This window comes from Sturnus vulgaris, chromosome 6, assembly GCF_052056855.1.
Source record: "Sturnus vulgaris isolate bStuVul1 chromosome 6, bStuVul1.hap1, whole genome shotgun sequence".
Taxonomy (NCBI): Eukaryota; Metazoa; Chordata; class Aves; order Passeriformes; family Sturnidae; genus Sturnus; species Sturnus vulgaris.
In genome coordinates, this window is record NC_142248.1 from 1,559,164 (window position 1) to 1,703,342 (window position 144,179).

At 44.8% G+C, this 144,179-nt stretch overlaps 2 protein-coding genes and 2 long non-coding RNA genes across 5 annotated transcripts in view; all 4 read right to left on the bottom strand.

Annotated features, from left to right (window-relative positions):
• Positions 1-17,953: 17,953 nt before the first annotated feature.
• On the bottom strand, positions 17,954-20,145 carry LOC148223275 (uncharacterized). The gene is made up of 2 exons (XR_015804377.1): positions 20,059-20,145; positions 17,954-18,273 (listed from the first exon to the last, which is right to left on the bottom strand). It is a non-coding gene; the product is annotated as an uncharacterized LOC148223275 (long non-coding RNA).
• A 602-nt stretch (positions 20,146-20,747) lies between these two features.
• On the bottom strand, positions 20,748-110,821 carry LOC148223276 (uncharacterized). Its single transcript, XR_015804378.1, has 4 exons — positions 110,705-110,821; positions 78,735-78,852; positions 59,784-59,974; positions 20,748-20,985 (listed from the first exon to the last, which is right to left on the bottom strand). It is a non-coding gene; the product is annotated as an uncharacterized LOC148223276 (long non-coding RNA).
• Positions 110,822-128,785: 17,964 nt separating this feature from the next.
• MRPL23 (mitochondrial ribosomal protein L23) lies at positions 128,786-140,633 on the bottom strand. Its single transcript, XM_014892671.2, has 5 exons — positions 140,567-140,633; positions 140,302-140,424; positions 139,592-139,674; positions 137,652-137,725; positions 128,786-129,834 (listed from the first exon to the last, which is right to left on the bottom strand). Exons 1-5 carry the CDS (start codon positions 140,590-140,592, stop codon positions 129,670-129,672), a joined length of 471 nt encoding a protein of 156 aa, XP_014748157.1. The 5' UTR covers positions 140,593-140,633; the 3' UTR covers positions 128,786-129,669.
• A 1,753-nt stretch (positions 140,634-142,386) lies between these two features.
• Positions 142,387-144,179, bottom strand: part of TNNT3 (troponin T3, fast skeletal type) — a 15,114-nt gene continuing 13,321 nt past the window's right edge. For both annotated transcript variants that reach the window (XM_088166673.1, XM_088166674.1), the window contains one exon: positions 142,387-142,774. In XM_088166673.1, coding sequence (XP_088022799.1) covers positions 142,726-142,774 — 49 coding nt within the window. In that variant the 3' untranslated portion in view covers positions 142,387-142,725. The remainder of the gene's footprint in view (positions 142,775-144,179) is intronic.

The following is a 144,179-nucleotide window of genomic DNA, read 5'->3' on the forward strand; positions in this document are numbered from 1 at the left end:
GAGCACAGGTCCTGCTTCTGCTCCAAATTCTCATAGAAGGCTGATCCTCAAATGCCTTCAGGCAGCAGCTGGCTCAGTAGCTGCTAAATTATCTCTGGGTAAGGCCTCCCATGCTGGGCACTGGGCACACACACATGGAAGGACAGCCCCTGAATGAAAACTTCTCAGCCTCAACAGGGAAGTGGCACAAAGGGGAGGAGATTAAACAGTATTAGAGAGATCAGCATGTGGAGAACGGGTGAAGGTGGGATTGAAACTCAGAGAGCACCAATTAGCTGCCCTGCACACTGGGGTGCTAGGTGCTTTCACTCCTTGCATGGCATTTCCACGCATGGACACACCCACATACACGTGTGTGTATGTTTATATACGTGTAAAGGTGGATGTGGACACACAGGCTACATTGACAAAGACTGAATGTGCATGCACAAGCACATCAGGGCTGCAAGTGGCACATTGTGATCTGCCCTGTGCCACCTCCTGGCCCGAACCAGCAGGAACTGTGCCCCATTACAACTTTTGCAGGCTGAGCCAGCACAAGAAGCTGGGATTTCCAAAGGTGCAGGCAGCACAGGCAGATGATTGCACTGAGATACTGTCTCAGCTCCTTCTCAGAGCTCGGTGCTGTGTGTTTTATCAACAAATAACATGTCTTTACTACTGCCAGCTCTGCTGAACCACTGAAGCTGCAGACAAGCAAGCTGTGTTTGCTTCTCTTTCATTTGTCATCAACACAATGGCCAGCCAAGTTCTCATTCCAGCATCTTACTTGTTGGTAACAACAAAAACAGGCAAAGAAGGGAAAAGCTGATTTTTGACAGGCTGTGGGCATTCAGAAGTGTAGGTTTGGATAGGTAAAGTGAAAAAGACCCAGTATAAAAATCACTGGGGAAATAGAAACACTAGGAAGCAAGAGTTTAAAACCAAAAAGAATGCCTAGTTAGGTTTTCAGATTCCCCTGCTTCTGCTCTCTGGGATGTTGTTGTGTATTAATCCTCTCCCTTCACCAGCACAGGGGGGCCTCAAGTTAAGTGACAACTGAACTTGATCAGAAGGAGACCAAGAAACTTTTTTCAAGTGTTTCACTTCTTAAGGGCTGCACCCGGGGACCATTCCAGGTCTGGATTACAGTCCTGCTGTTTACAGGATGCAGAGCTCAGGGCAGGGAAAATGCAGGGAAAAACAGTGACAGACATCACTGAGGGAATATCTCTGGAGTATGTTAGTAGGTTGCTGAAAGGGAAGAACAGTTTTGAAACGTGAGCACAGAGATAAAAATCTATTCCAAGGTGAGGATGAGCTAAATACGTCAAAGGCCTTTCAGCACAATCTGGGCACATGTGAACCCATCTAAATAGAAAACAGCGCATTTACTACTAATAGCCTCCTAATTTATTTATGGAGCCCCATCAGACCGCAAATCTCTGTCATCTCCTTCACACACCAATCACCTGGCACCAGAGGAGCTCTGCTCTGCCCAGCCTTTGCTACCTGCTTTTAGAGATAAGCACTAAACAACGGAGCCCTGCAAAACATGATAAGGCCCACGCTTCAAGATGGTTGACTGAAAATACTAATTTTCCAACTTGGGGACGTTTCACAAGCTGTCTTAGTGCCTTGGAGCATCTCAAGCAGCAGAAAGAAGAGGAAATACAAGCACAGAAGCCAACACAATCAGCCCCAGGGTTGGGGAATCCCTCCTCGCATGTATACATGTGCATATGGATATATATCCACGTTTGTCACTGCTATGGCAACTAAGACAACAAAGATATCCTTTTAAAGGCCCTGCAGTAAGGAGGAAAAATATTTTGCTATATATATCATTGCCTATTGACGTCAAAAAATAACTTAAAATAAACTAACCTGTAAGTTTGGATCACGCTGGTCCTTTTTCCTCCTCTGTGGATATTGGAATAACGTTCACGTCACAATGACCATCTGTTACCTTTCATGGAAAAAGTAACCAAAGAGAGCTGAGCTAGAAAGTTTTCTATCAAACCCTCTCACACACCCTCACTGAAGCAACATAAAAAATCCCCTCTCCTAAAACCTATGGAGCACTGTAATCCTGAGGGTCTCATTTAGTCCTTCCACAGGCAAAACCCATACTGACATCAGAGGGAAATTGCCAATTTTGGTAATTAGTTAAAACTAAGAACCTGTGGTAAGCTGTGATAATGAATTCAGCAGAGCAGCTAGAGTTCACTGGGAAAAAAAAACAAGCTGGCAGAAGGAAGTCTGGGCTGAATTGTAAAAATAAAACATTCCATTTAAAAGTGATTTTAGGAAGTTTATTTCCACAGCCAAGATCTTGCAGATCAGGGCATCCTACCTCCTGTGCATGTGTCTGTAGCACCATGCACAGTGGGACTGACGTGACTTGTGCTCTTTCCACTAACGCCACCAGGGCAATTATTTTATTGACAGCACTAAGTTGCTGCTATACATCCAAGTAATGGATTTATGAGGCAGAGAGGAAGGTAGGGAATTTAAGACCTTACTTTGCACTAGGCTGTACCAATACAACCCAACTAAAGTCAAGGTCCAAGGTAATTAAGTACAAGCAATGCACTGGGAAGCCCTGCAGGGGAACAGGCTGGATGTTGGTGATGGTTCATACATGCAAGGCATGGGGGCATCTTTGGCATGGGACTGCTCTACAGCTCCTTGCCCAGTGCCCAGAATCAACAAATGCAGCATCTCCCATCCCTTGGCTAGCAGGAAGAGATGGGAAATACACCTCAACTACGTTTCTGTCCCAAACCATCTATTTCACTCACCTCAGGAAGATTGTGGGGAACTCTCTCAAGTCCCTTTTGGCTCAACGTGTGTTTTAGTCTGGCTTGAAGGAGGCTGAGCTGCCTACATGTCCTACCAGAGCCCCACAGAGTGGGTTGAGGTATTCTCAGAGCATGAGATATGCCATGATTCTCTCGAAAGCACCAGGGATATTTCAAAGCGACAGAATTTATTAGAGGTTTTTTTGAAGGCAGATCTCTCTTACTCAGTATGGTGAGTTTGAACAGATATAGCACATGCAATGAGTCACTGGAGCATTGTGGGCCGTTATATACTATTAAGTCATCTGCAAGCCCATGGTGAACCCATTTGCAATGTGGTATTACACGGCCACTTGATGTGTTGTGGATTTGGGTCTGTTCCTCTTCTCCTCAGGGTTTGTTTTTCTTCCCACTTTTTTTTTTTTTTTTGTAAGTCAAGCTACAGACTACAAATAACAAGAGCTAACACAATTTGAGCAGGTTTGAATCAGACTTATGAAGGAAAATCAGCAATCACATAGGGTTTTAGAGGTTCAGAAAACTTGCCTTCTCTCAAATTCTCCTAGGTCACCTGGTTTTCAAAACTGCTGGAATTACTGCAATTGTCACCCCTCCTGCCCATCTGTCCCGTTTCCCTCTAAGCACAGGAAATCAGAGATTTTGGTTTGCCCCTGGGCTGCAGAGGAGCACTGACAGCCCCCACCCAGCAATGTGATACTTCAGTATCCTGTGTTACTTAACTCCCAATTGGTGTGCGTTAAGATACACATCTGATTTTCCTCACATCTCCTGTTACCTCCCAAATTCGTCTGCCATCTCTTGTGCCATCAGTCACTTCAGCTCTCCCCTACAACAATTTCCCAAAGTACTTTACCTAGAGATTGTGTGCAGGGCCTTCACCCCGTGGACTTGCATAAAAGACATAATGGAAGAGCCTCTCCTTATTTTTAATTATTTATAACATCCAGTCTCCTTGTATATTTTCTCTCATGGTAGAGGTAAACACATAGGCATCTTTTGGAGATCTCCCTACCTTTCCTCACCTGCCTATGTGAAGTTAGGATGACAATATACTAATATTTCTACTGACTGTAGTCTTTTTTAGCCCTGATTTGTGGAAGCTTTCAGAGGATCACCTCTGACACAGCACCACTCCTCATCCTTTTCCCAGCAAAGACCTTGCTTTGCGTTCTTCCTTTACCCCTATTCTATATAACACCCTCCTTCACAGGAGATCACACAGGCATCCAAAAGCCCTGCTGAGTGCTATTTCCACCTTTTATTAATGTCAAGTGCCACTCCTTCTAAACAGGTCCAGATGGGATGTACCAGGTTCTCAAAGGGGCCCTGCACCTCTCTTTTCAAAGAGGGTGCTGCCCTTGCAAGGTCTGTTGCTTTTTTTTTGGAGGAGATGTAGCTGAGACAGGTTTATCTAAAGACCATGGAAGTGCTAGGTGGCTGCTGAACACCAGAATAAGGGGAAAAAAAAAACCCCAAAACTATGGCTGGTGGCTGCACAAAGTAGTTGGATGTTTTACCAAGGCTGAAATACTAAAAATATGGAAAGTTTTTACAGTAGTCCATGCTGTACCTAGCTATAGGATCACTGTGGGGCGAGTCAGACTGGCAACCTTATGTCTGACAGCTGCTAGTCCTGAGGTGCTTGGCAGGGAGAAATCTAGCTCTGATACCACAGGCCAGAAATCAGAGGAATGCCTTTTTCTCTACCCACAAAGAAGAAACATATAAGCAATATGCTCTAAAGCAGAGATCGCATAAAAAAAGGCTGGCCACAGAATAACTTACAACTGATCTCAAGCTGAATATGGAAACAGGTTGCTTTGAAGATGTCTGTCAAAGACCCTGGTTAAAACCCCAATAGTGGCTAAGATCCAAGAGAAAGAGAAACAGAGGGGGTATGGGGAGGCCTAGATTGAACAGTCATTTATCAAGAGAATTGAAGTTGAAAAATACCACGGAGTTCAAAGTCAGTGTCCAGCAAAAAAACCAAAAGAAAAGGCATGTATGGCTACAAGCATAGCTGAAACAAGCCAGACTTGGTGAGAAAATGCTACAGCACAACCCCTGGTATGCATGGTCACTGTGAACAGCAGCTCCCTCCCCACACCTTGCTTCTCCTCAGCTGCAGCAGAGGTTCCTTGATGGAGAAGGGGAGCACCAGGGAGACAGGAAGGCTTGGGTAGGATGGTGATGGGAAGCCAACTCTTCACACACTCTCAACTGTGAGAAAACCCAGAATGGGTGGGCTTGTTCTCCTCTTTGAGTACACCCCCTAGATCCACACATTTTGGATTTTTACCCTCTTTGAGATGAACCTGGGCTTGGCTGTGGACATTTCTGAAGACTAGCATGCTGTGGCTTTCTCAGCCCACCAGTGGTACTTCTTATCTTCTAATTCCCAACTTTACAGCAACTTTTCCTGCCTTGCTCTTCTAAAAGCAAATGCAGTTTGTGGTACCTGAAGTTGGCAACACTATTTGCTTCAACACCAGTGTCCCGAGAACAACGGGTCATGCTGGTAAGGGTATTTCTTTGAAAGCTGTTACAGACTACATATATTTGTGTATTGGGATGAGCCATGAAGGCATCATAAACAGCACACTTAGAAAAGCTCCCATTGCCTGAAGGCACAAAGGACAGGAACTGGATAAGTTCAGTCTGTGGACCAAAAGGGGATGAAGACTTAACCAGCTTCCCATAAAAGACAAAAAGATGGAGCCTTCTCTTTCTGCATGCTAAAGCACCAAATACATTAGAGGAGGATTACCCAGAAACCAGTATATGCTGGTTCGTTTTTTATGCTGAATGTGTCAGCAAGGTCTTGGCAGACTGTGGGGAAAAAACAGAGTATCTATAAGATTTCAAGGTTGTCACAGATCAGTAATCTCAGCTGAGGTCTGTTATAATCATTCAGCAATGACCCCATCTCTTCTTTCATCTTAGGATTCCATTAGTTTCATCCACTTGCTTGCTTTTCTTCCTTTTTTTTACTGTTCACCCTGAAAAACACAAGTACCTCTGCCATGTTCCTTCACTGGAGTTTTACCAAGACTGGACCTGCCCAGGGGAGCTTTGCCAGATATGTCCCAAAGTCACAAAATGCATTGCCATGGAGCAAATGGCATGTACATAAATATATAATTTCATAGAGGAAACGTCAGGTCAGCTGAGGACCTGACAAAAAGGTGAGTCACTGCAGGCAAGTTGGTTTAGAAGATAAGGGTAAAGCTCTGCAAAAGCACGTCCTCCTGGGTGGGTATCACTCAAGTTGGCCAGGTCCTCAGTGGATACTAATTGTCATAATTGTCATAGTTCCATTCAAATCATCTGGAAAATGATCCCCTGGTTGGCAAGCTGCTAAGGTAACGAGTATACCCCAGGGCAGTGCCAACTACTGCTGGCTGTGGACCTGCCCATTAGCTGTACTGGTAGTATCAGCTTATGTGAACATATTTGTGGCTCTGGTAAACCTGGAAAAAATGACATTTCCATGGATTTGATGAGAAGTGAAACATTTGATGCTTTGGTCTCAAATTTTCTGCTGTCTTCCACAAGAAACAAAGGGCAAGGTTTTACGAACGGCCTTCTCTTTTTTCCCCCTTTTGGGGAAAATATAGGAAAAAGTGTTATCTATGGAATTTCAGAACTTGTTCTTTAACGCAAAACACCAAAACCACCAGAAATAATATTCTCCTGGAAAATATAAGATTTAACTTTGCCCTAAGCCAAAATTGCATACTGATTGCTATTCATCATTCTGCTCCCCTCCTATGTACTCTATACCTCTCCAAAAGCTTACCACGGCAATCAAAGTTCAAGGAGTAGCTGGATGAAGCCATTCTTTCCAAAACAGGTATTCCCCACGTCTGTTCAGAAATGCCCTTCTCCAGAAGAGACTGGACAGCTGTTCTTTGTTGATATCCAGTCTCCCAGGACCTTCAGCAAACACATCCAGGAACCTGGTTACAGTTTAGGATAATATTTCCTTCCAGACTCATCAGGATGTGACAGGCTTTTTCCAAGTTACCAGTGCATGCACACAACCTGAAGTCCAAAGGACAACTCCACAGTCCTTGTGCTGTTTGTTGAGCCTGCAGCCCGCCTCATCTCCCCAGCTGCAGGAGAACCCACCCAAGTGGGCTCATCTGTCCAGTACTGGAGATGTGAAAGCCTCTCCAGATCTTGGGGAAATCCAAGAGGTTATCAGCTGCTTCTCCTCATCCTGGCAGTAGGAAACTTCGAAAGATGGGTGTGCACTTTAGATTTCTCCACCAACTTCCACCAGCTGGGCTTTTTTTTTGTCCATCTCTCCTTCATCGATCAGATTCATTAGGGCTGTCTTTCCATGCCTTAGGTTTTACTCACTCCCCTGTGAAAGGATTCCTACAGGTGTCACTGCAGCTTGAGCACCAAGGAAAGACACAGCTTTACAGGGGCGTCCTGTAGCATCACCGTGTGCCCTGGGGAGGTCTGGAAGAGGTCCTTGCTCCAGGCCTGGCTGCAATAAACTGTGTGGGTCTGTGTGCTTTGCATAACAGGGCGCCACAGAGAGCTGCCAAGGTCCAGCTTACTCAGAGGACACAATCTCAGCACAGCCCTGCCACACTGTACCTGTCTCTGCCCCCTACAACACCCCCAGGGCACTGGAGAAATTCTGCACTGCACTGGGCTCACTTGTCCTCAGTGTTCAGCACCAGCTGAGGACAGATCTATGCTCTGCTTTGCTTTGCTCTTCCTGTGTTTATTCCTAAGCCAACCAAAACACTCTTTGTGCTGCAGAGCAAGTCACCTATGACATGGGACCCTTATTTTTGAGCTAGGGGTGAACTGAAGACATGAGTCTGCCAGATCATCTGTGGAACATGCTGGTGGCAGATGGTATATAAATATTTGTTTTCTTATTACTCAAGAAGGGAAAACAGTTGGGAAAGCAAAAGTTTCTTCATTTTTTTTTCCAAAAATTTAAGTTAATGAATGGAAAAAATCAACAAACTTCTGAAATTCTTTTTGATAAACAGGATTTTGTCTTAAAAAAAAAAAAAAAAAAAAAAAAAAGAGGGACTTGGCGGGGTTGAAGTCTGCTATTTTTCATTAGGACAAGATGATGGTATGGCAGGAATGCAGGACAGAGTGGTGCAGATGTGTGAAAGCATTTAGGAAAAGGCACCCAGGGATTAGAGAAGTGCCTGTTCCCAAAATGGGTTGATCTGAGGTAAAGGAAACCTTTGGGATAGGAAGATAGTAAACCCCTCCCCCGCCCCTTTTATAGTGGATATAAACAGTTTTACGGTATTTCCACCAAACAGAAGAAGAAGAAGGGGAAAAAAAAAAAAGATTTCTGCAACACACACATGTTCCCCATTAATTAGGACTGCTGTTAACAACACGTTGCGCCAGAGCTGCCAAGAACTGTCAGACGAAGGACAGGGAAGCCCACAGCGGAGGCTCTGCTGCCTCCCGGGGTCCGCCAGAATCCAGTCCTGGCTCCGAGCTGGGCGCAGGGTAGGGCAGGCAGCCGGGCTGGGGGCAAGGAGAAATGCCCAGCTGCACAGGCAGCCCCTGTCTGAATGTGAATTCCTCCCCCCCCACACACCCCACTTCAGCTACAGACATTTTCCACAGAAATTCTGGCTATGTTCGCTTTTGGTTGAGACTTTGGGACTATTTTTGGCTTTTTTAAAACATGCTTAGGGGAGGCGCCTTCCACTTTTATTCACATAAAGGATCCTTATTTTTATGTATTGAGGGACACAGAAAGAGGAGGGGAGGCAGGGTGAGGGGAGAGCTGATTTATGCTTTCATTCAGCTGTACAACAACAACACAAATCTACATGCAAGCTGCCTTTCCTCTCAGCAGGCTCCAGACACGCTCTTTGCTGTAGCAGAGACCACCCCTAGCATCCCAGTTTTCTCAAGCCATCACTGGGACAGAGAGCTGGCCGCTGGATTTTAAGCATCTCTCACCTTTGCATCTCCTTGCAGGCACTTCAAGGGCTGGGAGCAGCTTTATCCTCTTCCTATCAGATCCTGTCTTCTCAGCTCCCTCCTGAACTACTCCCTTCTTCCAAGCTCCCTGAGTGCTGGTCTGGATTCACCACTGGATGTGACCGAGGTTGCACACTGAACTGACTCATGTTAGGGTTAAAGCAGGGTCCTGAACTATCTTTTCCTCTTTGAACAAATGTAGGAAATAGTGTTGCAACAGTGCAGCGAAGTCCACTGCAGGATCTTGAAGGAGGGGGAAATGATTGCATTTTAAAGTAAAAAAATTATTTCCCCACACTTGTATACTCACCGTGTCCAAGCAGCCAGGCCACCAGCAGGCATCAGGATGTGTGTTCCAAGTGCCCAGTCCAGGATCCCTTGCGAGGACACGAAGGAGGAGAGACACCAGCCATCCACCAGCACGTCTCCTTGACTCCTTGGAGGTTGGTGATGATTTGCTTGTTTTGGATCTTCCTTTTTGTACTGTTTAGGAGCAGACAGGGATTAGCCTCTCCATCCTGTCCCACCTCAGTGAGTCATCCAAATGTACTCAATGTCCTTAGGCTCTCGATCCGAGCATCCTCAGAAGTTGCACTAGACTTGTTGAGTGGCTAATTGAGGAGGTTTTTTGTCGCTCTTCTGCTGCTGCCTCCCCACCAGACACCTGCTTCAGCCTCACCAAGGACCAAGGAACACCTCAGCTCCAGGTGTCCCTAGCAGGAGCAGTCAGAAAGGGGAGAGCTGAAGACTGCTGTCTTTTCCAATAGCTGCCTTGCAGATGCCCATGAGCTAGAGGCATTTCTGTGCAAACTCCAGCCCTCTGACTGCTGGGATGCAGGACTCCATGGCTGTGTACCTTTACCTCATAAGCTGGGCCAAGCTAAAGAACAACACCTACCTGTGGCAAAAATTTTGGGCTACTAGGATGCTATGTGATTCTCATTCTTCCTTTCAAATCCCTAAAATGCTGCTGTTGGAACTTCAGCCCCACAGTTTTGTGAGGCTTTATAGCTACAGTGATGAACATGGTTTTCAGCCAAAAAAGAATTAACTACATATATTCAGCTACATATATTCAACATCATCTCTGCAAATATCATCTGAGGAAATCCTCATAACTGCTGTCCAAAGCACTGGTGACTTGTTCTTGAAAGAAAAGTACTTTCAGACAGGCAAGAAAACAGCCTGGTCTAGACTTTCAGGAGCAGGTAGTGGTTTGAGTGGGTTCCCTATGACTTATCCAAAGGATATTGTTTTCAAATTATGCTGGGTGCATTCCTGCTAACAGCTTTCCTCCTAGGCATCTTGAACCAAGAGTGGAAAAAGCCACCAGAACCACAAGGATTTCTGAACTACTGGAGCGGACTGGACATTTTTCTAGGTTGTAATTTAACAGGAACCATTTCACAGTGTGAATAAAGAACCACTGGATCTCGGTGCACTTTGGGAGAGCTCCTGGGATCACCTGTTCAGATGCATGAGAGATAAGGGGAATGTTCAGACCAAATTTCAAAAGGGCACCACAGAGCTGTTTTGTAGAACTTACGCTAAAGTTTTTGGTTAAAATAGTTCTGTTTGGGGTAGTTTTTATTTTTGAAAATATAAATAATTCCTGTAGAAAGTTAACAATTTCTCTCTTATATACAACTAATCAATTTATTTTTTTTTTTTTTTCTTTTTAAGAAAAGAGCAACCTATGTGAAAATTTTCAAATATCTCTTCAAATACCCCTTCGAATGACATTTGAAAATCTAGTTTCCCCTTTGGGGCACGTTGCAAGAATTAACAATAGTAACAGTTTGATGTCTGTCTTGTTTCAATCCAGTGGGGTGGGGGGGAGGGAGGTTTGGCAGAAAGTATTATTGTCATGTGGGAGTCTCAGAAATGAGTTGTCTCCTGGCTAATATTCTTCCACTGCAATGGTAAGTCAAATAGGCTAGTAGCCACGGCAACAGCACAGAATTCTTAACTATTGCTATGGTTATTTCACATCACTTTGGGGCTACCCCAGTTCATACCGTTATCACTCAAGACATTATTTCATAGTGATTTCATTAACTGAGTGCAATTTGATATATGAATAACACCCACATTCAGTTTAACAGAGGTCATGTTAACTGCACTTCTGCCTGAAAATGAAGACAAGTCAAGCTAAAACAATGCTACAGTTTTAAAATGAATACACAGAGACTGACTAGGGTTCACAGGTGCAGACCAGCTGTGTGACAGCTCTCCTTTATCTCACCTACAGTACATATCTTCCCAAGGAAGGTTTTGGGAAAAAGGTGGGGGCTACAGCATCCCTAGCCCCGCACCTCTTGTGAACCCTGCAAGGAGGGCTGGACTGGGGGAAGGCATGGAACATGTGAGCAGTCAGTGAGAATAACACCTGACAAAATTAGGAGCAACAGCCCAGCTACCAGCTGTAAAAATCCATCAGCTTCCTAAGAATCATAATTTGATGTTACAGTTCAAAGAAGTTACAAAACATTGCCAGCCCTGAACTAACAGTTTAGGAACACTTCCTGGTCAGACAATCCAAAGAAAGGACAGAGGTAACCACGCCCATAGCTGATGGAGTAACTGGACCGTGGACAGAGAAAAACAAAAAAAAATAGAAGCAAAATGACAAAAAGAGCCTAAATTTCCAGAACACCATATTGCAAAGCCTCAGCATTGATTTGCTGGAGCATGATCTCCTATGTAGAATGAGCGAAACAGCAAATCCATGGCACTTCTTGAAGATGTTTCCAGTCAGAGTTTGTTTTCCTGTCCAATGGCACTGATGCCCAAGAAAGCCACAGCACCCCTGAGCTGGTGTTCTGTGCCACTGCTGCACAGCTGATCAAACAACAGGAGATTCCTGGTTGATCTCCTATGCTCATTTGTATTGCCATTCGTTACTCTTCAAAAATGTACACCAGGTTTCCCAAAGCAGACCTTTGGAGGGCTGTGTGTCCCCTTACAGTGTCAAGTTATGTAATTAGACTGTAATATTTGGGCCTTCACTCACCAAGAAAGCAAAAAGTCCCAGCCAACAAAAATACCAATAACATACAACAGCAAGTTCGAAAGAGTTCAAAAGACCCATTTTTCATAAAATTGAATAATGATGTATTCTGCAAAGACAAGCTCTTTAAAGTGTTTCTGGTTTCAGAAATATTTTTTAAAACCCAGTGTTCCTGTTGCTTTCCAGAGTTATCTAAATTCCTTCAAAAGCCCACTCAAGGTTAAAGAAGAAAAACAATGTTATTCTAATGGAACAAGGTTTTTTCTTTTCTTTTTATTACAAGATTTGAAATACAGTTGCAAAAGAAGAGCTACAAAACCAGAAAGATTCAAGTTTAGAGTTTATCTTGTGTTAATTTTTTGCTCTTTTGTCCCCTGAGGTGTTCCTCCTCCAGAGAGCTGCTTCAAAGAAGCTATTAACCCCCCCTCCATTTTTCCTCCACTATTGTTTTATTCTGCAGCCTTGTTTTAGCAGCTTGAGAATATGCAGGGCAGTGATTTTTCTACCTAAGCCCATCATTTTGTTTAGGAAGCCACAGAAACTGCAGCTAGCAGCTCATCACTTTATAAACATCCTAACTGTATGCTCTAGAGATCATTTCTGTGTACAAACATTTTCAGTCCAGTTTCAGCTACTGCAATTTCTCTGATAACAACTTGCCATGTTTACATCCATCCGAAACATTCAAACCCCCTGGGGAACGGTGTGGGTCCTTGATTATTTATCTGTTTGATCGACCTGAACAACCTACTCTCAGTATTTTCAGAAGGCTGACTTCTCGGCAGCTGGAACACCAGGGGGGTTGGTGTTCCTCGTCCTTCTTGCCTCGGCTGCCTCATCTCGCTGCCTGCTCCTTAGTGAAGATGTTAATTCAGAGCAGAGCTGGCAGCGGTCCCCCTGCTGCCCCAGGGGGTTCCTCCTAGCAGTATGCAGGCAGTCATTAGTCTCTGACTATCGTCTGTCAGGCAGGCCAAGCCACTGCTCCCTGCTCAAGCCAAGCAGAGATGTCACATCATGCCAAGTCATGCCATAAAATAACAGTAGGAATAACTTACGTTTTAAATCCCTGAGGGCAGCTACCCCATCAGGCTGGGGGATTAGAGCACAGACGCTAAAGCACAACAAATGGTGCTGGGGTCTCTGGCTTGCTCAGGAGGGAAATGGTTTAACACCAAACAACACAGGAACAAAAGAAGGGCTTGAGCCAGCTTCAGCCTAAGCCATTTTTATGCACCTAACTGATCTGCCTAATTGAAGGCCTCTTCTAAGCAGGAGGCTAACATACCTTAGCTGTCAGGAGGTGGGACAGGTACAGCCAAAGGTCATCTGGATCCTGGAGCCGGGAGAACTACTTTCTAACAACTCTCTCTTTTCAGTGACTGTAAGGATCTTTGGGCATTTTGTGGCACACGGGGTGAATGGGTGCTAATCAGAGTGCTCTAGGCATTCTAATATTTTACAATAATAGCTTGCACGTACCACAAAGGCATGCCCATAATCTTCAATGTGCTAGTGCTATGAGCAGGGTCACACAGAAAAACATACCCTTTGTGAAGGGGATACAGCACAGTAAGAGGAAAGCAGGAAAATAAATGTAACTTGGAACAAGCGTAAAAAAAAATTCCAATAAAATAGCATTTTCCCCTCAAAATGAATTTTTCCAAGGTCTATAGGGTTTCAAAAGAAAGCTGGGCACTCTTGAAAAGGGATTTTCAAGAACGGGTAGCAAACCATTTCTGTAAAAATGTGGACATAGGTCTCCCAGGGATCAGGATGATTCAGTGCTGCTGGAAATATTTAGTAGTTATCTGTAGTGAGATGGCAATATTTTGGTTATTTAGACTTCTGACGAGCATGGATCATTACAAATAGCTTATTATGAAGCATATAAAATGAGGTGACAACTGGATAACTTGACAACAAATTATTTTCACTATATATAAGTGCATGACAGCCTATATTGGAAAATGATAAATTACACCATTCATATGCCCTGAATTCACTGTAATCTCTCAAGGGGGGAAAAAATCTAGGTTAAATAATGGGCAACTAAACAGAGACATATGTTCAATGTGCGCCACAGATCAGAAAGGCAATGAGACGTTGGAAATCCTGCAACAATAGCTTTCCTCAAGCTGGAGCTGCCAGTTGAAACTGAGAAATGCCGGCACTTCTTTTTGCCTGATCAATCCTCTGAAATATCCATCTCTCCCTCCACTCCAATGAGGCATGAAGCTGGTGGCACCCCACAGCAGTGCAGAAAGCTTTGATTTGAGTGCTGCCATGCGTGGCACTGGCAGTTCATCCCTGTTCTGCACATCCCCTGCTGTGATTCCAGCCCTTGTTCTGAGGCTGCTCTGTGAACTGCCAGGCACTCAGGGGTGAGAATGCAGGTGTCTGATCACCTCTGGTGAAACCATCCGTATCACCTCTGTGAGCTGCTTGCGTTTGGAAGGAAAGGGTGCAGAGCTGACCCCTGCAGAAAAAGGGTTTTTGCTCCCGTGGAGAAGCACTGTAGGATGACACTAGAGGCAGACGCCATCCAGATTGCCGGGGAAGTTTTGGAAGAGGTGGCTCCTCCAAAAACAACCCAAGCTAATGGCACACCTCAGGGTTTTCTCTCTCCATGCCTTCCTGCCAGGTGCAGCTCCGGGGTGTCCGTGCAGGCGAGGGTGGGCTCCAAAGGGGAGAGGCACAGGCTGTCCGAGGGGCCGGCTGGCCAGGGGGTGGACGCGGTGAGCCTGCCCCGAGATGCATGTGTGGCTCTGGCCCGGCATTTCGTCTGTGCAGGAGGGGGGCTGGCGGCAGCAGGCGAGCCAAGTCAGAGCATAGCCAAGCGAGAATGTTCTGGCAGCCCTTCCTGGCAGCCTAAGCAAAGTTATTTATCACTTTGTGCATTTTCCTTCTCATCTGTGTACAGCCGGCTCCAATGGCTCAGCTTGCATTTTGCCTTCCAGAGCCAAGCCAGTCCCTTGGCTCTGCTCGGTCTTGGCTGTCCATTCACACCTTCTGTCTCCTCCAGCTCGTCCTGGAGTAGCGCAGGATGGCAAATTAGGAGTAGGTGTCTGCAGCCAGGGAAGAGATCGAAGCATCAGCAACCTATACCAATGGCAAAGAGCACATCTCTCCCGGGGAGGGAGAACATCGAGCTGCTGTTTACTGGGGCTGAGGAGCCGTGCACAGTTTGTGCTGCTCCCAGGCAGCCTCTGCTGGGGAGCTCCAGTGCCTGCCGGCAGCTATGAGACATTTTCTTTTATTTATTTTAAGGATTGTGCCTTTGCGCTGACTTTTTCCAAATTGGTGGATGTAACAACAGCAAATTTACAGCAAATTTTTCCAGTTCTATGGACTCTTTTCCATACTGCTGACGAATTTTGCCAAAATGTCTAACGAGGATACCTAAATTGGGCTTGAAAATAATACCAGCTGCATTCAGATATTTATAAGGTTCACATTTGCTCTTGATAAGGGCACACCACACTCTTCTAAACACTGAACATTGCAAAAGCAAATCAATACTAACTCTATTACACCATGCGTCATCAAAAACCTGGACAATAGTTTCAGGACCTTGCCTAAAGGAAGAACCCCTGAATTTAGCTGTCATTTCTCTCCTCCCTGAGCTGCCCCTGCAGTTTTGTTTGGGGCAGCTAAATTCAATGCCAGAGTAACAGCAAGACTGCTTTTGACCTTGCCGAGTTTCAGGCAGTGAAAAGATTTATGGTTTTCTGCTGGATGTCAAACTCTAGAAGATGCTAGATAATTCCCAGCCTCTCTGCAAGGCCAGATCTTGACTACCTTCTAGCCATCTTGATCCCAACAGGGCAAAACCTCCTACTGTTCTTTCAGATCAGACACTTTTTTTGTTTTTAAATCATTCTGATCAGATGGTGGAAGGATATAAAACAAGACAAAGTGAGGGTGAAGGGGGCACCCGGTGTGCAGTGGATCCCCAGAAGCACTCATGACAACAAAGTGTATTGAACAGCAGCTTCCCATCATGAGCCCCTGATTTTCACATCCTGAGAGCTTTCCAAAATTGGGCTGCAATTTCTCAGATTTGGTCTCTGCCTGAAGGTAGAAGAGGAAGTTGAGTAAAATCCCTTCAGACCTTCTGAAATGAGGAGAGAATGAAAAATTGCATTTTCTTATTGCAATAAAAATTCTAACCATTTTTTCTCTGTAAAAGGCCACATCAAGCTGCTTGGAATTTGAAACTTGGTGTGGGTATAGCTCTCATTACAAGCCAGATTCAAAGCAAGCTGAGGTCAATAACTGTCTCTCCTTTGATTTTGCCTGACTGAAGAAGACCCTACAGCTAGGTAAACAAATCGTAGAGAAAATCGTTCGGAACAGTTGTGCCTATTTTCTACTTGGGAGTTGCCTGGGAACAAGCTCAGTTTATTTGCAATGTGTCTAGGGTTTAGATGTATTCACCAAAGCCCAGCTTTGCTCCATCCTCCTCAATTTTTATTTTAGAACCTTGCTCCATGAATAATCTCCTCGAAGAACATAACCACCAGCAGATGAAAGGACATCTTTAGGTAAAGAGCTTGTAACTACATCATTTCTACACCTTTTTTTTTATAGATGGGTCACAAGCAGATGATTTGTCAGTATTATGCATCCCTCGTGCGTATCCCCAGCGTATCTGAGGTCCTGGAAGCTGTTCACATTTCTGTATGCTGCAAGGTAGAGAGCAGCAAAGCCCTTGGTGGATTGAGGACTGACCTCCACATCTCCCTGCAGTTCCAGCTTTAGGACCATCCTTTCTCTTGGCATCGGAGCTCAGAGGTCTTTCTTTGTTAAATTCTACTTCAATTGGTTTAATTCTGTTTTCTTGCTGGAAGAGGATTTAGTAAAACAAACAAAACATCTTACCAATGTGAATATTCACAATTAATGACAAAACTCTCAAACAGGAAGGTCATTTCTTGGGGAGGGAGACTGGTATTATTTTGAATGAAGGGAAGAGTGCAAAGATCTTGCAATATTTGCTGTAAATGGGTTGTTATGGTGAACATTCCTGTCAGCAAGTTCATTAGCTCAGAGATCCACGAGTGAACAGAGACCAAAAAATATGTTTAAAAATTCAAGAACAGATTAGTGGACAATATTTTGCAATCTTTGTCTAGCTCTGCTCCTCACTGAGAATTAGTAACTTTACTCCAGGCCAGATTCAAAAAGTCTTACTCATGCAGAGCAGCACCGTGTTTTATGAGTAACCCCAGTGACATTTAGGGCTGTATTTTAGAATAAGATTGGAATCAGAGAAAGACAGTGGGAGGCATGGCTGAATCACCTTGATTAATAAGTGTAAGATTGTTAGTTTTTTATGTGTCTATATAAATAAGCATAACGGGAATAAGGAGGGATGTCTGGATTGACAGGCATGTGAGGGAATTTATAAACATCTTTTTGCAATATACAGCAGACTCCTCTTTTAACAGAAAAGGACAACACCCAAAAGTTACTTAATATCAGGAAAAGAGGAATTCACACCTTCAGAAACAATAGAAGATCAGGCCGTTTTGTGGGTTTTACTCTCAACAGTTCTGGCTGTTGCCTGTGATATTACATAAGGTCTACACTGCTCTCCATAGAAGTGATGGATGAAGTTTTCAGAGCTGCCCAAATGGCTTGAAAGCATGTGGTCCATTTTGCAAAATAATAGGGTCCTTGGGATTCTAAATCCCATTGAATTTCAGCACTTCTGGGAATGGTCTCATTCACTCCTAAATCAGTGTGCATTTTCCAGTTTGTTATGCTCCCCATTTCATTTTATCTCGGGACTCCAGCCATGGCCATACATCAACCACAGGATCGTCAGAGGGCAGGATTAGAAAGGAAAGCATGGTTGTGCCCAACTGCTCTGTCAAAATGCCTCCAAGACCCATCACAGGCTCCTGACGTTACCAGTGAGCCAGGAAGGAACCAATTCAAAGCTCGCTGATGTAAAGGAAAGTCCACTCATTTCTATGGATTTCAGTGAGGCTTGGATCAGGCCCTGGAAGAATAAGGATGACATAAAAATAACATGACGTCTGCCAGATTCACCAATATGCTCTGATGTTTTGCCCGGCTCAGTGATGCAAAGCAGATGGGGAGCACTGACAATCCTGGCCCTCTTCAATCACTTACTCCAGCTCTCAGATTAGTTTTCATCAGGCGTTTTATTCACGACATAAATACATTTATCTCATCAGTGCTTCTGCGAGAGTATTTCAGAAGAAAAATCACCACATTTTAACTTTATCGGAGAAAAATTTCCGTATTTTATCACTTGGTGACTACCAATTTTCAACGAGGTTTCTAAGAAGTTTATTATGGAGCCTGTGAATTTTGCTGTACTTGTGCAGGGCTTGTAATTAGTTGAGTTCAGCTGTCTTTTTCCACAACACTTTGGCCCAAGCAGCGTGTACAATTGTGCCACTTGCCTGTCGTACCGTCAAATGGGGCATTGGGACAATTATTCTGCAAAATACAAAGCTTATCTTTAAGTCCAAGCATATGCTTAAATCCCATCAAAGCTATCATAAATAAAGACATGTACAGTTACCCCAGTGTCTCTGCCCTCTCCTAGCCTATTGCTACACAAAAAGGAGTTAAAATCCATTGAGAAATACTTATACATGAGGAGCTGGTGCACTCAGTGCCTCAAAGAAAAAAGAAAAGGCGTTGCCCTGTCTAACATTATATGCCAGGAACAAGCAATAAAGATGTAATACAGCCTGAGCTTTTAGTATGCATGATTATAACAAATATAGGCATTAATAGACATTAAAAGTTGCTGAATGACTGAGAAGCTGAGTAGATTGGATGACGTCCCTCAAAATGAAATAATCTATATTTGGCTGGTAATTCATTTCTTCCGAGATGCTTTCTGCTTGACTCTGCATATATTCCTCATTGCAGAAATAACTTGGGCAATTGCAGTCTGGCTCCAGCCTCAAGCCAGCCAGCCCGGGAGCAAGCATTAGTGCTGAAAGACAAGATCCGAGTTCCATATTCCCACCAGACACTTCTCCACGAAAATGTCCCAAATTATTCGGATAACAGCTGCTGTGCTGCTCAGAGCCTGCTCCCTGGCATAAGGACTTGACCACAATCACACCACATAAGGGTTGAATTGGCCCCAAGTGTGAGAGCCATCCTGCACTTCTGCACCCATATTTCATGGGCTTTCCCAGAGCATGTCCTGCTCATCAGAGCTGAGGGTGGCTTAGGGTGTCTCTGCCCTGCAGTGACAATCTGCTGCCAGCTGTAGCACATCCACCGGTTTTGCCTGCAGTGCTGTTGTGCTTGGGCACACAAAGGGAGGAGACACAAAATAGAAATGCACAAAATCAGGCACGATGCTCAAGCCTGGGTTACCTCGTTTTAGGTAACTTTAGGCAACTTTACAATGATCATTCACATTTTAGAGGTGAACACCAGACTGCAGAAGGATGGGAAAGGCACTGAGACAAACCTGCCACACACACTCTGGCCAAGCAACTTACAGTGAAACTCTACTCCTGGCTGCAACAAAGATCCTGCTGACTTAAAAAGGAAAACAATTAACCCTGTGTGCCCAAATTCTTCCTCTGAAAAGGAAGGATTGCTTGTCACATATCACTTGTCACCTCTCTGGACTGTAAATGATTCAAGGCAGGAACTGTCTCTGTATGAGCACAGTACTGTCAGGTCCTAGCCACAGGTGAAGTGTTACACATCACAACTCTTCTTCCTTCAGTCTGAACTGCAATTTTGCCATGTCTAATTTTGTCTTATTGCTCCTAACATTACAGTGGTTGGCCGCACTTCCTCTCTCTTCCATTCTGTTTATTGTAGAAAGGAAGAAATGTCACAGAGTAATGAGTTTGTGCTGCTACATAAAGGCTAAGCCAGAGTCAGGGTATTGCTGGAACAAATAGCGAGACAGAGACCAAATGTTTATTTTCCTGTTGGGCATAGTGATGATGAGATCACGTCCTATCACAACACATTTCTGCTCTGCTACACCAGTACCACACCTAGCCCAAATCAACCAGTGGCAGCTCTGCTCCCTAGTCTTTTGGGTAGATTTGAAAGTCCTAGTCTTGGATGTTTCATACAGGATCCAAAGCAGGTGAAAAAATGCTTGAAATACAATGGAGCTGCCCTTCATGGGCCACCAGAGAGTCGCTTTGCTGCATGAACAGCATAGAATTGGCAAAGACCCAGGATGGAGTAGCTCTGTGTAAGTGGACAGCATTGTTACTGACTCTAGGAACTCACCAGACCTGAGGGCATCCAGTGATTTCCCATCTGATCGACAGAAATCTCCTTTGTGGCTTCCACCGTGGCTGGTCTCACTCCTGAGCACTACGGAGAAACAAGAAAAGCTTCAGAAAAACATCTTTATGTGATGTGATCTATCACTACGCTGTGATTTCTGCTCAATTCGAAAGCAAGTCCTCAGCCCCAGAGGCCTCATTTACTCCTGCTTCATCCTCTAGCCCAGCCACATGTATCTATCTTGTTTATTTTTGGAGGAAGAATATATTTTACACGTCTTGAGTGACCTTGGGTGAAACAGTCTTCCTCCAAAGTTTCCCCATCCAGACAGGACTATAAAACAACTGCCCCATTTTCCATGATGACTCTGCCCAACAGCAAGTAAAGCACAATCAAGAGATTATTCAAAAAGTCTCAGAAACAGTCACTGGAGTAGATTTCACAGGCAGCAATGTCAAGACTGTAAAACATGTTTGATGGAGCATTTTACACTGCTTTAAATTTGGAATTCTTTGGAGAGTGTCTGAGGTTTTTCAAGAAACAAACACAACCTTCGTCCTCCATGCACATACACGTACACACAAAAAGCTCCTTCATGGAGTGAGGAGCTGGCATCCTGGGGCTCTGACCTCAGATCACTCCTCAGCTTTATCAATCATGCTGTACAATCAGTGCAGACTGAACAGCATTTGGAAAATGAGTTGGGCTGGGTTTTTCTTTCTCTCTTTTTTAATTTCCCCCCCCTCTCCCCTCCATCTAGGATACCCACAGAAGAGAGGCTGTAGCTCAGACGTGGCTTGGGAAAGATCTAATGAGAGTTCTTACCTCACTACAATGAGGTGCTGTGGTGGTATCTTAATAGGAGGCTTGGAGAGTTCCTTCCCCCAGGGCAGATTCTCAGAATATTTTGAGGTTGTCTCTTTGGAACTGAAAATGAAAGGTAGCTTTGCTGCTTCAGATTCTGTGCATCCTTTCACTAATCAAGTGAGAGGTAAAACCACCAAGCAGGATAAACCCCAAAGGGACAGTCCAAGGTACAATAGCACAAATTGCCAATGGTGTCAGTGCATCAGGGTAGTGCCTTGGACAGCAGTGTCCCCGCCAGATCCTGCAGCTGGGACGAGCCAGCCCCACCAGTCCCACTTTCACCTCTGGCTCCCTGGAGTTACCAAACCCAAACAGCCTCACTCCTTGCTGGAGAAACCAGCAGCCAAATGTCCTTGCTCTATCTCCACGACATTTTCTCAGGAAAACCAAAATAAATTGGCTGCAGACAAGAGATGTTTGAGAGTAATTTTCACAGCTCACCCTCACTTCATCCTTCCGCTGCACATCCATCCACAGCCACTTTGAAACCTTCCTAAACCTCATCACTCAACTTCCTTGGCTTTCCACACTCACTGCTTGGTACAACATTTCCCACACACTCTCCTCTCACTCCAAAAACACACTTTACTTGAAGTTCAGTGCTCAAGCCTTGTCAATGGCAAGGAGACTAATCACATCACAGCATTCAATGCTTCATTAGCAGCTTTCCCAAAGCAGGATCCCCTTCACTGGGAGCAAAACACTCACGGTTTTAATCTGGTGACAGCTGCCTCAAATTCTGTACTGCTGTATTAAAACTGACTGCAGGTTTATTTCTCTGCTTAACTCAACTCACCACACGTTAACACACAAGTTGACAACCAATACTTAGAATGTGCCCTGTCTGTAAAGCCACCACTGTTGCTGTCAGTGTGGGCAGCTGGATTGCTGCTTGCTGCAGAGCAACACAGACCTCTAGCAATCCTGCTTAGATCTTGTAGTTTGTTTTACAGTTAGAGATATGTGACTACTGCAGACAAAACAAAATCATAGCCAAGACTTCACTTAAAATCTCCAAAAATCCAAATCTTTATTATGCGTCAAAGAAGTTTGTCTAATTCCATTGATTTTAAACACATTCTTTGTTACTTCCTCTCAGCTGGAAGCAGATACACAGAGGGAAAAACCCTTCTGATATACTCACAGCCTGACCCAAGTTGTTCTTACAAGATTTCCAATTTCTGTTCTGCATCAAAAACATGTATTATCCATGAGCTGTTGGCAGGGAGAGAACCCAAGACTTCGAGCAATAAAAACCACAGGGCTGGGGTTTTTCTGCTATTGGAGTTAAAGGGCTCCAAACTGGGGTAAGTCCTTACAGCTTCCTCTAGGTGCTAGAAGTGAAAACCATAATCACTAACGATGCTTTTGACTAGAGGGGAGCCTGATGCATTTAATGACTAGGTTCAGTCATTATATGACAGCATTCATCTTTAGCAGCAAATGGACTTTGCACTCAGGTCACCGGGAGCAGTCCAAGGTCATGTATGTGTATCAAATTGGACCCTTAAACCACACACAGTCCCTGCGAGGCTGCACAACTGTCGTCATTCTGTATGTAAGAACAGGCAAGTACACAACTGCAATTGCAGTTTCTCTGGACCAAGGTGAAATTTCCAGCCTTTCAATTGAGTTTATTGTCACAAATCCCCAACAAAGTGGCCTTTTTGCTCGGTGTTTTTGAATTCTTTCCATCTTTGCACACTGTGGCTTTCCAGAAGTACCCCTTTCAGTCCCAGCACAGCACCCATTTCTGGCAGCTGCTCTGTCTGCACCACCAGGCCACCAAGTGCCCTGCTGCCAGCAGAGAGCTGGTGAGCAGTGACCCAGCTGAGACCCTGCTCAGAACCAGGGGTACCTGAGCTCATTTCTCAGGTCTGCCATTTCCCTTTCACTGTCTCCCTACTGGACCTCTGTTCTCCAGATAGTCCAGATTTCACACCACATAGTCCTTCATTTCCCCTGATTTTTACAGTGCCCATCGAGGTGACAAACTCTTCTATTCCCTACTTTTGTACAGCAGAGGATGAAATGGAATTTTAATGTCAGCTGGAGCCCCTTGGCGCTATTAATAAAAACAACGATAATAACAAGGGAGGTTTGCAAATTAGCAACCCTTGCTACAAACAGTGATACACCCAATTTAGCACAAATCATTGCAGGCTCTTGCCTGCTTGGTGGCTATTTTAATCACTGGTGAGTAATGCCTGTGAGGGCTATTCCAGGGTTTGACGTGCCTTAAACACAAGAAAATAGGGAAATCTTTGAGAGAGTGAGAGAAAGGAGAGGAGAGGAAGAGGGCAAGAGAAGGAATTGGCCAAAGCCAAAGGTTCATCACCAAAAAACGCTCAGCTCATACCACCCATTTTGCTGCCATTGCTACTGCATTTGCTGGGGTCACTGACCAATTCCTCCTCTGAATAACAGCATCATTTCTCTTCTTTTGGTGCAAATCTAAGAAAAACAGTCATGCTCTGGAACACAAACAAAGGCTACCTGTCCTTTCCTTGGTCATGGAAATGAGGGTCAGCCTTTTTATTTTCAAAGGGGGCAGAGCTGGAATGCTCCCTGGCACACCACCAAAAAGGAAATATCTGCTTAAATATTTGACGGGAAGAGAAAAAAAAAGAGAAGAGAGGAAACAATGCAAAGGGGGATGGGGAGAGGGAATTTTTATTTCATGCAGAGGAAAAGGGCTGCATGGCAAACAAAGCCACAGCTCACCTCTGCTGGGCTGTACTGAGCTTCACCTCCATCAAGTGAGCACCTTTCTTTACACCACTCCACTTATTTTTCTCTATCCTAGTTTTCTAAGGACTAAAGGACTTTTCCTAGTTGAGGAAAACTGAACAAAAAGCCACTGAGCACCACATCCCTCAGCTAGACATGTGTGTTTACCTAAGAAACACTTATCTTTTTTCCTGTGGTAGGTCAAGGCTTACAAGCACTTGAACCCACCTGACAATATCCAGATCCCATTAAGCAGCACTCCAGAGAAAAAATAAAACAAAACAAAACAAAAAAACCCCAAACTTTCTGAAAAAGCTTTAGAAAAAAAAATTAATTTTGAAAAAAATAAAATTGCAGGAAACAAAGAAGACATACTTCAGAGCTAAAAGGTAAGACAATGTTTGATAACACAAGTTATCAAAGTAGGATTTGTCCAACAGCATCCAAACATTATTATTTATGTGAAGGCCATTAAAATCGTGGAACTGTTTAGATTAGGGAGCTTAAAGATCATTTAGTTCCAAACCCTCTGCCACCTTCCAAACAGGTTGCTGTAAGTCCTATCCAGCCTGGCCTTCAACACTTCCAGGGATGGGGCATCCACAGCTTCTCTGGGCAACCTGTTCCCATGCCTCACCACCTTCATTGTAAAGAACTCCTTCCTCATATCCGATTTAAATCTACCCTCTTTCAGTTTAAAATCTTTACCCCTCATAATGCTCCCTGATAAAGAGCTCCTCCCCATCTGTCCTGCAGATCTCTTTTTGGTATTAGAAGGTTGTTATGAAGTTTCCCCAGAGGCTGATCTTTCCTTCTCCAGGCTAACTGACCCCAACTCTCTCGCATTCTGTCATCAGAGGAGAGGGGCTACAGCACTCTGGTCATCTTCATTGCCTCCTCTGGACTCACTCCAACAGGTCTATGTCTTTCTTACACTGGGGACTGAGAGCTGAACACAATGCTTGGGGTGGTGACTCATGAGAGCAGAGCAGAGAGGGGAATAACCTCCCCTGACCTGCTGGCCATAATTCTTTTAATGTAGCCCAGGATGCTGTTGGCTGCCTTGGCTGGAAGTGCACATGGCCAGCTCATGTCCAGTTCTTCATCCACCAGCACCCCCAAGTCCTCCTCTGCAGGGCTGCCCACAATCCACTCACTGCCTGCCCTGTACTTCTGGGATTGCCCTGATCCAGATGCAGAATCTTGTGCTTGGCCTTGCTGAACTTCATGAGCTTCACACAAGCCCACATAACCTCTCAAGGTGTTTCTGGAGGGCATCCCTTCCCTCTGATGTATCAGTAGATAACAGCTTGGTGTCATCAAGAGTGACAAGAATGGGAGTCCAAGTCTTCTGCTTTCTCTGCTGCATGTCATCTGGCTGACCAGCACCATAAAATCCTTTTACTCAGGTCATGCCCGAATAGAAAAGCACCCCTGAGTACCCAACATAATTTCCTTCAGTACCTGCCAATTTCATGGCAGCCAAAGAACTCCATGAACTCTCCAGGGCTCAGAGGGTAGAGACACAGCAAAGTAAAAAGCCTGGAAGACAAACACTGCAAACAGTGGGACAAGAGTTCAAAAAAAGGCAGCATTCTGTTCCTATTCTTTGAGGGCTAATGTGCAGTTTAACTTTTAAACAGAAGATGTGGGGAGACTGTCTCAAATCCTCCAGTTTGGCTTCTCCTCTCTATTACACCACTGCAAACATGCATATACTTTGTGGCCCCATAAAATCTTTACATTCACTCAGGTCACTGCAGGTTTAGTTTTACAGAGTTGGAGGCTCCAAACAGGACTGATCATAAACAGCTGCTTCTGTTTTTAACTAAGAGGGGAATCTTTTTGGTTTATTGCTCTTGTGGCCACTGAGTACTAGCACTGGAAAGCTAGTCATCCAAGTTGCCTTGGACCTATTTCTCAAAATATGTTGGGTTGGGTGTTTTTTTCAGTACATGTTTGTTTACCAGTGTGGCTCCAGATTGTTGGCTAAGATCTGTAGACCCCTGGTGTAGCTACAGGAAATATTTCTAAAGTGTTCCTTTTCTGAGAAGTCTGCAGCTTAAATAACCAGTCTCTTTCCATGAGGCTTCTGCACCAGCTAGTTGGACTAAAGTGGCTTCTCTCTTGCTTCCCTCCTCCCCCTCTTGAGCCATAATTTGGTGACAGAGAAGGTGTCCCCTCTGTAGGTGTTGGTAGCAAGGAGAATGCCATGTGGTGCACAGTGCAAGTCAAACTTTCACCCTTGCAGTTCTTGAGCTGTTTCGCTTGGACCTTCTACTTGTTACTTCCTGTATATTTTTTGTTCAAGCAGTAGATGTGACAGGCTGTCCGCCTGTGCTTGTACTTCACAGATCAGACAGGAACCTCCTAATTGACAAGAGGAAGAACTGGAAATTCTGGGGGTGGCCACAGTTGGCAAAGTTCACACATTCCCTGATAAGCTCTCCAGGAAAATGTACCCTGCAGCTTGTTCGGGCCTGAAATTTGCCAGGTACTCCTGAGTACAGAGTCTTCTGCATCCCTTCATCCTTGACCAGATTTTCAGGAGAACTCGGTGCACTGAGATGCAACATTTGTGGTTTCATAAAAGGATCCCTTGGAAACCTGGCATGTATTTTGTTGCAAAGATGGACTCTCTTGGAAATCTGGTCTTAACAATCATGAAAAACTCTGGAAAAATTACTTCTGCTTCTTTTGACACAAAGTGTAGATTTTGCAGATCCTGCAAGCTCCAGTGCAGCTCTTTCACTGAGGCCTGTGCTCTGCAAGGTGATGAAAAAACTCAAAATAGCCCTTTTGTTGTCATCCAGAGATGTAGGGGTTCCATGTACAGAACTGTATCAAAACGAAGAGGTCCCAGTCCTAACTCAGCTGAACTTTCAAAGCTGCTTGGAAACCTAATTCACATTAAACTTTATGGGAACTGGACATCCAAATTCCCTAGGTGGCTTTGCAAAACACAGCTGTAACTAATTGCTGTGCAGAAAGGTTTGGGGGGGAAGATTTTGATCTAGAAAAGGAGAGAGATATTTCAATGCCAAAAAAGCTTTTGCAATAGATTCTCACATGGAATCCACACAGCAAATTCTGCCCTATCTCGTCAATGAAGTAAATGGAGTCATTTTGTAATACCTAATCCTCTCTCTGTAACTCTTCATGCACCTGCAGAGGTTATAAACTAAATGGGAGAAAGAATTTGTTTTGCTGAGTTTCTAGTAATCCCTGCCGCTGCAAACTCTGGGGCTGAAAGGTTGAATAAATCAAAACGACTGATGAACAATTCATGCCCAACTCATTCCCATTGAAGAAATTGTCACATTCCATCAGTGAGGCTGGTAAAATCTGTGACCATCTCAACCCTTATCAAGCCTTAATTTCTTCTTCCTGTTTTGGCAATAATTTAACGTTAAAGGTCACAGAGTGAAATGCTCAGTCAGGAAGCTGAGGAGTTCTGATTTAATAACAACATTATTTAGCCCCACGAAGCCACACTTGGTATTTTCACCTCCTTTGTTCCTTTTCAAGACTATGATCCATCTTCCACAGAAGACAATGGGAGCATTTCCACTGAATTTAATGAGACTTGGATCAGGCCTAAATGTCAGTATTACTCTATTAATATTTATGCAGTTGGAAGTATGTCAGAAAATATACAGGATGTGCAGAGTGGCTGAGTGAGCGATGAGAATCATAAATTTTCCTGACAGTCACTTCTTCACAAATCCTTAACATTTCTAATCTAACCATGCCAGTATTAAACTAGCAGGATTCTAACCTTCTCCTCTTACTGTACAAACCTTTCTCCCACTGTAATCTGTCTGAGTTGGCTCCAGAGTGGAAAAATCATCTGCATTGCAACTCCCTATCTAGCTCATGTCTAGTCTCTCTTTCTCTCTCACACACATACACAAGAAATTGAAGCTGTTATTTTAGAAGTCGCATATTAAGTGGTCAAAATTAAAAGGTTCTCGAAACCGACAAGCTGCATGATTTACTGTCTTTAAAGATCCTTAGCTTCGCAATCTTCACAGCCTTCAAAGCAGAGGCGCTGAGGACCCAAACCTGTTACTGCAAGGCTCCCACAAACGTGACAAGTGGCAACTGCTCCGAGAAGGTTTCTCCAGGCTGTTTTCCTCGGTGTTTCCTCTCAGCGTGGGGAAAGAGCCAAGCAGTGTGGCAAGAAGCAGAGCCTGCTGGCTTGCCACGGGAATGCCTGTCACTGCAGGGTGTGTGGCAACCACAGCGGTCAGCCCCTCTTCACACGGCTACTCCAACCTCCCTGCTGCTGCAGAAGTGATGGGCAAAACAGCCCCAGAGGCCTGAAACTTCTGTTTCCCTGGAATAAGTCTCCAGACGGTCGGATTCCTCCCTGCCTCACCGCCCCTTCCCAGTGAGCAGAGCTTGCCTGAGTGGGTGGAGGAATGCGGGCAAGCTCGCAGCATTAATAGTCAACTGACCACCAGAGCCGGAGAGTAAGGTCACTGGGGAAAAACAGCCATTGAAGAATGTGGCTGAGCTATGCCCCAGCTATGCAGGAGGAGGCTTTGTCTCCTCTGGCATGCTGAGCCCGACCAGGGCCACAGAGAGGATGGCACTGAGACACAGGCAGGAGCTGCTCCAAAGGGATGACCTGGCAGGGGTGGCTGTCACATATGTTTGTAGGGCATCACCTCCTAACTCTGCTTAGCTACCTGGTCTAGAACTGAAGTGTAGCATGAGAAAGCAGAGAAATTGCATACAAATTAGAACATAAAATGGCTAATAAAAGGTAGTTTTGTGGTACTCTTGGAGATAGGCTGCTTCCAGCAGCCAGATTAACTCATTGCAAATTAAGAAACCCACTCTAAGCTAGGAGGTTAAATCACAGCATGCTTTGGGGGACCTTTTGAGGGCATAAGTCTACCCTACTCGAGCAGGGTAACCTTGAGCAGGGTGCCCAGAACAACACAGTGAACTTCAAGAGACAGCTGTTCAAAGTGAGCAGCTTCTTTTGTATCTGAGTGGTGATCTGCTCCTAGGGACAGCATCCTCTGCTCCCATGAAGCCAGCACTCCAACTCCTCAGCTTGAGCCTCTCAATCCAAAGCCTCAAATCTGAAGGATCCGTTCCTTGAGGGACATTTTTGTCGGTGCAAACACGACACTTCTGACCATTCCTCATGTTGCTAAACAGCAGTGTATGCGAAATCAAAATCTAAGCGTTGAGGCTGAAATTTTCATCATGTCATAAAAGATTTCAGGCACCAAAAGTCCTGACACACTGGGCAGCTCGCACCAGTACGGTCCCTTTGAACTTCCCACAAAACCAGCTTTTGCAACGTTACTTTTAATTTCTGAAAATACAACACAGCAATCAGTTCCACAGTGCCTTCGGACGGGTGTTTTATCACTGGTGATGGGTGAAAGGGCAGGAAGCAGAGGGACAGGATGGAATTTTGAGCATGATCCAAGTCCTGCCAGGACACAGGGGAGGGACACTTTCTGAAAAAAGAGAAGCTTTGCCATGGGGGAAGTGGACTGCCTTGCCTCCATATCCTGTGGATCCAAACTTCCCCCTGAGCGTGACATCTCTTATGAAAATATGCATGCAGACTTCTCCAAACTGCTTCCCACTCCACTCTGGCAGAAGGGCCAGCTCTTGACAGACTGAGATTTTAACAAAAAATAGGTTTAGCCCTGCCATTCAACCCGTGTTAGTGCAGTGGAAACGAGGGAAGAATCATGCCTATTATTATATTTTGGCTGGAGATTTCCTGTGGAAATCTTTGACACGAAGAAAATAAAGTGTTTGATGAGATAAGATGTGTCACAGAAAGTATCAGCTATCCTAATTGCTTGAAACTGAAGATTCAAATAATGGCAAAATAACCCACAATGGTTTATATCATCTGGGCATGAAGTTTTTCCTTCTTTCCTCTACAGAGCCAGCACATCTTTTAGGAGAAGGATCTCAGACTAGTCTTCCTCACTCTATATCTCTTGAAATATACTGGTGTCTCACAAAAGCAGTTTTTGGTCTTTTTCCTCTCTTTTTTTCCTTCACATGGAAGGAAAATGTTTTCCATGTTTTATGGATCTCACTTTGGAGAATCTTACAAGGGCTTGACTCAGAAAGCATAAAAAGCCCTTCAGCAGTCTTGGCTAAAACTAATTCAAATTTTGGCCTGTGCTTATGTGACTGGGGTTAGTATTTCAGGTACTAGAAAAGCTTATCATTTATGGACCCAGAAAGTCCTTGTCAGGCCTGAAATTGTAGCAAAACTTCAAATTCGAGGAATTTTGGCCCAGTTTTAAAACTTGCATTGAGACAAAATCAACATTTACAGTCACTCTGGGCCACCAGTAGCTCTTTCAGGGACTTTTTTTTTTTTTTTTTTGGTTAGGAAACATAACATTCTAGGAATTTAAACAAAGGTGGTGTATCAGCAAATGACTCTCACACAGGGTGATCTCATCTGCCAGCCATGCAACATTTGGGAACAGGAGCAAAGCTTGTTGCCCTTCAGCAACAGACCAACAAAGAAGACAAGAGTTAAAACACCCATACACAAATGTATCTCCTCAAACCTGCCCCCTTCCTGCCTTTCCCACCCCACAGAAGATAAAAGTGGACTATTTGTCATCTAATAAAAGTTATGTGAACCAGAAGGAGGTACTTGGACAATTATTTTTTTATTTAGACATGGAGGCAAATACTCAGCACGTAATTTTTCAAACATTAACTTGATGAGAATATCACCAGGATCACCATAAGCTTGATTACAATCTGGACAAGATTTTGGGGAGTTCTTAGAAGGGCAGCTGGAACCACATGGCCCCAAGGACTCTTGATGAGGAAGAGGAAGCAAGTTCAAAGCCCTCAAGCCTGGATGCACAACAGGAGTGTGAGCTGGTCATCCAGTTTCACTCATCAGCCTGCATTTGATGTTTTAAGCCTTTCAGACCAGGGATTGTCTCTTACTGTGTATGAGATGCAAAGGGATCCTGATCTCTGGGCATCTAAGATCTGTTGTAATACCAGTCAAAAAATTTTAAAAGTTCTATTGCTTTTTCTGAGACGCTGCTTCCATTTGAGACTTGACCTGGGATAAGTAGAGGTTCAGGGAAATAACACAAATAGGGTAAAAAAGCAGAAGATCTAATGAAACATGGTGTCCTTGGTATGCTTGCTGAGCCCAGGAAGCTTTTCCTGTGAGTTTTTTCCTAAAATCTTCTCTCTATGATTTTTCATGTCTGAGTAAATTCTGAGATTAACACCCATTCATGGGAAATGTCTCCTCACCAGCTCTAAATTTCATTATATCTGCAGAAACTGGATTATCTTTGAAATCTCTACTCCCTTCACAAATTAGGATGGAACCAGCTAAAGAGTCCTTAGGAAGGAGACAGAGGAGCAAGCAGCATCATGAGGTCATAAACAACACACATTCACATTAAACTTATTTCCTTAGAAAATTGGCTAGTAAAAACAAGCAAAATACTTCTTCAGGTCTTGGATGCTGGAATTAGATGTGCCCTGTTTGCCTACATCCACCACCCAAAGTGACAGGGTGATGAACGTGCCCACTAATGCACATTGCTGTGAGTTGTACCTGGTTATCTCCTTCAGAAAGGGGATCAGACCCTTGATCAAAAAGCTGAGGTAGACATAGAAAATAAAGAGTGGCCTTACTGAGCCAGACAAAGTTCATCTAATTGGGTATCTTGTCTCTAGCAGTAGCCACAAAAGGAGGAATAAAGTTCAGCAGACATATTTGGTACTTTTCTCCAGTGCTCACTTCTAACAATTTTTACTCAGCAACTTCTTAAGAATGGCATTGCTGCATATACAGCAATCTCTACAGATTTCTCTTCAACGAGCTTCTGTCAACTTGTAATTCAGAGAAGTTTGCTGTGATATGAAGTTTTGCTGTGTTTCCTGAACACATGGGCCACTTCGAAACATAGCTTTTCAGCTTGCTCACTTCTGAAGCCTTGGCAAAGAAGCAGCAGCTTCTTTTGGGATCCAACATCCCAAAATATTCCTCCTCTCCTGCAATATACCACAGGAGAGAAATCTCAGAGGCAGCACAGAGCAGAGCAGCTTTAACAACCCTCAAGCTGGACTGGGCTGGAAAACATTAAACCTACAGTCTTCAGACACTTGACAATTTATGAAGATGTGAATAGGTGCTGCCCTTTTGCATTTAAACTCTCTCCCTGGATTAGACAAACTAAAGCAGCTAAAGGATTCTCATCTCAGCGTAGCCTGCACCGACAAAGCGTTTTCCTGGCACAGCCAGGCTGGTCGAAGCTGTGACTCCCCACCGTACTTCAACTCACGTAACCAAGCATGTAAAGCTCTGGAGTGGAGACCTGGCTGTGATTCAGGAGCAGACATGAGCTCTGAGCACCTTCGTTTGCTTTTTCGCTTGTTTTCCACAAGCTGGTCCCCAGACAGGGCTCTGACCCAATTCTTGCTGAAGCCCACAAAGGCGGCTGTAGGAGCTGGATGGCACCCAGTGCCTGCCGGGGTGAAATGCTATCCATGTCTCCCAGCTCCAGGCCTCCTGCCCCTGCAGCTCAGAGCCACCCTGGCTTCTACATCCCTCCCCCAGCTTAGCAGGATGGCCAGCGCCAGCCCAGCACAAACAAAGCAGCTCCAATCCAACGTCACCGTTCACACAGGGCATGACTGCCACCATCCCCTGGCACCCCGGCCTCTCCCTCCCAGCCAGCCGCAAGAGCATGCCACATCTTGTGCCCACATCTTCTATCCTAAGGAAGCCCTCAGGGGCTTCTTTGGCACAGCTCACACTGGTAGTGAACAGCTCCCTTTGGCTTCCATGTTTACATCCTTGTGGTTGTTAATTTGAGAGAAGCCTTTTATTTTAGACACACACACACACCCCAACTCCCTCTGCGGGGGGGGGGGGGGGGAAATGTGACCTTTAAGATTGTTTATACCAATCAACAAGAAGCCCTCATGCTGCCGGATTCCAAGAAACACGAGACCCGTCTTGGAGCTTGGAAGAGGGAGGGGAGCACGGGCAGGAGAGGGAGCAATCAAGGTCAGGAGTTCACAGACTGGATGAAGCAGAAGGCAGGATGAGCAGGAGAAATGGCAAGGCATGCCCCCTCCGTTCAGAGAGGCAAGACAAGCACTGGAAGCTCTGTCCACCACGTGCAGCACACCAGCATCCCGGGAAAGGGAGCCCACATCCCAAGGCAATGGGAGGAATGAGCTGGTTGGGGTGGCCTTGCAGAATGAGGGTGGCCATTTCTTCCTCAGAAATCCCTCACGGGTCTTCTGCCAGCCTTGCAGCATTTCACTGAGGACCAAGAGTCATCCAGGACAAGGAGAAATTATTGCAGTCCAGTTTTGTACTCTGGTGCCCGCTGTGATGAATAAAGTGTTTTTGACAAGACAAGGAGAAAGATGAAAATATTTTCCCACTGCTGAACACAAAAGTAAATAAATAAGTAAACAGACAAGCATTCAAATCCAGGAATTTCCTTTCATTGCCAGCACCAGCCTTCAAGGGAGTAGCACCACAAATTTTTTCCTACCATTGTACTGAGCCAAATAAGCAAAGGTTGTGGTTTCAGGGATCCAAACTTCAAGTGTCCTAACAGGCTGAGGAAGCACCGGACTGGCATGAAACCCACGGGTGCCTTGTGCACAAAATGCCTGAACTGACAGAAGGGAGGGCTTGCTTCAACTTCAAAGACATTAACACCACCATCTTAGTAGGTTCAAGACTGAGTCACTGAGGGGAGAAAGAAAAAGGGCGAAGCATCAATAAAAACCATGGGAGCACAAATGCAGTGGGGGAGACTGAGATGCTGTGATACAGCACACCACTTTTGGGCAGCTGGCCCAGCTCAAGGCAGGGGTTTTCAGGACAGAGGTACATTTCTTCCTTTGAGTTCTCTCCCTAAACAACACATCACAGTGGTTGTCAAATTCAGCCCCAAGGTATCTGGCATGAAGTCAGGATTCTGACAATTTCAGTGACTTTTTTGTGGTCAGAGCTCTCTATGATTCTATATAATTACAATTACAGGGCTGCGTCTTGTTCTCATTTACACGTATCTTCTCTATTGGGTTACACAATATAACCAGAGGTGGTATTTGGCCTATACATTTTATTTTGTATGTTGTCTGCCCAGATTCATTATTTATGACCCATTAGATACATTTGTTTCTCAATTAATAAACCTCAGAAAATATTTTTAATGAAAGACTGTGGTTTTTTTAACAATCATGTCGCTGCTCCTCTAGTAGCACTCGAGGATTAAATAAGACTGTGAGTAGTTGTTAACTAGCAATTGGTTACTGAAACACATGAGGTTTTTGTCTTCCCATTACTGAGGCTAAAGAAACGATGCTTCTACAACCACATTGATATTGCCCATCTGAGTTCTCATTTCAGGGCACATGCTGAATTTGAAACCACCACATGGATTTCTCACCCATACCTTCAGCAGCACTGAGCATGCTGTGAAGGAGAAAAGCAGACGGATGCCACAGCTGGCCATGCAGACATCAAAAGTAATTATCTTTTTTAAAGACAATTGGTTCGTTTTCCTTGTTTTTCTTCTTTTTTTCCCCCCCTTCCCTTTCTGTTTTCTTAAGCAGTGCTACCACAGTTTTTCAGTCAGTTAACACAGGGCTTTGACAGCATCTGGGATCTGTGTGCTAGGACAATTACCCCGTGCAAGCCCTGCACAGCTGCACTGCTGGTGGAGTGACAAATGTACTCACTTTCCTTGCTTGAACAAACTACCAGAAGCCTGTTTATGAATACGAGCCTGGAGGTAACATTTGTAGGCTAAGGCCAGTCATGTAATCTCTGATACTTATGTCCATTCCTGTGCCAACATGCTGTCTGCAATCAGAAAGATGCTTCTGTTCTGTTCTTACATTGTCTCATCAATGAAAGAAATTTGCAGGAGGGAGAGAGCTGGCCTTGCTCTTCCATGGGTCCTGTTTCCAATATAAGCACTTAGTTTAGGTTATTGTTCCTCCTTTTTCCTCTTCATTCATTCTGGCATTCTGTCCTGCCATGCAATTGGAGCTATTCAACTCAAAGATACAAAGGATTCATGAAAATGCTTAAAGGGCAAGCTGGGCTGCTCATCGACAGGGACTGTGTCTTGTTTCATACGACTTAGGGAATAGCAGTTCCTCTGAGAAATTATTCTCCATTCAGATCCTCAGGAAATGTGTCCCAATGGGATACAAATGAAATGCAGATGACTCCTTTTTGGCGACAGATCCAAGGAGGCCCGTGCCACATGGCTACCTTTGGTCACATACCTTCTGGTTTCTTCCAGCTCAAGAGTTACTCCTACCTATCCAGGTTTGTAAACATCACCCGTGCTTCCACTGACTGCTGCGCTACCAAGACAGACAGCAAGGGAAACCTGGCATCTCTTCCCGAGTTTTAAGGTCCAATTTTCAAAAACCTTTGAAAGTCACAGCAATCCAGTTGTAGGAGTCAGCTCATCCTCACAAATGAAAATGCAGATTCAGCCTGCCTAAATATTACCAAACCCCATGTAAGCAGAGTTTCCCATTTGCTGGCAACAGCTCTTCGGAAGTGCCTGTGGAGTAAGAAATACCAGGCACAGAGATTCAGCTGGAAACCAGCAGCAATCTCGTGAATTGTCACTTCTGCTTCCCTTGCTATTTTGACTTCTCTCAAAGCATTGGAAAATCAAAAGGAAACAACGTCAAGGAAAGAACACTCAAATAAACACAGACGTTGACACAGCGAAAATCAGGTTCCTCCTTGTTCCCAAGACACTGAGATACCAAACCCAGAAGCATACCCTTGCTATTCTGACAGAAACATTTAAAGGAAAATTTTTCTCCATTTCATGATACTTGTCCATCTTATCATGAGACAGCATGTACCCCTATCAAAGGAAAGGTTGAGACAGAAAGGTCAACCACTATCTTCCCTTTGACTTGTTACCCCATCCTGGTGCCCCCTTTAATTCAATCATCAGGAGGAGACACCAGAAAAACTTTGTTATTGAATGAATATTTTGTTGCAAGCACAAGGATGTCCTGGTCACACTCCCTCCTCTATCACAAAAATTACAGAAATTCTCCTGAAAGAATCCTATCTAAATAGAATATAAGCAGAAAAAAAATAAAAATTAAAAAAAAGTATACTAATAAAATTTTCTCCAAAACAGTCTAAAATACCCCCAAAAGCAGGGCCAGACTAGGGACTCCAGTGCAGAGTTCATCCCACTGTTGAGGCTGAAAGCTTTTCACACAATGTAAAGATGGATAGTCGAGTCAAACTAATGCAAAGGCAGATAGATCAGCAGTCTCGTCATGGCCAAAATCTGGCTCAAACCCTGGAAACCCAAACCCACAAAGGACTAAAGCAAAAAAATCTAATGATAAATCAAAGCTACCTGATACCTCCCAAGCTCTCTAGCTCGACAATCTTTGCAGCCAGTGAAGGGGCTCAGAGCTGTACTTTCTTTGTGGCCATATTCTTAAATGGTCAGTTTAGGTAAAAGAGTTTATTATTCCCAGGCTATGATAAATATCCTAGCTGCAACCACAGCTGTAAAGACACAGTCAGGATTATTTTGGGCATCTATCACCCACCTGACTTGATCCTTGTGTCTCATCACCTAAGTAGGGGGTGCAAATCTCATTATAACCACCAGAGTGAGTCATGTGTTACAACTTTTGTGCATGTCCATTACTTTCAAGAATAACCTCCCAGCTCCTCCCGAGGGAATGGCAGAGATGGACGGACACCTCTCTTTGATCTGGGGAGTTCTTCCTCTACCTCCACTTTGTCTCCAATTGCCTCCAAGGTCATGTTGTCAGGACAGGGACGGCAAACCCCTCCCACCCTTGCATATGAATCTCATCTCCTATCCTCAAAAACCACAGGCTACACATGTTTGCTGTTACTTCCAGATGTGTCCACAACTTGAAAGCAGTGATTTCAGAAGGGAAAAAAACCTTCAGAGCTAGCAGAGGGAAGTCCCCCTCCTCCTCCCTTTCCTTCAGCATCCAGGTCATCAACTCAGGCAACACCAAGCAGTTCCAGGGGACTCAACAGCTCCCCACGGAAGCATCTGCACGTGGATGGATTAGAGACACAATGCAACTCCTCTTCTCCCCATTATACTTAAAGCCTCAGTCTCAGCTTACTGCCTCAGAATTTACTCCTAGAGATCCTTGGCTAAAGCCCTGCTAATGGATATCTAACAAGAAGTCGTTTTGGTGTCCTTCCTTCCCCCTGCTGGAATGAAAGAGACGCCTGCAGAACAATAGAGGCGATGGCACCGACAAGGACTTGATTGCCTCGATGGATGCAGTGGCACGTACAACACTCATATATCTTACTCCCAGTGTCCTCACCCCTGCAGCCCTGGCAAAGGGCTTTGTCCTGCAGACATCTCCAGCCCTGGGCTCTTCTGCAGTAGCCAGACTGGGGGTGCCTTTTTGGTGGCCAGTCACGGGGCTTGTGGTGGGTAAGCACAATTGTGTCACTTCTGCGTGGCGTTTAATTTTTCCCTTGGAGAGGACAGAAGGAGGAGGGAGAAAGGAGACAGCCTGACTCACACCAACACCTGGAGCATTGACTGCAGAGCCAACACCAGAGTGCTGCTGACACGAGAAGGGTTCGTCCTGACTTTTGGGAGTCCTTTTCAGAGTTGCTCTCCTCCCCATCAGCTGGTGACAGCCCACCCCCTCCACACCCTGTGCTGTGGGAAGTTAATTTAGAAGCCAACTTTGCCATCTGTGGACTACCCCATGCTGGGAAAACCCTCAGCTGGGGAGATCTGTTGTCTTTGCAGAGTGGCACAAAGAAATTAGAGCGTGGGAGAGAACAGGAACCTAAGAATCCTTCTAAGTCCTTGGCATATTTCTCCATGCATCCTCCAGACTCCACCTCTTCCACTCAAAGTACCTAAAAAGTGTCCTATAGTGATGTCTGCTGTTGACATCAGAGAAGGCTCAGAGCAGCACTCCTGCTGCTGCCCTCAGCTGAGTCACGACTCATGAACAAAGGGGATTTTGACCATTGTTATTTTATTATTTTCATTATTTCATTCATCATCTTAATTTCCTTCTCTCACTCCTGGCCAAAAGAGGAAGAAAGGCATACACACACAAAAGAAAAGGAAGAAAAAAAAAAAAGGAAAAATACGCCAACACAGTCCACATCTGGAAACCGATTTCCCAACCTCAGAACAAAGAGCTCTGAAATTGTGGCTCCAAATCTCCTGTTTGTGTTCTCCCATTATGTAAAAAGTCCTATAATAAAATCTAATGGAGAAAAAGTCCAAAAGCCAGCAAGAATTATTTGGAATTTATTAGTGAACAAGATCCAATCTGAAGTCCTTGTAGAAGTGTACATTGAACTTGCGAAGTTATTAAGCTCAAAAAAACACCGTAGGAGCATTTTGGTTCCAGAAAAGTTCTCCCTATAGATCAGGCTTGGCTTAAATCACTTCTTTAATCCCAGCTGAACTACTGTGCCATTTCTTTTACTTTCCATGTTCAGAAAAATCACTCTTTCCAAAGTTTAGTGCTATACAGGGATGAGAAAAAACTATGGAGACACAAACAGAATACTAAAGGGAGAAAAAAGAAAAAAAAAATCCAGAAATCATCATTTTTCAGCGAGGAAAATGAGGACAGACAATTCTTATGAGAGTTTAGGATATTAGTCATTTTTGACAGCAGAAAGTTTCTTAGAATGGGTTAAAAATCCACTCCGACACTTTTAACAGAAAAGAATTTTGCAAGTCAAAGAAATGTTTGTGTGGGAAAAAATATTCAAACACATTCAGTTTTTAATTTGAAAACTGTAACACCAACCATAGCATTTCAATGGAAAGAAAATGCATGCATTGTTGAGAAATGGCACAGTGCACCCCACTGGGACAGAAAGAAAAGGATTATTAATTGAGAATTGTTGAGGAGAGGATGATTATTTGAGGGCTTCAGAAGTAGATGCTTCTCTAACCTGGTTTTTCACATGGAGAGACACCCAACAGCCACGTGTAGTTTGGCTTCCACTTCCACCTCAGTTCTCCCAAACAGCAACCCAACACACTGGCACCACATCGAAATCCAGGGCTCATGTAGCCCATGGATTTGTCCTTTAGCTCCAAGCCAAAGTGACCCAGGAAGAGGCACCACAACTGGAGGCACATGAAGGAGTTCAGCAGCCTCCTGGTTGTAAACTCTTTCCTCAATCCTCTCTTTTCTTTGATGTTACTGTGCTTATGTTCAGTGTTGAATCATTGGACTTCGCCTTTCATCCAGACCCTTGGGATGCATTATAGGCATGGAAAGAGAAAGGCACCACTTAATAACACTTTCCAAGTACAAGGGAGAGGAAATTCCTGGAAAATCAGGTCAAGACTGTCCAGAAAACTTCTTCGAAGAAACATGGCAAACTGTATATAGCTATTTATGGTGGAGATGGAAGTTAGACTACCCTTGAAGGCAAGAGGCTGCTGTCCAGAGGTTTTAATCATCATTCCAGTAAGGCACTGAAAACTAAACACATCATAAGTAGCTGGGGAATAAGGGCTATTCCAAATAAATAGCCTCATTATTCTGCAGGAACTGCTCTAGCTCATATATGTTTACCTACATTCATATTTCAAAAGAACCAAGGATCCTAAACTCGAATTCTGAATTGCAGAATTTTAATTCTCAAACCAATCTTCTTTCTCCATGCATGGAATGACTCAAATAACAACTGAATTGTTCAAAACTTTTTTTTTTAAGGAACAGTGGTTTTTCTTCAAAAGAAAATAAATTTATGAGCATTTTCTCCTACCCTTCCTCAAATTATTCTAATTTTTATATAAAAAAAAAACACGAACACAAGAAACTTCTCCAGCTTTGTTTTTCTTCATTCTTCCTCTGTTGCCTTCCTTTCCATGGCAGAACAGAATAAAAGTAGATGAGAAGGTGTGGGGGAAAATAAAGAATACTTTCACCAAATATTTTCATTTGTGTCTTTTAAAACTGGAAGTTACCAGAGCTGTTATCTACTGCTTTTCTGAGATGGTTTTCAATTTTTGCCTTGCTTGCATTTTACTGTCAAATGAGAAAACTAAACTTTTTTTTTTTTTTTTAACTGTGCTCAAAAGCAGGAAACACTATTCGATGATCTTAACACCAACACACAAACAATCCATGCAAGAAATTCTTGCTACCTGCAGATATGGTCAGCTCTCAAACCCAGCCCATCTGTGGTCCAAGCACTCAGCTCACTGAATATCACATGCTATCTGTTTTTCTGTGAAACATTTTAATACTGAATCTCAGAGGAGCCATCAGTCTCTATAACGTGGCCACAACCTCCTATTACCAGCCCTACCTCTGTCATAGTTACCCTGCTCAGAGCAATGCAACTTCAGCACAGGTTATGCTCAGCCTCAGGTCTCTGCAGTCTTCAGTCTCCTCTCTAAAGTCATAATTTCTCCCACTTATCAGCAGCTGAAACACGTACCCAGCCCCCTGGCTTCCATCCCAAAGAGCCAAGTTAACCAGGTGAAGACAAGGTCTTGCATCTCCCCATCCCTTCCCTGCACTACTGGTGTTTCACCCAGGATGCCAGCTCACCTCAGAATATGGCAGTCCTCCCTGACTGACCCCAACTGTTTCAAGAGCCAACCCATTTCTCACACTCCAGGTCTTGAAATCAAGGGAAATGCATAATTTTTATTTATTAAAAACATTTTCTAGCCTTCGTGAATGCTAAGGAAAACATGGAGATAACATCTGAATGCAGTAATGGGCTCCCAAACCAGGCAGCAGCTGTAAAGAAGCAGGTACATATTTCAGTCTCGTGATTGTTTTCATTCAGCATCGCTGTTTCTCAAGACTTGACTCATGATTTTTCAACGCTGCCAAGGCCAGCGTTACCAACTGCGAGCTCTGAGAAGTTTTGATGATTTGCTACGCAAAAAAGTGGAGAATTAAGTTTGTGACGCTGAGCTTTTCAGTGCTGTGAGCAGGTCAGGTCTGCTGTGTGTCCCATGGGCACAGCACACACACAAGCCCTGTCCCACCCGTTCTTGTCCAAGCCAGCCCTCTCCCTCGTGGGCTCGCGTGGGGCACAGCAATCCTCCACGGGTGCAAAAACAAGGCTCAGTCGTGCTCCTCAAAGGAATTCATGAGAATTTTTGCCTTTGGCATATTCATGGAGACAGGGTCTTGCCCAAAACACATACCAAGGGAATAAATCCTCCAGAAATATGAATTCTCTTTGCCTCATACCAAAACATTCATAGTAAGCCCAGGCGGTACTCCACAGCAAAACATTGGCAAGAGGAAATGCTAATAAAACACTAAGACTTTAAAAAACACCGAGAAAAACTTCCCAGAAGAAACAAACATTAGAAGAATATGTTGCCCATTCAGTCAAAAAAATGCTAACAAACTAATGCTGTCTCATGATGAAATTGAAATATTTACAGGAAGAGAGCACAGAATTTTGGCTGACAAACACAAAAACTATCTTTGAGCACAACTTTTTTTTCTGTGCAGAACAAAGCGGAAAGGAAACAGAGGAGGGAAAGTGGGAGAGTGAGGGCAGGGTGAAAGAAAGGGGACAAAAAGTAGGAGAGGAATATGGATTAGGAAACTGATGCAGAAAGAAAACAACAACAAAAAAAAAAAAAAAAACAAAGCAAAGGAGCAAGGGGGAAGAGAGGGCAACAGAGAGCAGAGCTCACACTAGGAAGACTTGCTGCTCCATAGTTACCTGCCAGTAGCCAGATTCATTGACATCTCCCTTAGGCAAGGAACAGACTTGTTCACCTCCCCCACAAAAGAAGTGGAATCCTAACAGAGCCTGCCAGCAACACACACAAAACATTAGGCTGCCCAATGGGACAACTGGAGCCAAGTGAGTGGAAAGAACATGTCAGTTATTAATTAATTTGTTCTATATTCATGTCATTAGAGATAATTACAAGAGCCTTCCCCAGTCACTGATCCCCATGATTCATGATGGACAGTTGCACAACACGGCTGTCAATGACTTCATCATGTTGCATGGAAAATCCTCTCTAGATGCGTGTGCGTGCAGTGACTCACTTTGACACCTTGGGTTGACATTTGCAACCTGGGCCAAGTCCGTCAACAAGACAAAGGCACTTCTTGTGAGGATTCCAAGCCACTAAGTTGGGTATCAAAGAGCAGAGCACGCAGGAGAAGGCAGGAAAAGGTGGCCCTCAAATGTTCAGTTCATGTGTGCAACAGCACTGGCACTGGAACAAGGAAATACTCGAGGCAACAGCTCTTCTCTGGCAGCAGCCAAAAACAGGACTGGAGAGAGCAAGGCCTCTGCACAGCACTTAAAGTCCACAAGTAGGAACATCCCAGGAAGCTCTCAAGAACCAAGACAGGCCTTTCTATTTAGAGAGAAGAAGTTATTTCATAACTGAGAGTCAGCAGGAACAGCTAAGTGCTGCACAGCAGCCTGAATGAGAAGAGGAAACATTATGTAAAATAGCACTCATATGTCACTTGGGAAGAATAAGCAAGAGCTACCATAAATCCAGGCACATGGGATACAGGAACTTCCACCCAGGACTGGACACCAGAGCAACCCTCTCAATCCATCTCCACCTTGGAGACAACACAAGAAATGGGAGCTATAAACAGAAAATTAAATAGATGGTTTCTCCTCTCCACTGGAGATAGTGGAACTGAGATTTCTCCCAACTCCTTTGGCAGTCCTTTGTAAAGTCTTTCAAAAAAATCAAAATCAAAAGAAGGATCTTGGAAGGAGTGGGTAGCATGAGCCCAGTATTGTATCCTGCATTAAGAAAGCATGATGAACATAAAGATGCTCAGAGGGAGCACTAAGAGAAATATTTCAGGGAAATTTTTCACTGACCAAAGGTTTTAAACAGTGGGTGAAAACAACCACCTTAGTGGTTCTGGTGATTTGGTGCTTTCTGGAAGAAAATATACATAAGTGAGTAAAAATCAAGCCATTTTGTTTTGTTTGAGAAAAGCTGAATTTTCCATATGAAATGAGATTTTATCTTGCTATACACTTTTCTTTCTGTTTGTGTTGTCTAGAGCCTTGACTACTTCATTCTGCATGGAAAAAAAATAAAAAAGAAGTCCTCAAAGTTTTCAGTTCAGCAAGGAAGCCAGAAAAATATTCCTTGATTCCTCCCATCTTCCCTGTCATTTCAGCCATCCACCCAACTCCCAGGCATTTCAAAAGCAGATGCACCTGCACCCAGGCATCCAGGAACTGAGGCCCCCACAAGAGCCTCTCAACCACTGGACAGAAGAAACCTTCTGAGAAATGCGTGTAAGAAGTTGCAGGTAACAAAAAGAAACCCTGGGTTAGTGCTGGGAAATGAGGCACAAGCAAGGCCTGTTGCAGCTGCTAGGATTTGCTGCAGCTGCCCTGGTTTTGTACCATCACAGATTCTGTCCCAGCAGGGCAGGGCAGGGCAGACAGCCTGATGGACGACACACACACGTGTCCAAGAGAGGGTGGCCAAGCACCCTGCTGCTTCTCCTCACCCCATTGTGCCATCATAGCCATGGGGAAATGCCTTTTTCCATCTGACTTCGAATCCCCCAGCCTGGCCTTGACCCCGTGGGGAGAGAAATCACAGTTGTTGATCACTACACCTATTTGTTCACGTTTTGCCAAGATAATAGTGAGCCAAGGGCAAAATGTGGTCACATCAATTGCATGGCACTTTAAGGCTTTCACACCTTTGTAAGGGCACACAAGAAGGCATGACTGAACCAGACCTCCCCATTGCTCTCAGAAAATACTCTACTCACCACAGCCATACCCATTTCTTTTGCATCCCTTTGGCCCTGCTGCAATAAGTGACACCCATTCACATGCCAGGCAAGCCATGCTGCTGATCCCCTCACTAGAGCTACTTGCTACCCTAAATCAATACTAAAAAAGAAAAAAAAATAAAATAGCTTTGCCTTGGGTATCATGCAGTGCATTCCAGTTCCTCCCTAGTCAGTGTTTGTGCAGTGGTTTAAATACGTGAAGAGTTACATAAATGCTAACTATTATTATAATGTTCCCCTCCTTCCAGTCAACTCCCCCCACAGACTCACAGAAACATTCCCCACCTCCCATTTTAGCACGTTCATGGCATCAGAAATTACCCTGTTTTCATTTACCCTGCCCTTTGCCATATGATCCTGCCCTCAGAAGCTTTAAATAGTCTGCATTATTATGAAGGCTTGTTAGGACTTGTCCCTAATCACTCCAGGAATAATCCTTGATGGCTTGTTTCAGACTGTGTGTGTGAATGTTTGTACAACCACAGGGCTCTGGCTTGCGTAGGTCCCTCCTAGAAGGGGAATTAAAGCTTTATATTCTGTGCAGGAGCGGCACAGAGTGGGAGCCTGTGTGGCAGTGAACCCATTGTTGTGTCTGCATACTATGAAGTTCTCTTTAGAGAAGATCTGAAATAAAAAAAAAAACCGTACATTTCAGCAAAGAACAGGCCGACTAGATTATGTGTTGATAGATGTCAAGCAGCAGAAATCAACCTGCCCTTTAAATGCCGAGCAGCAGAAATCAACCTGCCCTTTAAATGCAGGGACACTAAAAATGGTGCAGTCAATGATTCCCAGAATTGTGCTCGTTACAGCTGGTCCCAGAGCTTGCACTGTTTGTCTGGTGCACAAGAATTCCAGCATTAGATACTGAAATATAAGCTCTCTGCTGGGGTTACAACCCCTGTTGTCTACCTTATGATGGTGATATAAATTGAGAAAAGAGAGAGAGAAATCTGGTGCTTAATAAATCTGTTTTTAGAAGGCTAGCAATCGTGAATTCAATGTCACCTGCAGGAGAAAATACAAAGCAGAGATATATGTGCTTTTCTGGGTTGGTTTCCAGCTGCAAACTTGAAGAAAAACAAATCACACAGTAGCATGCCAAGACCAAGACTCATGCCATGTAGACTGCAATGTGTATCAGGCAGGGCAAACAGATTGCCAGACCTTTGTTTACCAGGGGTCTCATTGGTCCACTGGGGTAAAACTGCTGGTGTTTGGGGATTTTGCAGTCATACTATGCATTGACAACATTTTCCCACCCACTACGTTCTCATGACACCACAGGTACCAAAATGGTAAGTGAGAGGCAGCTGAGAAACACCTGCTAAAATAATACCATCACAAAATGCCTTTGCACACTACATCAGCATCCAGTCTCCCCAGCCATGTGGTCTTCATGTTTTTAGATTATCTTTGCACATTTTGCAGCATCTCACCATCTCTAGGGACACTAGAAGAGGTATTTGAAGGAACCAAGAAGAAAAGAGAAGGTTTTGATGCTTGTCTTTTCATCTCTCAAACTCTTCAAAAGTAGCAGGGACAAAGACTTTTGGAATCAGGACGTGCTGATGTGATCATCAGCAGGATGATTTAGAGATTTTATCTGATATTAATGTCCTTAACTTAGTGCTTGGTCAAAGACCCCCGCTCCCAGAAAAAAAAAAAATCCCCCCAAGACAAGTCATTCGCAGCACTTCTATTTATTTTGCAGGCTACCAAGATGAAATCAATGTTTAAAGAAAAGGGAACAAGAGAAGCTGCCTAAATGCCTGGGTGGGAAAAAGGGCAGCATGAAGGAAGTGCTACATGAAACCACACAGACTAGAACTGACATAGGAGTTAAGCCTGGAGACCCTGGGTGCAGGGGTGTAGGACAAATGTAGGACAATTGAGGGAATCACAGGCTGCCAAACAAAGACATTTGGAAAGCAAGAAGGTCTATTCTCTTGATGGGGTGTTAGCTTACTCACAGGAATGCTCACCTTCTAATATGGACATAGCAGGCAAAACTATGAAATAATATTAAGAAAACTCTTTAAAGGGGAAATCCTTGCATTGCTGTAATCCACAGAGGATTTTGCAAAGGAAATGTCATTGTTTTGCACTGCAGGCAGCCACACAAAGACAGGCAGGGGTGAATTTATCTTACCTAAGAGCACCCAGCAAAACCAGTGACAGAGATAAGTATGGAGGAGCTTTTATATTCTGATCACAGAACAAAAGGTGGCCCTTTAGTCTCCTGGCATCCAAAATCCCACAAATCGTAGAGAGTTTCACTCTTTAGAAATGTGAATTTGTGCTGTAATACAAAGGCAGGCTCAAACCAAGTTATTACAGAAGATGGACTTGGCTTCCCCATGAGCAGAACCTTCTGAGGGCCAGCACTGTGTGCCCTCCTTAAACAAAGGTACTGGCAAGGAGGGAAGGAACTCAAGCACACTTGGCACTAAAGCATGAGACATTTCTTCAAGGTGCAAAGTCAAACTTTGCACAAGGGTAAACGTGGAGCAGAGACCCATGGAGACACTGGCTCCTGACAATGCTGCAATGAGCAGGCAGTTACAGAAATTAAAGCAGTGACTCACTCAAGCACAAAATGTTCTCAATCATATGCGAGGAGATCCTAGTCTGAAGAGAAGACAGAAAAGATAAATAAACAAATACACAAATACAAATAAACAGATGTGTGAAAGCAGGTCCTACTTCAAAGTTGGACCTTGAGGTGAAGAATACATTAACAAGCAGTCATTCCTAGAGAAGCTCCCCTCAAAGAGGAGCCTGGGGACACTGGGAGCACAGCCCTATTCTAATGGATGTTCAAGTAAACACACAGGGGGGTCCTCACACTATTTCACCATGTGGACCGCACTGAGATATCCAAATTAGAAACTGAGACTCCCTGCAAACTCCAGGGAGAGGGGCAGTCATTTTTTGAGTATGATTCAGAGCCCAGAGGGTAGGAACCTAGCTCCTGTTCTACTTATGTGGTCCAAACCACCCCCAGAGGTGCCTTCCCCTCTTCTTAGTCCACACTCAATGTTTAGGCAGCTGGACATAGGTTCCCTACACTAAATGGTGACTATTACACAATGACAGCAAATTCCTGAAATCTTCTCTATGTGGTAAGCATGGTATGAGCCCAGAGGGAAATAACAGAATCTGAGATGGGGAACCTGATGCTGCCTCATAGACTGGAATGGCAAAGCAGTAACAAACACTACTTTTCTTTTATTTTTTTTTAATTTATTTTAGAACTTGGATGAAGTCTAGCACACGTTAAAGATGGAAGAGGGAGAATCTACCCCTAGATTCTACATCACTAGACATGCAAGTAAAACAGAATCCTGTTTTCAAAACAGAGGGAGTAAAAACTCAGCTATTCCAGATGATAAAATCAGATCCTCTGTAGAGGTGCTATGGAGAGATCATACAATAACTTCAAACAAGAAATAGAAGATTTTATTGACCTCAGAAGGACTAAAAGGTATTGACTAAACCCATAAAAACAGTTGTGGTGGACATGGCTGAATCTAAATTTGAAAAAAGAGCAGTTTCAGTTCTGGATGCGTTGAGCATCAGTCACTACTACCACACAGCACATGAATTATTTCGCTATAGTTGACTATTGTATTCTTTACAGGTTATCAGCCAGGAATGCCACATTCTCTTCCAGTATGGGAAAAAAAAAAAGTCTATACAGGAAAAGAGGAGGTAAAACTGCAGAACAGGATTTTGTACATTGGACATTGTAACACCTTATCAGGCCCCCAGACGAATGAGATCAGAAATGCCAGCTGGAACCCGCAGGGCTTATCTGGGCACTCAGAAGCATAGGAAGAACGAGAGCCAGAGGAGTTTTATTCTATATGAATCCCTGAATGCTGCTGCTGTAGATAAGGAGCAAAGTCCCAGGTTCCACAAAGTCAATGACAAATCTCAGCTTGACTTCATTTGGGCTGGGATTTCCTGCCCACCATCCAAGAGTAAAAACTACACTAAGCACAGGAAAAAGGCAGCTGAAACCACTGAACTTGTGCATGGCTCATGATTGCAATTGTTTTTGCAGCCAGCATAAGCATACCTGCAGTAGATGGGAAAGGTGGCTGATGGGTGGTTTGGGTTTTTTCCTTTTTGGCTTTTTTTTTGCTCAGCTAATAGCCAACCTTGTTTTCTGAGGTTTGGGCCAGACTTTTGAGGGTTTAAGGGTCATTTTCGGAGACTGCTACCCTGTGCACAAAGCAACAGAGTTTAACAACTTGCCTGCTGCTGGAGGAGGCTCTCGAGGTCCTGGGGCAGGACCCCCATGTCATGTGAGTGGGGGCAACAGCAAACTTGGGTGTATTGCCCATCAATACACCAAGAGGAAAGAGCTGTTGGACAGCGAACAAATCTGAAAATTTTAAAAGCAAGCAGCAATCTGCCAAAGTGATAGTCTGGCATCTCACACAAGGCACTGGCTTGCTGGAAGGAAGAGCAGGGCTCACAGCAAAACTCTGCCAGACTCAGTCTCCTTCAGGTGGAGGCTCACAGACCCCACTGGCTGGGGTTTGACCACCCAGCCTCCAACAGGGACAGCCCTCTGTCCAAGAGGAAACAGAGAAGGTGCTCACACCCAAAGGAGAATAAACTCCCTATCCTTTCAAAGCATCCAAAATGTTTCAGGCTACACCTCCCAGGGTTAAGATTAAGACCTCAAAGGCAACAACAGAAACAGCAGAGGTACCATGCTCCAAGTATGAGAGTAAAAACCCCACCTCTCATTCCAGGCTAAGATGCTCTGCTCTTGGGGGCCCTACTTATTGCCACATGAGACATCATACAACTCGCTGTTGGCATTGGGACTGCCTCCAGAAATGGCCCAAATTCCAAGGGAAAGAGAAGCAAGTACTTCTTCAGTTTCTTGTGCCTGTTTCTCATAGAACCTTGACTCTCCTACGACGGCTGTGACAGCAGAAGGAGCAGCACCAGCCTGTGCTGCCCATGTGCCAGCAGAGGCCACAACAACAGGGGCAGCAGGGACTTAGGGAGCCTCTCCCACCTCTTTCCAGCCACCAGCCACCTTCCAGGCATGAGTTCTCCCCCAGCCACACGGCACAGAGTGCCAAGCAGGAGAGCTGGCAGGGGCTTGTTCCCACTTTTTGGCAATACCGGGTGTGTGGGCTTTTTGGGGTGCCCAGCAGGGCTGGGTTGGAGGTGCTGAGCTCCCATCCCCTGCCTCCACTGTCACCTTCCATTAGGCAGCTGGCGGCCGGGAGAAGGGGAGGGAAAAGGCGGCGGCATGTTTGGTTTGCTGTTTTTGTGGGCACTTTACAACTTCAAAGGCTTCTCTCTGGTTCACAGGGGGCAAGGGGCAGAGGTCAGTAGGCACGGTTTGACCTCCCTTTCACCTCCTCCCCGAAAGGGAGAGACGCACACACACAGAGGAAGAAGAAAAGGAAGAGGGGATCCTGGCAAACACTTTTATCCTCTAATCTTTCTTCGCCTTAGTGCTGTAGGGGCTTTGTCCGGCAGACAAAGTGCCCTTCGAAGTCTGACACTTCCATGCTGGACTCTTCCTCTTCTTGTACAAGGAGAAAATTAAAGTGAAACAACAGCACAACAAAGTGGAAGGCAAAACTATTTTAAAAAGGAAAATGCTGTCCTTAGGTGCTGGGTTTTCTCATTTTTTTTTATTTTGGGGGGAGGGGAAGTTGGGGATTTCTTTAGTTGCCTCTTTTTCCCCTAGATAAATTGCTGTCCATCTATGTATAAGCCCACCAATTCCACATGAGGGAGGGAGAAAACAGGCATGATTGTTCAAGATCCAGCACGAGATGTAAAACATGCATTCTCTTGTCTTTAAATACAGCATTGTTGTATTTATTTATTTATTTTTAATGGCGAGGTCGCTCACCCGGGGCACCGAGGAATAAGTTCGAGTTTCAGAAAGCTCTCCACAGCTGTTGATTACATCCCTTGCAGTGCATACAAAGACATAGAGAAAGCAGCAGAGAAAGTAAACAGTATCACTTCTGGGGATGGAGGGAGAAGGGGGAGGAGGAGGAGGAGGAGAAGAGAGGCAGATGAAATTTAAACTGGCGGGCAGCCCAGGCACCAACTTAAAACAATGCAGTGAGAGGAAGCCAAAAAGGAAAAAAAAACCAGAAGGGTGTGTATAGAGACACACACTGTGTGTGTGTGTGTGTGTGTGTGTGTGTGCACACTTGTGTGAAAGTGAGCAAGGCAACCCTACAGCAAGTAAGGGAAGGGATGAGGTTGCAAGCCCAGGGTTTCAAGAGCCATCCCCTGGGGTCCATCACAGAGCAGAACAGCTTGAAAGGGGAGGTTTTGAGGACAAAGTCATCATGCCAGCCTAAATACATCTATGAGCATTTCTAGTCAGCTGGTGAAGCATAGCTATTCATCTCTCTCAAGGTGAGGGAAGGAAAACCACAGGGTCTAGAAACAGCTCTTCCAGCCTTGTCATGTCCTGCTTCCTCAAAACCAAAAGGGACAAGAAAGTGGCAGGCAAGCCCTGACTAAAATCTAGTGACTGATGCTCTCCCAGCTGGCACAAGAGACTTGTGCTAGGCTTCTCTGTCAGCCGGCTTTAGGAATCATGCTCCTACTTGGCTTGAGGCAATTTAATGTTAAGCTAGTGCCTTTCTCCAGCATTTTGGTTTGACAATATGGGAGAAAACAGAGTCATGACTGGCTGGTGCTTTGGAGAGCCAAATGTTTTGTGTGTCACAGCTCAGGACACAACCTGGATGCAGTTTGGTCCAGGCCCATACAAGCCCTTCTCACACAGACTGGTTCTGGCTGTGTTATATCTTCTCTGGTCACACTGACCGTGATTTCACTGGAATAAGGTTAGTCATCTTAGTGTGGGGGAAGGGAGAGGCAAGCTTTTTGGAACATCCATCTGCCTGGGAAAGGCTAACAAGCCCTCCTTTATAGATGTCTACACATGTAGCTCAGCAGAAATGCAGTTGGAAAGCTTCTGGAGAGACAATGTACCTTAAAAGGTACAGGCCAGCCTGTTCTTTGGGCTGCCCATCAAGTTTTCCACTACCTTTCACACCCAGAGAAATCAGGCATCCTGCAGGTTGATGTGTTCTCCAAAGTGTTCCAGCAATTGCCCTTCCCTCCAAGAAACAACACAAATCTTGAGGCCACTGCTGCAAGCCCTGGCAAACCATGGCTCTCACCTCATATGGGAGTGCAGGGATGCAGCCACACTTCTGGCTGAGCTTCAGCACCCTTGGCAGTGCTTGACTGGACAGGTTGGTCAACAGGCAGGAACTCCAAGTTCTCACTACTCAGTGTGTTGCTCCTTTGAAATAAAGGCCCCTCCAGACAAGCACTCCTGCTAACCTCACTGTCCTCTTGTGCTGCAGGACTGGCTGGCACCATCCTTCTCAGACCCTTTACTGTCTGCCACCAGTCTGGGGAAAGATGCATCATGACAGGAGCCCATTTTGTGCTACACTTTGCAACTTCTACATACAGCCTGGGCCAGAACCAGAAAAAGCAGATATCACGGGAAAATACAGCAAGCAGCAAAGCTGTTCAATCTACAAAGGACCCCTCAATTCCCCCCACTCCAAGTCTTTGTGACATTTGGTACAGATTCAACTGATGCAGCAGCTTCTCCCAGGGCTTCTTGCCCTGTCTCCTTGACACATGGTGCATTTAAAATCTGCCACCACAAATATTTTCAACTGCTACAAATGATACCTCAAGGTACAGGGTGATGATAAATTAAGCATGCCATTAAGAAGGGCCAGTAATTCAATATTACTTTTAAACTTAAGTGGCTACAGTACTGAAATGAGATGTCATTTCATTTACATCAGACACTCCAAAATTTATGCACTGGTTACTCAAAGGTAGTTTTCTGTTTGAACGATGCAAGTTGCAATGGGAGAAAATCTAGCTGGATTTTAGGAAAAAAGATTCACATTTAAGGCCAGTAAAGCAGTCAAGCACTGGAACATGCTGTTCAGAGATGTTGTGGGATCTCCATCCTCAAGAGAAGCTCAAAACTGGTCTGGGCAAGAAGGCCCTGACCAACCTGAACTAATTTTGCTCTGTTCTGCGAGGGCTTGAACTGGTGACCTCTGGAGGTCCTTTCCAACCTATATTAGTCTGTGACCAAGAAGACCACGTCAGAACTTGCCCAAGATACACACAGCACCTCAGGTCTGAGTACAAACACCAGCGTGGAGGCACCCCTGTTGAGGTGTTTCCAATACAAACATTGCCATGGTTACCTTTTGATTAAAACAAACTCAGTCCTACTTCTCTGCTTCCCAAGGGTAACTATGCAGGCAAGCCAAAATAAGAGATTCTGAATGCATTAAATCTCCAGGTGTTGTCTGTGAACTTACAACCACTGCATGCACCCAACTGCAACCAGATCCTGCAAAGGGGCAGTCCAGATGGCTGAACCCAGCAGACCAGCACCAGCACACTTCAGATGGCACTCCAAATGGGCAGAGCCTGATTTTCAGATGAAGGATGGGAGCAGATCACCAATCTCCTCTCCATTCAAACATTGACCAAAAGCAATTTCACTTTCCATTCTCACAGTAAGAGCAAATTGTTTTGGTTTCAGCCAAAGGGGTCCACGTTCACTTTCCTTGCAGGGAGTGCACTGAGGTCTCTTTGTGGTGAAAAAATAAAATAAAATAAAAATTATGTTTTTCTATAAAAAGTAGAGTCTTCGCCTACCTAGGCACGTGGCTAACAAATATAAAGATCACCATCTAGTGGCTTACAGGGAAGATACCATCTGTCATATATCTGCAAGCTTGATGACCAATAAAGTTGTTGTTACAACATATTACAAATTTTTCTTGACTTCAGCTCTTAAGCAACTTAAGCACCTACACAACCACAGTCACGGAGAAGTTTCTCACTCACAGAAAACTGAGGTTCATCCCTCCCTGCAAGCAAACACTGACCTCTTCCTCATCTCCCTTTTCTCCATCTCATCTATGCAGGATTTGGGCGTGTGGTGAGGGATCTGTGATTTACTTTAAAGCCCAGAAATTAGGTGCCTATTGTAAATCAGGCAAATTCCTATTGTAGTTAATATAAGGAGACAGATACAACCACAGGTTGATGCATCCCATCATTTTGCATGGAGGAGGAAGACGGGTAGAGTGAACCCTATTTATGAGATCCCACAGCCTGGAAAACCAATTACACAGAAAGTATGAAAGCTTCTGGAAAGCTTGGCCAGTGAGCACCCCTTGGGATAGCCTATGTCAACCCTTTTCCATTTGCCTCACTGGAAATCATTCAGGTAGAAATATTCCTGAAATAGTCCTCAACGGAAAGGCAGTTCTGCAATTTCTGACAAAACCTCTGTTTGCTGAAATACTTCTGATGAGCTCTACATCTTGCTCTTGAAGAAAAGATGGGCAGAGACATCAACATGGGTGCCTCTGGAAAGTTCTACTCTTCCCAGGAAAGGTCTTCCACTAACGTGGCTGTGGTGCTCTGAGATCACAGTCAAGCCCAAGCACTTCTTCAAATCTTCGTGCTGGGCCACATAGGCCATTCCTAAAATATCACATGCAACCACACACCTCAGAGACACGTAAAGAGATGAAGTACTAGTAGAGCATGGCACTGAATGCCACCAGGCAAGGCCAGATTTGAAGCAAACAGAGGACACAGTTTAACTCTAGACTGCATTCTCCAGCTACTTCACAGAAGCAGCCCTCCACATTTTAACCAAGCCCTTAAAATGGCTTAACCAGAACTAAATGATATATCTAAAGTGTCATTTTAGCACATCTTCATGCCATGTTCCTGATTTTCTGGGCTGTTGAAACACACACTGCTTTGTTTTGGGGAGAAGAGAAATTGTCTACACGTTCTCAACCACAAAATACATACTTGTCCATGCTGCTGTACGGAAACTCAGTTACACTGCATGTTTCTAATGCCTTCCTTTAAAGCTTACACATGGGTATCAATCTCTTCCCTCATGTAACAAGTGAGAGGAAACATCCTTGGGTTGCACCAGGAGAGGTTTCAATTGAATTGTGGGGAAAATTTCTTCATCCAAAGGGTCATCAAGCACAGGCTGCCCAGGGAAGGGGTGGAGTCATCATCCCTAGAGGTATTTAAAAGCCATGCAGATCTGGCACTTAGGTTTAGTGGTGGACACGGCAGTATCAGGTTAATGGTTGGACACAATGACCTTACGGGTCTTTTCTAACCCAAGCTATTCTACTCTTGATTTCTTTGCATCTGCCAAGATGAAAATCCAGCCATCTGTTACACATCTGTGCTTATCTGGAGATAAAGAAACTAGAGTATAAAAATCTATGTTCCTCTGTGAAGATACAAGATAAGGAGACCTGTGATCACTAAACCACAAGACAAACCACTTACAGAAGACACCAAATTTGTCTGGCATTCATCACATCTATCTCTAGGTGACAAAAATATTTATGATAGTCTCCTGTCACAGGCTTTGGCGAAATGAAGTCCAACAGAAGGAAATTGGCTTGGATGCTTCTTGTAAACTGGGACAAACCAACCTCTGGAGGTGCTCATCACCTTCTCCTCAGAGGGCAGAGAGCCCAGAGAAGCAACTTCAAAGGTGGAGACTAGAACAGAGGTCCATGCTTGGAAACTGAAAGGGATATGGTATCTCTCTGTGGTCTTGGGATCTGAGCAACAATCATGAACAAGAAATCCATTCAGCACTCCTACTGGTTCCATTGTCTCCAGGGGACTTTGCATCCGGCTCAAGAGATGGACAATTTTCCATAGTCTCAGCAATAGCTTTTGTGGGGCACAAGGCAGGACCCCTGCAGACCAGGAGTAAGATTTAGCTCAGTGGGCCTAGAAACCACTGCATGCCTTTAGCTAAATTTGGCTGCTGAAGGGCAGCTCTAGTGGGGTGAGGCAAAGAAGTGCTATTTTCCCTCAGGAAAGCTAGCTTTATTTTCTAAAGGTTAATGAGAAATAGAAGAAAATTAGGCTAGCCAAAAGAATGAAAATAAATGGTTTTTTTCTTCTTCTTTCCCCCTCATTTTTCAGAAAAAATGCATGGCTTTGGTTTTTCTGCAGGCAGTTGCTTCATATCAGTGTACCATGTGGTGACTCAGACATGTTGTTATTATAATCCAAGCCAAAGGGGAGATATATTTTATGAGATCCATGACTCCCCCTTGTCTTTCCATACTCTATGCTTTCTTGAGAGAAGAAAAAAGCACAGTCCAAGCTTTGAGGACTGTTCATGTTGTCTCTTGGCAGGTCGTAATCTGCCAAGCTTCCAGAGAGCAAAGCTAAGAGAAACTGAGGTTGGCAGGAAGCTCACATGTAGCATCAAGGGCAGAATTTGGTTCTAAGTGCCATAAAGCAGCATGGGGGAGGGCAGATAGACCAGTAAACATTTAGAGCTTCTAACACAAACCTAAAGGGAACTCTGAGGAAAGGGGCTTTGGCGAGAGCTGAGCTAGTGTGTGTAGCCTCACCCCTGGAGCTCAGTTACCTTTGCTCAGCTGACAAGCAATAAAGCATTCAGGTGCAATAACTCCAGTGTACTCAAAATGCTTGTCTAGAAGAGCCAAGACCACCTTTAAATCAGATTGCTTCTCCTGTATTTCCCCCTCCCTAGAAAAACTTGAACTCTCTTAGTTGCACAACCAGATAAGAACATCAAAAACCAGTTATATATCCTGAAAACACTCCATGAAGGGCTGCAAAAGCTCTCAGCAATTTGAGTGCAATGGCTAATAACTTGTTCCAGATCCAATCCTATTGTGAGAATTTACAGTGACTACTGTGCAAAACTCATCTAAGGCGGGGAAAAATCTGGCCTCCAGCTGACAGATTTTTTCCTGAACACAGGTCTGCCTTTTGAACTCCAGAACCTTTGCTCACTGTGAAGCCACCAGGCCTCAGGGTCACATGAACTATACATAAAAGACTCAAGGTACATCTGGTTGAGCCAGTGGTTTCAGAGAGAGGTTACAGGGGAAACATTTTGACTGTCCTGAAGAGCTGCACAAAGACAAAAGGGTTAAACTCCCACCCTTCCCATACAGGTGGAATACAAGAGCTTTTAAAGTTCAAAACAATCATTGGATCAGAGGAGATACCAGATGGCTCCAAGTAACAAAGACATATTCTTTTGAGTCAAATTATGAGAAGTATGCCCTAAAGGAATGCCATACAAATAGTCTGATCTAGTAGATATTTGTGGCACTCACCACATGTTTTATGTTCCTTCCCAGAGATGGTGTTTCTCTGGCACTGAGAACATTGTCATTCACAGACTACTCTGACAGGCCAGATGCATGCAAATGAAAAGAAAGTTCAATAAAAATCTACCTCTCAGACTTAGATGCCTGAATTCTTTGAAGGGAGAGAGGAGAGTGAATTCCCACTGCATTTCATGAGGGTTGGGCATCCCAGCACACAACAGCACAGGCCAAAGATTTCGGATAAAGAGCAAAGGAAAAGTTTTGAATTATTCCAGAACTCCTTCCACTACCTCACTTCCAGACAGATATGAAGTGACAACAACCTGAAACAAAGCAACACAACCGAGGAGAACATTATCAGATTATTCAGAACAATTCCCATTGTTAGTGACCCAGAATTCGTCACTTAGAACAACCTAGAATTGGGATCTCGGAAAGCGCTCAAAGCCACTTAACCCTTTCAGTGGTGTACTCCACACCACCACCACAGAATGACTTTTTCAAGCAGGAACATAAAAGAAAAACATCTCTGATCACATCTGGAGACAAACTAAAATGAGGGAGTACTTGACTTTTACTGGACATTGCACATTCTCCAAGCAGCATCACTATAATCCAAGAGTGAGGAAAAGCCAGTGATTACAGGCCTGCCAAATTATTTGGAATTGAATAGGATACCATATCGTGACAATGAGTGATAGCATAAAGCTCAAAGACACAGAAAGAAATATCATGTAACCGACAGGAACACATTCCACATTTGTTTTGGCAGTAGAATACAGGTTTGTTCTGAGACTATGCATTCAAACTCCTCATTGATTTAAAGATACAAAGTATTGCTAATGCAACCTTAACATGAGGAGGACAGTTAGCAAATCTATCAATAATGTTGGTTTTTTGCCATCTTTTTGCATAAGCACACACGTCCACATTTTCTTCCAGTTAAACTTTCAGTGTAACTTTTAGTTAGAATTCAATCAAAGGGCAAAAGAAACACTGAAGGACTTTATTTTTTTAAGGCCAAGCATTAATGTGACAGTCTGTGAAGCATGAAGGTGAAAGCCAGCAAAACTACAAGCAATGTTATTCAAAGCCAAAGGAGAAGAGCACAGAAGAGAGCTGCAGCAAAAGCAGCCTGTAGTGACCCGGGAGAATGCTTTAAATAATCGACTTCTGGCAACAGCCTTCTCTCTGCTCAAGATAGGGATCAAAACTGTGCTTCTGTGCTGCTGACCTGTCAGGGAACAACAGCCTCTGGATTCCAGTCAGGACACCTGGACCCCAGCACTATGGTACATGTTACAAACTGGACTGGCTGACACAAATAGGATGCATTACCTCACCTCTTGCAAGGCGAGCAGCAGTTCCTGGGAGACTTCAAGTCAGCAGATGTATTCATGACCTACTTCTAGGGCACACACAGTCACAGCTGTTAGCTGAGCATGTTTGTAGACTGGCAAGTTCTCTGCTGCCCCTGCTCCATCATTTGGTACTGAGAAACTTCGTTACTTAAAGCCAGTTTCTACCAGTTTGGAGCCCAAAGCACATGCCTGAAGATCCTCCTCACTTCAAGTGAAAACAGAAATCCACAAGAGCTTTAGGTATAGCAGGCAAGTTTCAGACTGGCCTTTCTCCCCATCAGTGATAGACTTGGATACAGTTGGATATTGGCACATGTTCCCTGTTCACCTTCTAAATGGTTTCTAGTAGAAAAGAAACTGGACCAGGAAACACCAAGATCTCTCCCAATGAGTCATTGTAGCTATGTAATAATGCTACAGGACAATTACAGGAGGTGCAATACCATGAGTTGAGCCCAGGAAAACTTGAAAAAAGATGGATTCTCCCAAGAAATTATTCTCCATTCTCATAATTCTTTACCAGATGTCAACGAGCAGTTTGACTCTCACTTGAGTATGCAGAGAACACCTACACAATAGACACGGGTGCACAAGTCAGAGGAACAAGCACTTGACCCAAGCCATGGCAGGCACCAGCATCAGCTGCCAAAAGCAGACCAGGGCCCTGTGACAGATGTATCTGTCACACTCCCCTGCTGACAGTTCATGAGAAATGAAGATTTTCATGGAGAGCAGCCAGAGTCTCTCTATGCAGGACTGACTCTGGGTCGTGTATTTTATGAAAGCAGTTCCTTGAGGAACAAGAAAACGGAGCAGAAAAGAATAGAAACTTCTTAAGAAAGATTAATGCAAGAAGTTAAAATGCAAACACAGCACAAATGCACTGCAAACTTCTGCTCCTCTGTTGGCACATGCTGCACTCACATGAGTTAGATCTTTCTTCACCCAAAATAAGTTGATGTGTGAATAAACAATGACAACAGGGACCACAAGACCGAACAGTGACTGGCTAACAGCTTCCTCTAGTATTCTGCATCACTGTCACATTAAAGGCCTTCCTCAAAAAAATCCAGAAGATGCCACAGCTACCACTTGCAGACATTCATGGGAGACAAATCATCACCTGTTCCTCACAGGAGGCCTGCATGGACTACTCTCCTAAATCTCCTCCCAGAGGGAAAGCCCCACTGTGGTGAGGAGAGTGGGAACAAACTGCTCTCTGTACAAGAAGTGCCTTCATCTTTGTATAATCTGTTGAGAGACTGCCTGACTTCAAACAGCCACAGAGTGTCTGGGGCACCTGCAGCCATTTCAGATGTGGGGTACTGAGTCACACAGCAAACACAGACAAAACAGGGATCGAGAAACAAAAAATTCTGTGCAGATAGAGTAGAGCTGAAGGCCCCATCTATTAATAAATGGCTGCTAGCCAGAGAGACTTCTGAGTCTTGAGCATTGCCTTGCTGCCTGCGGCTGGGGAATGATTGAAGCAGGCAATGCTCAGCCAGGACCCCCCAACAGATTTTATTTATGCATGTCTGCTTTCATCTCCCCCTTGTACACAATAGCCTAAACATTGTCTCCATCCTGAACCATACAAGTTGCATATCTGCAAACATCTCTTCATCTTAAGACCACAGACAGACAGATTGGTCTTGGGTCATTAAATTCTGTCTTTTGTATGAAGCCTATTGTATGAACCAACTACCATATAATCCTCCCTGATTTTTATTTTCTTCAAAGAACAAATGAAAAACTGGTTTTGGTGTCAACAAACAATCCCAGAAATTGATTTCTTGACTGTTTAGGAAACTCATGCATATCCTTTTGTCTTGGGCAAATATTCTTCATAGCTAACCAGCACATGCTTTTTCCTTTTCAGTTAATTTAAGCACAGAAACCCTTGCTTGGTTGGCCCCCTACCCTTTCCTGATGCACAGATTCCCAATAACTGCAGCACCCTGTACTTAGAGAATTCCTCCACATTTGAGTGGCTGATCCCTGAAGCCAGCTGAGCACATTAACCTCTCCAAGAAGTCCATCCTTTTGGGATCAATAATCTGAGCTGCAAGGATAGTTTTATTTACTCTTCAATTTCATTTAAAAATTAATCAACTCATAGTCACTAGCCATTTTATAGTTTACTAGTTTCTGCACCAAAAATAAGCAGTACCAACGCTGACTGAAGGAGGAAGAACCATCTGAAGAAATAATTCATCAGCCATTACTGCTAACAGTTTCTTGTAGTTTTTCAATCTATACGTGAGAAATCAGAGCCACCACAACCTCAAAAAAACTCACAGCCAAAATTATTTTGACCAAAACATGTCCAGTTTTCACCCATGCTACCCTTACTAGTTTCTTCACTGAAATATGGCAATATTTCTACCTACATAGACAAGGTTATGCCTCATCTCTGCTTTTCCTGAGCAACCAATCACTTTCAACGATATTTATTTTCCACCCTTCTTTCTTTTATCCCAAGACGCTTATTTTTGCAACTGATATGATTAATTCAAGCTCCTACATTTTTTACCAGACTCACAACATTTTTCGTAGGTATACTTCAGCTGTCTCTAGCTGATTCAACTCCATATCCCAAACAGACCAGGAAATATTTTACTACATATCACCCATGCAAATAAGCATCAGTCCTTTCTTTCTCTCTACCTACTGACACATATCCATTTACCATATGCTTATTTACCTGATTTTCTTTCCCGAAACTATAGATATTCTGCTCTGTCTGCAGCACCCACTTTCTCTGTTTTGGTGTTAGTTCTTTAGCATCATTCTTCAGCTCTCATTGTGGGCTACACCTCTCTTCTGGTGGGGGCTAGTTGCTCCTCTCTACTAACTTCTCTTTTGTTTCCATTTCTTTCACTTCTTCAGCAAAACCTGAAAAAAACTTTCATGTTTAGGTCTCCTCCACTAGAAAACCCTTTCCCCCATAATCACACGAGTACAGGTCTTCACCCAAGGAGCACACCTACCCTTTGTAGTCTCCTCCTCGTTTGGAGAACTCCATCACACTGGCAGCCTCATTGCCTGTCTAACACATCAGCTGAAGACAAGTGTTCTCAGCTGCAGCTCCAGCCTACAAATCATCTCTCCACACACTTCAGCTGTTCCAGGTCTCCATGGACTCTGCCACAGACCCTCAGTAGGACAATATCCATCCACAGTACCTTCATCCAGTTACACCCCTGTGCTTCACCAGCCTTTCAAGTGTCCCAATAAACCATTACCTTCCTATCTTTAAAACAAAGGCACTGCCACATCATCCTCTTCCTCAATTACTGCTCCCATAGTCACAAACCCTCAATGATCTCTGGCTAGTCAGTGATGAAAGATGTTAGTGTGGGCCAGCTCCATCACTTAAATAAGCTCATTTCAGGAGCAAAAGTAGTCCCTCACTAGTAAGGCTGCTGTCCCTCTCCAAAGACTTGGCAGACAGACCTGTGACAATCCTGTCTAACCCCCTAAACTAGGGTGGTTTCCTTGTTCCCAAGAGCAAGCACCACACAGCCCCCTTCCCAAACATGATAGCACTTCCTAACCTGCTCATTGGTTCCCGTGGGCTGGAGATCTTTCTACCTCCTACTGCCACAGAAAAGGCAAACGAAGCTGAAGTCTGCTGGGATCATATCTGGGAACTTTCAGTCCTTTGTCACAAGGAAGTATCTCTGTTTCATGAGGTGCTCCCCAGGCCCTTTGGGCTGGGGACAGGGAGTGAAGGGTTCAGAGAGGTGGCAGTACCCTCTGTGATAGAGCAAACAGGCACAAGTTTGTGCACACCATGCCTCTACGTGGCCTTCAGAGCTGCCCCTGTGAATGAATGACAAGTGACACCAGCTCTACTTCCACTACCAGCTGCTGTCTGCAGACCAGGGAACACCATCATCCAGCACAATCACCAGCTCAGACCCACTCCATCATCCAGCAGCTCAGAGGCAGACTGATTTTCTTGTTTACAGAGATAAAGGAAAATTACTTTTTACAGCTCCATGGTGTTCTTGACTCATATTCAGAATTCAATACCATAATCACACCAAGTTCTTATTTTCTAGTATCTCCAGACAGAAAAGGAGAAAGTGATACCCTGGCTCCAAATTCCTGGCATGGGTCTCCACTGTCAACAGCCCTCTCTCAAGATCTGGTTGAGAGTGGAGGAGCACTTAGCCCCAGTGAAGAAGTAACCACTGTGTTTATTGACGAATGAAGACTCAGGAAGGAAGCAGAGGGTGGAAACGATGTGATTATAAAAAAACCGCTGCAGTAACAAAGATTCATGTGTTGGTCCGTTCTATAGAAATATTTCACTTCAATTAATTCTAGAATCTTGCATTTCTGAATGCTGTAAAAGAATGAAGAGGTACATGAGAAACGGGGGGGGAAAATGAAGAAAAGGCAACACAGGTGAAGTACTTAATGAACGGAACAAGTGAAAGAAAAGACCAGAAATGCCAAAAACATCTCAAAAGAGACCAGCCTCTCAGTGCATTACAAAAAAATAGATTATTTTACGATTTTTCTTTTAAAGGATAGCAGATCAGAATGAATGCAAGAGCTAACAAAAGCAGGCAGTTTTTAGGAGGAAGTTGATTACACTCTTACCATCATTTAGGTGCACACAAAAAGGGAGATTCTCCACTGATTTTTCTCGATTGACTATAATGAAACTACCAATTTGCACTGTACTGAGATTATACCTGACCCTATATCTACTTACTCTTCCTTATGGCAGAGGACTTAGAGGAAAGTTATGTTGAAGTCAGTGGATATCTGCAGCTAAGCATTTACACAGGTGTCCAGCCCAAGGCTTTTCCCCTGTATCTGGAAAGCTTTGAAAATGTGCCACTGTTGATGGTAAAGGGGTAATGTGAGGAAATTTCCCCTTTTCTGGAATGGCTGGGCTTTGCCTCTTCTCTCCATCTGGGTAATTGCATTTCAAGTGAAGGCTTTCTAGCCAGCAAAAAGAGGCCCTGCAAAATGAGTTAAAGGAAACCACAAGTTTGGCATCAGAGCCAGCATCCTTCTCTGAATCCTCATGCCGAGTCTGGCTGTCTGAAAAGCTCTGCTTGAAAAGGAGCACAAGATTTTTTTTGCACGTGTGTGACAACAGCTGTAAATATTTCCCTTTGGTATATCACGTGCACACAAATCCATCTCCACTGTCCCCCAGACATGTGAAAATATAAGCCATGATAATAGATTCAACAAACACCTAGGCACTGAAGAAAGTGTGCAAGTCAGAGTAGCTCCTTGTGAAGACATGCACCTATTTTACACACAAAGCTTTCACCTCACACACAACTGGCCATCCACTGAGTACAGATGCAGCATCTCTGGACATCAAGCTGGATCCAGTCCCTGTGAACTCTGTTGCAGCATCATTCATGCTGCCCAGGTAGAGATTTCATCCTTCTGAATTTCAGAGGGGCTCACAAATGAGACAGCTCCTACTGCCATAGGAAAGGACTCAGCTTCCAGCTCTAACAATAGAGTCTTGTCCTTTCAGATCCATAGGCTCCAGGTTCAGTTCCCACAGATGATCCACCCAGAGTGGTTGTCAGAGCAACCCTGGCCTTAGAGGGAGAGACTTACTGGAAATGACTTTGTAATAATTTGAGCTCACTCAGCAGAGCAGCCCAAGGCTGTGCATACACAACCCTCTCCAGAGCAGAGTCAAACCATGGGAAATCCCTCCTGGCCACCTACCTGCACAAGCCTTTACACAGAGCAGGCACAACCAAGTGGTGTGTGATGAAGCAGGAAATTTTTGGCACCTTCTGTGTCTTTTCTCCCTGCTTTCTTTACTCCTGAGGGAGCACCATGGTGGTGGTACCTGCCAGCCCAGCAGCACTGAGGGTTTGTGTTCACCCACACATGTGATCCTCTTCTACCAACATTCAACCTGAAAAAGTGGGGACGAAGCTGGATGATCTCCAGGACAAGCTGGCCACTCAACTACCGCAAAAATAATGGAAGGAACTTCATGAGACAAACCAAGCCAACTCATGAAAAAAAAAAATCAACAAAACCACAAAGATTGGAGTTAAAAATCACTTCAACACCATGCCAGTGCTAAGCACACTGTGTATTTACAGTGTATTTTAATCATGTAACTGATCAGTCCAGTGTAACATACACCACATGTTTAGATAGACCCAGCAGATATAAACCCAATCTGATTTCATACAGTGAAAATGTGTACATGCAAACAGAAATATATTAAATGCATTTCATACAAAGCATTTCTTCTTATTATTTAAAATGCGTATCTCAGTTGTTTTGCCCAGTTTGGAGCCCACTTGAATATTCTAGGATTGTCTCAAATCCCTTAAGGGTCAAGAGCTCACTGACTTCAGTGGGTGTTGGGCCAAATCCTACGAGACCAAAATTCCTTTAAGGACCAGTATTTTCATGTGCTGTGTTTGCATTCCGTACAGAATACACCAGGCTAACACCATCCTTACAGCCTAGCTACAACATAATGTTACAGCTGAACTGCCACAAGCATGGACTGAGAAATTTAGCAGCGTGAATGATGAGCAAAAATACAAAATACAGTGTATCTATTGTCCACCTCTGCCAAGGCTCCTGTGAAGCATCACCAGCAAACATTCAGTGAGTGTGTTTTGGCCCCTTCTTACCCACTCGAGTCATTAATCACTCATGTTAATTATCTCGGTGTTATTTTGTGTTCCTCCCCCTCTCACGTCGCCTGTGTGTTTGTGGTATCCATCTGTTGTTCCTAACCATGACTTGGACCACAGCATCTCTGAGGAAAGGGCCATTTACTCATTACATGGCACAGCACCTCATGCACTTTGGCCTCAGCCGCCAGCTGAGACCTCACGTTATGCCTGGCCACAGACCAGACTAAATTGTGATAATTTTGAGATACACCATGCGTGCCCACACACACAGACCGTGTACAAGCCTACTGGAGGCAGGTACACAGGTGCCACTCACACCGGGGGTGGAAGGAAAGAGAGGGGCAAGATGAACAGCTTTGGAGTGTGAAATTTTAGCTGGAAATATCCTCTGCCTGCTCACCCCCTCTAGCTGCAGCCCAAAGCCTCGCAGCACCGCACTGCACAAGAGCCTCTTGCCACGCTTGAGCTGCAACACAGGTGCCCAGGGCATGAAAACACCTCTCTTGAATTCAACCGCTGCGTTGTGCACAACCTAGAGGAACATCCGAGGTGCTCTGGTGCCAAACACACCGGCACTTGCATAGACTTCCACAGGAGCAAGGTGAAGGAAATGCGTGCTTTTTGCAAAGCTCACCGCATGCACTGGTGCACGGAAGGAAACAGCAATGTCTTCCCTGGCTTTAAGCTACTTCTCAGTTCATAGCTTCCTTTTTTTCCTGTTGGATATAGTAAGAAATGGCTCGAAATGTTACTGAAATGTATTTTCATGAAATATGTAGCTGAAATGAAGCATTTAGCATTTAGCTGAACCTGGTCCGGAATGCATGATTAGACAAAAATTTCCAGAACTAGTTGTCCTCCACTGATACCATTCTCTTTTACATTTTGCTAGCCAAGATGCACTTCTCCTGATTTCCCATATTCACTGATACATAAATAGCAAAGAAGGCAAAGAAAAACTGATCTTTTCCTTATTTGTACTGCAGATCAAACTAAAACTCACCCCTATGTCCTCTGCCAGGTCCCAGCACTTAAGCCTGGTCTCCTTTTCAAGCAAAGACAAGCAAAGTCTAGGAGACACCGAGCTTCAACAAGGTTTAACCCCTTTTGCAAACCCACGTGCACTGAAGACATCCCCACAGCTAGGGCTGGGTGTGCCACCTCCCTCCAAAACCCTGTGCTCTAACACCAGCTATATCTGGAATGTGGATGCTCAGAGCTGGTGGGAGAGGCTGTGATTCTGCAATTCTGCAAGAGCTTGCAGCTCAGCCTGATGGGTCTTCTCCCAGAAAAGGATGTTGAGACATTCTCCATCACTCGTGGCACCATCTCCCATGATGAAAAAGATGACTGGAGGGTCAGTTGGAAGGGACAAGGAATTGGTTGTTCCATAAATTGACTCCCTGCATGCTTTGGGAACAAACAGAGGACTTTACTTGGAAGAGCTGTCATTCTTCTGCCAACACTGAAGATGGACCCAGGGACTTAGGGGGGAAAAAAATGGTCAGGACAAGGCCTATACAATGAGTATGTCTGGTACACTGCTAATGACTATCATCTGGGTGGAACAACGGTAGGATGAGAAAATATTTCTTCGTGTACACAGAGCAAAGAAAGCCCCTTCAGCAAACATACCAGTGGAACAATTAGATGGCTAATCACAGCATTGGCCACGAGAGGTTTTCTCCATTTTTTTCACTTAAAAGGAGCAGTGATTAATAAACAGTGTTAATCTTCTGGAGAGATGAGTCAGCCCCCTGCCCACGCTGGGGTTATCCTCACAGTGCTGCTGCTGTTCAGAGCATGAGAGCATTCCCTGGGGAGAATAAATGCCTCATTTAGCTCACAGGGCTCCACACCAGATCACACAGCACTGCAGTCCACAGCCTTCCTTCTAGCATTCCTTGGAAGACATCTCTGACTCCTCCTACACACAGACTATTCTCCAGCTCCAGGTGAAGATAACAGAGGAAAAGCCTCTGGCTGGCTCAGAGGTGCTATGGTGAAGTTCAGAGATTTTGGAATCTCTATTCAGCTTTATTACAGGACAGGAGTAGACTGACAGGCATCAGCAGTCACTGTTGGGTCCATGGGATGAATAGACCACCTCCTGCTTTTTATCCAGCTCAGTTAAAGATATACGTGTGTTGGGTGACCAGAGCAGACCAGGAAATGGAGACAGTCCCACCTTTGTTCATTACTAGCCCTGAAGAAATGTTCCCAGACACAGGAGGAGGCAAGCTCAAGCAGTTGTGCATAAAGGGTACTTTGCACAAGTCCTGCCTAACTCTGGAGAGGGAAAGGTCTAATCACAGACGTGCTATGGTCAAGAAAGAGGTCCCACTCTTCTTTCCACCATGAGGAACACATGCTGGTCCATGGTCACTATCAATCTCTGCCTTTCTCTCAAGGAAAAGGGGCTATATCGGGGGGGAGGAGGGCACCAGAAGCTCAGACGACAGCAGCAGCAGATAAACACAGTGTTGCTGTTACTTGTCTCAGGACACATGCCAAAGAGCTGAGAAAAGAAAAGGGAAGCCCAAGAAGACCAACAAGTCAGTGTGTGTTTCTCTGCCAATATAATAACAGGCAGGAATCCTAGAAAGCAAACTCCTTTTTTCCCCCCATACAGCCTTTGATTCATGTTCTCACACAAGCAATAGTTGCAGAATCTCCTGCTTGGGTTTGGTGAGCTACAACACTGGTGTGCACCTATGCAGAGCCTTTGTCAAGCTACTTCTACATTCACCATCCACTGTGCTAAAGGCACTGCCACCAAGGTGACACTTGTACATTCACCATCCACTGTGCCAGAGGCACTGCCACCAAGGTGACCCAACCTTCTCAGTTCTGTTCTTGCACTCTGGCCTCAGGTGGTCTCACCTGTTCTACAGGGCACTGCCAACAAACCAGGTCATCAGGCAGTGTGTCCCACTACAGAACTGTCACAACCAGTGGGGAAGCACCAATTCACACCAGCTGCAATAATCACCTGATGTTCTAATGCACTCTGACCATCATCTCTCTACCCACAATAACTGCAGCATAGACATTAGGTCTGCCACAAATTTCCTCCCTGCCTCTGCTGTGATGGCCCTCAGCTCCTCGGGCCACCCTGCCTGGGTGCACTTGCTGAGCAGTGCACTCCAGAGGACATTGCACTGCAATGACACTTGTTCCCTTCAGCTGCTCTCATTCTCTTCCCAGGGCTCTTCTTTCTCTGCTGGATCTCCAGGAGGGAAGGAGCAGCCACAGAAGAGCTCGCTCTGCTCAGCAGGGCCTCTGCTCATTTCCTGAGCACTTTTTGATGCGTTCCATTTGTGACCAAGCTTGGGCCGGGATCCCAGCTGATATTTTAACTTCAGCCACTGTAAATAATTCCCTGACATGCACTCCGCCTGCTTTTTGGCACTTCTGCTTGTGTCCGGTACTTTTAGGTTTTTATAAAGTTTCTTAGCATTCTCTGTGTCACCTGTCAAGAAGAAGATGGGCATCTTGGTGAAACTGCCTGATCCTTGGTGAAGTCTGGAGACATCAGATTGGTTTGACAATTCCATGCATAATAACAATCACATTCCCTACTTAACGAGAGACAGATAAAGTGTTGTGCCATGTTCTTGGAGATGTTTACAGGACAGAGAATACTGGAACAACCACATGGCTTCAAACCAGGGAGTGATCAACATGAGGAACCTGGTTTCATCAAGACCAGAAACTAAGCAGTCTGTAAACAAAAAGGGATGTAAAAATCCTGTGTTGTGGGAGTCAATAAGAAATTTTTCCCTCTCAGACTACTTTTTTCTAAGCCTTCTCAGAGTTGACTTATGCCTTAAGACATCAGAATTCCTCACTGAGCCTTGCAAAGCACTTAATAAGTATTTATTTAGTTTATGTTTATTTTTACATATGCAGCCAGCTCCAGTGGGAAAATTAGTGTGTTACGAGTTTATCAATTCATTGCTAAGACATCTCAAGTCTGGATTCTGCTTAACAAGTGAGAGAGATCTTGCACTTTGCTCTGTGCTTTTGTGTTTCTATCAGGCCTGTCAGATGAGAAGGAATCCTGTCACACAAAGTACAGAGGGACACAGACCACCTGGCCTCAGCCTTTGGGCTCCCCCATGGTGCAGGTGACAACACTGGGGAACACAGCACTTAAGAGGTTAACAGGCATTAGCCTTCCCCTCACAACCACCTTTCCTAGCCATCACAAGGAGGATTAGATTCTCTGGAAACAAGGATTCCACAGCAAAAAGCAATCAGAAGTGCTGCACATGCCTTTCACTGGGTATCATCCATCCCACTGCCTTAACCTTTCATCGGGGTTCCTTTCACAGCATATAAGAGTTGTGCAGACATCTGAGGCCTCCTTCCAGGCTCTCCCTTCTCCTGGGGCTTGATCTGAGGGCAAAGAGTGGAAATTCAAAACAAACAGTAAACAAAACCAAGCTCTCCTAAGTGTAAGCCACACATTTGTTTGGAAGATTCTTGGCTAATTTTACTCGCTGTTTCCTGCTCACTCTGGAATTTCTTTTTCCTTCTTTTATTCCCCCCCTTCCCTGACTTAGTTACAAGAAAAACAAAGGGGAGTGGGAGAACCCAGAAAAACATTAAAGGAAAAAAAAATATACTCCCTCAAGGATCTCTTGTCCTATGTCAGGGACATGCCCAGCTCTGTAGCTGTAGAGTTAATGGATATGTCAGGGTAGTATTTTCTCCTCCTGCTTGTCCATCAGGTGGCAAACCTCTTCAAACATTGCTGCTTCCTCCAGACTGAGTAGGTAGATCTGTTTATGGATGGCCCAAGCCTAAGCCCCAAACATCTGTAGGACTTGGCTCCAAGTCAAGGTCTGATCTGAGCTATCCTAGAAACTCCAGTTTTGTCTGGCCCAGAAGTTGTTGGCCATCTGCAGAATGGAAATATGAGTGGAAACCTGTCATCACAAGATGGGGGTAATTGGAGTGAATCGTAGGCAGGCTACTTTAACCTCTTCAGGATGCTTCCCAACTGGCAGAAAACTAGCTTAGCTGTGAGAATCAGTAAAACCACATTGGATTCACATCACCAAAGATTCTAGCCTTCTTCAGAAAAATTCATGGCATTTCAGGGTCTAATGGACAGCTGAGAGAAAACCTGCCATTTATTCAAACTGCAGTTTTTTGCTTTCAGGCTAGAGTGTGAGGATATTCCTGGTACCCGTGAGAGAGCTCCAAGGCCTCCAACAAGCTCAAATTCTTGACATCTGTACCAGGCACAGCATCTGGGCACTCAACCCCTGTTGTGCTCACTGTGTCTCCAGCAGAGAGCAAATATATTCTCTTCCCCAGAAACTGAAAAACCCAATTTACAGGATATTTCTTTGTACATCATGAAGAAGCAAAGAAATACAGAACCCCCCGTCTTGTATTAGCAGACTTAAGGATCTGTCAAACAGTTCATGCTCATGATAGCGCATCATTTCCTTAAGGGGATTGTAGAAGAGAAAGGAAGGCTTTTAAAGCAGCTATTTTTATGCCATGACAGTGCCAATCATGTTGTGTTACTTCCAGTTTCAGTCAAAGGTCAAAGCATTTTGGTGTCACCTTTTTCATATGTCCCAAAGCTTGTACTGTCCTAGGTGAAGCTGCCACAACCTTCATGTCTCCTAACCCACAATTTTCCATGATGGAAAGGGTTATTTGAATGAGGATTCTCTGACACTGAAGAAAATCTCTAAAGTCTGATTTCCTTAAAATAAATAACAAACAAAGCAACTAACTATACAAGGTGACTCTCCATTAATGTTACAGTTGTTTGCACAGTTAAGACATAATTAATGCACAGAGTCAGGAAGAAAGGTGCCTGTCATTGAGCTGTCATTGAAGTGAAAGCACAGACAGAGGCAGCAGTGTTGAAAATTAGGGGGAATAGAGTTTGCAGTGATTTTTTTCCAGGGGTGAAGGGCAAGCCAGCAACATATCAATGCCACTCTCACAGGCCTTCCAGGATGTCCTTTACTACATATTTCTGCGTCAATAGCCTCTTTCAAAGTTTGGTCGCCAAGAAGTGCAACTGTTTGTTCTGCCTTGGCATTGTATTGCTCATGGGTTCTGGAAGAGAGTCCAAACTGAGATCTTTAAAGTACCTAAGCCTTGCAGAAGTTATCATAAGCTGTTTTTCATTGTCCCTGATTCATCAGCAGGGAAACTGAGGCAGCAGGAGGGAATATACAACACAGTGGTAGATGAGAAGAGAGTGTCTTGCCCCAGACTTCCAGCCGTTTGGCTTTGCCTACCAGACAATGTTGGATCCTGAGTAAATAATGGAGCTGTCACCCCCAAATGTTATTTTTAAACTGCAGGTAGTGGGGGTTGGCACAAACTCCAGCAAAGCACAGCGTGACCAGGGGAGTCCTGAGGAACGAGTGCCCTGCGCAGATGGAGCTGCTTTGGGGAAACCTTGTGGCTGTGCTGCTTTTATGCCATCAGTTGAATGGGAGCCCAGGCCCCAGCCTGCCAGCGGCACGGAGCACAGGGAGAGCCTGGATAGAAAGGGCAGGACATGGCAGGAGGGAGCAGTTGGCTCCAGCAGCTGCCACCTCCTCCACCCACCCCGGTGCCCTGGCCCAGGCCGCGCCAGTCAAATCCATAGGGGGGCAGCAAACCCTTTGCAGTCATGGGACGACATTCCCAAAATTAGCCTCTTCCACACGCGGTCCCTGTGCTGCTGGAGAGCCCCACGCATGCAGCACCCTTCGGAAGGTCAGCATGGGCTCAGGGGAAGGAAGATGGGCCTCCAAAGTCTCTTGGAGCTGGGCATGGGTGGCCAGTTCAGCCCAGCAGCCCGGCTAGGGAGGCACGACATGTGCCTGAGCCCATCAGTAGGGCTGGCAGGGCTCTGGAAAAGCAGACAACACACAGCTGATTTCAGGTTGTGATACCAACACCTACACTTCCAACTAAGGCTGCCAGAACCCTTTCGTGGGTCAATGGATGCAGACTTTAGAGATTTGGGGTGTGCAGGGTCCAGGATGCTTGAGGCTTTTGCAGTTGCTCTGGTGTGTAACAGCACAGGGACAGCCACACTGGCTCGGCACAGAGGTCCCTCTAGCTACATATCCAGCTGCCATGGTGGTCAACAACAGGAAAGACCATAAGAGAAAAAGCACACATGGACTTACTCCACCCCCGGAGGTGGACTTACTCCTCTGGCTCCAGAGGTACACAATTTCAGTCAATTCTGTGGTACCCCATGTCCTCATGCTCCTCTCTCACAGCTGCAGCTTTGGCACAAAGCAAACTTGAGTTTAAGAAAGGGGCCAGAACTTACATTTAGTCTGTTCATGCAGACAGAGCTCAGATGCAGAAGTAGTTGAAATTGTACCCCAATGAACATGAACCCCTTGTCAATTAAAACTAATTAGCCTTTTAGTGACCCTGAATCTCAGGGCACAAACTTTGCTTTGAAATCCACACTAACTCTCCCCCACCCCCCTCAGATTTCTGATCAAGCATCTCTAAAAACTTAGATTCATGCTATACTCAGTCACCCAAAAAAACGGAGAGACCGATTTGCTCCCTGGACAGGTCCAGGAGAACAGACTAGAAAGGCACACAGGTGACTTACCCAATATCCCACAGGCAGCCAGCGGTGAAGCTGGGATTAGCTCAAGCATTTTCCACTTCTCCCCTCCCAAGCTCCAGCCCTTTCCTGCTTGATTTTGCATTCTCCACCCAGCTGTCTTTACTGAACAGTGCCTTTTAGGCAGCTGTCAGGTTTAGATGAGTGTCTCCACTCCATCGAATGGGCTGTCCCCCTTTGTGCTGTCCCTGTGTGCTGTTAACCCTGATTTCTCACTGGAATGAACAAAGAAAAACAAGACAGATAGTTCCGTGGCAGCTGGATAGGAGTTCACCTCTCCCTGTCCCTGCCAGAGAAAATTTTCTCCTCCTTTCCCCCTCTCCACCAAGAGCTTTCCTAGAGACCCTTTTGTCTTCAGCTCCCTCCAGAAAACAAAATTAAAATTCCTTGTTTTCCTTCTATCATTTTAACAGAAGGAGTTTGGATTTCCAGGTCCTAATCCTTCCAACAAGCTTCAGACACGTGTTAATCCTAGAGAGTGGTGGACAGGTGACAAACAGGTCAGCCCTTGTTTCTACTTTCCTCCTTTGAGAGAAAAAAAAAATAAAATTTTAAAACTCGGTTCAATCCGTTCCTTTAAGCTGCTCCAGCTTAGCACAGACATTTCCCCTTCCTCAGCCCCTGAGCACCCTCTCTCTGCTTGCCTCTACTAAAACCATCCCAGACTAAACAACTCCATCCCCCTTTCAGTGGCTCACCTGCCTGCCTGAGAGCAGGGAAGAGACACCAGTAGCTAAGCTGTACACAGCTCCCAGAGGGAAGGAAAAAAAAAAAAAGAATTTTGGGAAGTTAAAAGAAGGGAAAAGGAAGAGGGTTGGAAATGGACATGCAGGTGCAGGGAGATGCAGCCCTAACAGAAGAGGGCCCTATAAAATTACCTCAACCTTGCTGGCTCTTAGCAGAGGGGTGCCTGCCATCCCCAGATTTATCTCAACATCTCTGCAGCAGTAACCTATCCAGCCACACCTTTCTCCTTTTTACCTTACAACAGCACAGCATCCTCCCCTCAGGATCCCAAACAGTAAGGTTTAAAAAGCCTTCTGTTGGGCCCAGCTGCCAAATGCCCAGGACAAATGCAGAAACAGAGGAGAGACTGCCTGATCCCCAAACACAAACCTCTGTGATCAGTGCTGCAGTGTGTCAGACTAAATGATCAGACTTTGTCATCACTTCTGGCCATGAGGATCCAAGCACTGAGGGAGATGATGGGAATCCATGCAGAAAGCCCACAAAACATTTGCCTGAAGACACCTGACTTTCAATTCTCCAAAACTTCACAAGCAGAAAACTGCCCTGAGAAATACTAACCCAACAAACCCTAAGCTCTGAAGTTTAAATAGTAGAGCTTAATAAAATTTTCCTTGGTGTTACTCTCTGTGGTGAAGAATGAGGCTAGCTACCTGGTTGATGGAGAAGAAAACAGCCTCCAGAACTCAACTGTGACAAAACCTGGGGTTGGATCCAAGAGGAGAGCTGTACAGAATCCTCTACAGGAAAGGGAGTTTTATCAAGATCTTTTCTGTCTGCTGAGAAGCTGGTTTCTATTAAAGAAAGAATTGCCACCAGTTCCCTTGCCTTACCCCAGTAACTCATAACACACCATCCCCGTTTCCTTCCCGGGCAGTTAGCTCTAATAAAAAGCAGAATTGTGCCTGAAAAGCATGTTGTGCAAAGATGGACCCTCCAAGCAGCCCAAGAGATGAATCCCTCACTCACCTGCAGCCAGCCAGACACTCACCTTCCCAAATCCCTCACTCACCTGCAGCCAGCCAGACACTCACCTTCCCAAATCCCTCACTCACCTGCAGCCAGCCAGACACTCACCTTCCCAAATCCCTCACTCACCTGCAGCCAGCCAGACACTCACCTTCCCAAATCCCTCACTCACCTGCAGCCAGCCAGACACTCACCTTCCCAAATCCCTCACTCTCCTGCAGACAGCACAGATCGCTTCCTCAGCTGCTGGACAGGAATTCCAGGCTGCTGTAGGAGAAACCTCTCTCTTCCTGGGTTTTAATGCCATATGCAAGGTGATTGGGAAGGGCAGGCATACCTGTCTTTGCAAATCTGACTTCCTCACATCTCCTGGTCTGTGAAAGTTTTCCATGAATGCCAGTGTTTCAATTTCAGACTCTATCATTTGAATTATCTTCCCCTGAACGACCATGCAGCTCAGCATCAAGCAGAGGTCACCTCAGTGGCATTTATGTGACACCTGGCACAGACACCAGTATTAGAACAACACCTCAAATGATGCAGCAAGACCTTGCCATCATATGAAGAAGGCTTAGTTAAGTTAAGCACTTATAATGTCATGCTTCTTGGACACCAGCTATTTAACACATTTATTATACTATGAATTACAAAGGGGCTGAAAGCAAAATGAGGGATGGTTTTCCTCCAGAGCTCTCCTGAGTAACTACCAGCAGAAAATCCTTGACAGAGTCAGATAGAGTAAAAGCCTTGACAACAGCCATTTCCACCATGCTAAAAGTTTACAGCCCAGGGTGTAACATTTGAAAACCATTCAGCAGCATCTGCCAGGGAGAAAAGAGGAATGAATTCTGCTGAATCCACACCCGATGCCGCTGTAATGCATGACAGCAAATCAATGAGGCAGAGAACAGCCTCTAAATTATTTGTAGTGATATGGGACACAAATATGAAGCAAGACAACCAAGTGGCACGAGACCTCCCTGGCGAGGAACACCTGCACAGACAGTGGCAAGCAGCAGGAAAACTTGGCAGGACAATGACTGCTCCTGCCCCAGGTGGGCAGAAGGAGAGGTGAAGGCTGAGAGCTGTGCACACTCCCAAGCACTGCTGGCAGCCCAGAGCAGTCTGCTCTCTCCAGTCACTGGGGCTAGGGCCATGTCAGCAATGCAGAAGAAATGCTCTAGGAGCACACACCAGCTGCACAGCACACAGACAGACTCACAGAACCTGCATCCTCTCACTCAGGACAGCCAGCAGCTCCTTGTCCCTCAAGGGCCACCAGCAGAGAAGTAGCTGCCCATTACCTGGAGGTGGGGACAGTGGCTAGGAGGAGCAGAGGCTTGTGTGCAACATAATGGCAGTGCTAGGCAACACCAAAACCAGCATAAAATAAACAATCACCAACAATTTGCTCCGATCTATACTCCTGCCCTGGACCTCAGACCCATGGCAGGCACAGCACAGCCATGGCCAGCTGAAGGCTAAGGGAGGAAGGTTTGGACAGCCCAACTGCAGAAGCTGTGGGAAGCCAGAGCAATCCTGAGAAATTATCACATCCTTCCTTTCCTTCCAATTCTGTCTGGCTTCTCTCCCCTCTCCTCATCAGGAAGCTCATCTCAGTGGTCAGGAACAGATGAAAGCCCTGTGTCCAGCAAGCCAGCTCTCCTCCCCTGGGACAAGCCCCAAGGCACCAGCCCCAAGGCATGCTGCAAAGGGCACTTTCACCCTCTGCTGCAAGCAGGCAGGAACACTGGCTCTTCCTGCTCTTTCATTTCATTTCATCTTTATTTTCCTTGCTCTGGTTCTCAGAGCTCGAAGTCAGTGGATGGTTCATTAAAAGAAAGGGAAAAGCCATCCCAATGCTTGAATAGCTTTACAGCAAGACTCCCTTATGGAAAGCATGACTGAACATACAAGAAGTTTTTTAATCTAGTTTTGAAACATAGGTGAGGGTTATACCCTGGGTTTTATTATACTGCCTATAACAAGGCATGCTCTAGGGAGAAGTCTAGGTATTTTATAGGTGCCTGGTCAGCATTGCCAGTTCCACTCATCCAAATGTGACAAAACACGTTCAAAACATTGAGAGACCTGCTTTAAATAATCACAAGCCCTTTATTATTTAAAACCCCAAAAGACAGACCTTCCTTTCTTTGCCATCTGTTTTTGTAAGGTTTTAAGATTTATGCCATCAAACTCTGCGTGTATAAAGGCACAGTTTGGTTGCTTTTTTTCTGAACTCAAACGTACAGATCTCATATAAATCCTCTGACCCCAGGACCTTAGTCTTTGGAGAAGAAAAAACATCAAATACAGGAAGATTGCCCCAGAATTGACAACCCTTGTTGCTAGTTTCCTTCCCAATAAATTTTTTTGCATCTTTCTGACAGCAGGTCACAGGTTGCCCTAATCATATGGCCACAGCTATCAAGGAGGGGAAGGCATTTGGGACAAGGTTTTGAAGAGGAACAGTCATGGACATACATCAGAATAACAAAGTTGACATGTTCACCCAAAGGGTATCTCTCCTTCCGCTATTTCAAGACACATCATGCATGATAAGATTATGTACACTGCATACATCCTCTTAGTATTTGGGTGTGCCTAATTTCCTCTCAACTTTGCAAAGGCACCACAGATAACAGGAGAAATCAAGATGGAATTCTGCTCTCACTTCTAGTACTGTCCTACCAGAGAGCTCCACAAATTGTCCAACCTTACACTGGTACAATGAGCATAAAATCCACTCTGCCCTGGATAACACTGCTAAACCGGGCCACAAACAGAACACCCATGTGCCTTAAACAGGATTAGGCACTGCCTAAACCTTGCAGCACCTAAACATTTTCAGAAATTTAGAGACAAGTGTTGTAACAAGATCTAGATAGCACAAAGCAGACACATAATGCTGTCTTACTCCAAAAAATAGAAACCAACAAGGCATAGAGTTACTGTGATACCTAAACTTAGTATCAGCCACAGAAAAGAAAGAAGCTGTGGCTGAACTGTTTCTTATTTCTCTTTGATCTGTACCCGACTCTCCAGGAGTCACCAGTAACCAGGAGTAATTTATAATAAGCTTTAGGCTGCTCTGATTTATTCTGAGAGCTGAAGCCAGGTGCAAGGAAGTTCAACAGCCAGCATTTTTTGGCTTTCATTGGGGGGAGCAAAACACTAAACACTACAAATCCCCGGTCTGGCATACTCTGAGCTTCAATACAATGGGCAAAGACAGCATATTCAGAAAGCATGCAAAAAGGAATCAGACTTTTTGCAAGTAGGATGCACGAATTGCTTCTTGAGAGCTCTTTTTCTAGCTCCAAATCCTGACCCTGGAACAGCACTCAAATAATACTGTGGCATTAGCAGCAGAAAAATAAAAAACACTGACAAAATTAAGGATAGGACACAATATTGATGACTTTCAAAAGGAAAAGAATGAGGTGGAGGTTCCCCATCTATTTTCAGTTTCCTGACGTGACATGCAAAAGAAATGGGCAACCCAAAGCTTGATTCAGAGAGCAGAGCTGCAGAAGTTACTCATTATCAGCAGGACTGATTGGAAAAGCCCACTGGCTGGGCTTTTTCTTACACTTTCAAATTGTTCCCAAACAGATCCTAATTTTTCCCAAGTAAATCTACAAATTTCAAAACTATATCCCTGCAGGTTAGGAAGCCCACAACTATAATGGGTCACTATCACCTAACTCCCCCTGACTTCTTCGAATAACTCAGCCTTCACCAGCCCATTGAACAAATCCAATGCTCTCTTGGAGCTACTCACATGCCTTTTTTACTTGGATTTTTACTTTTTGCTATTCAGGGCATGTGACTGCTCACCTGCACTACATGGTTTGATTCTGCAGCGCAAACAGATGACCAAAGACTTTTAATATAAGAGAACAAGCAAGGCTGAATGATGGAAAAGATACAGTTCACATTTTTTTGGACAAGAAACGCTTTTGTGCTAAAGTTTGAGAAGCCTTTTAGATTCATAAACATTGTCCCCACTGCCCAAAGGTCATCTGCATACTCATAAATAACCAATAATATAACTCTTTGGAGACCAGCAAAGCCAAGTCAAATTGAGAGTTTGCCAACATGTCCACAATACTGTTTATTCCATTAGTGCACCAGACTCTGCAACAGAGCACTTGACTCCGTCCCTTCCAAATTAAATGAAAGAAATGGAAAAAGAAAAGCAGCAAAGAGAAACCAAAATCCATCTGAATGAGTCAGAACACCATGTGATAGCTGCCCCTTTGCAGACCACTCCACAGCATGTGCTTCCACCAGACTGTATATGACATGTCAAACCATTCAGTCTATAAACCCACTTTATTATAAATACTAGCATCCTGTCCCAGTGGATTTGAGGTTGATTTTTTTTCTTAAGTTTTAATTCAAGCCTATTTCCATCAAAACAGCAATGCTACAATATTTCAGAGCAAGTGGCTTTGATTTCAAGCATGCCAAAAGGCAGAAGGAGGGAGATTGTAAAGGGGAACAGCTAAATTTCTCTCCTCAGCACCATTGTGAAATCTTTCTCCAAAACATAAGTATGAAGTCAAGTTTCCATGTTTTAAACAAACCCCAATGTGTTATGGTATTACACTTCTGCAACAGGGAATATAGGTCAAGAACTTTTGGACCTTTCAGATTTTAAGGTATACAAACTCTGGCAGCCTTGCTATCTGTACTTTTCCTTTCTCCCCCTCACCTTTTTTTTTCTCCACCCCTGATCTTTTCCCTCCACTCTATTTCTATTTCTTTTATGTTTCCTTCTTGCTTCCCTCTTTCTTTTTACCTCCCCCTATCCCATCCTAATGCCGCAAAGCTGCTACAAGATGCAGCTTCAAATCAAAGGCCCTGAAAGTCCCTTATGTTTATCAACACATTTTCCACTCTCGGGTTTTCATCCAGTGGGATACAAGTATCCAAAAAAATGCACGTGTGCGTGCAGATAAATGTCTGCACGCACACGTAGTGCGTGAAAACACGTGCAAAGCGTGTTTGCCTGCATGTCCTTATGCCTGCAGGTTATTTTGTCTTCCCCCCCTCAGCAGCCTGAGGGAAGTTTGCAGGCTGGATGCCACAGGCTGGCTCCGTGCATGACGAAGAGTGTCAGGATGAATAATGGGGGCAAGCGGCTCTGCCAGCGGGTCAGGGAACAGCAAGTGCGTAAAAAGGCGGGATTGTCCGAGCAGCACACGCAGCATCAGCTGCAAACCACACAGACACCAAGATCGAGCTGCAGGCTCCAAGGCCAGCAGGAGCACGTTGCCCATTTCTGCTGACCCCCCTTGCAAGAGTGTGAATTGCAGACTGCCACCCAGGAATACCAGTAACTTTTCCCAGCAGCTCAAAGTACAAATGCACTTCAGCAGATGTTTAAAATCAACATCTGTACTTTGGACCTTGTTACAGACTGCACTTGGTCTCATTGAGCTGGATGGTCAGAGGCAGGTCTTCTGCTCTTAAACCCCCCTTGATTTTAACCATTTGCATGATAATCATTTAGATGGAGGTCCAGGCACAATGCTGATACCCAACACAGAGCTATCAGCTGGAAACTAATGACTCTGTCCTAGTAAAGAGGTGACAGGCTCTTCCTGAGACTTTCAAGGGTATTTTTCCTGGAAATCATTTTCATACATACCTTTACTCCAGTTAATGAAAGATGAACATTCTTCACTCAATATTTCGAACCCTTTGAACAGCATATGTTCGAGAGTTCAGCATAAACCTTCTTGGGCCCAAAGTTTGTTCATGAAAGGCTAGAAAAACCAGTAGAGAAAAACAAGGAAAGGTTAGCACATGAAATAGAGCAGAGAGAAAAATCCAGATGAAAAGACACATTCAGTCTATACAGTTTTATACCCACAAAAAAGCATTATACCCCAACAGCTAGAAGTCCCATAAGTGCCAAAATCCAGGTTATTCATGTAGCAGTAACTGGTTACCCTGAACACGTTGTGACACAGCCAGTTTTTCTATAGGACATCCCCAGTCATTCTTCCCTGGTGTCCATGCAAGTCCAAATTTTTCTGCCTGTCTCCCACAGCCTTTGTTCTGCCTCATTCTGTGCAGCTGCCTCCACAACTTAGTTTCTCATCCTCTAGGACTTTGTTTTCCTTGAATTTTGAACCTCTGCTTACCATCCTGAAAGTTCCTTGCCCCATGAACAGCCTCAGTTGCCTTCCCTTCTCACATGTGCAATTCCCATCTCACATCCCATTTTCCATCTGTACAGTTCCTTTCCCAATATCAGTCTCCCCTTCTGATTTTCAGAAGCATTTCAAGTCCCAGGCCTCCTGCTGGTCCTCACTTCCCCCTTTGTCATCCCATGCCACACTTGTTGTGTCCAGCTGCTCCCTTTGCTGCCTTCTCCCCCCTGTTCAGCTCCCAGCAGTCCTTCTGCATTTTGAAGTTTGATTGCACACCTCCTCCCTGCCTCTTGGGCATCACCAGAACTGAAGCCACCAAGACTGCAGGGAAAAGCAGACTTTTCAGCTTTTTCACCACCTCCCTAGAATCATGGTGCCATGAGAGTCATTAGGAAGGTTCAGGGATGAAATACACTCTCTTGCTTTTGAGATAAGTGCCACTTATAGCAATGCACTATTCAAGTGGACTCATCACTGCATTTACCAGATTCTCACCACCATGAGCAGACTGAGATATATTTTTGGTTTTTCTCTTCTCCAACAAGTATAACACAGCTGAAAACAATCAGCTTTTCATAGGAAAAACAGCAGGCTCTTCCTCAGTCTCAGAGGGCTGAACTCATCTGTCTAAAAATGAGGAGTCTGTTTTAAATAATTTTTCTAAACTACCTCTGTCATGAACCCCCAGGATGCAATTCATTTCACTACTATCAGGTACCTATTTTCAGACTGACTGATTTAACACCCTCATCTTTCTCCACAGAGGATGGAGAAAGCTTAGTTCAGACAAATTACATGGAATGAATGCCTAAGAAACAGCCAGCACTAAAAAAGAGATGACTTCTACCTCCTAGTGATTCCTCAACGACATCTCAGACTCATTCAGAAAGAAGAAATCAGCTGCCTCAGTGAAGTAACAACAACAACAACAAAAAAATCTTGCATTTAGTCTTTTTCCAAGCACAGAAGGAAAAATTATGGAATTTTCTCCTCATCTTATTCCTGGAAATGAGTGAACCATTTCAGATTACACCATCCCAAGAAAAATCTATCCTGAGGCACATGTGTGGCACTGTAAATGACAGCGAGAACTTGGCAAAATCATGAGCAAATGAATGCAGGATCTTATGATAAGTGTTGAACAACTTCCCAAGAGATATTAGTCCCATTTTCACCTCGGGTAGGATACAAGGAGGCAACTCTCCCTTGCTTTGATTTGCAATCCTATGTCACCTCCATTTCTCTTCAGAGAGAAGGTGGTGTGAAGTTGGTTCTATCTTCCTTTAAATGTCCTTTTTGAGAGGGGGGGGTGGGGAAGAGAAAGGAGAGGCAGAGTTGCTTAAAAACTTGCAATTCAGTTACAGGAAAAAATGTGCCTGAAAAACGACTTTCCAGAGCCAAGAGCTTCACAGGATTCAACAGTTCTTCCAGGGTTATAGGATATACAGATACATATCACTCACAGTAACATTCTGCAGGCTCCAGACTCCACCAAATTATCAGGCAGTCTTTCCAACAATTAATGAGAGGGTTGTCAAATATTTAAAACAGAGCACAGTGACTCCTTCCAACACAGCCTGCAGAGGTGCACAGCACATCTGCATATTTCAGCATAGGGGAAAGAGTGACTTTTATTTCTTGTATGAAACTAAAAGATAGTAGGACCAAGGAAACAACATTCCTCCTTACTCCCTTCTGAGCTAGGTCAATACAGTGAGCAACAAAATGCAACACTGCAGGCCCACCCCTGCCTTCAGCTTCACCAGGAGAGGAGTTCCAGCCTTAACCTCAGGTTTTTTGTTGGCAATGGCTCTGCCAGATACTTGGCCTTCCTCTGCAGCACTTTGGCCCATTGGCAACATGAGCAGTAACCAGGAGAAGCTATGGGAAACCTACGCCTAGAATCAATTCAAAAGAGACAAAGAGCAAGAAAGAGCCCACTTTGCTGCCTTTCTGTGCATGGAGGTGGCAACAGGCATAAACCCAGGCAAACACCCAGCCACAGTGGTGAGTCCTCTCCATGTCTTCAATGGATATCCATCCCTTGTTACAAGTAGGAAATGGAAAGTCCACAGCATGCTGATGCTGGATGTTACCAGACAATACCAGACAGCTTTGCACGTGCCTTGCCAAGGCAGGACAGCCCTGACCTTCAACAGCAGCTGCCTACGAGCTGCTCTGGCAGCCAAGACTTGGCTACCAGCCTTCTACAGCTCTTCTTAGACCCACAGTTGGTCTCCTTCGGTAGGAAGGCCTCCTCTATAAAAAGGGACACCCTCAACAACATTACAGGGGAAGCTGAAGAGCCTGGAAAATCCTTAGATGCTGGCTCATGGCAGGTGTGAAACACTTCTGCTTCACAATAACAGAGAAAGACAACAGGTGTGTGGGTAAAAGTCCAGAGAGATGTGCTGGGTGAAAGCAGTAGATGCCAGGGAGAGGGTAACCCCTGCCAACATGACAGTCTTGCAGCTAGTCAAAAAACCTTGGCTATAACCCTTGCCAATAAATCCCTTTTGGAGGAATAAACCTGTTCTTTTAACAGTCTTCCCCTAGCAACCTTGGCTCTACACTCTGTGGCTGGTCCAAAGCATTTGTCTTGGAAGATGTGGCCTTTGACAATCAAATTACCAGACACTTCAGGTTTTATTGCAAGCCCTCCTGTCTTGGAAAGAGCTAATGAAGATCCCACTGTGCTCCTGGGCCTGTGAGGTCCAACACCTCATGCTTGTGGCTTGGTGGAACGTAGGTCTGCTTATAGCAGCCACGCTTTGCAGCCTCACCCCACCCTCCCTGTAATCCCACAGCCTCGGGAGGAACCCTCCTTCTGACTCACAGCAGACACTTCTTTTTCTCTTTCCTTTCTTTTCCCCTTCATAGTTTGCTGACTAACATTCGGAAAAGGGGCTTTACCTCCCAGAAAACAGACAGGGTATTTCCCAAGGGCTGCCAGCTGCAAGCATGGGATAACTTCCATTCCTGTCTCGACAACCGGTGACAAGGTGTGGGTGTGTGGGGATGGGGTGGAAATCCCTGGAATGCCCCAGCTGTTCTGCAGACAGCAGAGCCATATTTCACAGCCTGTGCCTGGGAGGCACATGGTGGGATCTGGGACCTGACCTGCACCCCACAGGGCCACCAAGAGTGTGTCTCCAGATCACAGGTTTCACAGTACCCTCCAGGGCAGCACTGTCCAGCCTCTTCCCAACTCTGCTGGCCAATATTCTCCTTGTCTTTGGGACAGATGCAAAAAGGCTAGATCACCACTTACCTTGCTCAAAGGTACTCACCCAAAGGTAAGCCCAGATACCCCTTCCCCATGCTCTCAGAGTTGTCTGGAAGCAAAAGACCCACATGCTGTGTCTATGTCCTACTTTTTGACGTCCTCAAGCCTTCCCCTCCCAGATCTGCTCTGGTTCTTTTGTCCTTCTACACTTCCCTGAAAGGCATTGTCATAATGCAAGACAAGGGGGCTGTGGGAAGAGCCAATGCACTCATTTTAAAAGGCAAGAGCAACATCTTTAAGGTGTTGGGTTTTTTGGTAATCACTCCAAACTTCTCTTTGTATGAACTCTGGGTCAGAGCCTCTCTACTTCACATCACTGAAGTCAGGGACCCTCTTCATCCTCCAGAAACTGTGCAGCTTTCTCCCCACATCGGCTGGGACACTTGCCCAGCTGAGTGGATAAAAACTCAGCAAGGGTAGAACTGTCACAAGCAGGGGATCTCAGGGAGTTTTTGCAGCCAAGCTCCACCATCACTGTCACAGAGGAGGTCACCGTCCTGAAGGTCACTCCTTGATTCTATTTTGTCCAGAGCATGTGATGAGCTGGAGGCAGGAGGAGGTCTACCCATTCCTGCAGGGGCTTAATCCCAATCCCTGCACTACCCTACAAGAGGAGCACAGGCTGCAAACGAGAGGCAGTGTGGCATCTGTACCACAGGGAGGCTGTTCCTCCTCAACAACAACCACCAAGAAAAAAAAAAGGTCATTTTTCTTCTCCCCCCGCTCCTCCCCCCTTCCAGAAAGTCTTGGTTTCATCCCACTGTGGAACAAAAACAAATGCTCTAAACCGCAACATTTTTCACAAACCGGAATTTCTCGCAGTCTGGCCAGCCTTGGTGGATCAATACCAGGCATTTCTTTCCTCCTCTGCTCTGGCCTTTCCCTTCCAGCCTCCTCCCCCCCACCCCACTCACCGAAGGGAATAAGGGAGCTGGAGGTGTCAAACGGAGGAGTCGGGAACACTCCAGCTTGGTTTTAAAAGGGACAGAAAAAACACTGGCGTCAGCCGGAGCACCAGGGCAGGCGTTGAGACCTTGTTTTGGATTTTGCAGAGACTATCCCTGGGGAGAGCTGTCTTTTTTTTTTTTTTTTTTTTAATGCATGGTTTTGTTTGTAAGTTAAAAGTCTCAGGATTTGCAGTCTTTGAAGCATGGTCAGCCTGCCAGATGGAATTAGTCAGTGCCTTTCTGTCGGAAATCCCAGGCAGATGAAGCGGGATGGAAGGACAGCATTTCTCTCATTCACCAGGAAACCCCCTGGGTTGACACCCACAGATTCAAGCAGAGAGCTCTGCGGGGCCCAAAAAGCAGGCAGGACTGAAGGCAGGAAGGTAGCAGAGGCCCAAAGCTTTCATGTGCATAGATCAGTGTGGCACCACTGAAGGCAGTGGCCCCCAAGCAGATTTACACTGCTTAAGATCCAGCCCAGATGTTTTTGCTGGTCCTTGCCCGAAGCTGTAAGATGTCAGCAGACTTTCCTCTGCTTAAAAGTGGTGCTGAATTTGGCTGTGCCTTGCTCTGACTCACACCATCTTTCCATTTCTTCCCACCATGGCCTGTTTCAAATCTTCCTATTTCTGGACTCCTCACACTGAGCACTCTCACTCTCAGGTGAGCAGTCTCCCTCTGCCATATTCCTCAGTGAGCCCTTGCCTTCCTTCACACACACCCTCAATCTCACATCTAAGCCCAAGAACCCAAGTGCCATCTTTGGCATTTTACCAATCTCTTCTCTCCTATTTTTCTCTTTCCTGAGTTCCCCATTTGAGTGGGGCTCAACTATTCAACCACGGAGCCTCTTTCCTGAGCTCCCTATGTCTCTGCTAAAGGCTTCAGGTCACTCCTCAGGCAGTCTGCTGACAAAATTACACTTGGAGAACATGCACATATTTCCACATTATCCAAAACACCACCCAAGAGGAGTTAGTACCGCTTGTTCCAAACATGGAATGTATGGGTGACAGCACATCACAAAAACATCAATGGATGTGGGAAGAGTTCATGAGTGCTAGACTGGAACTGACAGTCTCCTTGCAAGAGAGACCAGAGCTAATCACTCACCAGCTGAGACCTCAGCTTCATTTCTCACAGGGTTTGGAAGGGGCAGAGAGGCTTGCTGTGGTGTTGGTGCCCAGCAGTGCTATCAAAGCAACCATGCATACAAATGCATAGAGACAGCACATTTCACCTTTGAACTCCCCAAACCTCCCAGCAGCACAGTGGTTACACCATCGGGGTGGTCCAAAAGGCACATCACCAAAGTGACCACAGTGCTCAAATACTTGAGGAATAGATGGATCTCTGTGATTGAGGGATGGATTTCAGTGATGGGTCTCTGAGCAAGGTCTTTTTAGCAAGGCAATAGCCAGTATGTCAAGATCAAGCATATGCAATTTATTACTGGTTTTATAATAAATAACTGAACAACCAAAATCAAAGCCAGTTTTTGAAACCCTTTACAAAAGCCTTGCAACTTCTCTATGATCACACTAGCAGCAGCCAGCCTGTGGGATAAATGCTGACTATCTGCAGGGATGAACATCTTCCTTCCAGCTCCTATCACCCTCTGTACCAGGTCCTCTGAAACCCCCAGTACATCCACAGAGTAACACTGCACTATGGTGATTAAATGCAGCTCCAGTCACCTGGATATCCACATCTCAAAGTCACCTGCACTACAGGAAGGTAAAAAACAATGTCAGAGAGCTGGAACCATTCATAGCCATTGCCAGCACTGTTCAGGGTACTGGTGAACACCCTGAAAAAACCGACACCAGTCAAAGCAAACAAAACTTATTTCCAGCACTCAGAATACATGGCAACTCAACAGATCAACCTTTTTCCATCAGGTCTATCCATGAGACCAAGCTGCTGCTGCTTCAATTCCTTGCTCCATATGGTGCCTTCTCTGGGCCCCTGCTGGAGCCTGACTAGTTCTGCATCTTTAAATTCTGAGTCAGAGCACAGACAACTGTCTTAAGAAACCTCAATCTCCAAAAACACCAAAGCAGATCTCCAAAGGAGGCAACAGTGTGCAGCTGCCACCTGGGCTATTTATTACTACAGGAGTAAGCACTGAGGCTTGCTCAACCGAGCAAGAAATGCATGCTTGGGGTGGGTAGAGCAGAAGCTGGACTCCTACCTTTTGATTACACTCTGGCTGCTCAGAAAGATATGCTACTGCAGAGCACAGCATTTGGCTTTCATCCACCTCACACCTTTCAGCCTCCCAAACAGCCTGGCCCCATCCATACAAGGATTCACAGAAGCACAGAAGGAGTAAGGTTGAAGGCACCACAGTGGGACATCTGGTCCAACCTCTCTGCTCAAGCAGGGTCGCCCCAGAGCACATGGCACAGGATTGTGTCCAGATAGATCCTGAATATCTCCAGCAAAGGAGATTCCACATCCCTTCTAGGCAATCTGTTCTAGTGCTCAGTCACCTGCACAGTAAAGTTCTTCCTCATATTCAGGTGGAACCTGCTGTGCATCAGTTTTCATTGCTTGGCACCACTGAGAAGAGCCTGGTTCCATCCTCTTGACACCCTCCCTTCAGATACTAACAGACATTGATGAAGTCCCAACTCAGTCATCTCTTCTCAAGACTGATCTGGCCCAGCTCCCTCAGACTTTGCTTTATAGGAGAGAAGCCCCAGACCCTTGACCATCTTCATAGCCCTCACTGGACCCAATCCAGGAGCTCTATGTCTCTGTTGTTCTGAGGAGCCCAGAGTTCAGCACAGTACCCCAGGTGAGACTCACTAGGGCTGAGCAGAGGGACAGGATCACCTTCCTGACCTGCTGACAGTGCTCTTCCTAATGCCCCCAGGACACCATTGACCTTCTTGGCCACAGGGACACACACTGATGGGTAATGGATGGCTTGGTGTCCAAGCAGGACTCCCAGGTCCATGTGCCTGCAGTGGGGAAAGCCAGACCTAGGCAGGGGCTGCCCTTAGCAGCCTGCAGAGGGGCCCACATGGGCTTTGTTCCCTTGCTGCAAACAGAAGGGGACAGAGAACAGGAGTGATTTAATTTACTGGAGGTCTGGCTCCATTATGTACTACTTTGTGCATATTTAAGGGATGCTATGAAGCTGCCAACATGGCCCACAGCTGGGCAGAACATGAGTAACCCTAGTTTAGAGGAAGAGGCAACAAAAGAACCTAAGAGAGGTCTGAAACCAGGAAAACAGGCTTGTTTATGAAGCCAAAAACAGAGTGCAGCATATTCCAAGACCGAGGGAATTTTTCTCGCAACATTACTTTGCCTTGGCTACCTGGCCACTCTCACATAAACAATGGAGACACACCAAGAAAGCAAGGAGACTTCACAGAGGTTATAAAAATATCACTTGTGTAATTAGACTGAATCAAAACTCATGACTTTCTGGTCGGAAGGAATGTGTGTGTTTCCCCTCTCGTTTCTTTTTCTCCTCTTTTCAGTTTTTTTTCCTCATAAAAATCTAGATAAACAAAAGCCCTAGGATATTGGATGGCTCCTTGCATATTGTTTGAAGAGCAGGAACAACAACAGCAACCACCGTGGTGAGGAGGAGAGTCTGCGACGGACGCTGTGATGCCCCTGCTTTTCTCCGTTTGCAGGAGCCCTTCTCAGCCTTGCTCTGCCCCACACAATGTCCAGTCCCAGGACAGGATGAGGCACCTTCCCATTGATGTGCCTTCCCACTCTTCCCCCAGCCACAGCAGCACGCTGTCAATGGGTCACGTATGTAACTGACTGTGGCAAATTGGATTTACATTCCTGCCTCTCTCCTCGGCTTCACGGGCAATGCACTTACTGCCTCCTTCCAGACAGATAACTGTAAACAGAAGAGGGGAAAAGCCACCCCTCTAGACAGCCTTGCCTACCCTGAGTAGTTCATGAACTCTGCAAGGCAGACACTTCCCACTGCCATGCACAAGGAGCCCACAGCCCTGCGAGGCGCCGCCTGGAAGATCACCCCCTCGCATCCTCATCTGTAATAGCCACCAACATTCACCCACTTTCTAAAGTGCTTTGGATTAAAAGCATGAGTGTTGCCAGCTTTCAGCTTCAAAAATGTTGTGTGTGGCCCTAGAACAGAATTATATAGGCTTCAAAATAATAAGATTTAACCAACCCAAAAGTATTTGGAGTATTTTTCATCTGTTTTCTTATTTGGACCCTCGAGGCTTCATATTTTCAAGTGAAGTTATTTGCTTCCAGAATCAAGAGAGCTGGAAATGCTAGTCTGAAAAAATAAAAATAAATAGAAAGCTGAGAATCTCATTCAGCCTCTTGATTCCAAGGGCTCAAATAAAGACCACAAGTCTCAAATAAAATCCACAAACATCATAAGCTTCACGATGATATTCAACAGGGGATGCCAATGTTTAGAAGCATGAAATGATAATTCCTACCTCACTGGATCTGGTTCTGTTTTCTTTTTCTCACCTCAAATTCAATGGCTGTTTTTCTGTTCCTGTAGGGACTCTATTTCTAGACAAACAAAACAATTTCTTCCCATACATCAGAGGGTGTAATCCTATCTATCTGCTAATTGCTTTTGAAATTCTTTAGTCCTTGATGCTTCATGAAAACAAACAATTCAACAGAAGAAAAAAACCCAAGTAGTGGTCTTAATGAGAAAAACTGCATCAAGAGTTCCCTGTTTACCCTTTCTGTTAGTTTATTACTGCTCAATCAGCTCTTGTGTGCCCCTAGGTTGTTCTCTCCTGAATCAACAGAAGATGGATATAGGGACACATGGAGAGCAAACTCCTAGGAAACAGAGACTCTGAGTGGGAGAAACCCCAAGCTCTTCTGAGCCTCCTTACCTTTTGGGAGACAAAAGACAGTGTGTTAGCAGGAAGCTTCAGGGTTCCCAGCACTGCCCGAAAGATTTATTATTTTCTCTTTTTTTGCCCAGCTATCATAGATAAGGAGAAAAAACCCCACAAAACTATTTAGAACAACGAGCTTCCTTTTTTTTCCTGTCATCACAGTAGTCAAAGTTTCCTCTTAGAAAAGTGTTTAGAAAAATGGTGATCCCTGCCTCCTTTACACATTTGCTGTAAACACACTCTAAAGTCATGCTGTGTTCCTTTGGGGCACATTTGGCAGTATCCAGATAAAGGACCTCCACTGAGAGGGACATAGAGACATACACTTCAGCTGGGTGAATGTAGACATATCATCACTGCCTTCTAGAGGTGAAACCAAGAAGAGATAGCAGTGTGACACACTGTCGCCAGCTATTCAGATTCAAGCAGCTTCAACTGCTCTCAAAAGGTGTTGATCCAAAGAAAACATGAAATAGAAGTGAATGGATCTGAGTGGAAAATATTATAGCAGTCAAACAGGCTGCTCCAATAACACTACCTCTACCCACAGGTATGTTTGGAGGGGATGGGGAGAGAAGGGGAAAAGAGAGAAGGTTCTGTGCTGAAGATCTGAGAAGTCTGGGCTTGTTTGGGGATGAGGTTTTTCCTGCAGAAATCCCTACCGCTACTTGTGAGCTGTGCAAGAAAGCCAGAGGCTGATGGGAGATGGAAATATCCTTCATGAACTGCTACAAGCAGCCACAGGGCCTTCCATAAATCACTGCAAGCTCAAATTAGGGTCGCTAACATACAACAAGGTCATGGCCCAACCATTACTGAATGCTCATGGCAGAGCTGTGGTGAATAAATTCATGCAGCATCGCACTCCACTACTGGTTACCTGTGCCCACCATCCCCCAGCCTCCTGCCAAGGGGCATCCTTCGGGGTAAAACAGTTATGTGCAAAACTTGTTCCACAAGCAAATCAGAACATATGTTAGGGCTGAAAACTTAGTTTACAGGTGCTCTCACTCCAGGGAGCAAAAAAAAAAATCAGTAGAAGTCACCCTTTTTCTAGCATCTTCACACACATGCACAGAGATATCCACACCAAGCCAGCACACACAAATCATGTGTTTGCACAAAGACATCCAGAGAACAACTCTGCAGCACCCTCGGGATCCATGGGCCAGCAGAGATGGCTGAGACAAGAAGAAAAGCAAGAAGAAAAGCCCTGCTTGTGCAGCAAGCAAGCACAGCTGCTGTGGCAATGGCATTTCAGCAGGTCAGATCCGAGTCTGGAAAGCAACATTCCATCTTGACTCATCCCTGCCTGGAGGGTTAGCAGTTCACAAAAGGTCTGGGAGCACGAGGCTGCAAGAGTCGTGCAGCACATCTGCTCTGTTATCTCAACACATGGACAGCTCCCACTAGTATGATCCACCCCTTATTTTTACATCCACCAAAATACATTGAATTCCTTCCTTCCCCCTCAGAAATCCAGTGCTGGCCTAGCTCACCACCTTCTTGTTGGACAGCTCAGTCACTCCAAATTCATCCCGCCAATGCTGGTGAGAGATGAAACCAGATCCTGGGGCTCCACAGCCGAGAGCTGGTCCCCCTCCAGGTCCCTGAGAAATCCTTTGTGGTCACAGGGACGTCACTGCTGAGGTGGGATCTACCTCAGACTGAGGAGGCTGCCTCTGGTTGTTATTAGCTGTACTAAGGATTCGAAGGACACAGAGGCATCAAGCCAGCTTCTACGCCAAAATGCAGAGATCCTACATTTGCAGAACATGCATCTGGCCTTCATTAATTCTTAAGTGGTCCAACGTGGAATCAGAGTGGGGGGCAGGGAGGGAGCTAACACACTGAACAGGGAACATTCAGGCAACAGGATGTTTTGCTTTGAAGATGTTTCTGATGGGGGAGTGTCTTATCCAACAAACTCATGCTGCAGCATCAGCAGGATCGTGCATGGCCCTGAGTGCTTGTGTGGAACAGATAGCCTCCAGCAAGGGCTTGGCCTCAAAGCTTATCATGGTGGTCATCACACACCTTAGGATGGTAGCCGAGGGGCAGGCCAAGGAAGGAGATTGGAAATTCAGCCATGAAAAGGTGATGAGATGGTCTTCTACCCAGACAAAAGGAGGAACTGGACTCAAACACATTGCCAACCCTTCAAGAGCAGATCTCAGAGCATGGGCAGGCTGGAGAATTGAGGTGTCAACATTCATCCTTTCCCTCCACATGGCTGGAGGCCTGACCATCTCTTCCCTAAGCACTTGAGAATAAACAGATAATTAAACAGACGCACTACAAAGATCTATGTTTCCTCCAAGAGGGAAGAGCATCCCCTGTCTGGAAGACACAGGGGTGGCAGATTGAAGGGGAGTTTCAGTCTGGCTCACAAGAATCAGAGTCCATCTGTGAGCGTGGCTATGAGTGTACATGGAAGAGTGATTCAGCACGTATGAATATCTGGATAGGTGGGTCGCTGAGCACGCAGCTCAGCATGCTTGTGTGGGCAGCAAAGCACATGGCAGAATATCAGGACACAAGCAGCCTGTGGATAAACAAGTGTGTCAGAAGTGAAAGGACACAGCAGAGCAGGGGATGTGTTTGGAGGAAGAAGTCAAGAACGGTGCCAGCTTCTATCTTCCATTAAATCTGGAACATTCCCTCACTTTGCTGTGGCACAGCAGCCTACAGGGAGAAGCAGCCAATAGCCTGTGTCTCGTTGGTGGCATCAGATGGTGACACTTGCACTGATTTGGTGCTCAGAAGTGGGGCAGACCTTGGGTTGACCTGACCTCTAAATGAGCAGATTGGGAGCTGCGGGAAATGACGGTATAAACAGGAAGGTATGAGATAAATAAGAGATGGGGAGGGAAGACATCCATTTAAAGTGGCAGCTGCTTTTTAGCTTCATTTCACCTCTTCTGCTCAGCTAGAAATCAAGGCCCCCACCCTGTTCTGCTCTGTCAGAACAGCATACACTCACCACTCCTAGCTCTTTCCTCGCTGATGCAAAGTTTGCTGCATGCCCCTGTTAACACCACGGCTAAGGTTTTCCAGGAAACTGGGGAGAACATGTTACATGCTCCAGCAACTTGAAGGAGAAGACTGGGTACAAGGTTTCCAGCTAGCTCCTGTCTTAGGAGAGCCAGAACTGTTACATGCAACACAACGATGTCCAGTGATCTCCCCTCCACCTCCTCCAGTCGAGGTTGTGCTGGATGCTGGACAATCATGATATAAGGGCTCCTCCTAAGCATTTAGAGCAGTTAGAGGGAATAAAATACATCAGGGAGGAGTGGCCAATTCCAAGAGATGTAGTGTAATGGAACAGAGGGAAAAAGTGGGAGTAAGTTCTCTTCTAGCTCCATCCAGGCTTAGGTGTCTCTAGGAACTGAACCTTGCTCAGCATCAGCCCAACCTCAACTTCTGCAAGCCACAAACTGCTCCTTTAGGGACAGTCTCAGAAGATAGATCAGTCTTTAGTTTCTGCAGCCTGATACAGCTCCAATTTTAAGCCACTTTTAACATAGCAAATCTACATTTAGATCTTAGACATCCACAGTTCTGTGCTCTCACTCCCAGGTCACAAACACCCTTTGCCCATTCTGATGGCCTAAACAACCAGTAAAAAAGGGATGGGGAACCTTCTGGTGAGCCTAAGCATTTTTGATTCCTCCTCAGGATTGGATGCTTCTTGCCTAGAATGAGATTTCAGTGCTGCAGTTTCTGATCACTCTTGCTGGCAACTGCCTTTCCCTTTGCTCAGTTCTCCCCGATCCCTTCCATTAGGGAAGTGGCAGAAGGCTGTGCCCTGCATTTCTAGGGAAAAAACACAGAGCTGTCACAGGACAGTGTAGAAGGGATCAGCCCCATTTATCTGGAAAGAAAGAAAAAAAAATTGCCAAACCCAACTATCTCAGCCCTGTTACAGAAACCCAGTTAAGTACACAAGCTAAACAAAACACAATTAGGTTTCCTTTGGCCAGCCTGGAACATATGGTATTCGTCAGCCAGTCGTGTTCCTCTCTCAGTTCTGGCAGGAGATAGCTAACTTGTTCCAAGCACTGAGAAAGCTCCTGGAAAGTCAGCATGCTGAGCAAACTTTTGGAGGGGGGCTAGCTGGAGATATAATAGCTCACACAGACACAGATTTGACAGCATTTCTTCCACATTGTTCAGTGCAGCTCTAGGTTACAATGCCTCTGGCTTTAGCACATTCCTGGTTCACATTGTTCCCAGTGGTATTGCATCTCTAAGCCCTCATTTGCTAAGCACACACACAGTTTGGGGGTTGAGGGCTCCTATCAAGTAGGAAGACAAAGGTGTGGAAGGAAAAGAGGTTCCTGTGGATTTGGGCCCATAAAGAAATCCTAAAACGACAAATTGCTTCCATGAACAGCAGAGCAAGACCTTTTTTACACTACCTTTCCAATGCAGGCTGAAAATGGCTGCTGCCATCCCAGAATGGATTGGTGAGAAGTTCCCCAGCAAGAAAATGACAGTAAATACTGTGGTGTCACAGAGATCAGTGGCTGCAGAAAGGAATAGCCTCTGAATTTGGTCATCAACCAGAAAACTGCTTGAGGAGTCTGGCTCCGTGCTAGGCATAGTCTGCTCTGCTGCAGTTTACAAAGCAGTTAGCAAAGAGCTGATTCACAGAGAAATGAGCCCATGTTCTAATACAAGGAACTGGAAAGTGTGCTGTGGTACAGTAATATCTGCAGAACAACTGCCACAGCAAAATCAGTTAAGTCTATGGGAAAAGGAAGCTGATAAAGGACCATTGATTTATTCCAGTTTCTGACTGGAAGTGAGCAGAGTGCTTCCCACTGCACAGTCTAGGCCTGCATGAGAGTTTCAGCTGCTTTTTGTGTCCACATAGCCCAGCCTCATGATTGCCAGAGCTGCTCTGATATCCCTTGCATAGGTTTGCTTGGTCTGCTGGAGACCTTTTGTCAGCGAGGAAGCCAATTTATTCCCTCCAGTGCAGTTACAAGACAGCACTGCCTCCAAGTTTCTGCACTACCTTTTATCTTTCCATACACATTTGGCCTTACTGCCTATCTTTTTTTCCCCTGTCCCCACTGATGGACAGCCTGGTTGGCTCAGGCCACTACAGATTCAGCCTAGTTTTCTTCAGGCTGTGAAAGAGTGGGAAATGTGGTTGTAAAGTAGAGTAAGAGGATTTCTGATGATCATTTCTGTGCTCTTTGGCCCACCTGTTTGCTGCCAGAGTCTGCTTTCCTTCCTCATTTACCTGCTAGGCACAGCCATTCTTGTTCCTTCCTTGCAGAAGACCAGGGTACTTCAACTCCCTAGCACATAGCTTTTCAGTGACATCCTCACTACATCAGTAGCACTTCATAATTGCACGAGTTTTTTTACCTGCTCCTTGTAATCCTATACTCTTTGTAGCAGGAGGTATTCCCTTGCTCCCATTTCCAGCTTTTTGCCATCTAAGGTCTGGCATAGACAATAAGCTTCTGTATGTCCTCACTGCATTCACCATTGACCCACTTGTCAAGTTTACTGGAAATAAATGCATTGGGAAGGGATATTCCACCCTGCTGGGTTGCTAGTACGAGCCAGCCACACTTGCCATGATCACCATTTATGTGCTGGGGCACATCAAGGACTGAAGTGCTTGCAGAAAGCTTTTGCATCTGTTTCTCTTAGAAACTTAGGGTGCTTAGCCCCACCACATTGCGAAATTTTGCTGGAACTCACATCTCCAATGTGGCATTTCATTAGGATTATGCATGTGCTCTCAGTCAGCTCACCTCTGGCCTAACAGACATGTTGCTCTTGCTCTACATTAATAACAACAGGAGCGATTCTCCACCGAGGTGAATGGGCACAGCACACTGCTCACAATCACTTTTGGCACGAGCTTCACCAATGCAGCCAGACATGCCAGCTGCCCTCTGCAGGAGGGACCAGCTGAGTTTTGGTCTCAGGAGCTGAAAAAATCTACTGCAGCTTCATCCTTCAAGAACATTGTCATTCACCCCTTTAGGAGCTCTGTGGAGTGCAGCAACAGTGCATCACTATCCCCTCCCCACAGAAAGGAGACAAGTGTGGCTGGTTTTTGTTCTTATCCACACACAGACTTTAGTAGAGCCTGGTCACTGAGGGCCATTCATCTCTTTTGCTCTCAGGTGCTGCTCAGCAACACCCTACTGGGCTTCCCCATCCATCATTACTGGCAATTTCATCTCTGTCCCTTGCTGGGCACTTCCTCCCCTTGCCTTTGAATCAGAGGGTTTTTTTCCCCTTCCTCAAAGGAGCTTGTAACATTTACTGCATGGTATTGGAATCCTTGGACTGAACCGAGTCACAGTTCAGCAAAATTAGACTGGTTTCAGCTTCCTCACAGTAGGAAACTGGTCATCCTGCAGCTGTCTCTGTTTTCCTGTTTAAACCATCCCATCTTCCTAAGACTCTGTCCTCAGAGGCAGAGGAGCTGCATGGCTTCTGAAACAGGAGATGGCAGTTGCCAAAGATCATTTGCAAAACCATTCAAAGCGAGAGGGGACTTCACAATGTTTCCAATCAGTAAGCAGAGTTATAGCATTTGGCTCCTTCCTGCATTTCTCCCAGTATCTCTCATTAACACCGGTTTACTACTGCTCCTCTGGGAGCCAAGTGAAATTTCTCTGGCTTCCAGGATGGAGCTTTCTAATGCAAACCTGGTGCAATGTCCCTGCATGCCCTATTCCAGGCTGCATGACTTCACCAGAGCCACAGCACCCCCTCGGTGTGCTACTTTCAGCACCATAGGACTCCTTGTATTATTTAGGTTATCTTACATGCTGGAAAGTATCACACAGTATTTTACAGGTCTTCAAAACTGTCCAACAGATCAACAACGAAACCACACATACACAGAGACCTCAAAGGGCACCGTTATATTGCCTAAGCCTGTGCTGACAGCTTTCAACCTGCCATGCATCCAGAATTCCTCCTCTTCCCTGTTAGTTCATTGAAGCCACACAACTTTACATGAAAGAGCTTGGTGCCAAATATTCAGGGCTGCCCAGCACGGGTTACTCATTGGCACGATCCAGATAGGCACAGCAGACAAGCTGCTCTTTCATACAGGCAGCGAGGGCAGCTCTCAAAAATGGACATGTGCAAATATATGCCACGTTTGTTTTCTTGTACTGGCATTACTCAGTAGTGAAAACACCTAAGCACGAACATTACTTTTATGTACACTAACAGAAGAATTTGAGAGCCTGTGTTAGCCACTTGTAAATGAGTGTGCCCACCTCGCTTGAAAAGCTGGCGCAGCATGCAAGTAAACGTAAGCATAATAAAAAATAATAGGAAACAGACAGGCAATAGAATTAAGAGCAGCAGCCAGCTGGGATCTTCTAACCAGTGACATCAAGGGATTGCTGAGGTAATACGCTGATGGGTTTTAAATTAACTGTAACCACTCAGGAAAAAGATCTAGGCGTCACTGCGGACAGCTCAATGAAAACATCTGCTCTGTGCACAGAGGCCATCAGGAAAAAAAGAACCAAAAAATGTTAGGTTGAATAGGATAAAGAACAATACCAAAAACGTTATAAATGCCACCACATAAATCAATGACACATTCACACTTTGAGTATGAGCTGAAGCCCGCTCACCCATTTCAGAGCAGGGGTAATAGGAACAGAGGCCAGAGAAGGATGCCAAAAAATCGTTAGAGAACACAGAAAGGTTTCCAAGGTTGTTAGGAGGAAAGATCAAGGTCCAAATGGCTCAATAGCTTGAACTAGAAGTGTATAAAATGATGAGTGAGACAGGGCAAATGGGAAAACCTTCACTTTCTTATGCTAAAGAAATGGTGGCCACCTAAAAACACTCCAAAAACATTATTGCAACAAGAAAAAGAAAGCCCATCAACATTTTGCAGATTGCCCAGCTAACACGTGGAGCTTGATGCCACAAGGTGCATCAAGAGAGAGGTAAGCTCTCGCCACACTGCCATCACTCAACAGTGAATGAGATGTATAGTGTACACACATGCCCAGGCAGGCACTGAACTCCTGGGCTAGGAAGAGACACTGAAACCAATGGCAATGTAAAAAAAAAACAAAAACAGGGAGGAACTTGATACCAGCAGGAGTACAAGGAGAAGATTAACTGAAAAAAAAAGGTGTCTGGAAAAGGAAAATAGGAGATAAACTTCATGTAATAATTTGTAAAAAGATTAAGGGAGGTGTTTTGTGGGATTTCATCTTTCAGTCTCCAAGTGATAGAGGGGAATTTTTTTTTTAAGGTACTGCTAGGCTGTGTCAGAGCATATGCTCCAGTCCTCTGATGAAAGGAAAAATGGAAGATGCTGACCACAGGTGAATGTTTACAGCTGCAGCCAGCTGGGCTGCAGACAGAGCAGCCAAGCCATGAAGAGCTACCCTATTCAAGCCTATGCTCCAAACACCAACACCCTGGTCCATCCCCAGGCACTGCATTCCCTTTGCAACCCAGTTCACCATTCAAACTTCCAAAATAAACATATGAGTATCCTGCAGATGGGGAATTTCAGGCAGCATTGAGTATTTTCAGTCTATGGTTCAGATTTAGGCTCTCACAGAGGGACCAGCTGCAGTGGTGCACATTTTGAGCAGTAGGAGGAAAAGAATTTTTTTTCCTATGTTATCCACCGTGCCTACAGCTCAACCATCCTGAAGCCTCAAAGTCTAAGTGTATCTAATAGGTATACAGCTGGAGTTTTCTCCACCACACAAGGACTTATGACAGCACAGAACTTCATCAGGTGCCTGCAGCTCAGCAAATGGCAAAGCTTGATAACTCTGCACAATCCAAGCAGGTAGTTAACTCCAAGGGCCAACAAACCTCTTCAGACAGTATGATTGTTATGAGGGTCATCCTGATCTGCACATGGCTCTCATTTTCTTTTCAAGAGCAAGCAGATGGACAAGGACAGCAGAAATGGACCCTTTTGGCCACTGAAATAGAGCAATTTTTCCTTCACTTTCAGAGATTTCACTCAAGCTCTCCCCAGCTGCAGTAACAAGAGCAGTTGGGGTGGTAACATGAGCACATGGGAAGCATTAAAGCACAACATCACACAGCACTTGGGCCCATCCAGACTACTCACAGATCACAGAGGCACCTGCTCCTCTGTCCATCAACATTCCCATGGGATGTCCACTGCAGGGCTTTCCTCTGCCTATGCAGGCCTGGCACTGGGGTTTTTTGCTCCACTGTGCATGACTGGCAGTGTGGATACCTAGCCAGGCACGGGCCTCAACTGGAAATGTGTCACCAGGCAAGCAATCACACAGATTTATTGCAGTGGATGTACCAGCACATGCACATCAAGCAGCAGTGCTAGTCCTGGAATGAGACCAACCATCCCCAAAGGCGTGGCTCTTGCCAATCTTTAGCATTGGAAACAGCAGATGGGTAAGAATTTGCCCTATAGTCCTGGGGCAGTGGGACTTCTTTTTTTCCTTTGCCTCCCACGTGTTCCCCTCCATCTACCCTTCTCCCCACAACTATCACAACCAGAAAGAAAATCAACAATGATGCAAAACACACGAATAATCCCATGGCTACTCGCACAACCTTTGACATCAGCTGCCTGCTCCTGGCCTCCCTTTCCAGCCTGGGAAGCCAGAGCCCCAGCACAGCAACCACAGCACATATCACCCATTGCTCCAGCTGCTTTTCTCCACACCTCCTAATCCCACCCAGTGGGGAACCCCACCACCAACATACTGTGCACACAACATAATAAAGCAACAGAGTCCAGTGTTAAGCAAGGCTTTTATGTGCAGCCAGCATTTCAAAAGGCACAGTACATGCTGTATGCTCAGTGCCGTCAGACTCCAAGACTGCATTCTCCAGTGTTTTAGGAAAAAGGTAAGGCAGGAGGAGAGTGTGAGAGGGGGGAACAGACCAAGCTTTGTGGAATTCTTTTTAAGAGTGTATGCATGACTCTATAAAAGGGCTTTTTTTTTCCTGACCTCAAAGAGACAATATTATTTCACACAGACCTGTTTCCAAGAGCTGCCAAGCTATTTCTACACAAACCAGTGCCTGGTTGAGGCAGTGACTGTGAAGGGGAAACCCTCTCTCCAAACACGACATGGAAATTCCTTGACCTCAGCTGCAAAGCCAATCAACACGTGTGCAATGGGCCAATGAAAAAGAAATTAAAATACCAGAGTGGCCAACACAGACGAGGGCAGGTGCGTAAGGGAGAAGGCACAGCCTGCTTTTTCCAGTCAAAAAGACTGACAAAAAAAAACAGGGATATGCCAGGCTGGGAAGAAGAGGAAAGCAGGGTGAAACCAAGAGCACTGAGACATTGGTTAGAAAAGCAAAGATGTAAAATGCCAGGCAAACAGGTTCTGAATCATATTCTAAGGCCCAAAGGTAGCAAGGCAGGGCACAAAGGCATGGAGGGCAGAAATAAATATTTATTTTAGGCCATGCTATCGTTTGCTGTGCTTCATGGAAAAGTTTGGGTGTTCACGATGAGCCCAGACAGAGCCAAATAAGTTCATCATCAGTCTAGACCTGGTCACACCAAGTAGTGACTACACCACAGACCTGCACCCTACTCTAAAACTGTGTTTGCTTCCTCCAGGCCATTGGAGAAAACACCTCCAGAGTGAAACTATTTTTTCTGACTGACATTAAGGACACACCAACATACTGTCTCCTGCAAAAGTCCCACAGACAAGTCACTACCGGATAAAGAGCTGAACAGCAACAACTGACCCATGTTAGCTTTCAAGTCGAGGGAGACCCAGCCCTTTAGCTTCTTTCTTGGAGAGCTAGAATGAAAGCATCTGAACCCTAGAAAACACTCGTGATCAGAGCTGAACCCTTTGGGATGGGCCAGGCAGCATTCCCCCCACGGCAGAGAACCCCAACCCCTGCATGGCTCCACAAGGGGACTAATAATGCTCCACAGTCAGGTCAGTCCGTGTGAGCTCACAGCACTCCTGTAACACACCAGATGCACAGCCTGCTCTCTCCATGGGATAGATGTCAGTCAGAAGGGATCTCCCACTGCCAGAATAATTTGTCTTTTTCATGGCCCGCTCCCAGGTTAACAGCAGGAAAGAGGACTGCAAGGTCTGGGCCACAGACCTTCCAAGCAACCTGCATGAAGCAGAACAGCAAACAAGAAGTACTCGTGGCATCCATGGGTCAGTTAAAGTGCACACACAAGGACAGGATGCACAGCTTTTTCAAGCCATGAGCCTCTTCTAAGATCAGCCGTGGATACAAGCCACAGCTACAAGCCTTATTACAATTGTGTCTGTATTTAGGGAAAGTAAGTAAGAGCAGTCCATATACTTTCATCCTTTTCAGAGTTCCAAGAAACTCCACTTAACAAAAAACATTCACTCCAGACAGCAAGAATGACATACACTGAAGGTAACAATTTTCTGGTGCTTAGATCCTCTGCATTAAAGATAAAAGCAATCAGATCCAAGTGAGACCTTGTACTCCAAGACCTAAAACTGGGTCATAACCTGCTGCATCCTCAATTAGTTCTCAGAGACCCCAAACTGCTGTAGTTTCAGTACCTGCTGGGTTTTTCCAGTCAAAGACAAGCCTTTGAAAAACAAGAGTGACAGTCAAGGAACTTGATTCTTACTGAATTTGCAATATGGGTTTCTTTGCACACTACACCAGTTTGGAATATATGGCCTTTCCTATTAGCCATCTAGAGGAATCATGGGTACCAATCCAGAGTCTCCTCTCCTCCCCTGGTCACCTGCCCCTCTCCTGCTAACGTCAAACTTTCCAAGGTCCCCCAGCGCTCGTGGTCGAGGACAGAAATGTATTTATTAGGCCAAAATGAACAGAGCGTGCATGAATTAGAAAATGAGTCCAGTCTGTTCAACTAGGGTTGGGCAAGCTTGTTTTGCCTGATTTAGAGGCCATTCAAACATTGTGGGTTTGAACATTACTGCATTAGTGTTTCACTTAGGAAAAACGGTGAAAAAAAAATGTGAAGAGAAGGGGAAAAAATCCAGTGGAAACACAAATAGTGTATAACGTATATGGGATCCCCACTTGTGCCAGCACAGATATTCTAAGCCCTAATATATTGCACAGGTTTCCCGTCAGCTAGAAGTTCCTTTGGTATATACACCAAAAAATAAAAATTAAAAAAAAAATCCTAAATCACCACAAAGAGATAGAACAGGTCAAAAGAAATAGATATACATGCCAACTACAGCTGGTCCTAAATTCTGACCTGTCTTCATTTAGGCTTTGAAATCAAGACCAGGTAGATCAAGAACAGAGAACTAATTTGCAAAGCTCCAAGTTGCTCAGACCACCTGGGATGAACCACAGTAGCCTTCTGCATCAACAGGACATGCTGCAAACTCTCCACAGCTCCTGCAGTTGGTTCAGTAGATTTCTCCCTCCCTCAGACTCCCAACAGCCCACCTTTCCGGAGACAATTAGCAGTGGTCATTTTACATCCCTCTGGGGACAGGACCCCCTGACAGGTGACATTATATTAGGGCCCAGCAAGTAAAGAACAAGCCCTTCAGGTTCAACAGCTAACCCTGAGAGGACAGCTGATCTCTTCCCACACTTCACCTCAACAGCAGCAGAGGGGAAAGCTGTGAGACATGCTCAGTGCAGGGAGTAAAAGCAAGCAGAGGACACACGATGAAAGAGAAAATTGGGCACCAAGGAAGAAACTTAAGGTACTGAAGGAACAAGGCAGAAAGGCTCTCCTTGCCCATCTGACCACTGTAAACCACCTCCTCTATCACTCATCTCCATTTCAAAAGCAAGAAAATCCACAAGGAATCAAGTGGAAACCAAACAGAGAATAGCCTACCTCCAGAAACATTTTCTCCAAATCCTAAATGTTGATTTAGGTAAAAAGAGAGACAAGAAAAAAAGAGGTGGGATGCTGGCAATGGACCCTGCTTACCTGCATGTGAGCAAGATCCAATGGTAGAGAGCATGGCCTGATCGAGCAGTTCTACCACAGTCAGCACCCTACAGCGTTCATTGTGAGATCTGCCAGCCCCAGAGAGCTCACTCAGGTCATTAACTCCACCTAAGACACCATTCTTTCTTCCTCCCCCTTCTCCATCAAGCACTTTAAAGCCCCACACCTGTGTGGGTTCATCCTCTGCTCCCATTTACATCTGGGTTATACTCCCCCTCGCTAGCAGGTCCCATAAGCTGCACTAATGAGAGAGAGGTTGTGTTTGTATCAAGAAACCACACACAAGGTACCACCATCACATTGGGCCATCTTTTCACCCTGCCTCTGGGCTCCTTGTGCCCAGAGGATACTCTCAAGTCCAGCACAGTTGCACAGATGTCAACAGGACTTGCCCCAGCCTTGCCCTTGCCTGCAGTGCAGAGGAAGATGCTGTGAGCCCTATATGTCAATGACCCCACACAGGAGGAATCCCTTTTCTTCTCCAAAACATCTCTGGCTTCCCCCCCACCTAATCTATATTTTTTTTCTGGCCCATGTATACTTTCCAGCTCGTTTCCTCTTGCGGTTCTCATTTCCCGCTCCTAGGAGGTGAGCTCATGCGTTTCTCAATTACCAGCCAAAGAAAGAGAGAGGGAGAAAGCAATCTTATGGAAACAGATGAAGTCATGCCTGTACAAGGCCACATTACAGCTTGTGCTCACAAAGCCATGATGCAGACATTGCTGCCCCCCAAACCTGGCAGGGCAGCCCAGCTCCCCAGTCCACAGCTGAAGGTGTTCTCCTTGCGCTGAGGGAAGACCTTGCTCCACCAACATGCAGGGAGCGCAGAGCGTGTTTGCCTCTCCGGCTTTTCCCTCTCGTCCCCACTCCACCCCTGCTTTCGGTCCTGCCGCCCTTTTGTCCACCCCCAGCCATCCCCATGGATCTTTGAGTCATTCACAGCACGCCACTGAGTCAATAGCGAGCCCGCAGACCGCGTGCGAGGCTCCCAGCACCGCGCGCTCTGCCTACGGCTATGCGGACGCCGGAGAAGTTACACCAGGGAAATCTAAAGGCAATTAAAAGCATAATGCAAGTGGTTGTTTAGAAAAGGTGGTGGGGAGGAGAGAATAAAATTAAAATAAATAAAGGAATGTTTTAATGAGTGCAGCAGTGAAAGCGGGATTAGAGGTGCCTGAATGGCATCTCTATATTTCCCGTATGGAAGGGAGGGCCGCCCAGCGCAACCAGAGCTGACAAAAAAAATTAGCTGGGCCTCAGGCTCAGAGAAACATTTGGCTAGAAAGGAAAGAAGGTAATTGCTGCAAATGTAGACTAATTCAGGAAGCAGCCAGCCCTACACGGGGCCGGTTCTTGTGCTGTTAGAGTACTATGGACACTTCATGAGTGCTGACTTGAGGGGTGGAAAAAAGCACAGGGAAATAGTAGGAAAGAACAAACCAAAACAAGATGGGAAACAACAAATTTCTCCTTCCCACAGTTCACGCGTGCTCAGTGTTTTCCTTCCCTCGTCTCTCGCTCTCCAAGGACAGTTGGGATCTGCTGGGGGTCCTACTCTGCCTTGCCTTCACCAGTCTGTCCCATGGCCGTGGAGGGAGAGATCTCAGTGGTCCCAAAGTGTGGAGCACACCCCTCCCTTCCCTTCCCTTCCCTTCCCTTCCCTTCCCTTCCCTTCCCCCTGCCCCAGGAGAGGAGCGGGCTGGAAGGTGAGGCGCAGGGCACGGAGGATGTGTTTACTCTCATAACACCCCTGTGAGGTGGGGAAGTCATAGCCTCATCTGACAGATGAGGAACAGAGGCAGAGTGAGATTAAAGGATTAGCCCAAGGTCACACAGGAAAAGTTTGTAGCAGAAGTGGAAATTAAACCCAGGTCTCTCAGTCCAAAATCAGTGCCTTAAGCGCAAGACCAGACTTTCCTAGAGCTGGTCAACCTTTTATATTTGATAGTTTAATTTCAAAGAGAAAAACAGTTTATTTTCTAAATACATATTTTCATAGAAAAGGGAGATGGAGGAGCTCATTTCCTGGAGGCAGGAGCTGCTTAAGATCTTATTTATTTCTGTTTAACTTAATTTCTTTTAGGTTTTAGTATTTCTGATGGTGAAAAAAATGCTGCAGAAATTTCAAAGCACAGGAACACATTTCTTTTCGTTTATAATTCATCATGGGAAATATTTTCCACTTTCCAGCCAGTTCTGCCCTGCCTCTCTTTGCCTTACCAGGTTTTTAATACCTTTTTATTATTATTTTGTTCATAACCTCAACTAGCTTAGAAAGTCCACATCTAAACAGAGGCCTTTGTTGGACAACATTACCATCACTAAAACCCCGTGGCTCAGAAAGATACTTTACAAATGAATACAGGCAACAGGTCCATGCCTCGACATATGTAAGCTGCAGGACAAATTTGAGTTAGACCCCAGCTGCTGCTGACTCTGCTCATCCAGTCCCTGCCCAAACCATGCCTCCCTCTGCTTCTGGCTCTGAAACTCCCTATTTTCTTCCTTTTTATTGTGCTGCCAAGTCCAGTCCTTCCAAAACACATCTTCCCTTTGGCTTTGAAAGCCCCTTGGCAGGAGAAGGCAGCCCCACGCCTCCTCACACATGGGCCAGCTGAGGTCCATGGAGGAGCAACTCCTTGTCCACAATCAAGGAGGAGACCATCAGCAGAGCTGGGGAAAGTAGATGGGTCTCATTAATACAGAGCCTCCTTCCATTTAGACATGAGAAATCCAGCCCTCACAGAGGCCCCTAGGAATTTGCCATCTCTATCCAAAAGGGGAGGTTTTTCACCCCGAGACACTAAACAGCAAGAAAGCTACATGAAGCAAACACGACCTGAGGCTGGCATATTGGAAGGTGACTTGAGGACCCAGACACTCAATCCCCATGAAAACAAATGAGAATCAGTTGGCAGAAAAGGTCTGTCTTATATTCATGCCAACCAAACGGTTAAAATTAGTTACAATTGGTAAAGCATTTTGAAGAAAATGTGGAACACTTATATAAAAGCTGAGTGTTGCTCAGAAACAAAGATCTCTTTTCCTGTAATTGTGTTTAATGATCTCTGAAGAACAAGCAGACAATCCACAAGGATGACTACCACCACCACATATGTTCCTGTGACAATGAGGGAATTAGGCTGAAACAAAGACTAATATGCCATCCTTACAAGGCAGTTTTCACTTCTAGTTTGGCTCCCTCTTTACTTAAATACTTATTTACACAAGCAGGCAAACTCTGTGCATCAATGATGAAGTATTCTACCGGCAGAACAGAAAAGGAGTTATGACTGGTATCAGTCCAGTTTGCTCTGAAGATACCTAAACACTCACCTACTACAATAAAGATTTTAGTCTCCTCTCTCACTCCCAGCTGGGTTGTGTTTGGTCCACAGTATCCACCACTCTCCTGTAAGCTGGGGAAGGCCAACATGAGAGCATTCCAAGGGCAGGTCCTGGATCATTTAACTGACCTCCATGCACTGAAAACTCCGCTTTGAGCTCTTTTTTGACTTTTTCAGTCCTGAAGAAGGACAGTTTGTCCCCTCTGAGACAAGCTCTTTGAGGCTGGCTGAGATCTGCAGCAGCCCAGAGCGTCCTGCACTGCCAAATGAAGAGCTCACTCACAAGTTTTGACTCCCCTCAGCCGGTGCAGATAACAAGAGCAGCATAGACCAGTGTGTGCTACCCAAAAGATGTTCAAGACCACCTGGATATTTTTGCATCTGGACTGTGATTGCACCCTCTCTTTTTTCCATTGCTTCCCCCCATCATTACCTTAGTTAACAGTGGGTGAGAAACTCATTTTGCCTGTAAGTTCCTGTGCTCACACATAGTTAGCACAAGGGCGGGGCTCTTCGGTGGCTCAGTTGATTTGTAGAGGTTTGTCCCCTAGGGCCAATGTTTGTCAGCTTCCTGGGGACATGTCCACAGGGAGGAGGAGCACACCCACAGACCCACAGGGCTGCCTGGAAGCTTTGTGTGTAACTGGTCCAGGCAGGTGCTAATGGGCTGCTCTTCATCCTCTTTTGCAGGTCAGGTCTGGATCCAGGGCAGAAATACCCAGAGGAAAACTTCCCTGGACTGGAGCTAACATTATACAGGCAGAATGTGGTTTTCACCTCTTTGTCGCAAGTTCTGGGTAAGGTGAAGCGAATTCCTGGAAACTGAAGGGTTTGGCCACTAGAGTTGTAGACTTGGAAAAATACTACTTCTGGCTATGATGATTTATTTATAGTTGCAATTAAAGACAAAAAGCCTCTTCAGAGAGGGAGGATGAAGTGGAAACAAGGCCAGGCCTAGAAACCTAAGACTACAGGGATTCCCAGAGCAAAATTAATCAGGGAACTGAGTTGTTTTCTGTTGTTTTTTTTTCCTAAAGGGTTATCTCTTTATTTTGCTTATCTGACCCTCCTCATTGCAACAACCACATCTCTGGACTTTCCCCATGAGGTTTGGAAACAGGCCAAACACTAGAATAGAGACTGGGGATGGGTCTCAAACTCCCAAGAAAGACTTGTAAGCCTTCAGCCACAAAGGTCATCCTACACCTTACCCCTGGAGCTGTTCTCTGCCTGGCCACAGCAAAGGCAGTGACAGCTTTGGGATGTGGCAGTGGAGGGAAAGAGGAGAGCCCAAAATCACCAGCTGCATGGAAGAGCAAGGCAAGTACAAGAAGGCAAGAAAGAGGCCAAAAGTTCTTACATCTACAAAAAGAAACGTGTGTGGTAGGATTTTCTCCGCGCTGGCCTTTGATTTACAGCCTGCCAGGGTATATATTATTCCAGCTCTTAAAAGAGTGGGTGTGGTGCAAACCCCTAGACAACCTTTTGATATGGAGCTCTGTAGATGTCTCTTCATTCCTTTTAGATCCAGTTTTTGGCCCTGCATATATCCCCTGATGAATAAAAGATCTGGCTCCAGCCACCATGACTTGGATTACAAAAGAAGTGGGGAACTGCAGATCAATTCAAACAGCAAGACAAGTCAAAGGAGGTGCTCCCATGCTGTCCCACCCCTTCTGACAGAGGCTCCAGTCAAGACTTCCAGGCTAGACAGGACCTCTGACCACTGCAGCAATCAAAAAAGTGCCCAGGCAGACCAAAACTAGGGGCAATCTCTCACACAGAAAAGCCAGGGCTGCTTTACTGTTAGAGACACTGAAGTCAGCTCTGTCTGTTCATCCCTGAGTCTGGACTCTCAGGCCTCAGCTTCCCTCTCCAGACTGGAGCAAGAGCCCTAGGCTTGCACTACACCACCCTTCATGCAAATTTTCGTGCAACATTCACCCCAGTCTGCATCCACTGAAACACATGGGGACTACTAGCAGCAGTTATCTTTGGACAGGTACAAGAAGCACACCTAAAACCCATGGCAGAGAGGTAGTACCTCTCCCTAAAATGAGGAAAAAGCAAGACCAGATGAACTTTAACTCACAGGATTAATAGGACTGGCTGAAACAATTAGCAATTACCTATTGGTGTCTTATCAAGGATGTCTGAGGTGCATGACTGAGAGAACAAAGCAAACTTTATGCCTAAAATTAAATAAGCTCGTGGGTTGCAAAAGGAAGAAAAGTCAGGTTAGCTACAATTCCCAGGAGAAAAAGTCTGAAACATAAATAAATAATGAATAAATACCACAAAGTATTCGTAAGCACAGAAGATAACAAAGCAAAGTCTTAGGCTAATATGGATTTAATCAGAAATAATTTGGATCCAGCTAAGCTAATTTCCCTCTATGACAGGCCGCATGGATAGCAGAGAGGCCATTACATGTCTTGACTTATAAAGCTTCAGATGCATAACATCCTCCTAAGAGATGAAATAAATGGTCTCAAATAAACTTTCACAGAGCAGATGCAAAAGTGACTGGAAATATGATACTTGGACTCTAACTATCAATGGGTCACTGTCAGAATGGAGGGATTAACCCAGCAGAGCTGTACTGTGTTTGTTGTGAGTCCAGATTTCTTCAAAGTTTCCTCTAACAACTTGAGCCATCAGATAGATTGCATGCTTGTAAAATACACAGCTGCTATGTAGCTGGGAAGAACTGCCTGAAGACAGGCTTGACTTCTGATCTTGACAGTGGGGAAAATGACTGAAAAAAATTGGACCCCATTCAGTACAGATAAGGATGGGGAAAACCTGTCCACAATTCCTCAGAAAGTTATGGAGAGCTTTGAGATGAACTGCAAGCTTAATAGGAGTCAGCCATGTCTCATGACTACAGACAAAAGACAAATGTTGTCCTGGGTTGTACAAACATGAGTCTAGCCTGTAAAACATGTGGAGAAACCCTTCTGCTCTGGTCCACACAGCAAGGCCCCAGCCAGTGTTCATCTGGTCTCAGGACAGTGAACTCCAAAGAGATGTACATTTATAGGAAATAATCTGGAGGATAGCAACACAATCAAAGATTTAGGACCAAATCACCTGCGTGGAGAGCTTTGAACAAAGTGGGGCTGTCCATCACAAAAGAGAAACCCATCAAGAGATAACATACAACAAGAGTTTTCAGATTCCTGAAAGCCTCACCTGCCTTTCTAAGCCCAGGCACAGGACACCCTCCACTTCAGAAACACAAAGCAGGTAAATCAATACATGCTTTGGGAAAACATGGCACGTAATGGAGGGTGGTCCAGTGAAGACCACAGTGTAAGCAAGAACTTTTGGCCCACAAAGAGCAGGAGCTACTGAATACCCTTTGCCTCCAACAGCCCACCCAAAAGGCATCACAGTGGAAGGCAGTTCCTGCATCCTGCGAGAGCAGCTGGGCCAGAGTGCGTGTGAGACCTTGATTAAAAACAGGCTGCTCTTCACATTTCAGTTCTGCTTCTGGCAGTCTCTGAGAACTTCCTCATTCCTACAGGGTCTCCTCATCCCAGATGAGGGAGCTGGTGTCTGGGGAAGACCTTTAGTATTCATTACAAAAATGTTTCAACCCTCTTGTTGGTCTCTCCTCACTTCACCAAAGCATGCAGACAATCTTATTTTTCAGAAGCACCCACCAGCTCTCCCTTGACTGGCTCTGCTACTCCAGCGCCTGACTCACTCCTACTGCTGTCAATGGAAAATGCTTCCATCCATGTGGAGCACTCCACAGGTTTCAGTGGAACCTGTACAGGATCCCAAAGCAGTGGTACTGAAATGTGAGGAACCCACTGCTCTCACGAGTGACTCATGAGACTGAAGAGGAGGGGTGAAACTCTGAAACACAAGTGGAAGAGCATTACCCTGGACCAGAATGGTGCAGAAGGCACAGCAAGAGCAAGCCACAGAGCTCTGCAGGTTTGGGAGTGATCTCCCCTCCCCAGGCACACCAAAATGCAGAGGCAACATGGCTGCTGTCCTGGGGAAAGGATGGAATGCCAGTCCCTGGTGGAGCTGCAGGTTCCCATCCCCAGTCACAGTGGGGGAAACACACCACGCTCCCAGCTAGAGGGAGAGGAGCATCCCCAAACACCGAGGGAGGTGCATCTCCAGTGCCTAAAAAGCCTAGAGGAAGGTCCAGACAACAAGAACAGCAAACAGCAACCAAAGCTCTGTGGAATATGAAAGCGAGAAATAAGTAAAAGCAGATGGAGTTGTGCCACAGAGGGCTTTTCCCTTGCATCTCCAGCATTCCAAAACCAGTCACCTCCCCTGCCCAGATGGTCTCTGTCCTCACTGAACTGGGCAACTCTGCTCTCAGCTCTGTCTGGCAGCCCTTGTCCATGGGGAATGCTAAGCCTCAGAGTCCCAACACACACATTGCAGACAAATTTTTAACCACTTCCCTCACTCCAAAGCACAGCAAACAGCACAGGAGTCCCAGCACCATGAAAGCGTAACACAGGTACAAAGCTGAACAGGCCAAAAACCTTTGAAACTTCATATAGTTCGTTATCCCCCTTATTTTTCCAGGTAGGTTCAAACACAGCCACATTAATTAATTAACCATTAATTCAAATGCCACTTAATGCAGAAGTTCACATTGGTTCGGTTACATCAGGGCAAAGACTGATCCAAGCAGGGTCTGCAGAGTCCATTTGGCCTGAACCATTTCCTGATTCATCCACAGAGTATTTACTCTGGGATCTAACTGAGTTTTTTAATAATAACTTCCACTTTAAAAATGCAAGTTTTTATATAGGTCAATTCCAAGCAGTGCCTGGTCTGGACTGGAAAGGTCTCTGTATGTTGCATACTCTGCTGTAGATCTGTTTCTAGCATAAAGATGGCATCCCAAACACACACAGACCACGCCTGTACTCTCAGTGAAATACTGGTGTTACTGCATCATGACAAGAAGTTATATTGCTTTAAAGGCAGCAGCCCAGAGCAGTATAATTTTTTTACACAAACTCTCAGATCTTTCCCTGAAAGCAGGGGACAGCAATTATTCCTGAACCAAAACAACCATGCAACAGTGGCAGTAGATGATTTGATTTGTTTTTTTGGAAAATGCTGTGCTCAAGCCAGGCCAATAAAAGTGATCCAGTATCTAAGGCGTTTTTGCCACTTGTTAAAAATGCCGAATTGTCCTTCCAGCTAATTTACTACTATAAAATCCAGTACATTTTAATTGCTGACTAATTTCCAGAGATCTTACTGGGCCTGTGTCTTAGGTCTGCTCTGAAGAAAGAAACCAATGAAAATGTCAGGGAAAGACCAGCATGGTCTGCAGTCAAGGAAACACTTCACCAGCATGAGAAGTGTGGCTGTATCTGGTCTGCAGCTGATGGGAGCCCATGAAGAAGTGCCTTCATCAATGTAACTCCACCCAAGCCATTGCCCAGTTGAAGGTGAGGAAACTGCTGTATATTGCAGAGCTGAGAGCCTTCTTCAAGAGTAGACACACATCATTCCCCAGCTGAGCATTTTATATGCTCATCCAGCATTGCAAACTCCACTATTACAATTTGGTTTCTGTAAAAACAATGGCTTCTGAGGGATACCGACGTGGGCTCCATAAAAACACTAAACACTCCCGCTGGACTATTCATCAATTTTAGTAGATTTTAGGTGACAGTAGCTATGACTTTTTTGATCATGATTTAACACACCCCTTTTGCCAGAAGATGACTAGACAAATGTGTGGCTAGAACCAATTGCTGTCATTCCACTGCCTTTGGTGCTAATCATCAATACAGGACAATGTATTCATGTAGCTGCTCTTGATTTAAACAAAGTTTACAAATTTTACAAAGCTTACATTTACACAAAGGGCATACAGAGAAATTTCGCTGTGATTTATGGTTATCATGAGGATAAAGGTAATTGGCACTCCTGATGCTGCTCACTGCTATGCAGATGTGGAAGAGATGAGTCTGGGTGCATCAAGGCTAGCATATATATGTGTCTGGAAGACAAAGCCAAGAAACAAAGAGCCCAGGAGAATCGCCTACCAGCTTCTGGCCACCAGGGATTCACATGCTCAGCTCACAGGAGCAGCAATTCCTCACTGAGATTCCCCTCCAAACAAGCTGGGACATCCATCTGGAGTGGTGGAGATCAGATTACTCCGAAGAGCAAGGAGAGCCACATCAGCATGGCCCAGAGTCAAGTCCAGCCAGCCTCCTTGAGCCACTTGGCTCAGCTGTGGTGTCACACTGACACAGCTACAGCCCTCCCAGGGCTGGAGCCACCTTGGCAGAGGTGCTCAGAGGGACAGACCCAACAGACAAAGGCCAGGAAAGGGAACAGAGACTTAGAGTCACTCACCTGAGGTCACAGAGCTGGCCAGCCACTTGCAGTGACAGGTACTGCAGGCAGCTCCAGCCTGCTGTCCACTTGCCCACGCTGTCAGTCTGCCAGGGGAGAGTTCAAAGGACAGTTTCAGCTGCTCACACACATGTGCTTGCTGACACGTGGCTCGGGAGGAGGAAGATAATAACAGATCATCTAAGGATAACATAATACTGTATATCAGATCATGCTGAAAGGGGCCCAAGCCAAGTAAGCTTTTTTTTTTTTCCCTCTTCAAAGGAATTTCCTCATGTATGCATGTTTTATTCTGAAGATGACATTTGTTTGCCTAGAAGATGAGATTATTCTGCAGACTATTTTCTTTAAAGAAAAAAAATTTAGAGTTTTCCAGGTCACTAGAAAAATTACCAAGTTTTTTTTTAAAAGGAGAGACCACATGCAAGAAGGGCACATTATGAAGTGAAGCATGAAATGCATGAAGTGAAATAACAGAAATAATGGGAATAAATTAATCCTTTAGGTTTGCAGACTAACTTCGTTTTCTCAGCCATGCTCATTCATGTATATCTTAATATCCTGGTTCTCTTCTGCATCTAGATTCACCTAGCAGTGCCAGGGAAGTTCCTTCCACATTTCCCCTGAACAGAGAAACAAGGGTGAGTAGTTTTCATGGGTTTTATATTTCAGCTAAAAGCACACCTTCTACTTTTTCACCTCTATTCCCTGTCCCTATAATCAAACTCATCAGGGACAGACATGTGCATGGGGAAAAGAAAGGACTAAGAGCAGTCTCCCCCACAGCACTTTGCCAAGGTCATTTGGGCTGCATCTTCACTGTTTCTCAGCCTGAAGAGTCCTACTCTATGTTTCAGCCCTTTTTGACTGCTAAAGGTTCTTCCAGTAGACACATCTTCTGCAAATGGAAATTCACAGACAATATATTTACTTTTCTTATCAACCTTTCACCCCTAAACTGTAGGCTTTTCAAACATAGGTCAAAAACTGCTTATCTAGTTTCTCTCTCTCACATCCTTCCAGCACTCAGGCAATTTAATCCTATTCATCATGCTTGTCAACCATGTCTGAACTTTGTATAACTTTGCCATTAAGGACTACTTGTGGTCTCACCACATTCTTCCCCTACACCTCAAAAAGTGGCACACCTTAGTATCAGAGACCATTTCAATTCACAAATGACCTCTTGAAATTGTCCATTCCCACATGCAATTTGAAGCAGGGCCAGCTAAGAAGAGTTTCTGCTAGACCTTGTCCACCCAGGTTCAGAACATCCCCAAGGATATCAATCCTGTATCATCTGTGGGCTCTTATTCTTGTGTTCCACAATCCTCGAAGTGACAGGCATTTTTTTTCGTAATAGCTAACAGAAATTGCTATTTTTGGAAATTGTGTCTACTGCCAACCCTATCACTGTCCATCTCTGAATCAAACAGCCTGGTTTTCCAGGCTCCTTTTGGGGACTTCTAACGAGTATAATGCTCACACAGCAATTTCAGTTTCAAATTTGGGCTTTGACTAGGAAATTAGAGCAGTTCTTTCCACAGCAGCAAAGGAAAGCTGAATTCTAGAAGGACAATGCAACCAAAGTTAGTGTACTAACTGGGAGTCTTCCCATCACAGTCAATAAGCTTGGAGTTAAATCCAGGAAGTGGACAGATAGCACAGCGAAATAAGGTTTGGAGATGCATTTTCTTAATGGCTTAAGGAAAACTGGTTTTAAAATCTGTCCCTCCATGCATGGATTGCGTATCAGATCCCTTTGTAATTCCTACTAGCAAAAGCAAGAAACAAACAAAAAAATTCTCACAAAATTCTCATTTGGTACTCAAAGAATGCTTGGCATAAGTTGGAGAGGACATGGTATAATTTTTCATGAGTAATAAATGTTTAAGTCATGCTTGAAACACAAAGTTCAATTCAACTTTAATTAGAGAGGGGTCAATAAAGCTCTTACTATGATTTTACAGGCCACAGAGGAGATCAGATCAAATTCTTGAGTTACACTGAACAGGGCAGAAAAGGCAGAGAAGAGATCACATGCAGGACAATTCAGCTCATCCACACTCTGCTATTTGTGTGTTACTATTAAAATCTACCTGATCCAGGGGTGACTGATTTTTAAGGATCCCTAGTACAGGCTGTAATGCTAGTACACATTAGGGCTTCAAAAATATTATTAATTTCCCTGGCCTACACTATGCCATGGACTAAATCTTTGGGAGGAGCTGGGGCATGTTGAGCAAACTCTTCTAGGCTATTAACCAAGTATGATCAGATACCTTTCCAGCTGCAGCAGCATCAAATTTGCCAGTCTCAGGCTGTTGGTATGTGTCTTTTTTTTTTCCCCTCAAAATAAAAGGACAGACCTGCAGATCAAAACCAAAACCAGTCAAGATGGTCCTCCAATGTGCAGAATCAGAACCCCAGCAACTGCTATCAAGGGAAAGATACAGAAGATTTATCACAATTCACTATCTGGATTTTTTGCTGAGATTGGGAGATAACATTTCTGTTTAAAAATAAAGAGTTGGGACCACAAGAACATAGCTGCAGGTATGACATCTCTCACGACCTCCAGAACTCAGATGTTAGAGGGAGATACAGTTCCATCATTTTTTCTTTTCTTCTGCCACTTGGGCAATAATTAATCTCTTAACACTGGCTGAAGACACATGATTTTATGGGAAACAAATCAAATACACTACCGGTATTAAAGGTAGACAGGATTACTTTTTTTTAAATATTAAATAGTTGGGTTTTTTTAAATATTTGCAGCAAAATGGCCATGTAGCCACATCAAGTCCTGCAATAATTTTTGTTCAATTTTTTGCATGTGTTGCAAGAATAGCTGGAGTACAGGAAGAAAAAAAAGAAAAAGAGAGCAGAGAAACTTCCAATAAATCATAGAAAACAGCAGAAAAATGATGGTACAGAACATACACCAGTAGGTATATTGATATGTAGATGTGTATATACATATATATATATATATATATATATATATATATATATATATATATACCTACATCAGTAGGTATATTGGTATACATATGACTGTGATCCAGTCAGGCCAGATATGGTACAAAACCATCCTTGGAGAGGTCCCATTAAAAACAGACAGGTTCATGTTGCACAGGCCTATCCTGCAATTCTTGAGAAGTCAAGCAGTGAAATGGGCTCTCCCTGGCCCCTGGGCTCCAACAACATGTAATAGGACAGATGAAACAAAATACAGATTGAAGGAAGAGAAGACTGGAGGGAAAAAAAAAGAGAAAAACCACTTTGCTATTAATGCCTTACAAGACACTACATAAAGTGGTGGAATTGTCCACAGGTAAAATCAGGGAATGACAGACTAAAATCCTTCCCTTCGTGGTAAGGGCAGACTCCTAGGAGCAGCAGTAGCACCATAGCCGTGGAGTCTAGAGAGCAAGGTGTGGGAGGGGATAAAAATAACTTATTTTGCATATAGGTCACACCTGCATGCTTATGTCCACTATCCTTACTTCGAAGAAGCCATATACAAGACGAAGACACTGAAGAGCATTACCATACCAGGCAGGATGTTTCCTTTCAGTTATTCCTCTCTCTCATCACACACCCTTGCAGTTAGTTTGCTCAGTGCCAAGTAAGTATTGACAGCAGGTTATTCCCACAAAGATTTACCTTGGAAGAAGCTGGCCCCCGTGCTGGAGCTGCCTTGTCCCATTCCACACACAGAGGGACGTATGTGTGTTCAGCATATTTCCTTGGCAAACTAAGATCTGCAGATTTTGCCATCAAAACAGGTACTAAGGCATCAGATGTTATCAGAGCCAGGAGGAGAACTCAGTGCTTTAATCCATCTCAGCCATCTACATCCCACTGCAACTTACCACACTTCATGGTGCCTTCCTTCTCCCACCACATATCCCATTTTCCTCTCTGAAATGCTGTGCTCCTACATCCCCTCTCTGTTGCTTTGATGAGAAGCGATTAGTTAAAGCGATGCCTTGGAACAATTAGGCTGCTTGCTCACCTAATCCAGGAGAGCTTGCTAGTAAAAGAGAACTGCTGAAAACTTTGCAGACAGATATGTAAGAAAGATCAGAGTTTCTTACCCAATCTTTCTCCTGGGACCAGAGTACAGTTGTGAAATATATCAGAATTCTGTTTTCTTCTTTCCTTTCCTAAGTTTGTGTCTGAGGGCTTAATTTTTATTGGGATGGTGTTGCAAACAAGCCAGCCAGGGGCTTCAGAAAATGTCTCTATCCCTGATACTTCACAAGCAAGTCCAAACATTCTTCAGATGGTCTTTGGAAATTATCTGAAGCAAAGGGGCTCTAACTCTGATGTGGACATGGTTAAAAGCTGTAAGAAGCTCCCTGGGCTGGAATGGCACCTACAGGCTTAACGTATTTACATTAATCAAGATTCAATCAAAGGCTTATTGGCACTCTCAGTCTGTGTTACAGCCTGCATTACAAACAGCAATACAGATTTCTGGGAAGGTTTAGTCAAGGCCTTAGCATAACTTGCAGCTACAGTACAAAAATACATAAACCATATAAGGTTACACAGTTCATTAAATGTTAGCAATATGCTTAAAACTAAAACTAAGGCATGCGCTTTATATACAATTTTGATTGTCTATAATCCATGTCAACACAGCTGTGCTACAGACCTCCTAAGTCACTGTTAGCAAGTCCATCTGCTTCACTGAACTGTGTCTAGCTTTCAAATAATGGCAATTTCTTTAACATTTTATGATTCCTGACTGTGAAAACTGCCTCTTGCGTGAGCCCGTGTCAAAATCTGACTAATGTTGCAAACTGTGTGGTGCAATGAGATTTTGTTGGCAGTTGGAGAAACATAAAAATGTTAAGACACTTCGCAAAAGTTTCACAAAGGAGTCACTGAATAAATCTTTTAATCTCAAGTAGCACGTACTTCATTACATCAGCATTTTTTCAAGGAATGTTCCTATTGTCAATGAAAATTAGCTCCAAGAATCTGAAAGCAGGAGGACTTAACAAGGGAACCAGAATCCCAGAGTTATGGCTTGTGTGTCAAGCGTTCTGTAAAAAAACAGACTTCTGAAAAGCTGGCTCTTCCGCTTTACAAACACAGGCCTTTACTACCCCAGTAAGACCAAAGCAGATAATCTTTACTGGAAGATTTTGGATAGCTCTCAGTTAGAGAAATGTCATCATTCCCATCTGTTTTGCTGTGTACTACATCCACGGAAACTTCCCATCACTGGTGACAGGACTGGCTCTGGGACCCTAACTCCCAGGCTAGATTCCCTGCATGCTCTGTAAGAGCAAGTGAGTGTTTACAGCGGTGCTCAGCTTTCTTGTGTTCTCCTCAACTGTAGTCACTATCCAAGTTAATGAGGAGATTTAACTATGCAAAAACTTTGAAGAGCTGGTGAAAAGTTGTTTCTGCATAGAAGGAACGCAAATATCAGATTCCTAAATCAGAATAATTTTTCATAACTCAGTGACTGAAGAGCTATTTTCTTCCCTCTCTTGACTTCATTCAAGTATTGTCGTTTGCCTTCAGAATGGTCTGGAAAGTCTAAAATCCAACTTGGTTTCCCAAGGATAGAGAAAAGCTGTAACAGAACATTGCATAGAAGCAGGTTGTAACCTGCCTTACAGAAAAGTCAGCATTTCAAGGTCCTTCAATAACTCAGTCACATAAAACAAGAGGCCACATAGCTGACACCTCTTAAAAGTACCCTTTATGTGGCAAACAAAACAACAAATCCAACCTATTTTCAAACTCAGCAATGGCTGTGGATGTTTGTTCTGTCGGATGTCCGAGCCCTAGTCAGTGCTGTTGGTGTGCTCTCAGTCTGTTGTACATTTACTCTGTGCCTTTTAGACTTCATCTGTTCCTTACAGGAAGCCTAGACATTTATACCTTCTGCAGACATCTCAAATAAAATGAATAATATCTGGCCAGCTCACTGCTGAAATGAGAGAACCAAGAAAAGTGATGTGAGTGAGTCAGCAGCTACAGCTATTGCTCATATGTGGATATCGAGTCTACGCCTAAACCCAGGGTAATGCACTCATGGAGGGAGGTCTGTCTCTCTGTGCCATGTGCATGGTGGGCTGATCATTACTAAAAAGGCCTTTCTCCTTGCCAGGGACTGTCTTGCAGGGCAACAAAAATTCTCTTGGTGTGAAAGCCAAGATGGTGCTGCAAGAGCGTCACAGCTCGTCAGGAGGTACCATCAAGCACAGAGCAACTCTGGGGGAGAGGGTGTTTCAGTCACCCCTCCACTCTCTCCCCACTTCCTTGTTCTCAAAAGAAAGACTCCATTGCTTCACCCTTCCATGCAAAACAATTCCCCCCACTTGGCCCTCTCCTTTTCTCCTCGGGAGCAGAGTGGCAGAGCAGAGGCCCTCTGCTCTCCTGCACCCACCTGACTCACGGCCAGGAGACATCCTATCCTTGGAGCTGTGCTGTGACCAGCCTTGTGCTCAGAGCAGGAGAGCAGAGGTAGCTGCTCACATGCTTCCCTTCTGGCACAGCCATCAGATGTGCCGACACAGCCTTTCACTGCTCAACATCTGCTTTGTTGCACCCTAATTTCTTCCCTGAGTGCGCACAAAGACAAGCTAGACCACGAAAAAGGGATCATTCAGGGAACAAGTTATTTAAATGTCTACCTCTCTTGTGCTCCTCTACTTTCTCCACCCTTCTCCCATGGGAATAAATCCATATAACTTCCCCTACCCTGACACTTTGGACACTCAAGGCAAACATCTCCTGGGAGATCCCAGCATGACTGGGTGCTGGGAAAACACCAAGCACCCAACTCTGTCACAAACCATAAAATCACCTCACCAAAAGGCTCTTGCAGTTCTCAGAAAGGGGATGTACTTGGAGTAACTGGAAAGACCTTGACCTGGATGCAATGGCCCAGTGGTACTGCTCAGGCTGGGATCAGAGAGAGGCAGAGGCAGCACTCCAAGAGGACAGTGCTGAGAGCCAAGATACACACTGAGACTTGGGACCTGTTTTAATTATTGTTTCATTTCTTTCACTGCTCAGGAACATGTAACAAGCTGAAATGTGTGTTGTGCCTGTAAACATTTACTTTCTTTTGGTCTTGTGCAATGCTATGTCTCATTCTCTTGGATGGTGCCTGGAATGCAGGAATAGCCATAACAGATCAGCTGAATGACTGTCAACTCAACCATCCATCTCTGACAGTGACCAGCACAAGCTGCTTTAAAGGAAGTTGCTAGAAACCCCACATCAGGCAGTTGTGGATTAAGTTGCCTCCAAGGGAAGTTTCTCCTTTCTGCCATGCGATTCGTGTTTGACTCATGCTCTAAAAAAAATCAGGAAAGTCTGCCTGCCCATCCAATAACTATATTTTTTCCCATGCCAATTCATGCACTGACGGTGCTTTGCAGTGTTGTGCCTGCCAGAAAAGGAGCTCCTTTTGGTGGAGCACGACACAGGGTTGTGCAGGTTAATCATGCCCCGTGTGCGGAACCGCGGCCCCGGCCAGACGTGTGGGGCAGCAGTTGCCGTAAGCCTGATGGCTCACAGGGCCAGAAATGTGAGTCAGTGTCGGCACACTCTCTGCAGATGCACTCTGGCCCTTTGTACTCTCAGCCTGTGAGCACGAGGCGTTTGGGGATCCTGCCCCTCTTGCTTGCAGGAGCAGTTGTTTTTGAACGGCACAAGAGAAGGGGCATGCACGCCATCAACAACTGGTGATCTTCCCCAGGCCTTTGGCAGAGAAATTATCTTGCAATTTGGCAAACCTCACCAGATGCACAAGAGGCCGGCTGGGGCCACAGCAAAGAGTAGCCAGTCTGGGAGCACCAGCCGCCCCCAGGGCTGCCTCGCACTGAAAAGGAAAAGAACCTTTGCCCCTTCTTCTGGGTCCAAAGGAGCATCTGCAGCGCTGAAACCAATCAAAGCCAGCTGTGAAAAATGAAGGGGAGAAGGCAGGGAAACGCTGATTATTATGACTAGGAAAAACGCTATTAAAAAAAATAAAGAAAAGGGAAAAACTGATCCCATATGGGAGGCAAATAAAATACAAATTCAAAACAGGCCATTACACAGTGTGTCTCTCTTAAGGCTGCCACACTGGGGGCTGCATTCACGTGTGGAGATAGTGGAGAGGTGCCCCTCTGGAGACATCCTTCTGCTCTGCAGCAGGATTAGTGTTACCTTGGGGCATCCTGGGCTGTGACTGGCACAGGAGTGTTGATTAGACAGCCCCTGCAAAATGCAGTTACTCGAGTCTCCCACAGACACACACATAGAGTAACCTAAGGTCTAATCACTCCACCAATCCTCTTCTGCTTCCACCTCACATTTCAGGCAACTTTGCTGCTGGCTCCTTGCTCCTTTGGAGATGAGTTCTTCCCCTCCTCCACTCTCACAGGGTCAACCACATGGCTGCCCTTTTGTCACTCCTCTTCTCATTCCACACTTCTCCTTCTTCAGCAGATCATCTCCATCACCCACCCCATCTGCCTACCCAACATGTGCCCTTCAAGCTGTTTCTGAGCTACAAGCTGGGCTCTCAGGGGCAAAACATCTTTACCAACAAGGAGGCTTCTGGGGTGCAGTCCAATCTCCTTTTGCACTACCAGGAGGGAGGGAAATGCCCACTCTGTACCAGACATACTGTGAGGCTCATTCACCATGTTGCTGGACCAAAAGGGCCAAAAGCCATCTCTCTTTATCTTCTCAGGTGTTTCTTCCACTGCTTCTGAAGCACAAGGAGATTAAGCACAATGGGGGCTCATTTCTTTCAGTAGTGGTGACGATCATTCACCCACAGAAGGAAAACTGGAGGACAGCCACATGACATCCCATGTTTGTGGGTTGTGCTCCTCAAAGATAAAAGACTCTCCAGATCTTGAGGGACAGATGGTTAAAGGGTGCAATGCTCAGTCTGCCCTGCTCTTGTGATTCTGTCAAAGACGCAGAATATTTGGTACTTACTTCTTTTTTTTTTTCAAGAGGCTCCTGCTCATAAGTGAGTCTCAGTGTCTATTTAAAAGGCAAAGCAATTTCTTGCATACTGTAATGGAGAGAAAACATACAAAAATGTAAACTTCAGAGTTTAAACCACAGAAAGAGAAATTAATCCCTTTAAGAAAATTTATAGGAAACCCTCCCACTATAAGTCAGTCTCACATTTTCGGAGTCCAGCTCAGATGGAGTAAAATCCCCATGTCTGCTAATATGAGAATAGGATGAACTTCAGCTATTCAGAGGCACAGCTCTACAGACCTCCCCAAGGCTGGCTTCTTTGCCCACCCCATGCAAGGGCCTGGGCAACATGGACCTGCTTTTTGAGAGCCATCTCTCTGGTGTCTGGATCTTGGGCAAAAGCAGGAAGAGAGGGGGCCCTGAAGGCACTCAATTTCTCAGTACTAGAGTGATCCACAACGTACCCAGGGCCACAGCCAAATGAATTAGACCACAGCACTCCCAGATCCTACTCAAGAGTCTTCATAATTCCTCTTCTCAAGCCAAGAAAAACAGCAAGCAGAAAACAAATAACAGTGGGCAAGCAGGAGTATTTGTCCCTTACTACAATGGCCTTAAGCAATCAGAGAGGTAGGGCTGATGAACCTTTAATTACTTGTGCAATAATGACCTCTGTTTCCAGCATTCCTTGGCAGGCAGGAAGTGGCTGGAGCAGTCAGGGACCTGTTATGCTCTCTTCTCCACAGGCTTGAAATTGATACGAAGGCCCCTCACCCAGCTGGTCACAAGTTTCAAGATACACTCCACACAGAGGTTGTTTATAGCTACTAAAAACAGTGAAAAGAAAATACAATAAAAACAAAACAGCTCTTTTACAGAGAAGTTATTACTAAACAGCACAGCTCTATAGCTAAGGTGTTCAAAGCTCCTCTGCTACTTTTTTAAAGACAGCTAAAACAGTGAATTTTGAAAAAAAGAAAATTATGAAACCAGCTTTCAACCTCAGTACATCAATATTTTGTGTAGTGTGTCATACTCCACCAAAGAGGAAAAGGAGGGGGCACTTTTCACTAAGGACACCTAGATATTAGCCAGAAAGACAAGCGGGGTGCAGAGGAGAGTGATCACCACTAGATAATTTCTGTGACACAAAATGAGGGCAGAAAGACGTTATGGAATTAACCCAGCTGAACGCAGTTTGGGAGTTCACTCTCCGGATTCCCAGGCCACAGAAATGAGCTTTCTTTTGGGGTCAGGGGGAAATCAAGACGTTCACAAGTGGCAGCTGAAGAATGCAGAAGGGTGCTCTACCTCCCCACAGGGTCCACCACATAGCTGGATGTACTGTAGCTGAGACAGCTGCCAAGCCTGATGTCTTTCCCAAGCTCCATCTCGGCTGGGATTATTCTGCAACACAACAGAGGCTGATCCAAAGGTCAGAAAAAGAAACCCTGCGAGAGGCAGCTCACAGACTATTTCACTTCCGAAATAAGTCAGTCTCTTCCTATCCCCATCTCCATCTGCTGGAGTCAGCTTGTGCCTTGACGCACGTGGCACCGACAACTTCCCAAAACTCTTGTTCTTTTAATATTACCATTAGCTCTCTGATATCTTGGTTATCCACAGAAACAGTCAGAGTGTGTCTGCATCCAGCAAAGTTCTTGGCCCTGATATTTTGTGGCAAAGAATTGCACAACACTAATCTAACCCACTGCTGAGTGAAAACACTTTATGTCAGTTTCTATCTTGTCTCCTTTTTTGTTTCTCTGACAGTCTCCATTCCCATATATCATAAAGAGAGGTGATTCTGCATAGTCCAGCTCTAATTATATTGTTTCTCGTTCCTTCCTCTTCTAGAATTAAGATTTTACAGGTTTTTCAATGGCTTTTCACAAGGGGTCTTTCTCTCTTCAATCACAGCTGGCTCCTTCCCTCTCCCTCCCCTTGGAGACCAAGTGGCCAAAACAACATGGTGTGTCCCAGTTTTTAAGGGAACCTTTGCACATGGAAAGATGTCCTAGGATTGCTGAGCAGCTTTCCCATCAATTAAAACAAGGAACATGGAGATAAAAGGAGTCAACTCCTTTTGTTGATTGAAACCTCTGCTCTGCGATGCATTAGGGCCATACAGAACTGACTTGAGTCAGAAAACAGCTGCACTGAACACAAGACTGGGGCTATAGGCAGACCCATCAGTTCCTGTCCTCTTTCTCCAGTCAAAAAGGACAAGAAAAGTTCCAAATGGCAGAACACCTCTTAGCTCTAAACTCTGCTCCAGTGGAATTATCCATTGCTTAATCATTAGCCATTCCCTTGCCCTGCCTCACACTGCAGAACTCTGCCAGCCACATGCCACTGCTTTCACTGCCTAGAACCTAGAAGAATGCACAAGCAAAAAATATCCACAGGGATCTGCCCATTTGTTAATCTAAAGACATTCACCCCGTTTGTGCAGCATCCTTCATTTCTCTTCTAGTTGTTTCAGCACTGTAAGGTATGAAGAAGATCCAGTTGGACAAAGCTGCCTCATCCACTGAGATGACAGCAAGCAAAAGTAACACCAATCTCCACTTTCCCTCCTCTGCTGGATCTTCAGTCAGGTCACAATCACTATTAAGCCCATCTGGAGAAACTAAAGCATTCAGAAGTTCACTGAGTCATCAAAAGCAACAAAGAGCAGCAGCAGTGGGCCGCCACATAGCTCTGGAAAAGTCCCCTTCAAAACACTAAATCCCTGGAATGAAGGGCTGCCTTGCTTCATCCATGAGATTATTTTAATGGCACGTTCATGAATTCATCCCAAACTTCATTCAGAAGAGTCAACAGGGAGGTGCTGGGAGAGAGGAGCACCATCTCCCGTTTGAAAGCAACCTTCCAGGAGAGATCCCACGGGCAGAGTGGGGAGCACCACAGTGTTAGAGCAACTCAGTTTCAATATCAAATCTTAGGGCATCTTAGGCCTCCTCACACTGCAGAGATTTGCCTGATCAGGCCTTAACAAGAGGACCCAGCTATGTCTGCACAAGCAGTAGCAGCATCAGGCCCAATATACATTGAGCAAAGAAGCAAAAGAAACAGCCCACCTCTGTTTCAAAAGGCTTGAAAGTTCCTGCCCTTCTATTCCTCTAGCCCCTTCCACAAAAACTTTGCATGCAGAGCTGTGTCTCTTGGGTCTCTCATTCTCTTGAGCAAAGTAAACAGACCTCCAGTGCAGCGACAAATGAACAACAAACAGAGGGAGAAGAAGAAAAAAAAATCTTGCTGCCAACTCGAAGATTTTTTCTTGGCATGTTTAATTAAAAAAAAAAAATATAATGTGCAAGCTATGCCCCAAGGGTGACCCTGCATAAAGCTTTCTGGCAGCTCCAATGTCTGCCATTTCCCCCTCACATCACCACAGACACCCCATCTCTTCCTGTGCTCTTACCCTGATGCACACACACACATACAGAACCCTAAGAATCCTGGCACCCACACAGCCTTTTATTTTTCAAGCGTGCCAAAACAAGCTCAGCTCCTAAATCCCTTTTAGAATTTGGGCTTGTGTGGAAATGTGTTTGCCTCCATCCTATGTTTATTTTCTTTTGTTTTCAGGTTTGTTAGCCCAAGGGCAAATGTTGTTCCTAGCACCAGTTTTGGGGTTGGATTTTGTTTTGGTTTTTTTTTTTTGGTATTTATCTTTCAATCAAGTGTTCCTCCTTGCAAGGATAAACAGGATGTTTAGAGACTCTGGGTATGATGACCAGTCATTGACAGCTGTTGTGAGACACCACACACTGGGCTTACCATGTGTGCAAGCACTGGCACGGCTCAATCTGCAGCAGGCTCTTTTCATGACCTAAGAAACCTTCACAGCTCTGTGTTTTCAGTGCAGGCTCACGAGAAATGCACCAGACAGACACGATCCAGAACAACTCCCTGGCTTCTCCCTCCATTTAGGAGGATAACACCTGCCCACCCCACAGCCATTCCCTTTCTAGTCCACTCCTTTCACTTTTTTAGCTACACTAAACTATGCTCTGCCTCTGAGAATTTTTTCTTTTCCAGGTGCATACAGACAGACAAGAGTCAAAATACTTCTAAATCACAAATCAACACGGGGAGTTTTCCAAGCCTTTTTTTAGGAACGGAAGTTTTCCAAGCCTTGAATCACTGACATTGGTCCGACTCCTAAAACAAGAACTTTGGAAAATGAAACACAGACAGCACTAAGGGCCAGACCCCAAGCAAGACCTACCTGTTTAAAACACTGTGTGTGACATTTCCAACATCCTAGTCACCACAGAAGAAAATGCACTGCCTAATTCTCCTCTGCACAAATTCTCCAAAATCTTAATCGCTTTTTATTTGCAGCATTTTCTAACAGCAGAAGGCAGGAAAGGTTAAAAGACTGATAATCAGTCCTGTTTTGTAATTAAAAGCAATGAGTTTTGCACCAGGCCCTAAGTACTGTGTTCTAAAGCCACAGAATAAGTGACTGTGATATATCTCCCAAATTCTGCAAGCTGGGTGTGTCCACAACAGCAGCACACACTTTGATAAGCCATACTATACACAAAGAGCTAAATGCTGTCTAAACAGTCATAAATCACTTCAGAAGAAATGGCTCAACCACTAGGTCATCTTATCTAGTCTAAAACCTTTTGCATTTAAAGAAAATAATATTTACAGAAATTACCTCCCTTCTCTGCAAACACATGATTCCTGAGCAGCAATGCTCAGTTTTCCCCATTACAACCACTCTGTGTAATTTACAGGACGAATGACGACGTGTTGGCCACTTTCATGCTGTTTGGGCCCAGCTTATTCAAGAAAAATGACTTGGTCCTGCAATGCTGGTCAAATTCAAACCTTGAAATCTGCCCCAGATAACATTCAACCACATGCTTCTGGTCTATGCACAGAAAGTACAGCATGACATTTTATGGTATATGTCATTCAGGAGGTCAAAAGGGATTATCACAATGTTTCTTTTTAGCCGTGGTACCAAGCCTTGGCATATTAGCCACCCAAAAGCCATTCTCAGACAACTGCTTTAAATTGGACTCTGAGCAGTCCTTGAATTCTACTTCAGGTGAAAGCAGCATTGTCAAGATAACGGTTTTACAGCTTTCACTTCTCCCTGGAAAAAGTGTTTGCTTTGTGTACCTTGCCCTGTCACACTGAGCAGATGTCCTCTCTCCAACCCTCACTACTCTCTGAGAGCCCTTCCACAAACATGTCAGAGCTGAAGAAGCAATAGTCTGTCCTACAGCCTGAAAATTCAAATAAGTAAAATAGTTCTCCCAAAATAAAAACTCCAGCTTTGATGTCATTGGAATAACCTGGAAGGAGCAGGAATTCCCCAGCCATGAAGATATTTTCCACAGCAAATCCACCTTGGATAAAGTAAGCCAAATTTTCCTACTGCTTCATTCATTCAGCAGTGCTAATGGCAGTGGGTCAAGAGTAGATCAAATCACTGAATATAGTTTTCTGTCACCCAATGCATGATTTGGGGTATGGGAGTATGGGAGTTGAGTGATGCATTGAAACACCTGAGGGACGGGATGCCATTCAGAGGGATCTGCACAAGATAAAGAAGTGGGAATCTTGTGAGGTTCAGCAAGGGCAGGTGCAAGGTCCTGCTCCTGAATTGGGGCATGAAGAGATTAGAGGGATGGAACACCTCTCCCATGAGGAAAGGCTGAGAGAGTGTGGGTTGTTCAGCCTGGAGTAGATTTTGAGGAGACCTCACTGCAGTCTTTCAGTATTGAAAGGGGGCCCATAAGAAAGCTGGGGATAGATTTTTTTAGCAGTGTCTGTTCAAATAGGACCAGGGATAATGGTTTGAAGTTAAAAGAGGGTCAGTGTACATTACATATAAGGAAAAAGATTTTTACCATGTGGATGGTATAACACTGGAACAGGTTTCCCAGAGAGGTAGTGGACACCCCATTCCTAGAAACATTCAAGGACGGGTCAGACTGCCCTCTGAACAACCTGATCTAGTTGAAGACATCCCTGCTCATCACAAGATTGATGGACTAGATGATTTTTAAAGGTCCCTTCCAATCCAAACCATTCTATGACTCTATAGTCTGGGTAACACAGAAGATAAAGCTACCACAGCTTTACGTCTAACCGCTTACAAGCTGTGCTGAAACCCTCTGAGGTCACATAGCAAGGCTGATGACAAATGGTTACAAGACTCAGTAACTTTGTTAGGTGCAGGAACCTGTCCCTAGTGCTCACCAGAGCACCACCTACAACACAAAACTCATTTCTAAGGTGTAATGTATGGGGAGTCGCTTAGATAGTCACCTCTGCACTGTCTCTGCAATCATTTTGGTCTGTTTCAAAAAAAGCAGGTGCAATTGCATGATCCTTCTGAAGTGTCCTGGTATTGCATAGCCAGATGCCTTTCTCCACCAGACTGGCCAGCACAGCCAACTGCACACCCGCTGGCTGTTCCAGCACTCCCCTCTTTGGGAGGTTGCACACGTCCAGAGAAGAAAGAAATTGCGTTCAGCATCTCCCTTGCACGTCAGAGAAAGCAGCAGCTGCAGAGCTGTGCACGCCAAGTGCAGGACGTGGCTTCTCCTGCACCACAGTGAACATCAGTCTTCAACCAAGTCATTACTCTGCTCCTTGGAGAAGCTGTTCATGTGTATATCCACATCCTTGGCCCACAGGTACGGCCATGACATCGCCAAGGATAGCTCGACACCTCGGACTTCACACAGGAGCTGCTGACCCTTTACATCACTCAAAACATACATCAGGATGTGCTGCAAGGAGCACAGTAACTCAACAAAACTCAGAAAAAACTGAGTCCCTGTCCTAGTTTCAGCACTCGTTTGCTGTACTTCTCTCTGGTACCTCTGATACAATCTGTGCCTTTGTATTAAAGTATCCTCTGTTATCTTTTAGTCCACCTGTACAGCTTGGGGGACGAGATTTGTGAAGAACTGAAGCACCAGATCATATCAACCACTATCACTTCCTCAGAAGCACTGCTCAACAAGGGACTGGGAAAGGTTCAAGATCTTTTTAATCCCACTTCCATAGCAATCGGGAGCATTAAAGCAAAATAATGTTGGGTCAGGGACTCTATTATTTTTTTAAATCTTACCTTAATTTCACAGGAATACTGTTTTAGAGACAGCTGGTAACATCGAGGAATGAGTCCCTGCCCAGTAACAGTGGCTTGGAACTAGGTGATGTTTTGGGTCCCTTCCAACTCAAACCCTTCTGTAGGATTATATGATTGATCTCTTATGCAGTTTGAGTATCTGCCAGAACTTGGTTACAGCAACTTCATACAGATATGGGTGTAGCTGCATCTCTGTTTCTTCCCTTTTGTGCCACTCTAGATAGAAATCTGCCTTGAACATGAGCTGGAAATTAATTGCCCATGAAGCAGTCACACAGTAGCAAAGCACGGTGGACCTGTGCAGGGGCTTTTGATACTCACTGAGCCTAGAGCACATTTGGGACTGCAAATAAATTTCACTCATCTTGAGTCTTCAGTCTTCAACACCAGTACAGAAGCTGGCAACTCCAACATCTCCTGACCATTTACAGGGAAGGCAGAGGGTGATGGTTAAATCAATCTTTGCTGTTCCACCTAAGGCAGACCCATTTATCCAGAACTAACACACCTGATTGTTTGTTTGCTCAAGGCTGACCAACCAGTTAGGAAGACATATGGCAGCATTAGATGAGCCTTTTCCATCTTCACCATGGTGAAAAAGTTCGAGTTACCCACACTGGAGACAACCACAAAGGACAGTGAAGAAAAAAATAGAAAATTCCGTAATATTATATTGAAGGAACATAGCCCAAGTTACAGTATAGGTCATCTCCATACTTATCTGTGAGTTTGAAGAACAGCTCCTTTTAAAAATGTACTAAACAAAGCAGGGGAGAGAGAAGGAGGCTGTGTACAGCAGAGAGACCCTTGTACCCAGACAAATTCAGTCACTTTACTTTAAATCTGCAGGCCAGCTCCTGATTTAACCTGGAGTTTCTCATGTCACTACAAAACTCTGGAAATGTCGCCTTTGCAGATATGCCAAACATATGAACTGTTTTCAGTGAAGTCAGTATTTTTCCACATCTACTATTGTAACTCTGCTGGCAGGCTGAGAGTAGCAAATCCTCCCTTATCTCCCTCCTCTCTAAGAGCATCTCTCTGTTTAAGTACCAGCTAACTTAGATCATACACGATCCCCCTTGGAAAGTGGACAAAGAAGGGGGGTGTCAGCAACAAACCACAGAAGGAGGTGGACTGTCATGCACAAGGGAAGTAGCAGGGAGAAAGAGGTGACTAATGAACAGAAGGGGGTGCGTAAAATCCTACTTGGATTGACTCTCTGGAGAACAGCTGTTTCCTTGTAAACATCTTGCTAGCTGTCCAAACAAGAAGTTCAGACACAGAACAAGAAAGGAGAGCACCCGGGTAGAAGCGTTGAAGGCATAGGCTCATTCACTACCCTGCCAATTGCTCCAAGTGGCAGAATTCAAAATCCAGAGAAACATTAGCTATACATTTAACCCTGCACGGGCAGTGTTGTAGGCATTTCTTCATGCTGTTTGCTTTCTCCATCTGTCCTTCCTCCTTTTCCCCCACTATTTCTGACACAAGAGCAGAGAACATCACTTGACAAAGGAAAAGAGGAAATATCCTCATCAGAGCGAGGAGAAACAGCCACAGAGCTAAGAAATGAAAACACTGAACGTGGCAGCCCAGAAGGCCTAGAAAAGTTCTACCACTGCCCTGGCATCAGTAACTTGGAAGAAGAGGGAGTTACACCAGAAAAAGTAAAAAGAGTCTTTTTATTAGTCCTCAGCACAAAACAGGCTACACTGGCAGAAGTATTTCTATGCCAATACAACTGTGTCCACACAGGACACTTGCCAGCACTGCAAGGTAGCTGTGGAGAGGGGAAGGAATACCAGCACAACCATGCCAGTAAACATTCCTAAGGCAGGCTGGTCACACAGGACAACTACCTGCACTGCACAACAGCAAGCAGAGACGTGCACCACCTTTGTCTGCTCCTTGATGCTCAAGGGGATCAAACACATACATGCCCAGTCACAAACCTGTCCTATAAACCCTGTCCCCGGAATACCACATAACAGTTACAACACTACAATAAAATCACACGCATTTCCTCCAGGAAAGGAGGGGTCACTACAAGGAAGGTGATAGGATAGTGGGACACAGTAAGTGACAATAAGGGAACCCTACATCCTGAGCCTATAGTCCAGTTTTCTACACTTTCATGTTCACCTCTGGCTAACCTATCTTGACTTTTATACATTCTATACAATACAAATTTCAATACAAACTTCACATATCCCAGGAAATTAAATACCCTATTTCTACTAAACAACCCGCAGCAGCATGAAAAAGGTAAGCACAATGACACTCTCATAGTCAGAATTGACAACAAGGAATTCCACATTTTAGAAATAGTCCACAAGTTCACAGAAAAGACCTGGTGCAGTCAGATTTGTTTTACCTTTTTATTTCTTCAGGGCCATTTTGTTGTGGCATGCACAAACAGCCAGAAAAAAAGACACGCTAGCAAGGGCTGCTCAAGAATAAACATTCGGTCATTACGAGAAAAGAAGAGTGCAAGTTGTGCTAATCAAAATCCCTCTGAGCCTAAAGGAAGGCAGCTGGCTTGTTGCATCAAAGTCCAAACCAATCAGGGACTCCACCTCGTCTGGGGTCACCTTCCTGCTTCTGCTTCTCTTTCTCCATAAATTTATCCCTGAAGTCATCGAAAGAGCGAGTTTCTGCGTCTTGTTCTTTCTCTGGAAATAGGTTGGGAAACTGAAAGGTTTGTCCTTGGCCCTAAAGAGAAAACAAATGGTCAGAGAGACATTCCAGACTTTCTGCAGTAGCTATGATCTTAGGGTCAAAGACCACCCTGAATTTTCAGCTAGTGCAGAATGGTACCTTGTGACCTCCCAAAATCTCTTTCCACCCGTGTCCCCAAGATGCATGTATGCCCCTTCTCCTTAACAGCTAACTTTCAGCCTCTCCTCATCTGCGTGCTACTTAAGATACTAACTTTTTTTTTAACAGATGAATTATCAGTAGATGGACATCTCTTCAAAGACTTTGAATCAGCTCAGAAATGCTGTGTGAGTCATACAGTAAAAGCAAGAGGAGCAAAATAAGTGATTTTGTTAAAGTAACACGACCAGGGAAATACACAGTGGAACAGGCATTCATTATGTTGACACTCAGGATATGAGTAGTGGTTGTAGTTGTTTAGATCTCAGCTAAGGATAAGAGAGAGCAGTCCTAGCAGCTGTTATTGTAGTGTGTAATGTGGGAATACAGAATAACAGATATCAGAGGTCTCTTATCAACAGACATAAAGACTATGGTGTAAAACAATTAGAGTGGGAACAATCTGTCTAATATATCACTAATGAGATTAAAGTGATTACATCTGCATCAGTCATTCTGCCTAAAAGACAAGTCATTTTAGTGAAACATCATCATCAGATCTATGTCTCCCACTTGGAAAATAAACATTTGCTTGGTCTCTGGTTTTTATCTAACAGCAGGAAACCATTTTTCTGTGGAAATGTACTATCCCATTAACATTACCTACTTATTTTTAGTGGCGTTTGCTCTAAGCACAACTTCATTAAACTCAACAATATCAGCCCTTCCATTCTGTATGGGACCTTGCATAACAGAACTTGTAACTGGTCACCCATAACCCTAAAATTACTCTCCAAAACACTTAGAAACATTACCATACATTAACTTTTTTGGCAGCGTTCTGCATACAGAAATCTCAAGAAAAGCATTTAACTGCTTCAGATGAAAACAGGTAAGTTTGGCTTTTTTTCAGATCAGCCAGTCTTTAAATTTATGCAGTAAATATAACCAAACAAGAGGCTCAGTTATGAAGTGGTCCCACAAAGGACATGAAAGGAGCCTTCCCCAGCATATCCACTCTACATTTTGGGATCAGAACTATGACATAAATAAATCCAACAGAACCATCACCACATCCCTGACCCAGATGAATGTCTGCTATGTTTCATTTAATCATATACAGTCAACCTGGCAAATAACAGGTGTGAAAAAATCTAAACCTCATATGCTTTGGAGAGAAAAGAGTATGACTTATTCCAGATGAGATTATCCAGACTGGAATCTACAAAATACCAACTCTACCCAGCAATGTGCCGGTTGTTTTTGTAGTGCATACTTCTTGGGGGTTTCCTAAGAGCCTGACCATACTACAAAAACAACAAGGGAGCTGCTGTGTACATTGCTTTTTCCTTGATTCTAGCCTGGATAAACTCAACTGGAACATATCAGGGTTTTCCTTTCCATTGGTGTGCACTCTGGGGTTTCAGCTCTTTTGTATGTTTAAATTACCAACAGGTATCCTCATAATAGCAGTCCTGTGACAGCTAAAGCACAATCTTATTTCATGGCACAGAAACTGGCCTTACCAGGGTCCTTGAGCAACCCCAAAGCTGCAGCCTACTGAATCTCTTCCTGTGGTAGGATCAGTGCTTGTTGAACCCTTGAGGCCAAGCACTGCCCAGGATTTTAGCACACTGAAGCATTTGAAAGGAATTCGCTAATTTTACAATAAATTGCTGTGTTTTAACTGCACCGTGGGCAGGTCACTCAGCCCTGCAGTACCTACAGAACAGACAGGGCCCATGCTGAAGACCTGTCTGCCCTGGAGGGGAAGCCATTTTAGTTAAACCAGTCAGACAACAACTCAGGCTGACATGCTAGGCACACCACCTCCACTGAGAATCTGAGAACTATTTATATTGGTAACACTGTAGTAAGGGACTGTTCTTGTTATGCAGCACTTTCCTTCTGGTATGCTTCCAGGACCAATGCATTTCCCTGACTGGAGAATGAAGGAAAGCTGTCCCCAAAGCACACTAACAACATCCACGGTAATTCACTAAGCATTGCAAAACAGTTATTATTTTTAAAAGAGGGAAGAAAACAAAAAAGATACACACAGAGGCTGTAGCAAAACCAGACAAACCTTTAAGCTGTTTATCAAAGTGCTCACAGTTCCCATTTCAAGGCTGGTGGAAGTCAAATATTGAGCTGAAAATGTCAATCTGTATCTGGAGTCTTTTAATAAATCAAAATCAGCACAGACAAGTTGGCTCTTTCCAGCTCTTGTTTTGTGAAGAAATTTTGATTTTGGCCGGCAGCCAAACACGATTTGAAACAGCCAAGACATTACACCCTGAGAACTGAAGGTTGATAAATCTTAAGTAACAATACTCTGCAGTAATACTGCACTGTAAGGCTCTGGAGTGATGAAAGCTGTATGAAAAATAGCTGTTGTGCATGCTCAGTAGCTAGTTTTCCAAAGAAGCCTGTATCTTGGGTATTTCAAAATTTCAAAAATACCAGAAGGCATCAACTTACATAAAGGATTGTGAGTCTGTCCAGGCATATTTACACTCAGTGCATCTTCCACATAATGCCAGAGGCTACTGAGGTTCAAGCTCATATGCCACCTCCTTAAAAAAGAGCCTACCAAAGGAACAGAGGGATTGTCACTCCTTTACACACTGCTGTTTTTCTTAAAAAGTTCTTTACAGAAGTTTTTCCTTCTACACAGCAACCATCTGATAACCATATGATAAATGCATCCTCAGAATGAAATCCTCACTGAAATAAAGCAACAATTTTTACCAAGTTCATCAGGGTTTATCTGGTTTACAAACTGCTAGAACATGAAGTGCTGGCATATCCAGCCGGAAAGGAAGATTCTGGCTTACTTGAAAAAAACCTTGCATTTGTTCACAGTTTTACCTTTTGTAAGCTATTTATCCGTTTAATAGCTGAATTACTGAAATTCTCATAAGCTGAAGTAACCTCTAAAAAGGCTAGAACTTGCTTCTGCTTTAGAACTTCTGCCAGCGTAATTACCTTAGTTAGCTGAGGAAGGGGGAGAAGGTAACACCACCTTTCTACTCAATATAGCTGTGGCTACAAGAAAATCCTGTATAAAAGACAGACACTGGGAAAAAAGGAATTTTGCTCGGGTAATTCAGTCTGTCATGGAACTGGGTGGTACACTGACAGCAAAAGATCTTTTTTACCAATGTGAAGTGATCCCCTGATACTCTGGAATTTGTCAGGGTAAGCTCTACCACCATGTGTTCACCTCACGCTCAAGTGAAACCTTACAATATAAATAAAAAAAGAACAAAAAGCCCCAAAGCAAGTCAGAGATGGCATTGAACACCTCAAAAAAAAATGCAACATGATGATTTTACACATTGTAGTTCTCAGTCTGGGGTCTTCCCAGAGACCTTCCTTTTTCCTACAAATTCTAAGGTTATGCATAAGTGAGATGTGTGGTCCAGTGTCCAGATAACAGAAACAGGACCCATTAAACTTCTACTCCTGCACAACTCTAATCCTCAATTCAGCATTACCCAAAAGTAAAAGTGAATTACATACAATGTCTTATGAAGATTCATTTGTTAAATGCTAATAACATTCTTCAGGATAAAAAGTGACCTAAGCATCAAACATTTCTTTTCCCTTTAGATTTCAAGCCTTTGCCCTAAGAAAGGGTGAAAACACACCTTGTTCTTGGAGTCTGTCTAAAGAGTTATCACAGGAGTGGTACAAATTGCCTCCATTCATTTTAATGAGAGGTTAAGTGACTGTAATTAGGCCTGTGGAGTCAAGTGCTGGCCTTTCCACTGCAGAGTCTCACGTCAGAAAACTGCTGGAAGGATTATCCAGCACAAATTCACTTATACTTCTCTGACCTTTGAATTCCCTGAAAAGTTCAGAAATGATCAGCACAGATATTACTGTGCAGCAATGATGCAGCAAACACCGATCATGTAAATAACTCCAAGATCTTCTGGCTATTTGGATAATTGAAGCACTTACTACTGTCCTTCAGAATTAACAGAAAAGTGATGTTTATCGTATCATTAACTACAAAAATGTTGGACTCCCAAAAGCATGGGATTCAGTCCAGCAGCAGAAGCAAATGCAGCTAAGTGTAATAATCCAGTGCATTTGAACAATTCTTCTACTACTGCAGTGGTAACATCTGATGCTAAAGCATATGGCAAAACAGCACAAAAAGCAACTTCAAAAATCCACTGAGGAACAACACTGCATAAGGATCATCCGAGTTCCTCTGAATTCAAAAGAAAACTGCTGTCATATCTGATGTGCAAATAGGTTAATTACTGTGAATGTACAGGATACTCTAAACAGGGATTGTGAGGAGAAAGCATTTGCAAAAAATGTTCCCACTGGTGCCATAATTCAAGCAGCTAAATAGGTGTTAGTCCTAACGCTGACAAGGTCAGACTCCTTTTTACAGCCATCTCCACTAGATTTCTCAAAACAGGTTTAATTAAAAATAGGTCTGGATTCCAGAGGCTTGTCTACAGTTGTGCTCCCACGGGTACTAACACCTGTTAAGCTAAACCAGTGAGAACACTGAAGGAGGAGAAGGAGGGGATGTTGTTTTTTTTTAATTTCCCTGATGTTAATGCAACTGCAAAGTTTCCCACTGGCTTTCTTTTCTTCTTTTTTTTTTTTCTTTTCATTATAATAACTACAGCTGTATTGGAGTAAGGAGAAAGGCTGCTGTATTACATTTACTTTACCTAGTTTGCAAAGATATAAAACTTGGGTTTAATTTAAAAAATAGAACAGTGTAGAAAAGTAGCATTTGATACACAGGGCCGTAAGTCTCTAACTCAAACCTTTCTCACCACATTCCAAAAGGGGAAAAAAGGCAAGCAGGCTCTGGAATGGCAAGATATTGTTGATCCACAGCCTTCTACGATTTGAGGTATTTTTTTAGTGTGAAAATATTATGCTTGGACAGATCACATATTTGTCCAGTTACCGCCTGAGAATAAAGTAAACAGCTCTGAATCTCCAAGAAATAGTATTTGGAAAAGAAAGGACAACAATTCTTACATGTGGAACAGCTGGGGCACTAGTCTGACACCTAAGGGCATGTTGACTATGACTTCATACACCTTCCACCTTTGAGACACTTGCAGTAAGTCAATGGATGTGTGTGTTGCACTGGGACACATAAGGTGATGCTTTATGAAGCAGGGATACATAACTGCTCATGAGAAGAAACTCAATTTCATTCAGGTAAACTGCACCACAGCTGCAAAGTCACACTGGGAAGAGCAATACTTCCACCTAGTGGGCAACAGAAAGATCAGTCCAAGACCTTCCAAAAACACATCCATATTTTTCCAGTCATAAGCAGTTTTAACTTGAAACTGGATTAATGAGAGAAAACACAGCTGGTAAAAATGGTGGGAAAGCCCAGCTACTCTGACTCACGGCAGATGCAAACTAATTCTCACGAAAATAAAGATTTTACAGTGGTTACCAAAGACTTTCCTAAATTAGGCAGATATTAACAATGGACTGCATGGGGCCTCTAATGGCCTGATCACACCATGAATGAGAACGAAGGCAAACCCTTTAGACTCAGAAATGACACTGGGTTTCTGGCTTCACCCACTGCTTCAAGCTGGTGTGAACACAGAGCTGGGAGGTTATTGTCTGAGACATCAGAGCTAGTGATGAAAAGTAACAAACAAAAGTAAAAAGAGAAAGGGGGAGGAATAAAGAACCCTAAATGTTAATGGAATTAACAGACCAAAACAACAATAGGGAAAAAAATAAACCAAAGAGACCAGGAATGAGGTGAGGAAAAAACACAGAGACCAAGCTTCACTAACAAGAGTTTAGCAAACGGTCAGGATTCCCTCCCTTGACTTGAAAAACACCACTAAAACGTGGTCTCCTGACCCTGTTCATGGAAGAGATGGAAAACATGGCATTCCTTAAGAACTTATTATGGTAACTACAGTGTAAGGCAATAAGGGACTCTTGCTGTCCCATGTACTAAGAGACCTCAGTCACGGTGCAACAGGGCTCCGTGCATTGCCCCGAAGACAAACTGGGAGCTGGAGGAACAACCAAACCATTCCTGTGCACCTGCCTCCAATACCAAGCTAGGTTAGCTAAATCTCCACACCTGGGCTAACCAACCCTTAAGGCTATGGCAACTATTCTAGGTTTAGAGGCTGAATGTGAAATAAATGCACAAAGGCACTGTCTTAAACGTTTTGCTCTAACAGAGCAGCAGCATTCTGCTTCCCACACCTTTTCCCTGAGAATCTATGGGCTGCAGACTACCTCCTTCTCACTTCAGCAGACACAGGACACAAGACTGCATTACAGTGAAATAAAATTTGAGAACTGACTACAGCTCCCTAGAGACCCATGTTTGCTTCAGTCTTGGGAAACAAGTTTCTAAAAGCAAGGAAGTCACTAGAGCAGGAGGCTGTGGCAATGGAAAGTGCCTGCAACCACCTAGTACAAGGAACAACACTCAAGAAAAAGCAACTTGTGATATACAACATGATCAATCCAAGCATTCACTTCCTAATTGTACAGTTCTGCTCTCCAGCAAATAAAAACCTACCACAGACAATCCAGGAAGGCAAATTTGCTCACCAAAGCAGAAACTCTTCTTTGAAAAAGGAATATGCATATCAGCCATAGTAATGAAAAATCCTCATAGAGGTGAGGTTGCCTTTAACTTAGCTGAGTAAATCAAAGTTACTGCTCATCTAAATACAACTCTGTTACTTTTTAGTAACATTGCACTTTATACTATGCTTTTAAATTAGGTAAGGGCTGTCTAGAAAAATACTAGGTCCTCACTTTGCCTTCTACTCCCCTTCCCAGAAGGGGCTTAGAAAAAAACTTCTAAGCATATTTAACCTTTGAAATATTAAAAATCAGATTTCCCATTGTTTGTGCTTCTTGAGTTTGACTCCAAGTCCATATGAAGTTTCAGACAGTCCTTAAGATCACAGAGTGTTCCCCCAACAGTGAATCCTTGTCCCAAGACAGAGTAACAGTGGTGTTGTGTTGCCAACTGCAATTTTGAGCTTATGGTTTTACAGCCATAAATACCATCCCGTTAATGTCATTTTGGTATGTGAAGGGGTTTTCTGTCACTGGTTGCACTTCTCTTTTTGCATAAAGACAGGTAATCCCAACAGAAGTTTAAACTATAATCTGGTCCTGTTATGAAAGAAATTTACAAGAACATGAAGCTCCTTTTCCACTGGGCAACCAATATATGTTTCAGAGCCCGGTTCAGCCACAAAGCATGCTTGTTTAGACATGACTAAAGGCTCTCCAAGGAATAAGCCTTAGTCTTCTCTGAAATTCAAAGACCTTTAATAAGAAGTTCCCTGCCCTCACAATATATTCTTTCACTTACTGGACATTTCAGCAATCAACCACACAAGTCGTGAACCTTCCAGCACACAGAGTACAGGGTCAGCATGAAACTCTCTGGCAAAGCAGCAGCCTATGACATCAGTCCACAACCTACAGACAGACCTCAAACCAACACAGCACTTAAAAAATAACCATGTGTTTAAATTTGATCTTTAGACCAAGTGGTTTAAATTCCTTTACATTCTGGAATGTGCTAAAGAGACTGTCACTATTAGAGGATTGGCAGAAATATTCAGCCAACCAGGACAACCCACTGGCCATTACTTTCAGCTTGGCTGGTTCACAGTGCCTTCCTCCCAAGCATCCATGTTAACTCGACTCACCAGCTGTACATAGGCGACCTTGTAATCTGGCTTCTTCACTCTCTGATTCCTGTGATTCCTCTTGTTGTTTGCACCTGCAGAAATGAACAGAATCCTGCCTTTTACTTCCCAAGACTTCTGGGTTCTCTGAAGCAAGGCCAAGCTGAAGGAGGGATTTGGCTATCTCAGATTTATTGTTAAGAGGAATACTCTTCCTTCACTACCAGCACAGCACCACGATTATTAAAGTGTTCTCAAACTAGCGGACACGGCTCTCGTCGTTTACAAGCAGGGAACCAAGGCATCACCAGCCTGCTGCCATTGTGCCTTCACACACAAAGTCTGCAAAGAAGCAAGGAGAAAAGTCTCCCAAGTAGGCACCGGGGTAGTGAACTGCCCTCCCAACATCCATAACTTCAGGAAGGAGACAAGGAGAAAATGACCACTAAATAGCCTTAAACTTGACAATTTTTACTATTCAGCTGATGAGCTGGATCTACTGTTCTCACACCAGGATATTATATTCCACATCCAAACAAATTGAAGCTCCTCAACCTCCTCCAAATATGCTGGTCACAATTGAAGTGGGAAGTACAACTTACCCCCTTCATGTAAGGCAGACATTAAAGATTATTATTGTAGCCCAGATTATTAGGCATTCTAACCCTCTTTTATCCCTGACTACATACCATCCCCTAAAATTAGCAGTGACAGACAAAATGGCTATAAGGACAAGCATGACTATTTCTCAGTGCTGTTTAGAATTACATGTGTTTGGTATTTATGACTTAAGTTTAATTCTGGTTTTCACCAGAAAGCATATTACAGATGATACTTACAGGTTTTTTCTTCCTTTGTAAGTTAAGAGTTTTACAACCTTAGTTTGAAGCTTTTTCTTTTATCCTCAATTTTTAACTACTAAAGGTCTCTTTTCCTATTCCTTTTAAAATCATTGTTAATGTTACCATTATAAACAGACAATTCCTTTCATAGAGTCACAACATGAAAAATAAAAATCCCAGCCATCAAAGATGTCCTAACCAAGTCACTCTTCACTCCACAGTTACACTGCCCGGTAATCAAAAATGTAAATTAACATAAAAAAAAAAAAAAAAGAAAAATACTCCTGACTGCATCCAAACTGTAGTTAGAGAAGCTGTGAAGCAGGAAGCATTCGTATGTAAAGGTGACATTATCTAAATTTACCTTATTTCAGTTAGAGACGAGTCCCTCTGCCTCAAAGTCAGAGTTCAGCAAAAAATTAAACTAGGAACTTTTTTCTTTTTCTCTTAGGTTGCTTTTTTGTTGGGTTTTTGGTGAGCGTTTGAGTGGTTTTTTGTTGTTGTTGTTTCTAAGGGTTGGATAGGAGAGAAATACCACAAGTGGAAGCATTCAAGTCTGTAGCATAAATCTGGTAACAACAGGTGATAAAAACCTGAAAGTTTGTAAGGATGTTTTTCTGACCCTATCTACTGGTTCAAGAGAGTATTTTTCTTTGGTCTACAAACTTTGCCCTTTGTTAGACTATAACACCTCCTGTGTGTGCATGCTCATTTTTCAAATGAAGCCTACAGCTGAATTTAAGCTGAATTACTGCTTGTATTAAAACACATGAAGCAGTTCCTTCTGAAGGGAGATACCCACTGGTCTTCGAGGAGAAACAGTACCTACTACAAACGCACAAGCTAGATAACTGTTGGGATGATTAGCTTTTTTTAATTCAGATTTTTCTTTTTAGAGTGAACCTCACATCACAATTTAATCACAGCATTCAAATATGAAGTGGTGTGTGTTCATTTGAAGGGATGAAAAAACAACTGTGGAGACATCACCAGCTAAGCACCTGGAACCACTGCAACCAAAGTCTGCTGAAATGTGACAGAGCTTTTGAAAGGTAAAAGTCTACTGTGGCTGTGCAGGGATGCTGTATCCATCCCCTTGCACTACTCAGCTGCACTTACCATACTGTATCCTGGTCCTCACAGCAGCTACTGGCACATTGTATATTTTTTCAAGGTAATTCCTGATATCCAATTTCGTCATTCTAGGCAATGAGAAAAGATTTGGGGGAAAGAAAGGAAAAAAAAAGTAAATATTTAAACAAAATAAACTAGAGACTGGTTGATACTGAGGAATAAATATGTCTTCTTCTTGCTTTAACCAAGACAGATTTACGACATGAAAGTGTAAACTCAGCTTAGACCACACACTGCTACAGCGCTTTATAATCCATAAACTGTAACAATTGTCAAAGACTTTATCCTCTGTAGCCTCAACATTCAAAAAGCCAGGTATATTATGTGTTCAGCAAGCTTTCTCACTGCCCAACTTGACACACCTTTCTTTATTCTGAGTAGGAGCTGCTGATCTTACCAGAACCTGCCACAGTCTTATGGGCTTTAATACGTGTCAGCAAACTGGTCAGGCTGAAAGAGTCCTGACAAATAACTGGACACCACCTTGCTTACTCTGGATCAAATTCATAAGCACTTCCTTCTTCCCAAGCCCGTCCTTGGGAAGGCTGAGCCTCGCCAACACTCGGGGAGAGGAGCCAGGCAAAGCCCCTCATTAAATCAGTGCCCTCGGCGCCCTCTGCAAGGTCTGGCCCATGCAGAAGACCCTTCCCTTCCCTGGCACAGCCCAGGAGGCCAGCTGCCGTGGCCGCACTCACTCCATGGAGACGCGGAACTGCACGGTGTCCTCGGGCTGGGGCACGCCGGGCCGCACCGCCAGCATGAAGAAGTTGGGACGGAAGATCCGCAGCTGCGGGCCGCCCCTCTGGAACAGCGGGTACCTGCGGGGACACGCCGCCGCTCGCTCACTTACTGACTGACCGACCGGCCGGCCCCACTCACCCCACCCCATCCCATCCCACCCCGCTGCCCCGACCGAGCCCCACCATCCCAGCCCACCGCCGCCCGCCCCGCTCGGCTCACACGGCCCTCCTGGCGCCCGCCGCCATGGCCGAGCCCCCCGGAAGTGGCGGTGCTGGAGCGGCCCCGAGAGGGTGGAGCGGTGGCGCCCCCTGCTGGCCCGGAGGTCCCGAGCAGCCGCTCAGCGCTGTGCCCAGCCCGGGTCTCCTCGGGAAAGGAAAGACAAGGAATAGCGACCAGAGAGGGTCCAGCGGAACGGCACGGACATGAGGAGGGGTCTGCAGCGTCTCTCTTAAGAGGAGAGACTGCGGGAGCTGGGCCTGTTTAATCTGGAGAAGAGAAGACTCAGGGAGGATCTCATTATTGCGTACAAATATCTCCAAGAGGATGGTGCCAGACTCTCCTCAGCGCTGCCCAGCGACAGGACAAGGAGCAGTGGCCGAAAACTGAAACACAAGAAGTTCCACCTCAACACGAGGAAGAACATCTTTACACTGAGAGTGGCAGAGCACTGGAACAGGCTGGCCAAGGGACAATGTGAAATCTCACTCCCTGGAGATACTGAAACCCACCTGGACACATTCTGGTGTCACCTGCTCTGGGTGACACTGCCTTAGCATGGGGATTGGACTGAACATCCTCCAGAGGTCCCTTCCAACCCTAACAATTCTGTGATTATGGGAAAGTCAAGTGCTGCAGTGCTGCTTTTGCTGGGGTCCTGTCCTGACTCTCCTGTCCCCCACGCTGGTGAGACCCCAGCAGAACACACACAGGGCTGGTGGGTCGGGTCCAGAGGAGATGCTGGAAGGGCTGGGACACCTCCCTTGTCCCAGGACAGGCAGAGAGATGGGGTTGTGCAGCCAGGAAAAGGGAGGGCTCCATGGAAACCTGATTGTGACCTTTCAGCGTGTAAGGGGGCTTATAAGAATGGCAGGGACTTTTTACCACCAAGGTAGCCTGAGTCAGGACAAGGGGCAACTGTTTTAAACTGAGAGAGGACAGGTTTAGATTAGATATTGGGATGAAATTCTTTACTGGGAGGGTGATGAGGTACTGGAACAGGTTGCCCAGAGAAGTTGAGGATGCCCCATCCCTGGCAGTGTTCAAGTCCAGGTTGGATGGGGTTATGAGGAACCTGGTCTGATGAGAGGTGTTCCTACCCATGGCAGGAGAATTGGAACTATGTGATCTTTCAGGCCTCTTCACGCCTGAACCACTCCTGACTCCATAACACCTCAGCATATGCCAGCAGAGAGCCAGAGTGGGCACACAGGCATCAGAAACAGAAATTTGGAAACATGGGAGAGACTCTGATGGACTTCCCTCCACCAGGGCAGTTCCAGGGCTGGCAAAGACAAGAGGCCCTACAGAACAGCTCACACCTCGAATTTAGTAACAGCCACTCGTGTTTTGACATCTACAATGAATTAACCAAGTAATTCACACTTCAGTAATGGACTTTAATATTGTATGCAGGCTAACAGCCTCAATAAATATTTTAATGTGATATTTGAATGAATCATTCTCTATTGCACTTGTCTGCATTTAGTAAAAGCTAGGTGCTGAAAACTACCACTTCTGGAGATTTGTTCCTTTATTCCCAATTCTTTGACTCACTTCATCACTCGAACTTTGAAGTCAATTTTGACTACATTTGGCAGCCAGATTATGAGCTCCCTGAGAACAGTCAGCTCTTGGTATCTGCCTGTACGAGGGCTTAGAACAGGCCCCCAATCCTGAGTCTTTGCTGATCATACTGAGCCTATTCCCCCATGTAGAGACAGATCAAAGGATGTTAAGTAAGGGTTTGGACCAACTCCCAAATCCTTGGAAAATGGGAAGGCATTAAATAAAACACGAAACACCATTCCAGAGGGCTGTCATTGGAGTAGGTACTGGTTGTGCTTTATTTACAAAATCCAGAGATTTGTACACAGCAATCTACAGGACAGCATAGGGCTGGTATCAGGAGGATAAGGGACATGCTCAGCAGGAATTGAAGATGCCAGCAAGGAGTCATCCCAGTTCCACAGGGAACCTGCTTCCCCTTGCCTGAGGAAGCCACCAGACCCCTCCAGGGAGAAAAGCAGCAGCAATAGCCAATGCAGGCTGATGTGATTTTTGTTATCATTGAGGCATGAGAACACAAATGCTCGGTGAAGGAGGGAAGAGGAGACCAGCAGGGGTTCAGCACACCACTAAAGGCCATCCTGCCTGGTTCTTTACTTCCAGCGCCCACCAACCTTGCCCTTGGCTCCTGCCTTCTTGCTGCTGCAATGCAAAAGGAAAGAAAACATGTCAGCATGATGGAAGCAGTGGGGCTGTGGCCACTCTGCATTTCTGACTCTTAGATTAGGTTTCAGCTGCTTTCACTTCTCACATGTTGGGCACACCTGCCATTGGCCACATCCCGAGAAAAATATTGTTGATATTGTGGAAAAAGATTCCTCCTGGGGCTCTTAGTGTGAAAGGCAGGATATGCATGCCTGAAAGAGATGGACCCTTCCAGACTCCTGGATTATCAGGGTAGAAATCTAAGTGGTCTCCAAACTAAGTGACAGGTCTATGCAGCCACAGACTTGATATTTTCTGAATGCAAATCTGCTGTGCTCTGGATTTTAGGAGTTAGAGCTCTATCTAAAGAAATTTGCTCAGTATGAAAGAGCTCTGATCAAATTCCTCAGATGCTCCATTTGGTAGTGGAGGCAAAAAGCTGAATGCTAATTTAAATACAGCTAAGAAGTGCTTTGCTCTAGCAGAGTGGCTATTTCTATCATGAGAACAAGAGCCTCCAAAACAATCCAAACAACTTTTTAGGCTGGCTCTCATATCAATATCCTTGTCTTGCTCATGTGGCGAGTGAGGAGCTACACTCCCCACTCAAAGCACCCAAGGCAAAGTCTCAGAGAGTTCTTGCACACAGAAGGGCAATCCTACATGCAAGCACTTACCTTCTGCCTGAGAAGCCTGAACTCACAACGGGGCTAGGCAGGGAGTTAGTTGAGTTAGGTTCTGCACTTGTTCCCATTAGCAGCACCTTGGTTTGTGGGGCTCAGCACACCCCCAAACCCTTCCATCTCACACACAGAGTGATGAGGCTGCTTCTTGAACCAAAGCACATGCAAGGTGGGGGCAGCTCTTTGACATGGCACAGTGTGGGGCTGGGGACCAAGCACAGGGTGGTGGGGCCTTGTTGTCAACAGAGGCCTTTCTTCAGGACCACTCCAGGGAGAAGAAGAGCATGGGGACATCACAACTGGGGAGATTTTTATGATGCTGCCCCATGGATTGGTTCAAGAGCGTCAGCCATATTTACAGAAGGATGTAGCACAGTGACAGAGACACACACATAGTGGATACTTTACCTTTGACCAAGATAGGCTTGGTCTATTTGAAAAAATTGATGGTTTACTTAAAAGAGAGCATGCACTTTCTGCTTATCTTAAATTAAGCTCTAGGTCCCTTTTGCCAGCCTTTCTGAAGATTCAAAAACCAGTGTAGGAAGTGCATAGCTCCTCAAACAAAGACAGAGTCCTTTTATGTCCATAAGCACCTGTGATGTTTGATGTTCCACCTAACCTTTACAGTGTGCTTAAGGAGATTTAATAAAGTCTGAAGCAAAAGATTCATTTGATCCTTGTGTAACACACTGGCAGGCAGTCCTTTGGAATGATAG

Coding starts and splice junctions, on each gene's coding strand:
- MRPL23 (XM_014892671.2), bottom strand. CDS start 140,592: ATGGCGGCGGGCGCCAGGAGGGCCGT. Junction 140,425..140,566: donor GCGGGCGCCAGGAGGGCCGT/GTGAGCCGAGCG, acceptor GTGTCCCCGCAG/GTACCCGCTGTTCCAGAGGG. Junction 137,726..139,591: donor GAGGACCAGGATACAGTATG/GTAAGTGCAGCT, acceptor TCATTTCTGCAG/GTGCAAACAACAAGAGGAAT.